The following is a 144179-nucleotide window of genomic DNA, read 5'->3' as shown; positions in this document are numbered from 1 at the left end:
ACACCCCGCAATCGAAGCAGGTGAACGATGTATGCTGAGATTGAATCGAAACTCTTTAAAAAAAAACCCAAAGAAAGCCCAAACAACGATGGTGTAGCGGCCAAATGCGAAGAAGGTGTTCCAATTAGAGTAGCAGCTGATGAAAATCCAAGCGTTACTGAGGTCGCAAATGATCTGAAAGTAGATGCACCAAAAGGAGACGACGATGCACCAGTTGTCATCCCAAAAGGAGGATATGGAGAAGAACTAGCGACGGTTGATCCAAATCCTAATGAAGGAGTGGAGGTTGTGGAAGTCGTTGATTTGGGTCATCTAGATCTAAAAGGAGCGGAAACTTCAGTTGCGCCAAATCCAAAGGAAGGTGTGGAAGCGACTGAAGCCAAGAGACCAGATGTTCTAAAGGAAGGTGTGGAAGCGGCTAAAGCCGAGGCACCAATTGTTCTGAATCCAAAGACATGGACACCAATTGTGTTGAAATTGAGTTGATGGGTCAGGCCCAATTAACTAAAGTGTCAAAGGCTTAAGTTTGTTAAGTTAGTTAGAAGAAGTTGTTTATATATATATATATATATATATATATATATATATATATATATATATATATATATATATATATATATATATGAGTAATTCACACAAGGGGGTTAGAGATTTCAAAGGTGTGATTGATATATATGAGAACGAGGTGTAACTGAAACGTTTAATTGTGATAGTGGAATCGAGTTCGTAACAGAGCTCGACGGAGACGTAGACCATTTTTTTTGGGTCGAACTCCGATATCAAATCTTGTGTTGTTTTATTGGTTTCTTGCTGTGATATTTCTTAAGTTCTTTGATTGATTAGGAGGGAAATTTCCTACAGTGGTATCAGAGCTCGGTTTGGGCAAGATTAGAATCAATCTTGAAGAATCTTGAAGAATCTTGGAAAGGTCTTTAATGCTGGCTAGTGATACGGATAAGGAAGATTCCGGCTCAGGCGTAGAAAGAGACAAAGTGGACAAGGTTCAATATTATACAAGAAAGAGATCAACACAGAAAACGGCACCTTGGGAATTCCAGTGGCAGTCCATCTCAAGCATGAAGACTGACATTGACAAGTTCGATGGCAATGGAGATTTTCGCATTTGGCAGCGGAAAATCAGGGCTCTCTTGGCACAGCAGCATCTTCTGCGAACTCTAGAAGAACCAGTCTCGTGGCCAATGGAGATGAATAAAGATCAAAAGATCGAGATGACAGAGACAGCGATTGGTACAATCATTTTCCATCTCTCAGATTCTGTAATTCGGTTGATAGACAATGAGAAGACTCCGGCATCGATGTGGAGGCGCCTAGACGAGCTGTTCCAATCCAAATCTTTGATTAACAAGATTTACTTGAAGGAAAGGCTGTTCAGTTACAAGATGATGCAAGAAAAGACTCTTACTCAAAATCTTGATGAGTTCTTGAAACTCAATATCGAGTTGGCAAACTCAGGCGAGAACGAAGCAATGAGCAATGAAAACCAGGCAATAATAATCCTCAACTCTCTTTCCGAATCCTACAAAGAAGTCCGTAATGCAATCAAATATGGACGAACAAGTATCACTCTTGAAGAGGTGATTTCGGCATTGAAGTCGAGAGAGCTGGAATTAAGAACAGAAAAGAAAGCAAGTTCGAATGGTGAGAATTATATGGCCAAAGGGAAAAACTTCTTCAAAGGGCAACCTCGCACCAATAACAAATCGAAAGACAAGAAAAGCAAAACATCACAATCAGAATCTACGGAAACAAGAAAATGCTATCATTGTGGAAAGGTTGGTCATCTTCGAAACCACTGCTATAGCTGGCTAAAAGATAACAAGAAAAAGCAAGTGGAGACTAAAGAATCAGCGAATTATGGTGATGGCTATGATAGTGGAGAGGTCTTAATGGCGTCAATGGAAGATACTAGGAGGGACTGAGTTCTTGATTCCGGTTGTACTTTTCACATGACGTACAGAAAAGATTGGATCTCTAATTTCCAGAAACTGAGTGGTTGCAAGGTGCTGATGGGAAATAGTAATGCATGTCAAGTAGAAGGTATTGGAGATGTCAGCATAAAAATGTTCGATGGTGTTGTAAGGGTTCTGAAACAAGTCAGGTTCGTGCCTCAGCTGTCACGAAACCTCATCTCTCTCGGGATTCTTGATGACTTGGGATACACAAATCAGATAGTGTCGGGGAAGATGAAGATAATGAAGGAAAACAGGTTAATGATGCAAGGTATCAAGCAAGAAGGTTTGTATCAGCTAATTGGTGAAACTGTGTCGAGACAGTCTGCACTTATAGTTTCAGATGAAGACAGGAAGGCCACGATATGGCATCGGAGGCTCGGTCACATCAGTGAGAAGGGTTTGCAGATTCTCAGCGACAAGAATATATTAGGCTTAGATAGAGTCAAGGGTCTAAACTTTTGCGAGCATTGCGTGTTAGGCCAGCAGCATCGGCGGAAATTTAAGACCGGGGTTCATAAGTCCAAGGGCGTGTTGGAGTATGTCCATTCAGACTTATGGGGTCCTGAGAAAACATCGACGCATGGAGGTAACTCGTATTTCTTGTCAATCGTAGATGATTATTCTCGTAAAGTATGGGTTTATCTATTGAAACACAAAAGTGATGCTTTTGAGAAGTTCAAAACATGGCAGACTTTGGTTGAGAATCTGACAGGTAGAAAATTAAAGATCCTAAGAACAGATAATGGGTTAGAGTTTTGCAACGAAGTGTTTGATAGTCATTGTCGTGAGCTAGGGGTTCAAAGACATAGAACAGTTCGATCCACACCCCAGCAAACGGCGTTGCTGAGCGAATGAATCGGACTTTGTTAGATAAGTCTCGATGCATGCTTTTCGGGGCAGGTTTGTCCAAGTCTTTCTGGGGAGAAGCTGTAATGACAGCAGCATATTTGGTGAATCGATGTCCGTCGACAGCAATTGAGTTCAAAACTCCTGAAGAAATGTGGACAGGTAAACCTCCAGATTTGTCTCATCTTAGACCATTTGGATGTACAGCCTTCGCTCATCAAAAAGAAGGCAAGTTAGAGCCAAGAAGTGTGAAGTGTGTGTTTCTTGGGTATCCTCAAGGAGTGAAAGGTTATAGGCTGTGGTTAAAACAGTCTGGTGGTTTTAAAACCATAAACAACAGGGACGTAGTATTCAATGAAGAGGAGTTTGTGTGTCTCTCTCAGAATCAATCTAATCAAGGTGACTTGGGTAAAAGCGAGCAGGGGACTGGTCAAGTGGAGATTAATGCAGGGGATCATGGTCAGGTGGAGCCATTGATTTCAGATCAAAACACTGAAATGGTTGCTGATAATCAGGAGGAATTTACTGGTACAGATGTTGAACCTGTTGTGGCACAAGACGAGGAAATTACAGCTCAGTCGGAAGTTAGTTATCAACTCGCAAGGGACAGGGAAAGGAGGCAACCAAAACCCATCCAGAGGTATGGGTTCTCAGCTTATACCGATATGTTGGCATATGCGTTTATGACAGCAGTTGAGTTAGATAAAACTGAGCCGGAAGATTTCAAAGAGGCTTTGAGTTCTAGTGATAGATCCAAGTGGATGGAAGCTATGAAGGAAGAAATGAATTCACTTTATAAGAATTCAACTTGGGAGATTGTTCCAAGGCCTGTCAAACAATCTGTAATCAAGTGCAGGTGGATCTATAAGATCAAGGAAGGTACTTCGATTCAGTAGGGGGTCAAGTACAAAGCAAGATTAGTTGCTAAAGGGTTCTCTCAAAAGGAAGGAGTGGACTATAATGAGATCTTCTCACCAGTTGTTAAGTACAAAACAATTCGGATAATGCTCTCGCTGGTAACTCAGTTCGATCTTGAGTTAGAACAGATGGATGTTAAGACTGCGTTTCTTCATGGAAATTTAGAGGAAACCATCTACATGGAGCAGCCAGAAGGGTTCAAAGTTCAGCAAGAGAAGAACATGGTGTGTTTGCTTAGGAAGTCGTTGTATGGACTCAAACAATCACCAAGGCAGTGGTATTTACGGTTTGATGCGTTTATTACTCAACAAGGCTTTATGAGGAGTAGCTATGATACTTGTTTATACTTTAGAGGGAAGAATATACTTGAAGCTGATTATCTTCTGCTATATGTAGATGATATGCTACTAATCAGCAAAGAAGCTTCTAGTGTGAAGAAGTTGAAAATTGTTCTAAGTTCCGAGTTCGATATGAAGGACTTAGGCAAAGCTGCTAAGATTCTTGGGATAAGGATTAAGAGAGACAGGAAGAATGGTGTAATGACTCTCAGCCAGCAAGGGTATCTCGAGAAGGTGATTGACAAGTTCGAAATTCGAGGAGCCAAGCCAGCAAAGTTGCCGATCACGAATCAGTATCTGATGTCGTCTGTGAACTCAGCAAAAACCAGGTCAGATCAGACTTACATGGAAAAGATTCCGTATTCAAGTGCAGTTGGGTCTGTGATGTACTCAATGGTCTGTACAAGGCCAGACTTGGCACATGCGATTAGTGTCTTGAGCAGGTTTATGGCAACTCTAGGCCGTGAACATTGGCTCGCAATGAAGTGGTTACTAAGATACATAGCCTCGACTACTAATGTGGGGATATGTTACAAGAAAAGAAGTGGAACAGATGTTAGTGTAATTGGTTACGTGGACTCAGACTATGCAGGAGATAAATACTCAAGGAAATCAACTTCAGCTTTCTATTTTTTGGTGAACGATAACTGTATCAGTTGGAAGAGCCAGTTGCAATCAGTAGTGGCCTTATCAACAACAGAAGCCGAATATATCGCAGCAACTGAAGCTGTAAAGGAAGCAATATGGATTCAGGGTCTGCTGCAAGAACTGAAGGTGTTCGAAGGACCTGCGACGGTGTTCACAGATAGCCAAAGTGCACTACACTTGTGCAAGAATCCCGTGTTCCATGACAGAACAAAACACGTGGATATCAAGCACCATTTCATTCGAGAGAAGATAACACAAGGGGTGGTTTCAATCAACAAGGTTGGAACAGAAGATAACCCGGCTGATGTTGGAACCAAGGTACTACCTCTAAGTAAATTCAGGCATTGTTTGGATTTGCTTAGAGTTCAAGAGATTTAGTGCAATGAAGGCTTCGAGCAATGAAGTGATGAACATATTCGATTTCACTAGAACAAGAGAAGGACCCTTCAACCCAAGGTGGAGATTGTTGAAATTGAGTTGATGGGTCAGGCCCAATTAACTAAAGTGTCAAAGGCTTAAGTTTGTTAAGTTTGTTAAGTTAGTTAGAACAAGTTGTTTATATATATATATATGAGTAATTCACACAAGGGGGTTAGAGATTTCAAAGGTGTGATTGATATATATGAGAACGAGGTGTAACTGAAACGTTTAATTGTGATAGTGGAATCGAGTTCGTAACAGAGCTCGACGGAGACGTAGACCATCTTTTTTGGGTCGAACTCCGATATCAAATCTTGTGTTGTTTTATTGATTTCTTGCTGTGATATTTCTTAAGTTCTTTGATTGATTAGGAGGGAAATTCCCTACAGAATTGCTTCAAACCAAAGGAACTAACGGAAGCGAATGACGCTGTGGTTAGGGTTTAAAAAAGACATAGGAAATTATGAACAAAACGGCAAAAAAAAATGAGGTAATGGACGACGCAAAGGAGAATAGCCAAGAGGAGGAGGAAGAAAAAGAAATGGAGAGAGGTAGTATAGTTTTATTTGAGTCCTCCATCAATGATTTAAAGTAACCATTGATGGAGGCAGCGAAAGACTATATTTTTGCTCAAGGACAAAATTTTGGCTTTAATACCATGTAAGAATATAGAAGGAGATTGTATTGGATGATCTCACAATTACATAGGACATGTCTCTTATATAGACATCAAATTAAACTTATAAAAAAACTAATATAATATCGATATTATCACAATTTATCATATTATAATAATATCTTATAGATATATTATCTTTAGTTTAAGTGGACAAGCTAAGTATTTTAAAATCTTTTAGCTTATGTGGACAAGCTAAACACATAATATTTTAGCTTAAGTGGACAAGCTAAAAGATTTTAGGTTCGTAGTGTAAGTAGACAAACTAAGTCATAGTCGGGTCAAAAACATAAACACTTTAGGGTTCTTAGTTGAAGTGGACAAATTAAGTCAAACAGAAATGTTTTCGTTTTTAACTTAAGTGAACTAGTTACTAGAACATTTTTAGTTCTTAATTTAAGTGCACAAATTAAGCCCTAATCGAGTAAAAAATCAAGAGTTGTAAAGTTTATAGATTAACTAAATGAATAGCAATTGCAATCAGAATCCTCCAACAAACGTCATATGAGCATCAGGTTGGAAATGTCAAACATGGGCGCCATCAGGTTCTATCTTTCTACCCTTTTAATGTTTTATTCGAATAAAATGAGTTCGAGAAAAATATAATTTGAAAGACTAGAATGAGGTGCCTATTTATCAAGCTTGAACATGTGTTTTTATTAAAACTCAATAATTTTATCCAAACTTTGTCAAAGAAAACATTATCTAAACACTCATTTTCTTTCACCGAATTTATATTTTTAATTTCGAGTCTATACAAATATTTTTTAATTTAAAAAAATATATAATTATTTTTGGAATAATGTTGTATAGTTGAATACCAAAATAATTAAGTTTATATTATTTATTTTAAATAATAAAATCAATAGATTATAAATGAATAATTAGATTGAATAATGGGGATAGTGAAAATAAATTCATTATTAATATTTATTATTTAATTTTGTAACTATTTTAGAAAAATTATAATAAAAATATTTATTGATATTAACATTATATTTTTGAAACTATTTATATATATAATAAGTAAGTTAAATAATATATATATATATATATTAATTAGTGTATAGATATGACATAAACCTTTACATTTTTTTAATTTAATTTATTATTTATTTATCTAATTCATTGCAAACGAGAAAAAACTACTTATTTTATCTATAATTTTCTTGATATTTTTTTTTAAGACTACCTCAAATTATTTTCAAACTCATCTCAACTCAAATTTTTATACCACGTTACAATTTTATCCATAATTTTTCTTTAATTTTTTCAAACTCATAATTCTAGAATTGTTATTGACACACTGTAGTTCAGTTTTCTTCTAAATTAAATTAAACATTATTTCATTAATTTTTTTATTATTAAATTTATTCACTAAAATATTAAAATCTATATTTATTTATCTTTTATCATTACATATTATTACAGTTTTAATAAATAAATAAATAATTAAACAATCCTCAAAGTTTATTTTGATAAACTTACCAAGAACAAGTCCAACTTCTTCTCTTGATGAACCAGTCTTGATTGAATCACTTAACAAACAATTAATTACATATTGTCCTATTTTTTGCTATCCATTTTTATCATGCGCATGCATGCTGCATGTCTACCTCTCTCTCTCTTTAACAATAAAAATAAAATATTATTATTATTTTTTTAAAATTATGAATCATTTTATAATATATTTATCTTATTTTTAATATAATTTTTTATATGTTTATACTAAATTTAAATAAAAAAAAGGTTTTAAAATTAAATTGACTCTAATAACAACAAATCCAATTTAATACAACAATATAAATAAAAAGAAAAAGAAAAAGAAAAGAAAAAAGGTGTTTTTCCAAATACAACAAGACAAAGTAAAGTTGATTCCTATATCATAACCTTTTGAATAAATGATAATATTTACTGATTTAATTTATTTATACTTATTATTATTTATTAATAATACAATGCAAGTTGTGTCATTATTAATTAGTCAGAAACATATAAATAAGTCCTTAATAATATTTATATTTTACAAAATATTATATTTTTGTTTATGGATTTATAACATCAACTCAATAAAAACAATTTCTCGAATTCAGCCATTGAAATCACAACAAGGAATTCTCTACAGGAAGAAGGAAGGAAGAAGAAGAAGGAAAGAAGTGATATATATATAGAGAGAGAGAGAGAGATCGCCGGCGTTTAGTTGTTTTCCGGCGAGCTACGGAAATGCCAAGCGTTGCTGTGAAGCTTTACAGCGTCTTCTTCAAGTTTCTTCTTAAGCATCGTTTGCAGAATCGGATCCAAGACCCTAACGATCAGACTAAGGATCCATTCGGTGTTACTTCTCGGCCAGAGGAATCAATCGCCGCCGCAAATCCTTCCTTCACCGATGGAGTCGCCACTAAGGACATTCACATCGATGCCCTCACTTCTCTTTCCGTTCGTATATTTCTTCCAGATACGTGTTTAACCTCACCCGACTCTGATTCTAAGTCCCAATCTAGGGTTAGGTCTATGACGAAACACTCCGACCCTTATCCAGGATCTATTCTTACCGATCCGAATCAAGCATTTATCCGTCGTAATAGCTTCGGTTCCCCTCCTCCGAATACGACGACGGGTAATGGATTGGCAACTGGAGAAAATCATAGAAGGAATAGCTACGCTATTGGTGCTGATGATTCTAATAAATTGGATAGTGGCGTATATAGAGGATATGCTCCATCTGTTTCTAACTGCCGTAAACTACCGGTGATATTGCAATTTCACGGCGGAGGGTTTGTCAGTGGGAGTTGCGATTCTGTGGCGAATGATTTCTTCTGTCGAAGGATTTCCAAGTTGTGCGATGTCATTGTCCTAGCGGTTGGTTATAGACTTGCTCCGGAGAATCGGTATCCTGCTGCATTTGAAGATGGGTTAAAGGTGTTGCATTGGCTGGCAAAGCAGGCTAATCTAGCGGAATGCAGTAAGTCTTTGGGAAGTGTGCGTGGTGGCGGAGTGGAATTGAAAAAGGCTGATTTTCATCGGCATATTGCTGATGCATTCGGGGCATCAATGGTGGAACCTTGGTTGGCTGCCCATGGAGATCCCTCCAGGTTTACTTTTTTGACATCTCTTCTTTCCTCTTTCTCAATGCTTGACAATTTATTCAATGCTGGAAGGATATATGGAGTTGTAATTAAGTACTTAAAACATGCTTTGTTTATGTTAGAAATTGCTGTGAATTTGTCTTTCTCCTTTATGGTATTTGCAATTCACCAAAATTTCTTATGTTTGTTCATTGTTCAATTGTTAAAGGCCATTTGCATATGAGATGCAATATGCATGTATCTACTCTATTGAGCGAAAAGATAGACCTCTTTCTCTAATTCAAACTAATCAAATAACGTCATTGTTCAATTATGAAGGGCTATTTGCCTGATTTTTCTCTACATGTCTAGACCATTTTGTAATTTTTGGTGTGCATATTGAGCAAACTTTTGTTTGTCAATGCCTATTTCTTTGTTAAACATTCTAGTGAAATGTTTTCTGATTCAGGGTTATTACTCGTCCTTTGCACTTTGAGATTATTTCTTGGATTAGCCTATTTCTTTGTAAAACATTCGAGTGAAATGTGTTCATATAAGTTATGTCTGATTCAGGGTTATTACTCATCCTTCGCACTTTGAGATTATTTATTGGATTAGCCTTTCTATGATTCTAGGTTTTCTTTTTGTAACGTAAGTGTCACTTGACAGTTTCCAAACGTTTCCTAGCAGAAGCTGTGTTCTTATTTTTCTACTTGATATGCTTGAATTCCTGTTCAACAAACTCAAACATGTAGTATTTCCTTTTTCTTTTGACTTGAATAAATAATAGGTTCTGAAGAAACAAATGTTATTTATTGTTTTCCTTTGTTCTGAGTTGACAAAGCACTAATGCAGTTTCTACTTAAAACCAGGTGTGTTCTTCTCGGGGTTAGCTGTGGTGCCAATATAGCCGACTACGTGGCTCGTCAATCCATTGCAGGAGGGAAGGTCCTAGATCCAGTGAAAGTGGTTGCTCAAGTGTTAATGTATCCATTCTTTATCGGAAGTGTTCAAACTCACTCAGAAATAAAGCTAGCCAATTCATACTTCTACGACAAGGCCATGTGTTTACTAGCTTGGAAACTCTTTCTACCCGAGAATGAATTTAGCTTAGACCATCCAGCCGCGAACCCTCTTGTAGCTGACAGAGGACCACCACCATTGAAGCTCATGCCGCCTACACTAACAATTGTGGCAGAACTCGACTGGATGAGAGATAGGGCAATAGCATACTCAGAAGAACTGAGGAAGATGAATGTTGATGCACCTGTTTTAGAGTATAAGGATGCGGTTCATGAATTTGCTACACTTGATATGCTTCTTAAGACTCCTCAGGCTCAGGCTTGTGCGGAGGATATTGCTATTTGGGTTAAAAAGTATATTTCACTTCGAGGCCATGAATTCTCTTATTGAGTTAAAGAGTTTGTTTGCCTTTTACTTATTGGTTTACACTTGCACTATTTTTGTACTATGAATTGTATTAGCTATAGATTAACCAACCAAATCTCAATCATCCTCATGCGATGTTGTTCTTTTTTCATTTTTATTGGTTTACACCTGCACTATTTTTGTACTATGAATTGTATTAGCTATAGATTAACCAAATCTTGTTCATCCTCATGCGATGTTGTTCTTTTTTTCATTTTTTTTGGTACCAACTGTATATCTCTTGGGTACAATCAGAAGAACAACATTGAAACTGTTTACATTGTCTTTTGATTTATCTTTGTTGTTTCATTCAATGTATTAGAGATTTGATCTTTCTAGGAAGCTGCAGTGGGGATGAAGAACATTGCCCATTACCAAAATTTATCCCTCAACAAGGTTAGTTTACAATTCATTCTTGAGGTTAGAACATATAAAAACCCTAGGTGAAACTAAGAGTTCTCTGTTTTAGTTCCTCTCCCTGTTGTTGGTGGTGTTGCCTCCTCTAAGTCTTCGAATAGTAACAGCCCTGGATGCTATAGCCCTCAAATTTGCTCCAGCCGAGGTTCTCTGCTGTTGGTTCTCTCGAGAAACTTCCATGAATTCCTGTCTTTGTAGCCTTAAAGCCAAAGCAGCATCTTCATCTTGGCTCGGCATTGCTCTCCTCAAGATCCTCCTTCTCCTTCTTTGTTGCTCATCTTCGGGACTGTTTAGGGCTTCCACTATCCGATTCCTATTATACCCACCACCACCATTTCTATTGTTATTTCTTGCAGGAAGAGGAGTTTGATGCTGTTCTTCAACTAATAATGCCTTCTTCCTTTGTTCAACTTCTTCAGGGAAAAGAAGTTGTATGGTGTTCCATAGGACTGTATTCAAACTGCAACTTTTCCCATTACTGAAAAAAAAACAAGACAACTAATATGAATTCAATTCAACTGACTCATCTGATGATGATGATGATGATAGAAAAACCTGATTAACTGCTGCCTGCATTTTGGGCATCTCTTCCCACACTTGTCGGCTGCAGATTGTAAGCATTTCTTGCAAAAACTGCACAATTAAATTAACAGTTGATTATACACTCTTATAGGGCTAAAAGGGTAGAAATTGATTCATCTGGATTCGACTTTACCTGTGCCCACAAGTTGTGGTACTCGGTTCGAAGCAAATCTCCAAGCAAATCTGCCATCGAAAACTTATATATCAAACAAGATTATTTGAAAATAAGTAGTATGAATTTGAAAGAGAAAAATTACCGCGCAAGAGAGTTCTTCTCTGAGTCGATCTATACATGGAACAGATGAATTAGGACATTGTTCTTCTTCTTCTTCTTCAATCATCTTCTTCTTCTTCTTCCTCTTCTGATCTTCACCCAGATTCTCTTTCTTCTTCTTCTTCTTCTCACTGTCTGCATCTCCTTCCAAGGTTTCGATTTCATCAAGGTTAATAATGGGTACAGGTGTTGCAACGGAGTTTCTCTTTAGGGTTCTGCGTTTCCTTGATGAATTGGCGGATGGAGTTGTGATGGATTGTGAATCGGAGCGTTTCTTGCTCTTGAGAAGTCTATCGGGCGTGTCTTCAAATGCAAGACGAAGCGCTTCTTCATCCCAACCGGCTATGGCAGCCGCCGACTTGAATCTGGGACTGAGGAAAATACAGTCGGATTTGTGGGTATTTTGTTTAGGGTTTTGTTGGGGACTACTCTGCTTTGAATCTTGATTCACCATTTCTCTTCAGATTAGATTGATTGGGATTTGGGGGAGAGAACGCGGTTTAGGGCACAGATCTAAGATTATTTGACTATTGGCAACGGTCGATTGGGTTTATTTATTTTATGATTTAACTTCACCATCAATTACAGCAACGGCTATATTTCGGAATTCCTAAAATAGAGTTAATTCTTGAAGAAGGTAGATTATGAAATTGAGTCAAATTTATTAAGTATTAAATCAAATCAAATATTTACTGTAATAAATTATATTTTAGAATCAGTATTTGAATTTATTTATTTTTTTAGTGAGAATTAAAATTAAGCTCTTTTATTTTTTTTTTTTAAATAAAAATACTTACAAACAAAACAAATTAAAATTAAAATTTATTTAATAAAAGTAAGAGAAAATTAGTTTATCTCTTCTCATTCTTCTAATAATTTTAGAAAGTTATCAAAACTTGTAAAATTATGTTCCTAGTTCAATTTAAATGTTTTTAATAAAATTTAAATGAAAGATAAATTCTTGATCAAAATCTCTGTCATTGAAACTGTATTAATAAACTTATATTTTTTTATTTGTCAACTTAGTTGTTTTTTTTTTTTTTTTTTTTATGTAGGATGAAAAATTTTATTTCTTTTGAACAAGGTAAATGTACACAAGAATCAATCCTATCACTAAATCGAATAGGTTAAAATGATAGGGGTTCTTGAAATCGCTAAACCAAACACAGTTCGATTTGTTTAGTAGCTATAGAATCACTAAATTGACTGATCAATTGTAGTTGAAAATTAAAAAATATGTATTATTTAGTTGTAAATATTAAATATTTTTTACTAATTAAGTTGTTTAACTATGAAACTATAATAGATAAATATTTAAAAAAATAAAATAATGATAATAATATAAAGTTATTTCTTTTTTATAAAATGAAATAAATTGATTTATATGCAATTTGTTATTATTATTACTAATAATAATAATAATAACAATAATAAAATTTGAAGTAAAGTTTATATATATTGTATTATTTAGTTATAATTTTACAAACTAATAAAATCAATTGAACCAAATCACACCAATAAACCAAAACTAACTAAGCTTAATTTCAAATTGCAAAATCCCTATACAATAAACATCATATAGAAAATAAAAAAAATTATATTTCTTATCTATTAATTATACTGGTTGTTAAGAATGATTTTTGTAATAACACATTTTATTATATGTTTATTAAGATGCTAAATACAGGCATAAATATATACATATGTCTATTTTGGTGTCTTTTTTAATATGCATTGCATTGTCTAACTAAAATTGATAATTCAATCTTTCTTCTTCTTCTTCTTCTTCTTGGTTTGTTTCTCTGGATCTCCCATCTATCTATTAGAGACATATTCATTTTGTCCAGAATTTGCATTTGGAGGCCCTAAGGATCTATCTCTCTGTTGATGGCATCGGTAAGGTTTCTTCTTTGATGATAGAGATTGAATTGATGATGAAGTTTTTATTAATAAAAGTGCATGCATGCATGCAGCAAGATAGAGGAAAACCTTTACCAAAATTTGGGGAATGGGATGTAAACAATCCATCTTCTGCAGATGGTTTCACCGTTATATTTGCCAAAGCTAGAGATGAAAAGAAAACCAGCGGTACTTCCGGCGCCACCGCCCCTCCTCAATCCACATCAAATTATCAGTACCCTTCAGCGGTATATGTCTACAGATCATACCTTTATAAAATTCATGGGATTCACACCCTTAATTCATTTATTAATTTGCAGGAGAAGAAAACTAGGTTTTGCTGTTTTTGAGATCAAGAATATCACCATGATTATAACGATAGATGATGATGGTGTCTTTATGGATGATGATGATCGTGATCATCTTCATGGCCGATGGCTCATAAAAGAGAGATAACAATGGATCAATCAATATGCATGTGTATTAATTAAAACGCTTGTGCTTGTCCGGCTCTAGTTTTTTTTTTTTTTTTTTTAAGAACTCTTTTTATCTTATAATTAATTCATTCTTTCTTTAATATGGATTCTCCATGCATGGATAGATCATTGATTAGATCGATACATAGATAGATCTCTATTCTAATTAGACTAGTTAGAAACAATTTGTTCATATCATTAATTAATAGAGATGATTTCTTATAATCTAATCTTTCATTCATTAATCATAAACAAAATACTTGAAATTTAATAATTTAATGAGCAAATAATGTTTCTATTGCTCCTGGATTAATGAAAAGATTATCACTGTTTATAAGCATTGTTCATACCATTAGTAGTGATTTGATATATGTTGTAGGTTTCCAAAGAAGGGTTTCTTAAAAAGTTGATAAATGGGTTAAAAAAAACAAGAACAAAGTAGCTAGAAACAAATTGTTTATACCATAAATACGAAATAATTAAAAACATAAATTAACCTTAATCAAACCACTAAAAATTTAATTAAAGTAACAAAACAGAGCAAGATGAATCATAGCCGCCATTCCTCCATAAGCACCGGACAACACAGAAGAAGAAGAACGGTTATTTCCATCTTCCTCCGGTGACATAACTTTCACTACCATCTTTTGTCCAAGTTGGCAATGACCAGAAGCACCACTAATGAAATAAAACAACCCAGAACGTTCAAACTCAATTTTTGTATGACCATTGTTAGAAAACGAAATGGGTCTTGTTGAATTGCAGTTATTGAACTCTTTTTCAGTCACCTCCATTACAGAGTCCTTCTTGTACCGAAAACCTGAAAAACAGACCACCCATTAAGAAGAAGAAGAAGAAGAAAAACATGAATAGATGGATTTAGTATGGTCACTTACGGATGGTGTCATGAACTAGGAATCTGTTTTTAGAAGCCCATTCGTTGTAGTATTTGGTGTCGTTCTTTGGGGGGACAATCCAACCGGAGATATCTCCAACGTTAAAATGAAAGGAGTGGACTTGGAGGAGTTGATTGGAGAATAGGATGGTGATGATGAATGATGAGATGATGAAGATCATAGGAGAAGCCATTGTAAGTTAGAGAATTGATGGATATTCATATGATGAAGTGGGATTTATATCAATATATTGGCTATAATGGAGGAGCAGTTAATAGATAATGGAAGTTGCAGAGATATGGAGGAGATGGGAAGTGGGAAGTGGGGAATAGAGCGGTTTCAAATGTAGGAAGTGGGGTTGAATTGTTATTCCAAAACCCATCAAGGAAAAAAAAGATTAGTATAATCAAACTAATTAAAAATAAAAATAAAATTATTTATGGGAACTTAACAATTACAATATATACTAGATGTTGTTTAAGATATCGACCATATAGTTAATGTTTTTGTTATGACATTTAAGTTTGAACTTAACATAACACAATTCATTTTCTTTTATTAAGTTGATGCTTGAATAAACATGTAAATTATTCTAACAATGACTTAGAGGTTGTGATGATCACGATTAACTTTAAGTGTTGTTATGACTATTGTTCATTTTTTAAAAATAATTTAGATGAGAAAACTCGAATTACACTTTACAATTGTGTCATGAGTCTCCGCATATTATTATATATTATTCTTAAACTTAAGTAAATAATGCTAATCACATTTTTTTCATCCCAATCAATATGAAAGAAATGTGTAATAATTAAAAACCAAATTGTTCCAAAAAAAAATTACTCTAAAAAAATTAAATCATACCAAAACAGGGGAAAACAAAAACTAAATAGGACGTTAAATATGATAAATAAATCAAAAGTTCAAAATGGATCTATCTAACCTTGAGAGAATGAATTCAAAGTGAAAAATAAAGCTTGAATGTTATTGGGTTTTTTGATTGAGTTTTGAAAAAAAGGTATTGTTAGACTATTAGAGTTTATTTATTTATTTATTTGTTTAAATAAGTATATTTTAATTAAATTGAATTATAGAAAGAAAAAAAAATGAAGCATAACACGGAAAAAAACATCACACTAATTGTGTTGTTGAAAGTTAGCAAATCATGGAGAATTTCTTAGACAATTAAACATTAAACAAACTTAAACAGTGAAGGTCTTAACCAAATCTTATGGTAAATGTTGTTCAAGAGAAACATTAATAAAACATTGAAAAGTTGGAAAATTACACCATATTGATTATGCTTTAATTTAAGACCTCAAACACATTTTTGTCACTTAAATTATGTTATAATATGAATTGCATATATTATCTTCGGTTCCATGTTACCTCTAACTTCTAACTGGAAAGGGATAAAATAGTCATTAAAATATAAAAATATATTTTTTACTAACCCAACCCGTGATAGAAATCATGGTAGTAAATGAGAGTAGAGAATACTAAATGCAGAGAACTCTATATCTTCTTGGTATAGAGTTTCAAATCTATAATTGAACATTTATTGGACCCATTTATATATATAATGAGTAATCTCATCAATCCTTTGATGATGTGCTATCATAAATTGTATAATTGAATATCTCAACCGTCCCCGCCTAACTGCTAAAGACATTTGTTGAACTACATTACCCAACTCGGCCCTCTTTCCCTAATTTCTCAAACCCTCCTTTAAAAAGGGTTTCTTCTTATAAAGCCCAGTCGTATCTCAGATCTAACCCTCTCTCATTTTGACTGTGTAATCATGGCCGATTGTCCCATACACCTCCTCAAATCTCTACCCATATGGCTTCTTTTTCTTCTTGCTATTGGTTCCTTATCCTTGCTCAAACTCGCCCTAAACGTCTTATGTTGGGTCTACGTCAATTTCCTCAGACCTCCAAAGAATCTTAAGAAATACGGTTCATGGGCTCTCGTTACCGGATCCACAGACGGCATCGGGAAAGCTTATTCCTTTCAATTAGCTCGTAAAGGTCTCAATTTGATCCTGGTCGGTCGAAATCCCGACAAGCTTAAGGATGTTTCAGAATCGATCCAGGCCAAGTACAGAAAAACCCAGATCAAAACCGTTGTGTTTGATCTCGTTGGAGACTTGGATGAGGGTATTAAACGAATCGGAGAAGCTATTGAAGGTCTTGATGTGGGTATTCTGGTGAATGTCGCCGGCGTTGGATACCCTAATGCTAAGTATTTCCATGATGTGGATGATTCGTTGATTTCAGATTTGATCAAAGTCAATGTTGAAGGAACGACTAAGATTACTCAAGCTTTACTTCCTGGTATGCTTAAACGGAAGAAAGGAGCAATTATTAGTCTTGGCTCTGGTGCAGCCAATCTCATCCCTTCTTACCCTCTTTACTCTGTTTATGCCGGCACAAAAACGTAAGGAATTCATTCCCTCTGTTCTTTTTCAGACCATTTTTGTTGATATCATTGTTGTTTGTTTTTCAGATATGTTGATCAGTTCTCAAGGTGCCTTTATGTAGAATACAAGAAAAGTGGAATCGATGTGCAATGTCAGGTACACAATTGTTATTGCCTATGAAGAACACTATTAGATCCCATTAGAATTCACTATTAATTGTTAGATGAAGGCTGGATTTGTGTTATCTTTATGAAAGTTAAACTAAACTGTTGAGTATGTTTATACAGGTACCACTATGGGTTGCAACTAAGATGACAAAGATAAGAAAAGCTTCGTTTCTGGTTGCATCGCCTGAAGCGTATGCTGCTGCAGCGACGAGGTGGATAGGTTACGAGCCACGATGCACTCCTTACTGGCCACATTCCCTTATGAAGGCGGTTTTATCTTTATTTCCTGAATCATTTGTTGATGGTTACATTCTGAAATACTCTCTTGCAATCCGCAAGAAAGCTCAGCAAAGAGAGGCTGCCAAGAAGCAGGAATAGAATACAAGAGAAGTTGGTTGTTGAGCTCGTTATCGTTGAATTCAGATTAAGATTCTTAACCTAGTAAAGTTCAGATGGCTGCTGGATATTTGTATTTTTACTTAATGTTGTTGTACGCATGATCATGGATTTGGTTTGTTCAATAAACAATGTTGGTGTTCTTTAGTGGATGGTACTTTAATGTTGACAATATTCACTTCACATGATTACTAACTGAATTACCCCATTGATGTCTCTTCTTCTTAACTATTTATATTTAGAGGCTAAGACTATGAGTTTTCAACAATGGGGATAATGTAATCTTAGAAAGTGAGAGATAGCAGGATGAATGCATTAAATATTGAGGTTATGAAATATAGTCTTTATTTGAAGACTTGTTTTTGATATGGTTCCAAATTTGATTGAAATTGTCAAAAGAATTCTGAATTTGGGTTATACATGACAGTCTTGCTTAAGAGACCATCTCGGTTTATTTTGCTAAACGTGATTGAATGATAGAATTTGGAAGATTTCGGATGCCCAAACCTCATCGAACTCTTAACAATTATCAAATTTCGAGGCTATAAACGAGACAATTGTATAAAGAAAAACATAAGAAACTTAAGATATTTGAAATAACACTCTATTCCTTGAGCAAATTTTAGATATCTCCCACAATAATGCTCTAACTTTACTCATGATACAAGTACTCTAATCTTCAGGCACTAATTATCATCATTCTTAACCATAAACAAATTAGTGCGATATGTTTGAAATTACTAGAAATTCCAATAGGAGCACTAATCATCATATCATATATATTAATCTGCATCCATTTATATGTTTCTTCTTCCTCCATTTCTCTTTGGTGGGAGCTAAGTTCTTATTAAGGACAAAGTATATCAGCTGAAGCCTGTCATTGCATCCAATTTTACATGAAAATTACATCTATTTTACAATAGAAAACTTAATAATACTACAAGAGGCCAACCCTTCCATGTCCTAGCTTCAATCAACTTCTCTTCACGAATCTCCCCTATCATATGTGAGAAAACAACAAATTATGAGATTTCCTTTTGTAACAACAAATAAAATCTTCATCTTGACACAAAATTTAAAGTTCTAACAATTGTGGGTACATGTACCTTGATGCGTGGCCTCTTCTCGGCATTGATCTTTCGCACTTGGTATCGGATTCGCTTGGAGAAGAGTCTACTTTGCCTCTTCTCCTTGTATCTCAACATGCTAGCCTCTCTCAAATGTTGTCCACTTTCCACTTCTTCCTTTATTTTCAAAGTATCCGCTAAATTGTTACTGCACCATCTCTTCTCTACCTCCGGTACTCTCCACAACCCTCCATCATTACTATGTCCCCATCCGCCCATCGCTGCTTCTCCACCCTACAAAACCCGACGTCGAGTTATAACAAAAATCTAGTTCAAATAATAAAAAAACAATTGTCTTTGAGCTCAATATTGCATACCAAAAAACAAACAAAATAAAATGCATTATTTTAAATAAGGTAGATATATAGATGTATACACTTGTAAACTCAGTATTGCTAGTCCCATGTTTGCATTTGCTAATTCCTTTATAGAAAAGGAAAGTGTTTTTCATTGATACACATGACATTAACATAAATTTAGATTCTAGTACTATTATTAGGTTGATTGAATATATCAAATATTGGATCGGTTTAATAATGTTTTAGATATTCAATTCTATACATCCAATAATTCATATATGATATGTGGTAAACTAATACTAAATTAATTAATCAAACAAAATCAATTACAAACACCAACATAATAACAATTACAAAAAAAAAAAAAAAATCATATTAAACAAAAACGAAAAAAATTAGTTGTGAATTTGTAAAATTTATTCAACCTAACATTATTTAATATATTAAGATATTGATTAAGTTATTTGAATATATCCTATATAGACTATTCGATCCTAATATATCCCTTCTTATTATATAAAAATCCTATATGCAGCCTATAAGTAGTCATTCCTTTCTAAAGTAATTCTTGCAATAGGGATATTTAACTTCAAATAATATAACATTTCATTAATTCAATCATTTAAAATTAAGTTATCTTTATTTTTATTAATTATATTATTTTTAAATATCATATACTTCAACAGTTCATTTTCTTCCCTAAACAAAATAACTCCACATTAAGAGCTTGTTTGATGTTTGTTATTTGAGGGGGGTTTTTTTGGGTTTTATCCAAAAATAAAAATAAAACCCATAAAAATGAATATTAAAGGAACTAATTTATTTTTATTTTAGTAAAATCCCATAAAAATCCAAAAAAAAAAAAACATATCAATATCAAAATAGCTAAATTTAAAGAGCCCTAGAATCATCTCCAATTATTGGGTGAGTACAGGTAGAAGAATCCAAACTCTCTCTAAAGAAAGTGCTAGACCTTTTTTTAGGATATTTTATAGGAATTCAAAATATCTAGATTTAAAACAAGGCCCTTTTATATTTACAATTACAATTTTATATATAATAATAATAATTATATTATATCTAGTAGTTTCTTCGGAATCAATTATTTTTAATAGATTAATATAGATGCATTTCTTTTCTTCTTTTTTTCAAAAATCTAAATTAATTTAGAAATTGTGATCTAGACAATTATATTAATTTCAAATTAAATAAAAAAATATGTATAAATTATGACCTAGTTACATATCACAATAAAATGAAAAGAGTGAAGATTTGAATTTTAACAAGAATTCAAACAAGCCTTACTTTTCCTCCTACTGTACATGCTTTGCCTTTTATAAGAAAACATCCTTGAACTCTCAAGTCTCATTCTATCCATTCATTCATTATAGTAACTTTTATTTTTACTATAGTAAGATTTTATTGACATTAAAAACCTAATTAATAAAGTTTATAATAATAATTATTAGCTTTAAAAAGAGATGAATGAATCAATCAATCTTACTTACAGTGTGGTCAGAAGAGATCGATTGATGATGATATTGATTATGATCAAGCTTCATCATTAGGTCCGGTACCGTCGCCGGCGATTCAAGTTGAATATGTATCAATGGACGTCCCCAAGTATTCATTATCTCTTCATAATCCAATTTCAAAGCCAATTTCCTTCGCCTCTCATGTCTCTTCTTCATCATCATCTGATCATCACCAGAAACATCAACTGATGATCCTCCTCCGGTGTTGCTCATAACCTCCGAATAACAAACCCATCTCTCCTCCTTACACCGATCTCTCTCTTTCTTCCTCAAAGCAGTCCGCGCCAGCAGATCATGATGATTATTATGATTGTTATTGTTATTATTACTGTTATTGTTATTGTCTTCCGACGAGGTCGAGGAAGAAGTTGATGAAGATACGGCTCCGAAGATTGAGGTCAAGGTGGTGGCGGATCCGTCGACGGCGGCGGAGTTTAATAAGTATTCAACGTTGTCGACATCGTCGGAAGTTGGGCGTAAGGGAAAAAGATTGAGTTGTGGGTGGTGGGTAGGACTGTCGGTGGAGTTTGATCCCATTTTGTCTGCGGCGACGACGGGGACGGCGACGGCGGCGGAATCAGAAATGGAAAGGGTGAGGTTTAGAAATTTGGGGTTTTGAATCTCAGACCTCGCTTTGATGCGAGCACTACGACGAGTATCCTTCTTGCTACACATCAATTCAGATCTTCACTATCTCGTGATCACTTATGATGATGATGATCCGTGATTACATTCATGAGTTTCTAGCATCTTCTCTCTCTAGAAAATTATAGGATTTATAGGGTCTAACTTAGGTTAAATGAATTTTATTCAATATATATATATTTTTAGTTTAAGTGTTTTATTTAAATATTAATTTATAATATACTTATAAATTTATTAATGTTTTTTATATAAGTTTATGTAATTTATTAAAATGTTTATCTTATTATAGGCTAGCTAGGGTTAGCATTCAAATTGAATTTTGAATAGCTTGAATATATACAGTTTTGATAGTTAGATAAAAGTTAATATATTAATTAGGCATAAAGTTTTTTCAAATAACCAAATTAATTCTATTCATATTAGTTAAAGTTATGATTTATGAATAAATTTAACTTTTATTAAAATTATTAATATATTGGTGTTTTTATAGTTCATTTTGATTTTAAATTAATTTATGAATTTGTCAAATATTAATTATTCAATGTCTTGTAGGATTAGATATTTAACAAATTATCAAACTGAACTAATATTGGGTAATGAATTCATTTGAATATAAGATTTGATATAAAGTTTTAATAGAGTATTATTATGGATGAGTAAGGTCGAATTTAAAATTATAAAAAAAACGATTTAATTTGATCGTAATAACCTTTTAGTTTGTTTGAATAGTTTTTTTTTTTTTAAAACAATTTTATTTTATTTAAAAAGTATTGATTATGGGTAATGATTTATAAGAGTTTTAATATGTAATGATAATTTTTTCTATAAAATATAATATTTTAATATTTTACAATGTAATGAATGAAATAATGTTGAATTATGATTAAATTTAAATAACAAATTTCGGTAGGTATTGTATTTTATGATAATATTTGTTTTAATATAAATATATGTGTAAAAATTATATATATTTTTTATATGATGGATAAATAATAATAAAAATTACTATAAATAAAGACACGATTATTATAAATTAGAAATTAAATCGACTCTTTAGAAGATATGGGCTCGTTTTAATAATATTAAAGAGTTTGATATTTTTTTAATAAAAATATTTAAAGGAGATTGATATATATATATAAATAAATAATAATAATTTAAAAATATTTAGTATTTTAATTAAAAAAATTAAGTAAAGTGATTAATGAGTGAATAGATAAATTAATGTTAAATTTGTTTGAATTATTAATAAAAAAAAAGTCTCAAATTTGTGTTTATATTTATCTACATATTTTATAATTATTCTATTAGGAAAAAGTGAAAAAAAAAAAAAAAAAATCGATGAAAAAGGTAGCTTTAATGTGTGGGGACGACAATGTAAGACGACAAAGGTTCAGTTTGATTCATCTTATTATTTAATGATTTGTTTCAGTTTATTCGCTAAATGATAAAATTAACAAGTTTGATTAAACGAGTTTGATATATTTAATTATTTCAGTTATTCGTTAAATCTTAAAATGACTATCTATTTGATATGCATAATCATTTTAATTAATTTAATTTAATTTATTGTTGATTTATTATCATTCAAGCTGATTCAAACTAGCCCTTGCCTTTAGTTTCTTCTGTCATTATTCATCGGTGCTTAGAAAGAAGAAAAAAAAAAAAAGTAGATGGAACGGGTAAGGTGAGGTTTTTTGTGGACACGTGGACTTCTGTGATTGGTAAGATGTTATAAAGTTGGATTTCATTTGGATTGGATTTCATCAATCCATGTCCCATTTCTTGTGATGGGTTGGGTTTGGCTATCTGCTTAGAGCTTGTTTGATATTGATTTATTTGAAAAATATTTTTTTTTATGAAAAATAAGTTTATTTGCAATATTTAATTAATTGAATTATTAATGTTTTTGTATTTATAATTTAGATTTTATGAAAATAAAGTAATACTATTTTATTTTATTTTATTGATGAATTAAATAGTTATGTTATTAAAAGAAATAAGATAGAATTTTTGATAAAATAAAAATTAGAAACCCAAATCAAACGAGCTCTTAGTCGTCTTGTTTCAGTATCTTATATCACCGTTCAATAATACATACAAAATTAAACTACCAAAATGATACACATAAAATAAAATAAAATAAATTTCAGATCTGCTCAAGTTTTTGATAAGTTATTTAAGACTTTGAACATGTAGCAATGATCTGTTATATATCTTATATTTTGTTTAATTAGCTTAAAATATTAAGTTGTACTTAGTCTATTATATTTTGATTTGGTTTGTATTAACTTTTTTTTTAAAATTAAAAAAAACAACTCTAAATATAGATTTGTATTTTAAATTTAATTTCTTATGACAACGACATGCTCTGATCTAATAAAATGACACGCCACTAAATTGTATATAATAATAATAATAAAATCCCCATCAGAGGCAATCATGTTTTAATTGATTTGAATTCAATTTTGGTATATTTAGTTAATTTTAATATGTTCTATAAAATTTGATAAATATTCCTACACGGGTGAAAAAGGGGTCAAAATCGAGAGTAAAAATTATCTCTAATGATCCTATATCTTTCGGTATTGACATAATATTAAAAGTTTGGATGACTCTCGTCATTTCTCGGTATTGACTCTTTCGGTAAATATAATTGGGCATTTACCAAGAGATATCGTAGAGTTTTCGGCTTAGACACCCGAGAAAAAAAACGAAAGTTAATTGAAAAACTTTCGGTTTTTCCAAAGGGAAAATCCGAAAGTTTTCCAATTAACTTTCGGTTTTTCTTCCGAAGAAAAAACCAAAAGTTTTTCCAATTAACTTTCGTTTTTTAATATGAAACAAAACCGAGAGGTGTATGAATAACTCTCGTTTTTTCTTCAAAGGAAAAACCGAAAGCTTTCCATATAACTCTCGGTTTTTCCTTTGAAGAAAAATCGAAAGATTTCCATTTAACTTTCGGTTTTTCCCTACAAAATGTACAAAATATGCCGATTGTTTTGTGCGCAATCAAAACTTGTTCAGCCAAACCAATATATACAAATAACATTTATACAAATAACATTCATAAACCAAATGACCATATCATTCCAAAATTCTAAATCAAACCAATCATCCAAACAACTTGTTATCATTCGAATTAAAACGTACTAAGTCGAAACAACCAATGAGAAACGTACTAGAATTAGCTGGTGGGGGAGGGGGATGGGGAGGTGGTCGATATTGCTTCATAAACATTTCAAATTCCTCCATTCTTGTCCTCATTTCTAGCTTCTCCGCTTGTATTTCATTAATCGTTCGAGTTCTTTCTTCATCCCTCTTTTCTAATTCCTCCACTTTCATCACCAATCATTGATTCTCCTCAAACAACCGATCAGTGGATCGTTGTGAGTTGTTGCCACTTCGACGATCCTCTCGAAAGTGTGTGGGCCGGACGCCTGATCCCATACCGATAACTCCCCCATGCTTTTGGCGTCCGAACACCCTCTCCGTCAAATCAAAGTTAGATATTTCTAGTTCGTTACTTCTTACTTCCTCCATCTCAACCTGCACATTTGAAATAAAATATCATTTACATAATAAATAAACTAGCTATAAGTAATTTATTAAATTCAATTCACTTACAACTTTCTCTTGTGCTAGTTCGTCCGGGATGGGGGTTGAGTTTTCTTTGGTAGGTTTTGGAGTACGGGTACTCTTGAATACTTCAACGATAGAGGGTGTCCGTCCCATTTCAAGCGCTGGTTGAAATAAATGATTTATAAAATTAATAATAATCTTTATATTAAGTTATTATGAATAATGTACTTACCAACTCTTCTTCCACTTGAGCAAACGGTCTACTTCCCGTATGAAATGAGAATTTTAGCTTATTTATGTTAACAACATTTGTACGACTATTTATCTGAATTTAAAATAAAAAATGAAGCTAGAAGAATTAATATCATATTTTATTTGAATTATGAAACTGTACCTTAAATTTTTCCGTGAAGTAATGGTTTTGACACATAAACTCTCAATCATATCGGTTGTAGTCTCGTGAAGGATTGACAAGTACCGTCGCCTCGTCACCTTGATGTATTCAGATATAATCTCTATTCAAATCTGAGCGCCATCTATCCCATATCTGTTTGGCGTGTGCCAATCCGGACCTTTGATAATCATCAATAGAACCATCAGTACACTCGAACGGATCCTGAAAAATAAATCATTCAAATGTTATAAATAAGTATTGAATTATTAATGTATAATTAAGTAATGATTACCGTCATAGCAATCCAAATCGAATCCAATTGATCAGCACTTAATGCCTTCCACTTCAGGAGGCGGTGTGAGATGACTGAGGGGTCCCGCACAACCGACCCCAAATGTCTAGACCACATTGTTCTTCCCTCGCTGACACCGCCGGGCCTCCCATCTATCGCTCTAAAAGTCAGAGCAATCTTTGTCCCTAGTGGCCTCCTCGATAACGCGATATTCTTATTCTTCCCCTATCTTTTGCGGGCGGAAGATTATTCAAAGTTATCAAATTCATAATTAGATATAAATCAATACAAACAATCACTAAGTGTAAACATGTTACCTGTCGATGATGGGTTGGGAGTGTAACGGTGCTCATGATCCTCCTCATTCTCCTCCTCGTGAAACTCCTCGTCATCCTCCACTGATGCAAACGTACTCTCAACAAATTCTTCAACATCAATATCCTCTTCATGTGTATCTGCTGGGGGAGTAGTAACTATCGGGTTCACAACAATAGGTGCTTGATCTCTAGAAAACTCTTCTCGGAGCCTTAGGTTTTCTGACTGTACTAGTAGGTTTTAGAATGACTTAGACAGTTTGCTGAGTGTTTTCCTCATACTCTTCCAAGTTTCTTTACGACCTTCAGACATTTTTAATGCACCATTAATAAATGAGCGAATAATTGAAATAAAGTAATAATAAGAATGAATATAAAGTAAAAAACATAAATCTACTTAATTAATTAATATGAACTATATATTGGTAAACCACAGATTTATTTTTGTCATAATCTTTCAACCGGGTCGGGCTGACATATTAGGGGCGTAGAATACTTGTTTTGCTTGACTCGTCAATATATATGGGTCCTGACTTTGGGTTTTTAAAATTCAGTTTATATTTATACTTACGAAGCCATATTTATCCACTTTCACTCCTATTTCCCCCAAGCGTGTATCAAACCACTTACACTTGAATAAGACAACTCATTTCTGAGAAAAGTATTGTACTTCGATTATATCCGTTAAAACTCCGTAGTAAGACATAGTATCTGACCCGTTGTACCCTTCAGCAACCACCCCACTATTTTGAGTGGTCAAACATTCGTCGTGTTTTTCTGTACAGAATTTGTATCCGTTTACTTTACACCAAACATACATACACGAGTACATACTTGGACCTTCACCTAAGATCTTGATGTCTCTTGATATGTCGTTATGTTATGCTAATTAAGCGATCTATATATATACATTCCTGAAATTTAGTCGTTAAAATAAATTTAAAGTTATTAGATATGGTTTTGAATTTACTTACTCTATGCTTGAAATAGGTGGCATACGTTTCTCCACGGAACTCATTGTTATTGCAATACTGCATATAATCACTGTAAATAGATCGAATATTAAATAGCATACTCTTTAATGCTAATTAATAAGACATACCATAACTACAAAATATTGAATCTAAATGTAAAAAGGTTCTACTTCGGGGCAATTTTTCAAAATGTATGAATTTGCTGTCACTCAATCGCTATAATCCAAGTTGTATATTTTTTCGTTGGATAGGTCTTCCAACGATGAAAATATTAAAATGCCCGAGATTTCAGTTTGTGCATTTTCTTGGTCTTCTTCCTCCATATACATGACACATAAACTAATACTCTCATTTACAAGATAGCTCTCGCTTATTGAGGCTTCTGGGTAGTTTTTATTCCGTAAATATCTTTTTATTGTACCCATGTAATGTTCAAACGGATACATCCATCGATACTAGACAGGTCCCCCAAGCAAAGCCTCAAATGACAAGTGAACCGGGAGATGCATCATGATGTCGAAGATTGATGGTGGAAAAATCATTTCAAATATGCAAAGTGTCAATATAATATCCATGTACAATAGTTCGAGGTCCGTTGCAATCAACACTTTGAAGCACAACAACCGAAAGAACCGAGACAAATTTACTAACGCATCATACACATGATCTGGCAGTATACCACATGTTGCTAAAGGAATAAGATATTCCAATAAAATGTTACAATCATGTCTCTTTAATCCCGTAATCTTTTTCCCTTCCAAATTCACACAACCGCTGATATTTGAGCAAAAACCACTAGGCAACTTGAGATCTTTCAAGAATTTACAAAGATGAATTTTATGATCGGATGTCATAGTGAAAGGCGCTTCTGGATAATGAACCAATCCTTCATCATTTATAGGATGCAACCATTGTTTTATGCCTAAGAGTTGTAAGTCTTTACGAGATTTAGGATCATCCATAGTCTTCTCTTTCACATTCATTATTATTCCCAACACGCTATCACAAATATTTTTCTCAATATACATCACATCCCAATTATGTCTCAATAATAGTGATTTCCAATAAAGGAAACGGAAGAATATGTTAAGTTTGTTCCAATTGTCTCCCTGCGTTTCATGATATATCTTGGTTTTCTTGATTAGATCTATAGTAAGAATTGTGTCTTTTAGGTTTCGTGCTTGCTCATAACATTCTTGCCCCGTTAACAATGTAGAGGGCTCTCTGTAATCTGTTCGACCATCAAACGTCTCTTTATTCCTTCTGTATTTATTCTTTGGTGGGAGGAAGCGCCTATGACCCATGTAACATTGTTTGGAACCATGAACTAATTGAAGAGATACCGTGTCTTTATTACAACAGGGACAAACGAATTTCCCTTTCGTACTCCAGCCTAACAAATTCGTGTATGCGGGAAAGTCGTTAATGGTCCATAGCAACGTCGCTCGCATGTTAAAGTATTACAAAGTGTGTGCATCAAACGTTCTCACACCCGTTTGCCACAGTTCAGTCAACTCGTCGATCAATGGCTGGAGAAATATGTTAATTGAATCTCCCGGACTCTTAGGACCTGGAATTAACATAGATAAAATGAAATTGCTAGAATCCATGCAAGTGGTGGGTGACAAATTATAAGGAACGAGAATAACCGTCCATACACAATATGACTTTTTCCCATTAGAAAATGGTTGAAACCCATTTCTTGATAAACTCAGTCTCACGTTTCGTGATTCCGATGAAAAATCCTTATAATTTTCATCAAACGTTTTTCAAGTTAATGAATCAGCCGGATGTCTCAACGTATCACTATCAACTCTTTCTTCCTTATGCCATCTCATCATTGGAGCAGTTTTTGAGGACATGTATAGTCTTTGTAGTCTTGGTATTAGAGGGAAATATTTTAACACCTTAGTTGGCATGAATTTTCCATTTTGCTTCTTTTGAACTACCCCACTTGCTTGGTCGACTTTCCATCTAGATAGTTCGCAAACTCTGCAAGACTCTACATTTTTGTCGTCTTTCCAAAATAGAATACAATTGTTCTTACATGCGTCTATCTTCTCATACTTAAGACCGATATCATTAATGAATTTTTTACTTTCATAGTAGGAGTTTGGTAATTGAGTGTTCATCGGTAATATGTAATATTTAACAAGACGCAACAACATATCGAACGAAGCATTTGTCCATTGACAAACATTCTTTATGTGAAGTAGTTTCAGTAGTGCTGATGATTTCGTTATTCGAGCACCTTCATACAATGGCCGTTTGGAATCATCAAACAATTTATAAAATCTCTGCGTATCTTCGACTGGTTCATAGTTGTTCGGGAAATCATTAACGTTGAGGAACATATCGTTTATAAAATCGTGCATATAATGTTCTTCATTGACCTCTTCATTATTCATTTTCGTTCTAGGATCGTTGAATTCTGGCACGACATCATCTGATTGACCATCATCTAATTGACCATCATCATCATCATCCAAGTCATCGACATCCTCATTAATCACGTAAGTAGTACGTCTCTTTTCTCCATGACAATACTAGTACTCATAATGAACATTTATTCCATAAATGATGAGGTGAGTCTTCACATCGTCTATTTCCATAAACGTCGTGTTTAGACATTTCACGCAAGGGCATTTCACTATTTGTCGGGATGTACTCCTAACAACATACTCGAGGAATTTGTCAACACCTTCCTCGTAATCTGAATGATCTCGACGTAAGGTCATCCAAATTTTATCGGGTACTTCCATCTTTCTAATAAGATGGAAAACAATCCGCATTATTATTTACTTAACTTCATCTAAAAAAATTAGGTTAAATTTATCTTATATAATTCTAACCAAATCCTAATTCAAACATAATATCCATAAATCTAACCAAAATATTCATTAATCTAATCAAAATATAACCTTAAGCTAACTCAATAACATGAATCCAACAAAATCAAACTAAATTATTGAACATAAACATATACCTAATCAAACAATAATAAACCAAATATAAACCAAATCTAACAAAATCAAACTAAATTATTGAACATATAACCTAAATCTAACATTAATCAAACTATTTCTAACTCAATATAACAAATTCTAACATTAATAAAATTATTTCAAACCAAATCAAACAATAATATAAACCAAATCTAAAAAATCAAACATATAACCTAAATCTAACATTAATCAAACTATTTCAAACTCAATCTAACATATTCTAACATTAATCAAATTATTTCAAACCAAATCAAACAATAATATAAACCAAATATAACAAAATCAAACTAAACTATTGAACATATAACCTAAATCTAACATTAATCAAACTATTTCAAACTCAATCTAACAAATTCTAACAATAATATAAACCTAATCTAACAATAATAAAAACCTAATCTAACAATATTCCCACATAATCAATCCAAAAACCAAATCCAAAAACCAAATCCAACATAATCTAATATTTAATCAAACAATAATCTAACAATAATATAGAAAAACATCAATCTTACCTAATCTTCAAGCGACAGGGCGGTAGGGAGGCGTGCAGGTGTCGCAACTTTCTTCAATGGGAGGCGACAATCGGAAGGGCGACGTCGCGACATCTTCAATCGTCGTCTTCAATCGGAAGGCCGATCGTTGTCTTCGGAAGAAAAAGGGGCGGCGACAGAAGAGAAAACGGGGAGAGAGAAGAGAAGAAAGAAAACGGGGAAATAAGAAGAGAAAAAAGATGTGATTTTTTTTATTTTAAATAGGTCAATTCTGAAAGTTTTATATAAAACTTTCGGTTTTGATCAAAGGACCAATTCCGAAAGTTTTATATAAAACTTTCGGTTTTGATCATTTAATAATACCGGAAGTTAATGGTATAACTTTCGGTTTTGATTATTAATTCCGAAAGTTATATCATTAACTTTCAGTTTTTACCACTTCATAAATTATTAAATTAATTTGTTTTTCAACTTTAATACCTTGAACAACATTAATTTAACAAATTTGATATCCTTAAAACATTAAATAATCCATATGATTAAACTTTTCACAAATTCATATGATCATCAAACATAAACATACATATACACTTCTTTATATAATCAAACACAATCATATACAATTTAACATTAAATAAAATTTGAATTCTTAAAAAATAACACACACTTGATTAGTTTAGTTAGGAGTCTAAAATAGAAAGTGAAATGCAAATTAAATTAACAAATCATGTAGTGTCAAAACCAAAAGTTAATGGTATAACTTTCGGTTTTGATAATTATTTCTGAAAGTTATACCATTAACTTACGGAATTACCACTTCCAGTCATTCCATTTAAAATTCTCTCTCCCAATTTCACTCTCTCAATCATTTCTTCAATAATATATATATTCCCTCACCTAATATAATTAATAATTTTAATACTTTCTCTCTTTCTTACTCTATATTAATTATTTTCTCTCACCTAATATATATATATATATATATATATATTAATTTCTCTTTTACAAATATTTACAATAATAATTCTCAAATTTTCTCTAATAATAATTACTAATGTATCTCTCACTTTATAATTACTATTTTTTTTCCTAATTAATATTATAAATTTTTTTATAATATACAAAATAATACTATATAATATATTTATTATATAAATATATAATAACATTTAATATAATTTATTAAACTGATAATAAAATTATAAATTTTATTTTTCTAAATAATAATCATATATATAATAATAATAATAATACATATCTTCTCTCACCTAATATAATTAAGTATTTTTATTCTTTCTTTCATACTCTATATTAATTATTTTTCTCACCTAATATATATATTTTTCTCTCTTAACTTTTTTTTACAAATATTTATAATGGTAATAATAATAATCCCTAAAATTTCTCTTATAATAATTACTAATTTATCTCCCCTTCTATAATTACTAATTTTTTTCCTAAATAATATTTTTATTATTTTATCTCTCATATATATATTATCTTTTTTTTATTAATTTTAAATAAACTTATTAATAATAAATATTTATTTTTTATATATATAAATATTTATAATATATAAATTCATATAATATATATATAATAACGTCAATAAAAATTCACGTAAAGTATAATTTACAATTACTTTCTCTCCTACTCTATTTTTTTTAATTAAATTATATTAATATTAATTCAAATTTCTCATTAAATAAATTTATATTAAATATTAATTATAAAACCTTCAACAAAACGTATAATAAAATATTAATATAAAACCACCCATAACATAAATTCTTATTAATTTAGCATTAAATATTAATTATAAAACCTTAATAAAATATTAATATAAAACCTCCAACAACATAAATTCTTACTAATTTAGTATTAAATATTAATTATAAAACCTTGCAATTAAATCAGACTTTCATTTTGTTCTCCACAATATAATATATATAAATTAACAATAAAAATTCATATCAAAGTATAATTTATAGTTATCCTTTCCTATTTATTTTTCTTAATTAAATTATATTAATATTAATTCAAAATATTAATTATGGTTAGAAAAGGATAAAGGATGAGGAAATAGATAAATTTTGTTATTTTTTCAGTTAATATAATCAAATATACGCCACATCATTCCTTTAAATTCTCTTTCACAATTTCCTTCCCTTAATCATTTCTTTAATAATATATATATCCCCTCACCTTATATAATTAATAATTTTAATTCTTTCTTAATTTTCATATTCTATATTAATTATTTTCTCTCACCTAATATATATATATATATATATATATATATATATTCTCTCTTAATTTCTCTTTTACAAATATTTATAATAATAATAATAATTCTCAAATTTTCTCTAATAATAATTATTAATTTATCTCTTATTTTATAATTACTATTTTTTTCTAATTAATATTATAAAAAATATTTATAATATACAAAATAATACTATATAATATATTTATTATATAAATATATAATAACATTTAATATGATTTATTAAACTGATAATAAAATTATAAATTTTATTTTTCCTAAATAATAATCATATATATAATAATAATATATATATCTTCTCTCACCTAATCTATATATATCTAATAACTTTGAAATGTTGAGGATGTACATCAAGCTATCTCCAAAATAATTCTCATATCACAAGATATTTTTTCATATTTCTCTCTCTTCATTTATGAATTGTTTTTCTTTCCCTCACCATATATATATTTTCATGAATTCTATTAATTAAGTTTCATCATTAATTATTTTAGGTCGGTTACTCCTTTATATATATACTTATATATACATATATTAATATTTTTTATTAATTATTTTAAAAGTAAATCTAATAATTCTCCTCTAAAATATTATATATATTAATTGAATTTTTATAAAGAAACGATAAAAAGAATAAGAGTTTTAGTTAATATATTATATTAATTATAAAAAAAATATTTATATTAATTCAATTTAACATTAAATATTAAATATAAAAATATACAAGAATAAAAAACTTTCGGTTATTATATTATAATTATCTATTAATTTAATTTAACATTAAATAATGATTATATCAACGTATATAACTACAATTAAACCAATATGTTAATCAACCCGATTTTTCATCTTCTTCTCCACCCAAATATTTCAATATATTAATCAACCCGATTTTTCATCTTCTTCTCCACTCAAATATTTTCTCCTATAAATAATTTTAGATCAACAAGGTTAATTGAAGAGAGAATAGTCATATCGACTCATAATCTTCTCAATTTCTCTATCAATATAATATTTTCAATAATTGAATTTGTATTAGGTTATGTTTCAACAATCTGTTGTTCACTATTTTGAAATTTTTATTAGGAATTTGATCGTTTCAGGCACCTGCAACAACGTCATACACATTTCATCGATCTTCTTTTGAATCCGATTGTATCAGGCAACTGCAATAACATCCTACGCATTTTATCGATCTTCTTTTGAATCCGATATGGTCAAAGTATAAGTAATGATTAAATTTTATGACTAATTAATAAAATAAAATAAAAAATTAAATGCATATGATCTCTATATTCTTAGCCTAATATTTTTTACTATTTTCCATTTTTTTTGAAATATTATTATTATTTATTATAACATTTAATTAATTTATTTATTATTCACATTATTTTATAATATTTGTTTAATTAATTTATTTATTATTCTAATTATTGTATAATATTTAATATATTTATATTATATTAATAATAATGTGATTTAGTCTGAATTTAATCATAACAGGTTGTTAATTCTATCATCATTTATTATTTGGTCATGTAGTGTTACTATTTGTTCTTCTCGCTAGATACCTACTGTTTTAAGATGAGTGTTACTATTTGTTCTTCTCGCTAGATACCTTGTTTTAAGATGATAACATGATGGCTATGTATAGAAAAATCTGTAAAAGGGATTTTAAATGCCCGCAAAAAAAATGGAAAACTAAATAAGACAAGGATTTGAAATCAAAAGAAAGCCAAAAATTCTTTGCCTCGTGAATTTAGAAAAAAAAAATTAAAAATTATTACTTTTTATTTAATTATTTATTTATATTATTTCAAAACACAGTCTAATAAGATATATTTTATAATAAATTATAAGTAAAATTATATTTTAATAAATAATATTAATATTTTAATTATATGTACATAAATGTTGGAGATATACATCAAGCTCTCTCCAAAATAATATCCATCATCATATGTATTTTCTCTTTCTTTTATATATATATATATATATATATATATATATATATATATATATATATATATATATATATATATATATATATATATATTAATTTGAAATGTTGAGGGTGTACATCACGCTCTCTCCAAAATAATTCTCATATCACAAGGTATTTTTTTTATATTTCTCTCTCTTCATTTATGAATTGTTTTTCTTTCCCTCACCGTATATATATTTTCATGAATTCTATTAATTAAGTTTCATCATTAATTATTTTAAGTCGGTTACTCCTTTATATATATACTTGTATATATATATTAATATTTTTTATTAAATATTTTTAAAGTAAATCTAATAATTCTCCTCTAAAATATTATATATATTAATTGAATTTTTATAAAGAAACGGTAATAAGAATAAGAGATTTAGTTAATATATTATATTAATTATAAAAAAATATTTATATTAATTCAATTTAACATTAAATATTAAATATAAAAATATACAAGAATAAAAAACTTTCAGTTATCATATTATAATTATCTATTAATTTAATTTAACATTAAATAATGATTATATCAACGTATATAACTACAATTAAACCAATATGTTAATCAACCACACTTTTCATCTTCTTCTCCATCCAAATATTTTCTCCTATAAATAATCATAGATCAACAAGGTTCAATTGAAGAGAGAATAGTCATATCGACTCATAATATTCTCAATTTCTCTATCAATATCATGCTTTCAATAACTGAATTTGTATTATGTTATGTTTCAACAATTCGTTGTTCACTATTTTGCATTTTTTTTCCAAGAATTTGATTATTTCAGGCAGCTACAACAACATCATCGGTCTCCAAGCGTGTTATCTCTGTATCAACTCGTAATCTTCTCAATTTCTCTATCAATATAATATTTTCAATAATTGAATTTGTATTAGGTTATGTTTCAACAATCTGTTGTTCACTATTTTGAAATATTTATTAGGAATAGGAATTTGATCGCACCTGTCATACACATTTCATCGATCTCTTTTGAATCCGATTGTTTCAGGCAACTGCAATAACATCCTACGCATTTTATCGATCTTCTTTTGAATCCGATATGGTCAAAGTATGAGTAATGATTAAATTTTATGACTAATTAATAAAATAAAATAAAAAATTAAATACATATAATCTCTATATTCTTAGCCTAATTTTTTTACTATTTTCCAATTTTTTTGAAATATTATTATTTCTTATAACATTTAATTAATTTATATATTATTCACATTATTTTATAATATTTGTTTAATTAATTTATTTATTATTCTAGTTATTGTATAATATTTGTCTTGATTATTATATTTAATATATTTATATTATATTAATAACAATGTGATTTAGTCTGAATTTAATCATAGCAGGTTGTTAATTCTATCATCATTTATTATTTGGTCATGCAGTGTTATCCTATTTGTTCTTCTCACTAGATACCTACTATTTTAAGATGATAACTTGATGGCTATGTATAAGAAAATCTGGGGATTTTAAATGCCCACAAGAAAATGGGAAACGAAAGAAGACAAGAATTTGAAATAAGGATTTGAAATCAAGAGAAAGCCAAAAATTCTTTGCCTCCGTGAATTTAGAAAAAAAAATAAAAATTATTACTTTTTATTTAATTATTTATTTATATTATTTCAAAACACAGTCTAATAAGATATATTTTATAATAAATTATAAGTAAAATTATATTTTAATAAATAATATTAATATTTTAATTATATGTATATAAATGTTGGAGATGTACATCAAACTCTCTCCAAAATGATATTCATCATCATATGTATTTTCTCTTTCTTTTATATATATATATATATATTCATATATATATATATATTTTCATTAATTCTTAACAAAATTTCATCATTATACGTCGGTTACTTTTTATATATATATATTAATATTTTTTTTATTAATTATTTTAATAGTAAACCTAATAATTCTCATCAAAAATATTATATATATTAATTATAAAAAACTGTAAGAATAATAAGAGTTTCAGTTATCATATATATTAATTATATAACGTGATGGCTATACATAGGAAAATCTGTAAAAGAGGATTTCAAATGCCCAAAGAAAAATGGAAGACAAGGATTTGAAATAAAGAGAAAACCGAATATTCTTTGTCTATGTGAATTTAGAAAAAAAATTAAAAATTATTATTTTTTATTTAATTTTTTATTTTTATTATTTCATAACACAGTCTAATAAAGATATTTTATAATAAAATTATAAATAAAATTATATTTTAATAAATTATATTTTAATTATATGTATATCAATCTCTCTACAAAATGATCTTTATTTATATATATATATATATATATATATATATATATATATATATATATATATATTCATATATATATATATTCATATATATATATATATATATTCATCATTTCTTAACAATGTTTCATCATTAATTATTTTATGTCGGTTACTTTTTTATATATATATATATATATATATAAATATTTTTTTATTAATTATTTTAAAAGCCTAATAATTCTCATCTAAAATATTATATTTACTAATTATAAAAAACTGCAAGAATAATAAGAGTTTCAGTTATCATATATATTAATTATAAAAAAAATTATTAGTTAGTGAAATTTTGATCATTTTATCATAAAATTCGTTTATAAAAAGATATTTTGATTTTTTTATTGCATTAATTTCTAATTTTGTTTGGTTTGTTTTAGATACTTTAAGTCATTATAGGCCATTATACTTTTGAATGCAAACTATTGTACTTCAATGTTTGTTCACTTAAAATACTTTAATTTTAAGATAATTGTGTTTAGCTCTAGATTTATATAGATTTATATATTTATATGTATACACTAACTTGGAATAATTAAAATCAAGTATTTTGTTTAATATTCCTATTTTTATTGAAATAATAATGTGTTTTATAAATTTAATTTTATTGTGCAATTTTTATTTTTATGGTAATACTTTTGTTTTTTATACTCCTATTTTTAAAGAAAAAATGTTAGTAAAAATAAACTCAATAAATATAACATACTATCCATATATATTAATATTTTTTATTAAATATTTCATCTAAATAATTTGATTATTTATAAATAAATTCAACTAAAATAAACCCTTCTCATCTAAAAAGTCATCTATAATTATTGAGATTTGTATTAAATATTAATATTAATTATGAAAATTATTTAAGAAATTTAAATTATAAAAAAATATACTTTACTGATAATAAATATTATTATAACCTCACATCCATAAAATAAATTATTTAGTTTCGTTCTAATTTATAACTAATTAATGAAAATACTACATTTGAACGGTTGAAGATGGAATTACTTCGATCATTTGTACAAGTATTTTTTTTCTCTAATTACTATTATTCTAGATACGTCATGGTATAGCATTATTTGGACTACAAGATCAAACCAGACTCTAAAGCAAGATTTGATAAGTAATAGTCAACAAATTGGTATTCATTTATCAACAATTTTTTTTCTTCCATTTGAACTTATTTCAATAATTCTTTTAGTAGCCTCAATAGGTGCAATCACAAACATGGTTAGAGCCCTTATGTGTCTTGAACTTATATTAAATGCAGTTAATATAAATTTTGTAACATTTTCTGATTTTTTTGATAGTCGTCAATTAAAAGGATCCATTTTCTCCATTTTTATTATAGCTATTGCAGCCGCTGAAGCAGCCATTGGACTTGCTATTGTTTCATCAATTTATCGTAACAAAAAATCACTCGTATTAACTAATCCAGTATATAAATAAAAAGATTTTCAAAATGAAAATATTGCTCAAAATTTTGAATAAGAATATTAAGATATAATTCTGTTTAGTTTAAAAATTCTCTTTAGTTTTCTAAAACATAAAAAATTTAAGTATTTTGGCCATATATATATATATATATATATATATATATATATATATATATATATATATATATATATATATATATATATATATATATATATAGATATAGAGGAAAACATAGAAAAAAGAAATTAGTTATTAGTAATTATTTCTTTGGGGTATAGGTAAATACCTAATATTATAGGTATATATATGAAAAAAAAGTTATAAAACAAACTTTTATGAATCAAATATTTTTATATACATATAAACATAAATTTTCAATATTTTTTTATTTATTTTTATAATTTTATTTTTTTTATATTAAATAATGATTTTTTTAATGTAAATTTAGTGGTGTTTTTTTAATTAATAGTCAAATAAATTATATATTAATATATATATATATAATATAAATAGTGGGGAATATTTATATAAAATTAATTATGAAAGACAACTAATTCTACTATTGATTTAAACTATTGAAAACAAAATAAAAAAATAAAGTTAAAATAGATTATTCAATATGAATTATTTTATAATTTTAAAAGACCATATATAAAAATTGAAAGACAATAGTTTAAGAAATCATATATTATAGAAAAAATAAGACAGGTTGAATTATATATTAATAAAAAACAACTTTCACTAAACAAATTAGAGAATGTAAAATAAAAAATAGAAATTAAATCTTTTGTCCTTTTCGTCCTAATAAATTGTCATTCGAGTATCTCCAAATTTGTTTGTATTTTTAACAATCTAATTAAGACAATAAAATATTAAACAATAATAAAAAAACAATTTATTTAATAATAAAATTGAAAAATTACCTGTTCAACAACTTTTGAAGTTGATATTTTTCCTTAATAAAATTTAATTTAATATATAAACACGTTTTAAAAACCTTAATAAGACATTAAAATAAATAAAAAAAACAACTTATTCAAACTCAAAAATTGAAAAAGTGCAACCTAATTAATATATATATTTCCATTAAACAAAGGACCAAAATAAGAAACAGAAAAGAAGTTTCTTATACAAAATTTATTTAGGATAACACAAAATCCATAAACTACAATAATAAGTTGGAGGATTAAATTATTAAATATTACCAATATCCTCGAGCCGGAAGATTGACTTCAATCTTATGTTTATTAAAAGCAATTCTGCCTTGGTCATCTCTAGCATCACAGAGGAGAGAAAACTCCAATAGTGTCAATGAAAACCATCTCCACCTTCACCGGCCGGCTCCATCCAAAATCCGTCTCATACAACTCAAAACGCGGCAACCCACCAATGCCATACAATTTTGGACCGACAAAGGCTGAATCCGCATCAGATAACCATTCATCAAATAACCAGTTCTCTACCCCCTTCACAACTCCTTTAGCCAATCTTACAATCGCCTCTAGAATCGCAGCTGATGCCATCGTCATCGCCAGACCATTATTATAACATTCCATTCATATATATTAATAATTTATCCAAATAATTAACATCAAACAAAACAAACCCCTTCAGTTTATTTCAGCCATAATTCATAACTAATTAATGTAAATATTGTGGAAATTGAATTATAAGAATTTCAACACCAAAAACAAATGAGTTTCATTTTACAAAATTTTAGACAAATTATTTAGGTGGTACAAATAAATTCATAAACAATGGATACTTTATTTTTATTATTATTATTAACTTTATTATTATTATTTTTTTGTCATATTTTAACTTTAATGTTATATTGCTGGATGTTCAATATCTACTTTATTTTGGTATTTATATATGTATTTGTCTTTCCATTTGATAATAAATTTATTTATTTTTCTTGTCACTATTCTATATTTTGATGATTTGAAATTGAAATAAAAAGATGTTTATTGAGAAGGTTACTAAACTCTTAGCCTTTTGATATTATACTTTTCATTCTTTACTACTTTTTCATCTATTTCATTTAAAATGAAATTATATACAAGAACATAAAAAGAGAAATTTCGAACATCAATTTTATTGTTTGAATGTGTAAAACCACTAAATCCTTATCATATGGATGATGATTTCAATCATATTTATTGATCTATGTAATTTAATTTGGATAAATTTTGATTGAATCGACACTATGAATAAGTGTTTTGTTTGATATTTATAGTCTCAAATTGGTAGGACTTTTAATTGATATTTATAGTCATAAATTTTGAGAAATTAAAACTTCTTATTTCTCGTGTTGTGTTTAATTACGATCCTTACAACCTTAAAAAAATGTAGTAATAATTGTCCAATTATCGATATTCATTCCACTTATTATTTCATCTTATAGTTTTTTTATGTTTACAACTTAGACTAACTATTATAATATCTATTGATATTAGAATCTCAAAAAATAACACAAAGAAATCCATTTGAATGGTAGATTTAATTAGCGTGGACAACTACAAACATTTAGTGGTCGTTCGACGAACACGATAATTTATTAAGACGGAAAAAAACAAAAAATACATGATAATTTTTTTTTAATTTTCATTTTTTTTACATATTTTTTTAATTAATACATGTGTTAACTTAGCTTCGTGCAAACGCACGGACTTTTTGCTAGTATAATTAATTATTGTTCTTTCTTTCATACTCTATATTAATTATTTTCTCTCACCTAATATATATATTTTTCTCTTTTAACCTTTTTTTCATAAATATTTATAATAGTAATAATAATAATCCTTAAAATTTTTCTTATAATTATTACTAATTTATCTCTCCTTCTATATTTACTATTTTTTTCCTAATTAATATTTTTATTATTTTATCTCTCATATATGTATTATCTTTAGCATATAATCTCTTCCAACAAAAATATAATAAAATATTAATATAAAACCTTCAATTTTTTTCTTTCTTTCATACTCTATATTAATTATTTTCTCTCACTTAATATATATATTTTTCTCTCTTAACTTATTTTTTACAAATATTTCTAATAGTAATAATAATAATAATTCTTAAAATTTCTCTTATAATAATTACTAATGTATCTCTCCTTCTATATTTATTAATTTTTTTTCTTAATTAATATTTTTATTATTTTATCTCTCATATATATTATCTTTAGCTTATAATCTCCTCCAACAAAAATGTATAATAAAATATTAATATAAAATCTCCAACAACACAAATTCTTATTAATTTAGCATTAAATACTAATTATAAAATCTTACAATTAAATTAGACTTTTATTTTGTTCTCCACCATATAATATAATATAATATAATATAATATAATATAATATAATATAATATAATATAATATAATATAATATAATACAAAAATATATATATATATATATTATATCTAATAACGTTTAATATTATTAAACTAACAATAAAAATTAACATCAAAGTATAATTTCTCTCCTATCTATTTTTCTTAATTAAATTATATTAATATTAATTCAAATTTCTAATTAAATAAATTTACATTAAATATTAATTATAAAACCTCTAACAAAAATGTATAATAAAATATTAATTATAAAAAAGAAAGGTAAACGTGATTGTTGCAATTGGACTTTGTTGATTTAAGATTATTTATAAGTTGAAAAAATATTTGAGTGGAGAAAAAAATGAATGTCTAGTTTAATTGAGAGATTTTATAATTAATATTTAATGCTAAATTAATAAGAATTCATATTATTGTAGGCTAATAACTAATTTCTTTGATTTAATTCATAAATAAAAAAATATTACAAATTCGTATATAAAAATATTTGATTCATACAAATTTGTTTCATAATTTTTTCCATATATATATATATATATATATATATATATATATTTATAAATATTTTATACAATTTACCTATACGCAAGAAACAATTACTAATAACTTATTTTTTATTTTTTATGTTTTCCTCTAATTATATATATATATATATATATATATATATATATATTATTTTTTCTTCATATAAATATATTCTCTTTTACTAAATTAAATATTTTATAAAAAAAACTTTCGTGGATAAACCAAACCGTAAATGATCCATCAAAGATTATGGGAATTATTCTGATAAAAAAATTTCTAAATAAAAAACTTGATCCGACTAAATAAGATGTCACATCAAACAAAATATAACATCAACTCAAATCTAAGTAATTTAAAAAAATATGACACTCAAGTGCTAAAAAAGTCATTGAAGGGCCAAGAAAAAATGTTTTTCAACCTCTCTGCAACTTTATTTTAGAGAGAAAAAAGAAGTAACTTGGATGAATTATTTTACAATTGGTAATTATGTAAGAACATTTTAATTTCCCGTATAACGTAGGGGGTATCCTACTAGTTATCTTAGAGTTCCTTATTTCATATAGGTTATGGAACTCTCTAGAAATTCTTAATTTAGGTAAGGTCATGGAAATCTTTAGAATTCTCTAAGAGTTCCTAAAATATGTAGATAAGAGAACTCTCTAGAATTCTCTAGAAGTTTTTAGGAATTCTTTGGTGTAGGTTAGGTTATAAAAATGTCTAGAATAACCTAAGTTAATGAGGATCTAGATTGATCCATCCACTTGTATATAAACAAATCTTGGCCATAAACCAAGCACATCACAATCGTGTACCTTACACTTGTAATAAATAAGATATTCTTCAAACTCTTTCTCGCTCAAAGTGTTACATCTTCTTGCATCTTTAGAAAGGTTGATTAGCTAGTATTGTGGTAATCTAGTCTAGTGCCGAGCGGGACAAGGAAATATTCGGTGACCGAGTTTCAGCCTGTGACAAGTGGCATTAGAGAGAAAGTGGTATCGTATCCACGTTTGTGCTTCCGCATTTGAAAGAAGATCATGCTAAAAGAGATGAAATCAGATTCCAAAATCACAAATGTTTCGACCGGCGAACAGAAGGACAAGAGGTTCAAGAGGGACAAGTTCGTCGAGAGGAGTGTCGGCATGGAAGCGCGGGTGACCCGACTTGAGGAAGGCATGTGCGAGCACTAGGAGACTCTCGAAGTGTTTAGCGCGGTGGCTGATAGGGTGACGATGTTGGATGAGGCTGGTGAAAAATTGAAGAATGAGGTCATGAGAATCATTAACAATGTGAACCGTAATATTCGGGACGAAGTGTTAGGATCAGTTTGAGGGGAGGTTAATGACATCTGAAAGGAAGTGCTCAAGACAATCTGAGGAGAAATACATGCGATGATCGACGCTCTCCGAAGGGAGATGATGGGGAGACTCGACGCGATGGAAGGTCGAATTGGGTGGAATTGAGGGGGACTTAGAGGTGCAACACCTTATCGAATAGAAGTTCCCAAGCCAACTTAATTCAAAGGCTCTAGGAGTGCAAGAGAAATAGAGGACTTCCTTTGGAATATGGAAATATACTTTCAGGTATCAAACATACTTAATGATCGTACCAAGTTTGAAACAACACATTTCTTCCTGCAAGAGATGGCACTACTGTGGTGGAGGAGGCGGGAAACAAATATCGAACGAGGCACGTAGCGAATGGAGACGTGAGAAGATTTCAAGATCGAGTTCAAGCGTCAATTGTTCCTAGTGAATGCCAATTTTGAGGCATATAAGCGATTAAGTCAACTTGTGCACAACATGACCATCAATGAATATGTGAAGGAATTCTAGTAGTTGATGTTCGAGTTACCTATTCTAACGAAACAGAAGGCTCTATTCACGTTTGTGAATGACCTAAAGACCTGGACACAGTTAGAGCTGCAAAGAGCCAATGTGTAGAACGTCTCCAAGACAATTACAGTTGTGGAGAGGCTGAAGTTCATCCGAGGTGATGAGGAGAATGGTGGGGGAGATCGCCCACCTAAGAAGGGGCATGCACACAACAACTCAAGGGGGCAAGCCCACGAAGCGGGTAAGCCAAGAGTTTGTCATATTTGTGGTGTTTACAATCACATAAAATTTATGTGCCCATTCAAAGGGGAAAATGTTGCAGTAGTTAAAGGAACTGAGTCCTTTGAAGAAGAGGAAGGGACTCGAGTGGGATCCTTGAGAATGCTCAATGCTGTGAAGACTAGTGTTGTAGATTCGATCAAGGGAACAACAAGGGGCTCGATGTTTGTGGAAGCTTTGATCGGGGAAGGCGCATCAAGGCACTAGTAAATATAGGAGATACTCACAACTTCATGCATAAAGGAGTGGACAAGGCATTGGGTCTTCACATCAACCCAACAAGGGGGACAGTCATGTTCTTTAATGTAGCCAAGTCGATGGCCGGGGAGGCTAGGAAAGTGCACACCAGGATCGGAGACTGGTATGGGACAGTCTTATTTACCTTAGTCCCTATGGAAGACTATAATGTAGTTTTGGGACTACAATGATTCAATCAGGTACGCGCTTGTATAATGCCTTATTCTGATTCACTAATCATTTTGGATCACGGGAAGACTTGCGTGATACCAATAAGAAGAGAATCAAAGGGAATATGCATGTTCTCAGCGATGCGGTTCAGTCGAGGTAACAAACGTGGTAAAGGGACATTTTCCACTATTGATAGGACGGATGATAGGGTCGATTCCAAGGGGAAAATGGAAGTACCCAAGGGAGTGTCCAGAGAGCGTGCAGCAAGGTCTTCGAGGGGCTCAAGGCTAAAGGCACTAGACAACCATCATCTCCACAAGGTTTTGCCACATGTTACGTTGGCCAAAGTCAGTTCACCTTTGCTCTCACCAATTTCGTAGAAGAGGAAGCAGATTGTGCTTGGGCATCTTTGGAGGAAGTCACCAAGAAGATGAAGAAATGGGCATATCTGAAGGGGTGTGCAGTCAAGGAAGGGAATCGAGGAAGTGGGAAGTTACCCCTATAGCAATTGAAATTTATGCGGTCTGTGTACAAGGGGCTTGTGCGCAGATGCGGGGGACCAATCAAAATTGAGGGACGTGTGAGAAACGTCTCATATCGGTTGGAGCTGACCGATAGAAATTGAACCGAGTACCGGTCTAAGGTCGAGTCGAGGACGACCACGACTTAGGTGGGGGAGAATGTCACGGGCCATTCTAATGGGGTGAAGATGTCAAACCCACAAGGTGCAATCTCTAGAAGTTTCTATATTTTTGTTTGTTTTTCCATTTTTTGGAACTCTCTAAAATTTTCTAGGGGTTCCTAGTTTAGGTAAGATCATATAACTCTTTAGAATTCTCTAGGAGTTCCTAAAGTATGTAGATAGGAGAACTCTCTAGGAGTTCTCAAGAGTAGGTAGTTAGTAGAAATCTTTAGAAGTCTCTAGGAATTCTTTGGTCTAGATTAGATTATAGAAGTGTCTAGAATAACCTAGGTTAAGGAAGATCTAGAAATGATCCATTCACTTGTATATAAAGAAGTCTTGAACATAAACCAAGCACCTCACAATCTTGTACCTTACACTTGTAATAAACAAGATATTATTCAAGATTTTTCTCTCTCAAAGTGTTTCATCTTCTTGCATCTTTAAAAAGACTGACTAGCTAGTATTGTGGCAATCTAGATTAGTGCCGCACGAGACGAAGAAATATTCGGTGACCGAGTTTCAACCCGTGACAATAGTCTCACACTATGAGAGGGCAAAAGAACCCTCTTGAGTCTTGATCATAGATGATTCAATCTGCTAAGGTGGATACTTAGAGCATACATGTTTCAATAAAATCACTTGTAGCTCAAAAGCTAGTTATTTTGTCATGAAAGAAAGCATGTACTTTCTTATTTTCTTATTTCGTGATCTTACTTATAAAATGCAAAAATATGAAAAGATGATAGAATCATGAAAATAAGCAAGATAATGTATCAACTACTTGTAAAAGTTAACCATGGTAACACCATAATTCTCTTTCTTCCCAATAAAATTGACTGAAAATAACTCAAGTTTGGACAAAAATATGTAAATTAATTTGCTTATAAACATTTGTTTTTTTAAATCAACCTGTTATTTTAAACAAGTTTTTGTCATTTTAGAGCAAGAAGAAGTATCTCATTGTAATCACAATATTGATTTAAATGACTTAATTATACATTTGATGATGTTTTCTCTCGTTCACAACACAGCTTCAGGTTTAGATGTTTACAAACAGTCTTCAAAACTGAAAAATCAACTAGGCAAAATTACAAGCTAATTACAAAATTTAATTAATTTGGTAAGCTTTATCTTCAACTGAAAAATCAGCTAGGCAAAATTACAAGCTAATTATAAAATTTAATTAATTTGGTAAGCTTTATCAAATATATACTTATAAAATCCCAACAAAAAATTATCAAGAATTTAATGACAAATGATAATGATCTACCTATTTTCAAATACAGAAATATAAAATGTACTCTTAAAATTTTTAAGTCAGTTATTTCAAATGATATGGTGATTGACTCCAAACTAAGATTCTATGTTACTAAATATTTTATGTGCTCTCTCACAGAAAAGGGTAAAAATGTAATAAATATATATATATATATAAATATATATATATATATATTCATCATTACCCCTCTCGGTGAGAGGTACCCCTCTCCCTCACGTGCTAAAATAGTTTGACAAGTTCATTCGTGAGCGACCTACTTCAATACTTCTTGCATTTGGATATATGAATCTTTGTTTTCTTCTGGGTTCACACTTCTTGCAACCTCCTAGATGATTTGTGTTTAGATCATTGTAAAACTAAATAGCACTTGTAATGATTTCTTATGGAATTCCTTTGATATTTAAAGTTATCTCTAATGAAAAAAAAATGTGGTATTACTTTTATTTATTTTATTATCTTGTCTCATTTGTTGTTTTTTCTACATTTTTAATGCAATAAAACTACAACTTTAAGAGATAAATATAAATGTATCATCATTCAAATTCAACACAATCATCAATGGGGAAGTAGGTCAACTTTACTTCAAGACAAAGCCTTCCTAGATAACTTTCTATCATATGAAATTGAGCATGCATGCATTCTCCATTTCTTCTTCAATTTATCTCATTATTATTGTTCATGCTCTTAAGAATTTCTTTATCAGCTACTCTAGTTCATTTCTCCCTATATCTCGTCACAATAAACGCTACATGATTAAAACCGACGCTGAATCTGTAATAAGAACCGATGCTATAATAGATTGAAATAAAATAAAATACCCAAAACCAGTTTGTTTACCAAGGAACAATCCTCTTTTTATCATTCAAAGTGGAACCAATAATACACTACAACTGCATAAAACCATAAAATTACAATCAACTCCACTTTTCATTTCATCATCAAGCCCAAACAAACAAACCATCTTCTCCCTTCATCTATTACCTTTGTATGCCCCCGAAACCCCCCCTCCAAAAAAAAAACAAATCAACCAGACCTTATCCACTCCATATCCACACTCTTCCTCGCTCTCTCCATTTGATGGTCAACACTTTTTCGCGATTTCTCAAAACAATCAACACTTCTCCTCGACCTTTCCATTTGATCAAAAGTCATCTTCATCTTCTCTAACTTCTCCGAAGGGTGAGAAAATTGACTTTTCAATTTCTCGTGTCTACTATCTGTACTCTTCCTCGGTTTCTCCCTTCTGTCCGTGCTTTTTCTACTACAGGACTCGACAGGAACAAAAACAACATCACAACTCCTCCGTGGCTGCTCAAACTGCTGATCTGTACTTCTCCTCGATGATGAGTTTTCAAAGTGGTCTGTGCTCCTTCTAGAAGAGTGTCGTCGTGAAGGTGATCTTTCAACGCTCGATACAAATTTCTTTAAATGTCTGATATATTCTGGGAATAGCTCTAAGTTACAGTGTTTGCCTCCTTTGAGCCATAAAGGTTCGTACTTTTCTTTACATAGTTCCCACAGTTGTCTACCGTGAGAACAATCAACAACTTCATCGGAGGTTCCCTGTAAAAGTTCAGAGGTCAAACTACAATCAAAGATATCAAGTAACCAAACACTATAACATTGAAGCAACATTTTTGTTTGAAGTTGCTAATAACTTTGTTTTGGCTTTTGTTGAAGAAAAGATAACTCATTTTAGCATCCAATTTTGTTTTTTTGAAAATGGTGATTAGGGTTCGAATCCACAACCTATTGGCTCGAGACTTGCACTCTACCAAGCTAAGCAACAAGCCTTTCATCCTATTAAGAAGATAGTATCTATGAAGTAAGCGTATGCCTGAGATGCAGTGACAGGGTAAAACATGAATAAAAAAAGGAACTTGACCCTTGATTTTAGTCCTTTTTTTAAGAACCTCGATTTGGAGCTATGAGGTTTCTTTATTGTACGTTTGATTTTGTTGTTTAACTCATACAAATCATGTCATTACTTGTATCAGACTATGAATGTTTCACCATGGTTAATGTGATATTCGAGTAAAAAATGCTATATCTTTTGGAAAAAAAAAAGACGAAAAGACAAGGAAAATAACACACATGGATGTTAACAAAGCTCAAAATGGATCAATCCTTTCCTCCCTTGAACTCAAACATCATTACAATTGAATTTGTTTCCCATTTTACCCCCACTTCATAAAGAAAACTTCATAAGAACTTTTCTAACTTACATTTTTTTTTTTTAATTTAGGAAGTCAGCACGATCCCCCACTTCAATCTAAGGTGTTCTTAGTGGAAATCGAACTCTAACTTACTTATAAGTAACTTTTGATAGTTTAAGTGTATAACCATTTCCAAATCAAGCCAAATGTTTTAATACTACCAGCAATTTACCCTAATACGAGCAGAGAAAGCATCAACCAAAACAAATCAAACAACACAAGTCACATACTAATGAATGAATGAATACATACAAGGAAACTTACATGAATTATGAGCACAGGACACTTGACAAGAGGAATTTTGTCTACATTCTGCAAATGGTGGAAGAAACATAGATTCAATTAGAAATAACACAGTGACCAAATCCTTTTGAAACGATTATCAAATTTCAATTCATTATACCTTGTAAATATCAAACCAATAGCTGCGTTTTACAGAATACATAACTCTCAACCCAGAAAGAATAGGGCTATGCAAAACAACAGCTCTAAGATTAGGAAGACGAGCAGCAAGATCCAAAGTTGGACCACTACCAACAGATTGTCCATAAAGAATGATATCTTCTTGTTTAGCACCATAACTCTCTTCCAGACATTTATAAGCAGCTTCAATATCTGCATAAGTATTCTGCTCACTAGGCTGCAGCCAAAACAGATAGAATATAAGTAAACTGGGATAACCCTCATTTGAAAATTATGTTTCTTAGAAAAAATCATAACCAGAGTTACCATTTGTGCTCACCTTTCCGGAAGATTGTCCATATCCAGAGTAATCATACCTGCAAAGTAAGTTTGGAAGAAAGCAAAGGGTTGGATTGAATTGAATTGAAGCTCAGCTCAACAAGCAAACTTAAACATAAACCCTAAAACTAAACAATCCCTAAATCAAAGTGAGAAAACTGTGAGATCCAAAGGTATTATAAGAAATGTTTACCCCATGAGATTAACTTTGAGGTGGATGCTGAGTTCGATGAAGAGCTCATACATTTGTCCTAGATCGGCAGCGTTACCATGAGAGTAGAGAAGTGTGGAAGTAGCCATAGGGTGTCGAACATAGATAGCGACAATCTCTGTGCCACGACGCGTAGGAAGTTTCAAGATTTCTACGTTTTCTCGGTGAGGGAATGGACTGAGAAGTAAAAGAGAAGTGAGGCCATCCGTAACCAGTTTGTATGAAGGTGGGTTTGGGGGAAAGAAAGCTAATTTGGAAGCCATTGATGATGTAACACCTCCCATCTCTCTGTTTTACTCACTCCCCTCCTCCCAATTATCTATTCCTAGATGGAAAACCCAGATCGGCGCTGGTTTTATTTGAAAACTTCCTTTTGTTTGAATTCAAGAAGGTTCTAAGTCTTTTTCAGCAAAGAGAAGAAAGAAAGAAAGAGAGAGATAAGGGAGAGAAGGAGCGGTCTTTTTTCACGCATGGAGGTATTAACATTATTGTTACATATGAAATAGACAGGACTTTCTTTCTTTCACAGCCCAAAAGATAAAGGCAACCCAAAAACAAATTATTAACAAAAAAATAAAATAAAAGACAGAACCACCACCGCCCTTCTCCTCTTCCGCCGCCGTATCTCCGGCTGTCCGCCGTCGCCGTCTCTCTCTCTCTCTCTCTCTTCCAGTTTGATTCTTATTTTAAAGTAGAGGGTTTTTTTTCCGGTCATGGCCTCAACACGCATGCCGGCAAATTCATTAGTACTAGAATCTCACTCACTCCACTCCATAATGGCTAAACCAAGCAGATCAATTTTGTTTCAAAACTTATCACTTTTAATACTTATTAAAATCAACAAATAAATCCAACTCAATTGCCTTTGTTTGTAAAAAAATAGTTATAAATTTATTAAAACATTATTTTTATTTTGTTAAATATTCATTTTAATATGAAATATAATTACACATATTTCAATCAATGTAAATATAAGTGTATGTTGGGTTATGTTTGGAATGGAAAATCAAACATTATCACCTCTCGTCAACTATATGTTAAATTGGAGAAAACCCGTCGCATAGGAGACAATTCAGATTAGATAGGATATGGGCGGAATAAGTTCTCGTTCATATTAAAAAAAACAATCTTTTGTAAAAATTTATTATCAAAGTTGAATTTTGTGAAAACACATTGGATCATAAATGTATAAGAAGATTGTCATTCTTTTTGTTGTTAATTGTAATCTAGATTGAAAGTGAAATTGTTGCGTGTGAATTAATGTCACATGAGATATGTTATTGGAAAAAGAAAATACAAGATTAGAGTTCAAATATCACTCACTTTGCCATAAGTATGAATAAAATAAACCTCACCCAACTCAATAATTCATTATATATTGTTACTAAGAAAAGAAATATATCATTCTCTCCTCCAATAAAAAAAAATTGAAAATCAATGAGTGTCATTTTAGAAAAAAGTGAAAAAAGAATGTCCAATCTTATTAAGAAAAAAGTGGCAATCTAACATTAAAATCATCATTAGGGTTCCACATTATAATTGACAGAAATTTGAACTCCCTGAAAACAACTAATATTGCATCATAGTTAATCACACAAACATCTTTGCAAATAGCTAAGACATGTATCACTGGATTAAAGGAAAGAATCAAACAATAATCATTCCTTAATCGAGCCGTTAATATAAAAGAGTGTTGTCATCCACTAATCACAAAATCTTTAAAAGAAACAAAAAAAAATCCTTACCAAAAGACTCCAATATTGTAGTTTCTAAAAAGTAAGCCCCAATGCAGTGTATCCATGCTTTGCTTATTTAAACTATTCAAGAACTGCAAATGTACTGAAGAAAAAACATGGAAGGTAAAGATAGCCCAAAAAAGGATAGTTTCCACCTGTGACTGATCATAACTTCAGCTAACCACCACCACCCTTTCCTCCTGTCCTGTTGCTGCTTCAAGAAGACAGAGGAAAGAGCCAAATAAGTTTAATAGGAGAATCAATGCAACCAAAACTTATAAATTGTCTTGTTTGTATTCATTCTAAAAATTTTTCTAATCTTTTTTTATTTATTTAATATACTCGGAACAGACACTTAATGGCGAATGCAAACCAACACAAGCAATAATCGACCTATGGTGACCTTTAAAAGCTAAGCATTGTAGGTTCAATGACCCTACTACTTTCAAGAATGACTCAAGAATAAGAAACCAAAATGAGAAATAGACCATTTACTGAATCTCAGCTCACAAATAACAAATACCAATCACATGGGTCATAGAACAAGAAGGCTCGTACACCTTCACACCTTATATTAACCGTTGATTTATTTTAACCTGTATAAGTGGACACCACTATCTGCATCTCACCCACAATCCACTATTTGATAACACCTGGTCCAAAATTCTACATCCAGAAATGTTTCTGGATGAGAATATATTTGAAAACTAAACTAAGTCAAAGACATAACAAGAAATTTATTGGTTGTTTCTCATATGGATCAGAAAAATAAATTATAAGGCCTTGTTTGACATGGGTTATTTGAGATTAATTTCAAATAACTCACTATCCATCAACAATCTACTCATCAATCAAATTACGATATTAAAAGAATTCATCATATATGTATACCCCTAATGTCATTTTTACCCAAATAACCCAAAAATAATGAGATTGTAAAAAACCTACATCAAACATGATTATTTGGAAATCACCACTTGGTTATTCAAATAACCCAAGATCAAACAAGGCCCAGGTGTTTACAAATGGGGTCAATACATATGTTAAATGGAATCATCCACAGCTCTACAACACAACAACAAAGGGAATGAAGAACCTTCATTTTCTAACAAACAGGTTTCTCAACTCATTACAGATAAAGAACACTTGGGTGGTATCCCCCAAAAAAATAGGATGTAACTAGATGCCATCTAAATGCAGTGTCTCCACCAAGACTACAACATTTAAATCAAAATCCAAACGAACTATCTCATGACACAAAAAAAATGTAAACAAGATGCTTAATCAACTATACAAACAAATTGCACTAAATATATGGGATGAATAGAACGTATATTTTGTAATGAAAAGCCAAGATAAAAGGTAAGGAACCACAACTCTCTTTATCTCTTGTTGATAGGCTTTTTTCAGCTTTTGTGGACAAATGAGTCAAAGATATATCATATCTCTTTGACATAACATAACTCAATATAAATGTAGTTTTCGCATACACAAAAAACAAAACTCAGTATAATGGTATATGGTACTTGCTTGACGGAGTCTCGGAGGATAATCATTCCAAGCAAAAACACACCACAAAAACAGACTGGAAAAACTATACTATATTTCCTAAGGATCCAAGGAACCAAATATCTGCAATCATAAACTTCATAACAAAGACAGCTTTTTTGTGCTTCCACTCACCATCACACAACATACCTAATACATTGGATAGTCAAATTGCGTCCTACTTGAGTTCACAAGTATAAGTATGATTCATCACAAAAGCACATAAAGTTTGACTGGTATGGCTTCTTTTTTCTTTTCCATAGATAGTAATTGCTGATGACTGAAGGCGTCCGATTAAGGAGAATGGTAAACAATGCATTCATAGACCATATCATTGTAGTTGTAACTCGGAATTTTGACACATAGAGCCATGAAAAAAAATCAGAATGAAGATTACAAAAATGTGGTGCACAATAACAAGCTGAAAGGTTCTACTAGTGCTTCATTCATATGAGAGAAGATAAATAAACACAATCATGCTACTTTAATGTAACATACCAGCATAGAGATGATTAAGTGAAGAGCCTGAGATGAGTGAAACTAGATCTCCCAATTTTACCATTCATAACTATAATACTCTACTATTTGTAAGTCAGTAGTTAACTCTACTAATCTAGTTACAATATTAACCCTATCACTACCCAAATGCTGCATAACATTTACTCTTTCAACAAACCTACAGATTTGTCATGGCCAAAAGAAAGCAAAGACATTTGCCCATGGCCAGATCCGCCAGTTAGAAATAAAAGAAGCTTTTATCAAGAGACTATTTCTCACCAAATATTGATGGCATTAGGTCTGTCTGCTGAGACGTTTTCTCAGCTTTCTGTATTTGTGCTTGTTCATCTTTCTCTTCCTCTTCTTTTTGACGCTATCAGCCCATATCTTCGTCTCGTCCCCAGAAACACCTTCGGATTCCGAAAGCACGACTCCAGACACGGATGGAGGAATTGAGTGTAGACAGAAGGCGAAAGGAAGCATTGGGAATATTGGGATTGTAGGAGGAGAAGGTCGATGATCATTTGCGTTAGAGGGATCTAATGATGCTAGAGAAAGAATGGTGTTCTGCGGGAGGTAAGATTTGTTGTCCAGGAAACATGGGTCGTTTGAAAGGTAATTGGACAGTGGTAGAGCAAGATTGGGATTAGAATAGTAGGGTTTATTGAACAAAGAGATGATGGTTGTGGAAGATTGCTTTCTGAGAATCTGCCTGATGAGAGTAGAAGCCATAGCTTTGGGAAGATGGAACCTCACCTTCTTCGGCTAATCGGTGTCTCTAGGGTTTCCAAGGTCTCTTTTTTTCATGAAGAGGGTTTTCTTAGGCTAAAAACTCACTTTTAACCAAGAAAAATATTAATAATATATTTATAAAAATACCGAAAATAAATAATCACAAATTATGTCAATTTTTTTTAATTGTTTCAAATTTGTACAGATTTTAACATCGGGGTTTTTATTATGTACAAAAAAAAATTATATTTATAAATTTGCATCACTCACATCAAACAAAATATAACAGTTAATTTGTTGTAAATTTAATTAAGAAAACAATACAAAAACTGCCTCCACACTAACCCATCTGAACCGATCGGTGTAGTTTTCTCCCGTTTCGACCGTGATCGGGGTGGAATGAAAAAATCCGAAATATGTTGACGAGGATCATGCCAAAATTTTGTTTGTTGTCGAATTTGGCCAGGATAAAAATTATATTTACATGTCCTGCATTGATATTCGAATAAAAAATGAAAAAAAGAAAAAAATTTAACTAAAGTAATTTAAAATAATTAATATTACTTATTTAATGCTATCATTAATTTTGTTTTACTTTTTATTAAAAAAAAAATATCTCTTTTATTTTATGTAAACAATAAAATTTATGTTATATTTTGAAAAATTATGATTGTTGGATTTTTTTTGTTTAAAAATTTAATATTTTAAAATTATTATTATTGAATATTATTTTTGTTTGATATTTTGATTATTTAATTTATATAAATTATTTAATTTTATTATTTATATTTAAAATTTAAATTGTTTTTCAATTTTTGGTACTCTGCGGAGATATTTCATACTGACCAGGGTGATGATGGTTTATAACGATGGTTTATATTTAAAATTCCGATCGGGAATCGAGACAGAGACAGAGTTGGTAATGCAATTTTGCGGTAATTTTTCGAACCGAACCATTATCATCCTTACCTATAACGATAAGTTTCAAGTTTAAAATTTATATTTATCATTTTTAATTTTATAGTTCAAATACATATCAAAACCTACAAATAAGAACTGTTTACTTTCACCAAACAAGTCGTGTATTATGGTGTGAGTATATGGTAACCTAGTAATAAATATAATTATTATTATATAAATATATAACTCACTCAACAATTATAAAAAAAAAAACATAACTAAATTAAACGTTATATTTTAAAAAAAAAAATTGTATGGGTCAAAATATTTGAAAATATTGTTGGAAATACTCATTTATGTCTTTATCTATCTCTAAGACCATCTCCAACCTACAAACTCTTTCTCAAACTCAAAATGCAGTAAACGTCACATCAAACAGTAATTCATCTATAACTCAAAACTCAGTTCCAAACCCCAAAAAATATTTTTAGAATATTTCTTTCTTACACTAACTTTTTAACCTTATTAATATTATATATATATTTATTAACTTTACATATTTAACCTCAATCTTTTCTCATTCATTTAATAAAATTAATTATATATCAATAATTCATAAACAACAAAATAATTCAATAATACATTTAAATAAACAAACATATTATATTAAAACAAACATTATTAATAAAAAACACTTAGTACACTTACACATAACATAAACAATGTATCAATTCTCGGAATTGGTGTACTCTTCCCACAGATGATCGATTAATGCATTACGAAGTTCAATGTGTGCATTTTTATTTCTTATTTTTCTGTACCGAGATATGAAATCTTGAAATCGAGTATTTTCATCTATCATCATCTCAACCTCTAGTGAATGTGTTTCTATTTCAATTTCGATATGTGCATTAAGGTCACGTTCATCCTCAACAATCATATTATGCAAAATTATGCACGTAGTCATTATATCATGCAACACTTCTTTTCTCCAATATCGTATCGGTTTTGCTATAATAGAAAAAACGTGATTGAAGAATTTCGAATGCACGTTCAACGTCTTTTCTATATGTTTCTTGTTTCATTGCAAAATATTTTTTCTTCCGACCACATGGCTCATGAATTGTTTGCACAAGAGTAGACCATTTTGGATATATGCCATTAGCTAAATAATAGCATGTGTTATATTCTTTTCCTTGAATTACATAATGAGTTGGAGGAGAAATACCTTGAGTTAGATCCGAGAACAGATGAGATGGCTTTAACACGTTTATATCATTGTTGGTGCCTGACAAACCAAAATATGCATGCCATATCCAAAGATCATAATCTGTGACAACTTCGAGAATGATATTAGGCTTTCCATTACGGCATGTGTATTGCCCCGCCCACGCGGTTGGACAATTTTTCCACCTCCAATGCATACAATCTAAACTGCCTAACATTCCAGGAAATCCACGTTGCTGGCCAATATTGAGAAGTCTAGAAATATCATTTGGTGTTGACCTTCTAAGATAGCGTTCACTAAATATCTCAACCACAACGCGACAAATTTTTTTCATACTTACAACTATAGTAAATTCTCCAATTTTAATATACTCATATGTGGCATATGCTGGAGCACTATATGCCAACATACAAAAAACTGCCGTTATTTTTTTGTATTAAAGATAATCCAAGTGTGTCCGCATTGTCCAATTATTGTTGAAAGTAACGATCATGATCTTTGACTACATCAACAATTCGAAGGAACAATGAGTGAGACATTCGATATCTCCGACGAAACATGGTCTCATTATACATTGGATTATCTAAAAAATAATCATTATATAATCTACGATCGACATTTTCACGATCACGATTGATGACAATATGTCTAGGAACTGAACCACGATGTAATACTTGTTGGCTTTATTGTTCAAGAAGTTGTTGGATGATCATTTTGTTATTTTTGTGAAGACGACATAAATTTTGTTGTCTTTGATGAATCATCATATTATCATCATCTGAAGAAGAAGATGATGATGATGAATCATTAACGTTAAAATTCATTATGGAGACTTGTGGAAACTATATGTGATAAGTTATGAATGATTTAACAATATCAAGAGAATATGTTATATATTTATAATAGTGTAATTGCAATAGGATGGTAATATAGTCATTTCGATTAATTTTATGTGGAGAAATAGGACAAACTTTTAATTGTATGGTCATTTCAATTAATTTATGTGGAGAAATAGGAAAAGCTTTTCATTGTATGATCATTCCAATTAATTTTATGTGGAGAAATATGACAAACTTTTCATTGTATGGTCATTTCAATTAATTTATGTGGAGAAATAGGACAAGCTTTTCATTGTATGGTCATTTCAATTAATTAATGTGGAGAAATAGTACAAGTTTTTCAATGTATGGTCATTCCAATTAATTTTATGTGGAGAAATAGGACAAGCTTTCATTGTATGGTCATTTCAATTAATTTATGTGAAGAAATAGGACAAGCTTTTCATTATATGATCATTCCAATTAATTTTATGTGGAGAAATATGACAAGCTATTCATTGTATGTTCATTCCAATTAATTTTATGTGAAGAAATATGACAAGTTTTTTATTGTATGGTCATTCTAATTAATTTTATGTGAAGAAATATGACAAGTTTTTTATTGTATGGTCATTCCAATTAATTTTATGTGGAGAAATAAGACAAGTTTTTCATTGTATGATCATTCCAATTAATTTTATGTGGAGAAATAGGACAAATTTTTCATTGTATGGTCATTTCAATTAATTTATGTGGAGAAATAGGACAAGTTTTTCATTGTATGGTCATTTCAATTAGTTTATGTGGAGAAATAGGACAAACTTTTCATTGTATGGTCATTTCAATTAATTTATGTGGAGAAATATGACAAACTTTTCATTGTATGGTCATTTCAATTAATTTGAGTGAATGATCATTTCCAATTCAATGTAATAAGCATGGTAAGTGTAAGGATTTTACTTATATATTGACATGGAGGGTAACATATAATTCAGTACATCTTACCATTTGAATTCAATTGAATACATATTTACCTTCATCCATTGTTAAGAATGTTTGTCCGATCAGCAGCCTATAACATAGATGAGGATATCCTCTTATCTCGGGTTTATATCAAAAATTTTGAGGACCCAATTGTTGGAATTAATCAAACAAGTGACTGATTATGATCTCGTATTGAAGAAGCTTTCAATGGAGAAAGACTGGAGCATTGAGAAATTCGTACTAAAAGATCTATGCAAGCCCAACTAGATACTATCCAAAAAGTAGCAAGGAGACTTAATGTATACATAAAACAAATTGAGAATATGCATCAAAACGGTGCTTCAAATAAAGATATTGTAAGTATTAACATATTATTTGATATATTATTACTTATGCATTTTGTATTTAATTATTTAAACTTCACAGATGTTCAAAGCTAAAGTGTTGTTCACGAAAGATTCTAAGTTCAAACACTAGTAAAAAAACACCCTATAGCGATTGGTAAACCAATCGCTATTAACCTTTAAAGCAGGTTGGAAGTTCGATCATGTATGGAACATTGTTAAAAATTTTGAAAAATTTAAAGATTGTTCCACAAGTAGTAAGAGAAATCAATTTGTCAACTATGCCTCTTTTGAGTCAGAAAATCCAACTCCAGATTCTGTTGGACAAGCATCTTCCGGTATCTCTTCATTTTCTCTTAACTTGAAAGATTCAAATACTGGTTCTCCATTTGAAAGACCTATCGGAGTGAAAAAAGCAAAACTGAAAAGGAAAAATGATGTTAATACATCATTGACCATAAATGAAATGCAAGAAATAAAAAAATGCTAAAGAAATGAAAAGAGCAAATGACCATATGCAAACTCAATTAGATGTGCGAAACAAACGTTATGAGTTGAAAAAGAGTAAAAAAGACAACATGACTTTAAGGCAAGATTTGAGTAAAATAGAAGATCCAAATGTGCGCGCATTTATTCGGGCTTAACAAACCCAAATTATGAAAGAAATAGCTCAAAATGAAAGTCACACAGATCCTTCCACCCTGGCTACATTTTCGGATTATTTCAATAATCTTGGAGGAAGTGATGTTAATTTACCAGATTATTAATTATTATCTATCGTTCATTTATATTATTTGTGAGCAATTTTAATTAATTTATGTTGTATTTTTAATTATTGTACTGTTTATTATGTCACGATAATTTGTTGTTTTTTTAAATGTATTTTTTATGTTTATTTGTATAATTTATAATTATAAATTTATAATTTATAAAATTTAAGTTATCAAATATAATGTAAAATATAAAATATAAAATAAATTAAATAAAATTTCAAGTATAATAAATTTGATAATTTAATTATACATTTAAAAAATATTATAATTTTTTTTATCTTAAAAGTAAAAAAATATAAGTTGAAAGATTAATTTATATGTACAAAAATTAAAAGTTATTAAAAATAAGTCTAAGGGCCATTTTTGAAAAATGGTTAAAATTTGTGATATGAACAGTCCAATGCATATATGCGTTTTTTTTTAAAGGGAGAGTAAATTCTCATTTTGCTGATGCGTTTGTTGGACGGTTTGAGCCAAATTTGCTGATGCGTTTGCGTATTCAGGCCGGTTGGAGAGCCTAATAACACAAATTTCACTCACTATAATAAATAGTGAGTTGTATCTTGTTTTTTATCATTTTTAATAGAACAAATTACCTCAAATCATTAATAAAAATAGTACAGTAAAAACTCTATAAAATAATCCACTTTGGACAACCAAAATTTATTAATTAAAAGAGTTATTAATTAATCGATAAATTATTAATTTATATATTAATTAATATTTTATTAATTTATAATAAAATGCTTAGTTTACAAACACCTTTAAGCTTTCACTTAATTATTGTATACAATACATGTACTGTATATCAAATAAATGGCCCAATTTGAAAGAAACTTTCAATCTCCCACCTTATTATGCTTCTTGTGTTCAATGTATCACTTTATGGACATTAAAAATATTTTTTATATAAACAAGATCAAAATATTATAGGTTAACACAAACAAATCATACACACAACATGCTTCCTATCTTAAAGGTGTGAAAAAAACAACAATGACAGTTGCACAATTGTTGACTGATGAAGAAATTATTGAAAGCGTTATTGGAATTAATAAAGATGATATCGATGAAGAAAATAATGAAAATTCTACAATGGAGCCCCCTTAAAGAAACGAAGCTATTAAAACAACAATCACATCGAACAATTTCTTGTTGAGCTATGAAAAAACAACACCAGGAGTTCTTACCATGCTAAGGAAAATTAGAGATGATATTTAAGGAGAAATTGATTTCAACAAAAAAAAAAAAGACAATTAAATCATTTTTCAAGAAACCTTCATAAATAATTCATGTAATATGCTATACATAAAGAATTATTAATTTTATATTTTATATGGGGTCTAAAAAAATTATTAAAAATGTATTATCTTATAATTTTAGCGAATTATTAATTTAACACTCTATCCCGAGTCGGGACCGGCCAAAAATATTATCTTAGAGAGTTTATTAAATAATCGAGTATTAATTTATCGAATTTCTACGGTATATAGTGAAAACTTGATAGAACAAGAACACCACCTAACCTAACTATTAAAAAAAGATATAATTTACAATATTTAGGTAGTTTGAATATTTCGACTAAACCCAAAACTCAATTCATTTCAAACAAAATGAATTCGACGTGTTTGAGTTATTGTGTTTTAGTTGGAAAGAATTTCTGGTTTAGTTAAACTTTTGGTCAACTATTAAAAACTGCGTATTCTGATTAGTTATATAATTTTTAAACTTAATTAACTTGCCTACAAACTTTAATATATATATATATATATATATATATATATATATATATATATATATATATATATATATATATATATATATATATATATATATATATATATATATATATATATATATATATATAAGATTTTAGACAAGTTTACATGATTTTATTTAAATTTAAAAATTATATAATTAATTATTATATATATATATATATATATATATATATAATGAGCTAGAACAAACCTAACTTCATTTTAATTTAACTATTTTGAATGTAAATAAAATTCAAGATATTTATAAATGTCATTCCAATTTTTGAATAGATAAACAAATCCGTTTGTGAACATTTGAAGTTTTAATGACAATTAGTTGGAAAAAACAAATATTATTAAATTTATTAATATATATCTAATTAAAATATATTTCATCAAATTATTTCAAAAAAAATAATATTCAAATAATATATTTAAACAAATAATTTTTTTTTTTCCAAAACCCAGATCAAGAGATTGGCCTTTTAAAATTGGGTCAATATTCAAATAATTTTTTTTTTATATGTTTTGAGATATGCGGACCACTATTTCTCTTTGAATTTATTTTGTAATTTATACCTTTTATTTATTTATTTATGTTATTACATATGAAAATTACTTCTATAACCTTGTGGCTTGTACTAGAAAGTTTTATTATTTAATATTTTTACCATAATTTTATAATTTTCACAAAACTATGATTATTTTAAAATAAATAATCTTTGGGCCTTATATCCTAAAGCTTACATTTTGAACTCATTGGATTTGGGTTATTTGAATTTTTTGGGCTAATACATAATTTGGGACAAATTTTAAAATAAATTTTATGTATATATTAATGTATGCTATATTTTAATATCTCCTAGGTCATAAAATGAGAGTTTGGGAAAGGAGAATGCCCGTTATTTTAAAAAAGAAATAAAAATTGAAAAAAATGTTTTGCTAAAAAAAAATAAGCCCTTTAGTTTGTTTGTTTTTTTGTTTAAGAAAGGGTTGATATCACATAAACATGAAGGGACCGTATAGTCAAAATTCAAAATAATCCCTTAATTAATTAAATTACTAAAGTTATTAAATAAAATATTTTTAATTCAAATAATACTTTAATCATTTGATTTAAATAATTCCTTTTTTCAAAATCTCTTAAACAATGATCTCACAAGGATCAAAATTGAGATTTGCACCAAACTTTCTAAAATTTATTCTGAGAAACTTCTTCAAACCACATTCTTGAAAATCTCTATACTAGTTAATCTCTTAATTTTAATGTAAAAAATTCTTTTGTTTAGACAAATTTTTATTTTTCATAATATATGAACCATTTAAAATAAAATAATTAAACCTCATATGGCAGATTTAGATTTATAAGTTCCTGCCCACAAGTTCGAGCCCAAAACATAATAATACAATGACAGCTAAAATGAATAGTAATGAATAAATGAATCAAATCCCCACCTTAAAGGGAGTATGATAATACAACCAACACTACAACCACCACCACCATTATTCCATTATTGATGGTTCCAAATTCAAAGATACCTTCAATAATGATCAACATTCAACACATGTAGGTGTCACTTTTGATTAATTAAAGTATCCAAATGAAGCAAGATAATCCCCAACACGCAACAAACTTGACCAAATAATTCCACCACCACCACCACCATTATTGATGATTCCAAATTCAAATATATGATCAAACATATCACTTTCCATTAATTAAAAGAATCCACCAAATGAAGCAAGATCATCCCCCAACACGCAACAAATTAATTTACCAAATCATCCCCACCACCTACCATTATCCTCCTAAGTAAACTTCCAAGTCATTTCTGCATACAACTAAATAAAAAAACACAAACCATCGCTCGCTCCTGAATAAGTAGAGTTATCTAACCATTTTGTTTTGTTCCTCAGTAGAGCTTTATTCTGGTCTGGATTGTAGATCTGCAAATTGGGCATAGTTGTAGATCTAGCCCACACTCACAGCAAGTCTGCAAACAAAACGATAATTTGAAAGTGGGAAATTTGTGCCCCAAATTACTGATATCTCATCTTAACATTACCTGATGGCCACAGCCAAAAGCCATGTCTTTTGGATTACTTAAGCAAATGGGACAAATCTGTCATAAAAATAGCCCAAAATATGCTTCAGATAATTTGAAACCATGGATTTGAAGAATTCTACTATTTTAAGTAGAATTTTATTACCTGATTGTCAAAAGTAGAGTTCATGGAAGGTGGGGCAGTGGCTTGAGCATCGATATTACTGCTGTAGCTGCTAAATGAAGAAGTTCCCTGTTGAGATTTCGCCGAATGTGTAGGTTTTGAGCTGTTAAAAGACCCTGCTGAATAGACTGGAGGGGGGAGAGGCACTCTTTCTGGGGCATTCCCTTTCCGGTTACTATGCAAGGGAAAAAAAAGAAGAATTTGGATAATTTAGGTTAATAAAATCCATTTGAACACTAAGGGCTCTTGTTTGATGTAAAGATTATTTCAAAATGATCTGAAGTTTTTTACTTTTTTGTAGCCAGAGTTTATTCCTGTAGGAGGGATATCATAACCTCACTTAAATCAGGACATTCTTATAAGAATCTTGAGATATTTGATACTCTTTCTATTTGAGCTATCGTGATACTGATCTGGAGATTGTTTGACATGAGTTACTTGGGATTATTTCTAGATAACTTACTATCCCATTTTCTTTTGAAAAAAAAAAAGAAATCAATATCCCATCAACTCATCAATTACATCATTCAAATTATCAACTAAATACCAAATACCTCTGACTTTTAAAAACATGATTTATTATTATATTTTATACCCCTAATATCATTTTACTCAAAAACGACCTGGCTATTCAAATAACTACACATAAAACAAGGCCCTGTTATTTTTTGGAAAAAAATCTTGAAAAAAATATTATTTATTTGGGTCAAATGACCAAAATATCCTTAGTATATAATATTTATAATAAAAAGTAATGATATGATGGACAGTTGATTTATTTGGATTAAACCCAAAAAAGAGACACATCAAACAAGCCCTAAATCTCAAAAGAAATCATTACCCCAATGTTTGAAGCTCTATTGTTGCTTTATACTGGGAAGGAATTTCCATCAGAGCTGCAAGGGCGAACTCCGTCTCTTTGCGGGACTGGGCAACATTCTTTAGCATGATTTCAGTGAAATTAACAAACTGAAAAAGAGATGGAAAATCCGGATTTGTCAGAACTTTTACCAATTAATACAAGGTGAACTTGAAAAGCTAGATTGTTAATTATTACTTGAAAATTATCAAAGGCCCTGGCAGGGATATTGTCATCAAAATCTTTCATCATGTCCCATGGTCCATCTCCAACCCCAACTAATATAATAGATAAGGGGAACTTGCTGCAGGAGAGATAGGTATATTCAGTAGAGATGGATATTGAAAAATAAATTCAGAAAACGCCAAAGAATATCAGATTACTGCACATTAATAAAATAACCTTGCTTCTACAATTGCTTCAACAGTTCGCCTCTCCTGAGGACTCAGTTGACCTCGTTCAGTATCAACACTCCTTGTTACCTGCAGAAGCACAATCACAGTTCTATTATGGCTGAGTAAATTGTCAAGTCATCTTCAATCATCTTTATGTTTAGTAAACATGTTCCCATCATTATCTTAGAAATAGAAATGCACAGATCTAAATGTACTAGAAGAAAAGTTGTTTTTTAGGGGGAAAGAGATAATCTTTTTGTTAATTATACATGAAAAATCCAACAGAAAAAACACAACTTGTGTTTTGGTGTATTGCAAAGCCAAGAATACTAAAAGCAAGTAATTTCAATTGAAAAGGCATAGAGTACCAAGGCTAAGGCTATGTTTGGATGTGTATAATTGAAATCAGAATTAGAATTCCATGTTAATAAGAATGAAATTGAATTATAATGTTTGTTTGGAGAAATCATATAAGTAATTCTGAAGTGGGAAGTATGAAATTGGAACTTAAAAGTTATATACATCCAATTCCATTAGAATTATAGTTCCAATTATAACTCCTTGTTTTAAGTCGTCAAATAACCAAATGATTTGGAATTGGACCTCAATTCTAATTCTGCCCGAACTAAAAATAGCCTTAAAGAAAAGGAGCCCCATTTGGAAACACTTTTGTTTTTGTTTATGTAGTTTTAAAACGAAATTTAGTAGGATACAGACTCAGAAATCATGTAGATGAAAATGTTTCCACATACAATAAATAAATAAAAGTGTTTTCAAATGGGGTCATGTCTGCAATGATGATATCAATAATTACAACAAACTGTAGATTATCAATCTTAACGAGCTTATTTGATATGGGGTTATTTGGAAAAAAACAGGATTATGAAATCAAAACCATGTTTGATGAAAAAGTGGATTATTAGGGTAAAATTACTATTTTTTTATTTAATATTTAAATTTTATGAAAAATTAAAGTAGGGGTAATTTAGTATTTTAATTGATGATTTAAATGATTTGATTGATAAAGTGATTGATGATAAATAAGGAGTTAGTTAGAAAAAAAAATCCAAATAACCCCACATCAAACAAGCTCTAAGAGTCTTGCCTAAAAGACAATGATCTCAGTCATCTTACGCTCCATTGCCACTAAGAACGCCCTAATTTAAGTGGAATTGTGCTACCCTACTTCAGGGAATTACCCTAATTGCATTAAAAAAAGCTCTAAGAAGGTCAAGTTCAATTCAGTACCTATTATAAATATTATTTATTTTTTTAACAAAAAATAAGGGAACATGGGAGAATAATTAACAAGGGACTTTGCACATGATTGAGAAAGGACAATACCTGACCATCAGCAATTATAACTAACACATGATACTGCCCACCACTCTGTTCAACAATAGTCGTTGCCATTTCTATGACAGGGGCAAATGATGTGGGACCTGCCAGTTAGCAATTGCATAATGGTCAATGCTTTAATTTAATATTCCATAAATAAATTCAGGGAATAGATTAGAAAATATGAAGTTTCCGTTATAAATCGAACCTGCTAGACGTAGATGAGGAACAATTTCCCTATATCGAGTCAACACTTCCTCAAATCCATGACAAAACCTCTCCTCGGGAAAGAAGCCGAAAACATCTTGATCATGTGTTGATGCTGTCAAATAGAAACACAAAAGGATCAAAATCTGGAGGGATCCTATACAAATGACATATTATAAAACATACCATCCCCAAATCCAAAACAAGGAATCATATTGTCCTCATCAAAAGCAGCTAGAGTTCTCCCAATAATCGATATAGCTTGTTCATAGGGATTTAAACCGTCTCCAATATGATGTAAACTTTTTCTATTGAATGAACGTGCACCTACAAAGATACAATTTACACTGTCATCATTCATTCCTCTCCACTCGTACAGATTCTAACAAGCAAAGACAAGAGAACAGTGAAGTGAAACCTGTCCATTCATTGCTCTTAGTGAAGTCAATTCCAAGAATGAGATTAGAAGACTCAAGTCCAGCACGTGCAAGAGCTCCCGTCACCTGGAAAAGTAGTGTAAAGATTTTCATCTAGAACTAGATATTCAGCTCTCAAATCCGTTCCCCCATTTGGAAACACTTATTGCTTATGTTTTTGTATCTGGATCCATTTGTACATACACAAACGTTTGAAAACTCAATTTGTTAAATAAAGATTCAAATTTTTAGTTTTTTTTTGTATGTGTAAACGGATCCATATACATAAACATTAAGTGTTTCCAAATGGGGAATTCAAAAGCACAATGCAAAATTTCTTTTTGGCGAATAACAACATAAACTCATAAATAGATATGCAATTTTCTCAACTAGTCATGTTATCTATCTACAAGAAAAAGGAAGCAGAAATTTGAGGAGGTGAGATCATTTTCTATTCTCCATTTAACTCAAGTAAACCAGGGAGTTCTTCTCCTCTTCTTTAATGATCAAAGATATCTCATTCTAGTCTATTCTCTTACCTTCCCTCTCAACTCTTCAATCCAAGCATAACTTGCAAACAAATTTCACCTATTCATCCATTACATATTTAATTGCCAAAGTAATGACACATAAATTCTATAACAAAAGCAATTAAAACAACAAACATTTAATGTAATCACAAGGTAAAACAGAAAGCAAAGACAACTAATAGATTGTTAAGGACAGGGTTTACCTCATCTAGTGACTTATAGTTATCAGCTATCCTTGAATATCTCCTGTCAAGCTTTTTCTGCGTTTGTTGTGGTGGTGGACCTCCATAGGATTGTTGAGGTGGAGGATGATACTGTTGCTGTGGATAAGCTGGATAAGCAGTCTGTGGGATATCTTGTGTGCCAGATGCTGGTGTCTCGTAATGATTCCACGCAGATGGCAGAGAACGCCGAGTAGATTGTCTCTCCCTGGAATTTTTTTGCCCCATCAACTGAATTTACTTGCTCTATATACAGCACTCACAATTCAAAGAAATCCTGGCTTCAATTATGGTAACAACAAGAGCAAAGAATCAATCAGCCTGTTCTGCAAACTTGATCAAAGGCTAGAAGTAATGAATGAATGTAGAAAAGATGTTATAAATTGAACAAAGATGAATGAATGAATGTATGTATGTATGTTATTATTCCTTCAAGCAACAAAAGAAAGGGGTCTATCTATCTAGAATGAAGCGGCTAGAGGAGAAGAACTTGAATACGTAATGCCGGCGGCAATATAAAGAATAGTTGAACACGTCAAAGATTGCCAACTTATATTTTTAGCAACCACGTCCGATGGCTCCAATTTTACGTTTCAGCACCAGTGGTGCAGAAAAGCACGTCACCGCAACAGATATACAAGTTTAAAGTCGCAAATACAGGAACAACTTGAGATACATACGAAGAAATTGTGTGGCGTGGGCTATATTAAGTCCAGTAAAGGAGAGATCTCCTTTTTCACAACTGTCAGCAATCAATAAACATGAAATCACTGAGATAAACCCCAATTTCCAAGAAGAAACTTTTAAAATCAAACAATCAGAAAGAAAGAAGGCTTGTTGCTTAATCAGGCATCACAGCAGATAAGAAGAAGTGAGAAAATCTGCATCGCTTAAAGGAAGAAAATAGATTCACCTATCAATTTTGGCAGCGGCATCTGCATCTGCATCTCTCATGAGGATCTTATGATTCAATTGGAGGAAAATTTCAAAATTAGAGAGAGAAAAACATGATGATTGTACTTTTATAGAAAAAAAATTATTTATTATCTCTCCACTCCTTCAGTCCTTCACCATGTTCTTAGCAAAAACTCAATTTTCGATAGGATTTATTGTAGGGTTTGTTCGATCTTGTGTTTATAGAATTTTGTGAGATTTTTTGAAAAAATCTTGAATAAATTTTTATAAGATGAATTAATAAAATTAAAATTATTTTAATATTTTAACTGATAAATTAAATAATCTAATAATTATAATTATAATAATATGATAGATAGAGATGTTTTATAAAAAGAAAAAAGAAAAAGTAAGTCAACTTTTTTGGCATAAAAAATTGCACAAATATTTTATATTTTACTTTACATTTATAATAAATAAGAGTTTTAAAAATTAAATAAATGATGTTGATGAATAGTTAAATTATTTAAAAATAATTTGGAGTTTGTTTGATCATGGTTTATTTTTTAAAAAAAGTTATTATTTAAAAAGATAACTTGTTTGTAAAAGTAGTTTAAAATAAATAATATATAATATATAATAATTAAAAAAATATTTTAAATGTTAAGAATAGAAAATGAATTAAAAAAGAATATTATATGAATATTTTTCTAAGTAAACTTTAATTGTGATATATTTTTAACATAATTCATTAAGTATGAAAGTTAATTGATGAAATTTGTGGATATTTAAGAGAAAATTCAGAACTAAGCCTTCAAGTTCAAACTAATATTGATTGGCGAAGTTTTAGTAATTAATAGTTATCACTACTTAGTTTAGTAAAAGAGTATAGGTTAGGATTTTGTTGCCCAGTAATGCTTAAAAAGGAAACCAACCAAAGAGATATTTAGAGGAATGATAAACCCAACGAAGGGTTAGCTAAAGCAAGACCACGAATCCTACGTGGCCTTGCCAGCTAGGAGAGAGAAAGAAAAAAAAATTAAAACGTTTCTGCATATCCTCTTTCACCCAATAGGGTTTCATATTTCTGCATTTCTTTCTCTCTCTGAAACGCTTCATTTATTTCTCTTCTCCAGCTCCGGCAGCATTTATTTCTCTTCTCCGGCTGCATTTATTTCTTTTCTACGGCTGCATTTACTTCTCAATGGTATCCTTTTTAAGGATCTTTATTATTTTTTTAATAGATTCAGGGTTTAGATTTTATAGATCTAGGGTTTAGATTTTACAGATGTATTTATGGATTTAAACGGTTTGAATTTTCAGGAAACCGAAGCACCAAACTTGAACAACCCAGTAGATGAAGAACTTCACCTGAACAGATCCACCCCCGTTGAACCCCAAAGGTACCCTGAACAGATCTAGTGGTTTCGGGACAAGAAAGGGTCCTTCCTTGTCCGAAATGGTTGGTTTCGGGACAAGAAAGGGTCCTTCCTTGTCCCGAAATGTGTGGTATCTTGTAAGAAAATGTTGTGTTTCGGGACCCGAAATGAGTCGTTTCGGGACAAGAAAGGGTCAAAACCAACCATTTCGGGACAAACATTGTTTTGTTTCAGGACCCGAAATAGGTGGTTTCGGGACAACAAAGGTGGTTTCGGGACCGGAAAGGTGGTTTCGGGACCGGAAAGGTGGTTTCTGGACCCGAAACGGGTGGTTTCGGGACCCGAAAGGTGGTTTCTGGACCCGAAACGGGTGGTTTCGGGACCCGAAAGGTGGTTTCGGGACCCGAAAGGTGGTTTCGGGACCCGAAAGGTGGTTTCGGGACCCGAAAGGTGGTTTCGGGACCCGAAAGGTGGTTTCGGGACCCGAAACGGGTGGTTTCGGGACCCGAAAGGTGGTTTCGGGACCCGAAACTGGTTGTTTCGGGACCTGAAACTGGTTGTTTCGGGACCCGAAAGGTGGTTTCAGGACTCGAAACGGGTTGTTTCGGGACCCGAAATGGTTGGTTTCAGGACCCGAAATGGGTGTTTTATGGACTTTTTCTTACGGTTTCACATAATTTTTGCAGTCACATTCCTAGTGTTGGAATGACATTTTCCTCCGAAGAACAACTTCTTGAATTCTACACATCATATGCCCACTTAACGGGATTCGGCATTACCAAATTAGGGAGCAAAAATGTAGGTGGTAAGAGGAAATATTTCAGCGTTGGTTGTGCCAAGAGTTTTATGAAAGAATCGAAGGCAAAAAATAAGTTTCATCAGCCTAGACCAATAACGAAGACAGATTGTAAAGCAAAGATTAATGTTGTTGTTCGAAATGAAGGGGAATATGTGATAACAAGTATTTCTCTTGAGCACAACCATACATTAAGCCCAAAGAGAATACGTCATGTTAGATCCTACAAAGTGATTGACGGAAATGTAAAAAGAAGATTGGATACAAACGATGAAGCTGGAATAACTGTGGCCAAAACATTTCAATCACTTGTAGTTGAAGTTGGAGGGTATGAAAACATGTCTTTCGATGAGAGGACATGTAGAAATTACGTTACAGAAGCACGACGGTTGAGGTTAGGGATTGGGGATGCTGAAGCACTCACTAATTATTTCTTAAGAATGCAAACCAGGAACTCAAACTTCTTCTACCTTATTGATTTGGACGAGGAATCCCGAATTAAAAACGTGTTTTGGGCAGATGGTAGGTGCAGGGCTGCCTTTGAAGATTTTCACGATGTTATCTCTTTCGATACAACCTATTTGACAAATCGCTATGACATGCCTTTCGCTCCGTTTGTTGGTGTTAATCATCATGGTCAATCCATTTTGCTTGGATGTGGATTATTGTCAAGTGAGGATTCAAATTCTTTCACTTGGTTGTTTAGAACTTGGTTGGAATGTATGCATGATAGACCTCCAAATGCCATAATCACAGACCAATGTCGATCCATGGCGATTGCAATTGAGAAGGTATTTCCTAAAACTCATCATCGATTTTGTTTGTGGCATATAATGAAGAAACTTCCGAAATGGCATTTTCAACTCATATTATACTTGTTTCTTGTTTTTTAGCTCATACTATAATTGAAGACTAGAAAATAATTGAAGACAAAAAATTTATACTTGACTTATACTTGGTTTATACAAGTCAAGAAAGATTGATTTACCTCGCATCCTCATCAGCTTTATTGTCAAAAACCATTCCCAAAACGATCTCATCCTTGTCACCTATATTGACAAAATCGAAGAAAACTTTATTTCTTTTTTTGTTCTGCATCAAATATTGACATTGAAGGCGTGGTGGAATTTTCATGACTTCGAGGGGATTTTTTTTAGGTTTTTGATGACAAATTTTTTTCCTTTGAACACCGATATAGGAACTTGTTCACCCCCCTCTTTTTGAACCAGCAATTCATATCCTGCGTCACGATGAATTTGGGCAGACTCGAAGTTCTTCGGCTTGTCCTGCGTCATATATGGAGATTTAAGGTTTGTAGGAACTTTCATTTGTCGCACGGGATTTTTCCTTCTTTTTCTTGGAGGCACCTCTTTTCCATCGTCCTCTGTGTGATACCCCTCATCATTTTGAGCAGCAGGCTCCTTGTCACCGGCCTCATCAAGACCCACCTCCTTGTCAGCGGCCTCATCAAGACCACCGTCATTTTGAGCAGGCTCCTTGTCACCGGCCTCATCAAGACCCACCTCCTTGTCAACAGCATCTTTGTCACACTGTGCTTCAGAAGGTGTTTGATCCTTGAAGTATTTATGCATGGCATCCCTGAAAAGTTTATTCTTGTCCATTGCTCTGTAAATGATGTGCATGGCGTTGTCATACAATGGTGTTGCATCCCAGCCTGAACTTAAAGATTCCATTTTTCTCATGGCTTTTTCAAGCATCACTGTACATTTCGTAACGCACACCAAATTCTCTGTAAATGTTATTCCGACCTCATCCGGAGCTGTGTTCAGAGGTGGTGACCTATTCCTAGGTTCTGTTACTGCTGTCGCCGCCGCCTTTGGGGTCTGAGACACCCCATCAATATCATCCTCCTCGTTCTCCTCCTCCTCGTTCTCTCTGAAATCATTATCCTCGTCGTCGCTCTCATCCCACATCCCGGGTAGTGGAATGCGTCCCAGAACGCTTCCACGTCCGAATCCTCCATTATCCAACTCTGTATCCAGCCTAAACTTCAACGTTGTGTCATTCCAACATGACAGTATAGGAAATCGTCGCTCAGTAACTCCTCCCAGTTCAGGGTTGCTCACCCTATACACGTAGCATAGCTGAAAACATACATATGTTAAAACTAAATATTTTTGAAAACATGAAAATGAATTAGTGATAACTTACGATAAAGAACGTATGTGGTCCTTGGAAATGTCGTTTTTCATTCTGCTTCACTTTTGCGCATGATTGAACTAATCCTTCAAGTACAAATTTGCACCAATTGAACTTCTTGATATTGTCAACATCTGAAATAGATTTCAGAATTCTATACCTGCAAATGAAAAAAACATATTTGAGGATTATTTAACAATACAAATTTGTTGTCATGCAATTGAAAATAATAGAAATGAGATATACCTGGATAGGTTACCTAGGTGATCACACCAGAGAAAGCAACTGACAACAAATAATACGAAGTCTATCTTGAAATTGTTGTCAGCAGCTTTGTTCTCAATGATTTTGATCGGCATAGCAGTCGCTAAAGGAGCGCCATTATCGGGGTTACCCCATCGAGTCCTAAATGCCTTCAACTTGTCATCAATCTCGTTATTCTGATATTCTACAATATCCAGCTCCCCTCTGGGGAGACCCAATACCATATGAACGTCCTCTTCTTCGATTTTCACTTCCTCGCCATTCTCTAGGGTGAATGAACATTTATTGCAGTCAAACTTTCTGACTAGATAACGAGAGATCTCCCCGGGGCATTTTGAAAGCGATAATGAAAGTAGAGCGCCAAAGCCTATTGACTTCACAGCATCTTTTTGTTCCTTAGACAGCATTTGAAGAAGATTGAAAAGGCCACTAGACGATGTCCTAGTTAAAAATAAGTTGTGGGGGGCTGCTTTGGGAGCTGTTGCTCTAGGGGATTTTGGAACTGATTTGGGAGCTGTATTGGGAGCTGTTGCTCTAGGGGATTTGGGAACTGCTTTGGAAGCTGCTTTGGGAGCTGGATTGGGAGCTGATTCTTGGACAATACTTTTACGTTTATTTGCCCTACAACAACAAATGATAAACATTTAAAAGCCATGAAGTAAATAATCACTTAAATGAAGCAATTCGGGTCCCGAAACCATCCATTTCGGGTCCTGAAGCACCCTTTCGGGTCCCGAAACCACCATTTCAGGTCCCGAAACCACCCGTTTCGGGTCCCGAAACCACCCGTTTCGGGTCCCGAAACCACCCGTTTCGGGTCCCGAAACCACCCGTTTCGGGTCCCGAAACCATCCATTTCGGGTCCCGAAACACACTTTCGGGACCCTAAATTCAGCCAAACATTAAGTAATCCAACTTTCGGGTCCCGAAACCATCCATTTCGGGTCCCGAAACACACTTTCGGGACCCTAAATTCAGCCAAACATTAAGTAATCCAACTTTCGGGTCCCGAAACCATCCATTTCGGGTCCCGAAACACACTTTCGGGACCCTAAATTCAGCCAAACATTAAGTAATCCAACTTTCGGGTCCCGAAACCATCCATTTCGGGTCCCGAAACCACACTTTCGGGACCCTAAATTCAGCCAAACATGAAGTTATCCCACTTTCGGGACCCATAACAGCCTATTTCGGGTCCCGAAATCACACTTTCGGGACCCTAAATTCAGCCAAACATGAAGTTATCCCACTTTCGGGACCCATAACAGCCTATTTCGGGTCCCGAAATCACACTTTCGGGACCCTAAACATGAAGTTATCCCACTTTCTAGACCCATAACAGCCTATTTCGGGTCCCTAAATTCAGCAAATACCCAATAAATTTAGTTTTGGCTAACCATAATTCAACCATACACAATTAAATCAGACTTTCGGGTAACGAAAACTTTGTTTCGAGAACCATAATGCAGCAATACCCTAACCCTAAACCCTGAAACCCTAACCCTAACTGCAAAACCCTGACCCTAACCGCAAAACCCTAACCCTACGATTCTAAAATAGAAGATGTCTTATTTACCTTGTCCTTGGAGATCTTGGGGCCTTGCATGGAGATTTACCTGAGACACCAGCCTGAAAAGAAAATATTACGAAATGAACACGAAGGCGGACGATTCTGAAACTGAAATATTAAAGAATGAGAAGTGTCTTACCATTTTCGAGCGAAAGAAGAAAGTAGAAGTCGGGATGCCGGAGTGATAAATCGCCAGAGAAGACGCCGGTTCGTTCGCCGGATGTGATAAATTAAAAGAAGAAAGAGAGGGAAGAAGAAAGAGGAGCTGAAACGTTTTAATTTTTTTTTAATTTTTTTTTTCTCTCTCCTAGCTGGCAAGGCCACGTAGGATTCGTGGCCTTGCTTTCGCTAGTCATTCGTTGATATTATCATTTCTCAGATATTTATTATTTTGAAACTATCTAATGAAATATTTAAAATATGTTAATATTAAAAAATATATATTATCTTTACTCATAATTATATATATAACTATACTATTCTATATATAATAAAAACAATTATATGTCTCACCATAATTATAAAATAAAACATTTATTTATTTCTTAATATATAATATAAATATAAATATATATATATATATATATATATTATATTTTCTAATAATTATATATTTCACAATAATATATATTTATATATAAATACTATCTCTAATTATAATTATGTATATTTATATTTAAAAAATTATATCTCTCACTACAATTATAAAAAATATACATTTTATTTATTTATTTATTTTTTAATATATATATATATATATATATATATATATATATATATATATATATATATATATATATATATATATATATATGAGAAGTTTTCTTCTTCTCATGTTTAAATGTATAATGTTTTTATTATATATAATATATATAATAATTTTAAAAAATTTAATATTTATATATATAATATATTTTTATAAATGATTATTTTTTCCATATTAGTTTGTATTATATATATATATATATATTTATATTTATATTATATAAAATGTATATTGAGAAAAAAATTAAGAGATAATAGTTTTAGAGTTTTTTTTATATATTAATAAATATACTATTAAAATTAATAATTTATAGTTTATTATTTTAATTTGAGATAGATCTTAATACAATATATTATTTATCTTTAAATATATATATTATTAAAAATACATTTTTTATTTTAATTTATCTTATATTAAGCATTAAAAAATAATTATGTTTTATTACATATGTGTATTATTCATCCTCAAATTTTTTAGACAATATTATAATAACTTATAAAGTTTGTTTTTATATTACATGTATTTATATTATTATGAATTGTTAAATGAATATAGATAGATATATAAATATTATAACAATTTTTAGTTATTTAAAGTTGTGCATCACTTCCAATATATACACATTATTTATAACCTTTTTAATAAAGTAAATTAAGAAAAAGGATGTGAGAAAATATATTAAAAAAATGTAAACTTATTTATTCTATGTATAAGTGAGTGAAAATAAGTTATTATAAAAAATTACTTATCTAAAATAATTTTTATTTTTATTATATAATATATTTTATTCATATAAACACAAAATAAATAAAAAATAAAAATTTTAATTTTAATTTTACTAATATATTTAAAGTTTGTTGGTAACTTATACATAAAATTTAATTTTGTTTTAAAACAAAATCACATTGCTTATACTTTTATATTTTATTTAAATATATATATATATATATTTTTCTTTTTTATAATTTGGTTGTTTAAATAAATATAACGAATAGAATGAACTTTTATTTTTTAATGATTTTAATTTTTTTTATTATAATTTGTGTGTTTTTTTATTTGTGCAACCTCCCTTAGTAAATTTGAAATCTATAGTCAAAATAGTCTATGGTTTTGTTGCCCAAGGTTTAAAAAGGAACATCGACTGGCAAATTGATATTTGAGGAATTTGGATCGTTTTCATATAATTTTAAATTGGGTCAAAAATTAGACCTTAATTATTAAAATTTTAATATTCAATGAATTTTCACATAAAAAATTATTTGTCCTATTCTCTTCTCACAAAGGGGAGAGACACTATTGTAAATAAAAGAACAATGGTGTCCTTCTCCTTCGGGAACAAGAGAGCACACTATTTTAGTAACAGAGGATCTGCCTCATAAACAAACAGACAAGTTTTTTTTTTCTTAACTAATTTATGAAAAATAGCAATTATGTTTTTTCTCAACTAATCACACACATGACATATATTTTAATAATATATGCATATATATATATATATAATTCTTTTTTACTCAATTTAAAACACAATTACATTCAAATTTGGATGATAAATCTATTAATTATATCCCTTTCAAAGTTTTGTAAAAATAAATACAAAAACTATCTTTATTCAATTTTTTCTTAAATCATTTTTCAACCACCTAAACACACTAACAAATTAGATGCATAGATCTCAAAATATCTACTAAGTTTAAAAATAATAATTTAAAACATTTATAAATATTATTTCATTTACAAACATGCAAAAATAAATAAAAAAACAAAAATATTATGTTTTAAAATAAACTTTAAAATTGTTAAAATTTTGATTATTTGAATTTTACTATTACACAATTCAGAATTCGAACTTCATCTCATATAAACAACCCAAATTCGAACATCAAATAACAATTGAACAAACCTAATAAGTAAAACACCAAATAAATAAAATAAATAAATAATGATAATAAATATATGAAAGGAAAAAGAGCACAAACGTAGGCTTATCCATAAGAAACTCTTTTTGGCCGAACAAAGAGAGAACCTATCCTTATCTCTTCAATTAAAGTTAAAAAAAATAATATTTTTCTCTTTGTCTCTTCAATTAAACTTTTTTGTGGGGTACGATTGATTCACGTTTTAAAAAACAAGACACAACCATGTTAGATTACTTGAGAATTCTCCCATCACCACTTTAAAGAAGATTCGAAACGAAAAATCGATTGTATTGTGGCTAAATACTTTTCAAAAGAGAATGTTCTATAGAAACACCACTTCACAATCATATTAGTATAAATACTTGTTCTCATCTCTAATTGCAGATGTTCAAAGTTCCAAACCAACTTCACAACAGAAGAGGAAGAAGAAGACCACCAGTGTTGGATTTATTCTTTACTAACAAACAACTTGCTTGCTTGCTTACCCTAACTTATGCCTTTAAATCATACCCTTACTTAGAACAATCCCAAATTGAAAAACCAAATAATACAATAGATCAGTTTTAAAATATACTAAAAAGAAAACACATATAATTATTACTATATATTATATATATATATATACTCACTGGCGATGTCCCTCAGGTAGGTCGACCACCCTATGGAAAGGCACAACCCTCTGAGGCAAAGACCCATCTTCCTCCTCGTCATCATCAAATTCCAAGACATAACCGGCACTACAATATAAACATAACTAAGAAAAGGAGCACAAGAATAAACTAAACAAATTAAAGAATATTTACTTACTCATCGTTTTTTCTCTGAGAATTTGCAAGACCGCCAATGTTGCAAGGCATGACAAATATAACAAGAACTGATTAGTTCAGTTTCATTCTACCCAAAACAAAAACTAATTACCAGATAAAGGTTAGACCAATAAAAACAGGGGGAAGATAATGGAAGGCGTATTTTTATTGGGTGACTAGGAAGAGATTAAAGAAGATTTAAAACTCGTATTTTGTCACAATCACGATCCCATTGGGAAATCGTCAAACTTATAATTAAAAACTTATATAGTGTGAGATTTTTTACTTAATTTGGTATAATGATTATATTTTAGATTATGATGCAGTGTGATTTTTTGCTACATTTGGTAGGAAGATTATTTCAGTAATCTAGATCTCCACAGTATGTTCTATATACTGTGATTTTTTGCAAACATAAGAAATGTAAATTTTTTCAGATCTTAATTCAGAGACCCTAACCTTAAGGAGTTGGACTACAGTTGCTTTATACAGTGCAGTTGTACTAGGATACACGGCCAAAACTTGTTTGCCAGGAGGGAATTCTTGAGCACCTGGTTGATCATTTCTCTTTGGGAACGGTATAATGCGAGACATTGGCAACTTGTACTTCCTGAAATAGGGAGAAACATTAACAAATCAATCCCCATTTGGAAACACTTATAACTTTTGTTTCCTTATTTGACTTATAACAAAAGTAAGCATTTGTTATAAGTCAAGCATTTCATCAAATTGCCCTTAATAATGTTAAATGTTCAGCCTAAAGAGGAAACAATAAGCAAAATTGAAAGCGATAAATATAGATGAAGCATATATGAGATGATTACATTAACCGTAATCAAGCAAAACTATAACCCTGTCACTTCTTCCACATTTGACTTCGAATTAAAGTAATTTAACAAATTGAAGAAAATATTAATTGCAGAAATTGTGCTATTTCATTATAACTGATGAATAATCATTAAGTAGACAAGATTCAGTTATGTACCATCATAGAGATATTGGATTTGTACAAGCAAAACTATACCCGTCACTTCTTCCACATTTGACTTCGAATTAAAGTAATTTAACAAATTGAAGAAAATATTAATTGCAGAAATTGTGCTATTTTATTCTAATTGCTAAATAATCATTAAGTAGACAAGATTCAGTTATGTACCATCATAGAGATATTGGATTTGTACAAGGGTTGTTGATGAAACGAGAATGGCCAAGATCTTTAGAGGAGATAAACCAGATAATAGTATTTATTTCATTGGTTACTCCAAATAATACCTACTCTATTGTTTATAAGCTACTAATCGACTAACTTTGATAATGACCATAATACCCTTACTAACCCTTATACTAGTACTTATATATCCTACTACTGCCGATACAGGTGTTTGGTTAAGGGTACACATATATAGAAGAAATGCTCTCAAATAACAAATCCAGTTATATATCAAATTTCAGCAAAATCAAACTACATAAAATTTCAGGTCTAAGTAAAATACATATATATATTTATATAATCAGGTCCAAGTAGTAACAAACAGGAAAAAAGAAGTCAATGCAACATGAAGGTTACCTCTGCCCACCACTCTCTTCATCATCACCAGGCTCCTCATCAAGTACTTCAAATCTGCACAGAGCAGAGGTATGTCAAATGTGCTAATACTATCAGATCTCTTTTTAAACATAAAATAGATGTGCCTAGAAACACATTCATTCCATTAAAATAAATATAGTAAAAATAGATTGCATATATTTAAAACAATTGCTTTTGACATATCCTTGTCGCATAAAAGGATAGATGTCAATGAAGATGATCTTCACCAGAAAACTAGCAAATTTAACTGCAGTAGCGTTGATTCGAGGTGTTCAGATGATTTAAAAATTGTATAATCTTATTTTTTTAAGTAAAAGAACTAAAAGTCAAAAGAGGCAACTGTAACTATCTATTATCCTGTTACAATTGTATCCTAATAATATCACTTAGAAAAGATAAAATCCAAACAATAAGTAATAAAAGTTTCCACAATATAAAACAAAAAAAAGAATTATTCGTACAAAAACACCATAAAATTTGTCTTCGTATTCTAGAAATACAAGTTTGTGAGATGCCTATGGTTTGATAATGATAAACTAATCTTTGGGAATATGTAAATAGTACTGCTATAAAATATGAAAAAAGATTCAGTCTGTCAGACACATCAAACTAAAAGCTATAATAAATACAAGATGCCATTATCAGTAGACCCCTTGAGGATTTCAGTGTGTTTGCTGGAGTTCCAAATACATTACTTATGTGTTTCTTATCATCATTCTATCAAAAACAATTATTAGATAGACAATCTCAACACTAAAATAAAGCCAGTTAAAGCATGGTTATGTTGGGTGCAAGACAAGTGATGTCAAAGCCTCACTGTTCATTAGACAGAAAGAATCACTAAAATTCAGTAATATACTGCCAAATATTTTCCATATGAATGAGCGTTCATTTTCTTGAGATATTACGAGTCATTCCCCGAAGATGACTCAAACCACCACATCGTTTATAGCACAAGTACCATAAGGAGTCCGAAGCACAATTATTTATGTGGTAAAAGTGAACTTACTCTTTTGTTTCCCGGTCAAAATGAATCACTTTAACGACAAACCACTCATCTTTCTCTGCATTTTCTTGTGTTACTCTAGCTGCTACCTGAAAAATATGAAGGATGTTAGAATCATTTATGTAAGGAGATGTTTTTACTTTCGAAATATAATAAATTGTACTTTACACCAAGTATTTGACACTATTTTTAAACATGAAAAGCTACAATGAGAAGTGAAGACAAAATGCTAATAGCAACTAACAATAATAGCTATTATCTTAAGAACAAAAAGTTGAAACGATGAGTATAAACTTAGCCTATTTGATAGCATTAATAGAAAAACAGAATGTAAGGAGAGCTGTCACTGAAAAACTTAATTACTTGTTCGCCCTTCAAACTAGCAAGTGCATCCAGCTGATTTCGAATAGATTGAGAATGTCTGGGCATATCCATGTCGGTCTTCATTCTCTTCTTTTTCGGCTCAGTACCTTCTGCAATTCATACCATCCAACAGATAAATAAAAGCAGCTAAATATAAAAGCCACGAAACACATAAAATTAATTATAACTGGAAGAGTGTACATAAGTTTATTTCCTGATTTAGCATACTAGGTTAAACATGTTTTGGTCTTCCTTCTTTGCTTTTACTCTCATTTATACAATAATATCCTCCACTCTGATTTGTGGTCATCCTAGAACCAGACCAGTCAAGTAGTACAAGAGCTCTGTCTTATCTTATAGCCCTAGCGGCGGGTCGCCTTTTGAATTCAGTAAATAGAATCCACTTTTATATAGATAAGGAGTAGATGGACGAGTGAGTACCATTTAATAATTTGATTAGAGGCAAAGGCAAATCCAAAACATCGTAAGAAAAAACTACAAAACTGATGCACCTGCAAACTAATAAGACTGCTATGATCTAAGTATCACAGTAAATACAAGTGCACTATGATGATCATTCCATATACTGACAAACTCACAGACAGAATTTTAGTCATAAAGTTTTCTTTAGAACAATTACTTCTGAAATGTTACCCAAAATGCTTTTGAACATTGTAGTTCAGTTATCACATAAAAAACTACAGTATAACTGAGTAGTAGAACCAATGTAGCAACATGGATTATAACATAATTATCTTGGTCACCTATTCTTCTTCGTTGCTGCCCAGGTTGTCCAGATGGGATTAGTGTTTCCAGTTGACTTATCAACTGACCTGATATTCTGCAGCCAATTCAAAAAATCAATTTCGGCATAGAACATTATGCAAACAAGATGATATTAGCTCAATTGAAATTATAGAATCTTCCAATAATGAACATACGTTGCTTCACTTTCAGAAAGCTCTTTAGCTCGAGTGTACAAAACCCTAAGATTTGCCAAGGTGTTATCCCCAGGCTTCTCAACCATCTCAGGTGCTGCATTACATTAGCAACAAGAGAAAATAAAATTACAATGCAAGGGGGTTAAACAAAGACAATAAAAGCGAAAATATTAACTATTTCTTCAAAAGGTTTTAACAAGAGAGGACAAACTCATAATCCATATGTTCATCTAAATCATTGTATAAAGTCCAACTATAATGTAACTCTAAGTTTAACTTCATTTATATCAAAAAAGCCTTAAAATACGAACATAAATTGAAGACGGGATTGAGAAAAGTAAGGTTTTGAGATAACTACTCACTGGATTGAAGTTTCTTGTGCAATTTATTTATGGAAATGAGAACCTCTTCCTGATCTTTCCGTAGCCGATCGAGTTCCTTGGAGTTATCCACAATTCCAGCAACATCAGGTACTGAAGACATCTTCGTAGTCTACTGGTTGATGTTTCGAGAAAGCAACAGAAACCACCCTCTTCTTCTTCCTCCAAAAGCCTACTCCTCGATCGAATTGCTAGTTTGGACAGTGAGAAGATATCGGTGGAATCAAGAAAGAGAAAGGAAGGTCTAAATTTGAAGCGAAAATCTGACTTTTTGGGATTCCTGACAGAATTTTCAAATTGGAACGATTTGTGAATGTTTGATTGATTGGTTAAATTTAGGGATTTCCTTTCTTACCTATTTTTTTAATTCTATAATATGTTTTTAAATTGATTATTTTTGCAATTAATTCAATTATGGATAATTTAATTTAAGGTGTTTGATTAATATTCTATTGAAACCAAAATTCATTTTTTCTTCAAAAATAAAATAAAATAAAATAATAATACCTAAAAAAATCTCTCTAATCAGTCTTGAAGGGGACATTGTGTACATAATCATCTTTAGAAATCATAATCATAATATATTGTAATAGCTTGTTTACTAATCAAATTTAAAAAAAAATTGTGTTTAACTCAGTTGGAGGTCAAATTTGTATCATGATGTCAAATTTGTTTAGTCCGCTACTAACGACAAAAAAAAGTTAACGTTTATTGCTTTCCACTTCAAAATGTCAAATAATAATTCGAGGATGTTAAAAAAAAGAATGTGTCACGTGTAAGGAGTATATTATGAATAAATTTCCATAAAAATTTAAAATCTTAAATTGAAACAGATTTCACTAAAGAATAGGTAATGGTTTTATTCCATTTTTCGATGTTGATACCTCGCGTAAAATAAGCATACATAATTGAAAATATACCGTTGAATTACAAGAAAGTTTGAAATAAGACCAGACCAAATATTTTTCATCCAATTAGATTTTTTTTTTTACGCACTGCAAGTTTATCCCATATGCACCAATGAATACTATTGTGGAATTGGAAATTACCTCACTAGAAATTTATAATTTATTAAATAAAATCCTTTAAAGATGGTTTCTGAGCTTAAAAACACTTTTAAACAAGCATTTGTTATAGAAGTATTAACAATTTTGTGTTTTAGAGGATAAATGTCAAACCTACCAATGTTACATGTACCTAGTTTTGGATCAATCATGAACAAATAATAAATAGTTAAGTTGTAGAACTCCCCAAGAAAGAGAAATACCCTTTAACCAGTTTTTAGCCTCTACATTCTTGACAAGACTATTGAAATTCCATCTTAATTGAACATTTTCTCACTTACAATAGTAATTAGTTAATTTAGAAGAAGAGTTGTTTATTTGTTAGAATGATGATAAATATGTTGAAGATAATTGCAAAATTATATTCAAAATGATGACTATAGAAGAACACAAAAGATTTGAAACTCAAAGACTTGAGATGCACAAGGTGACAAAAGTTGTTTTTTTGGATGGGTAAAACCATTTTGCTAATTATTGCACTAAACTTGATCAACGAGTATCTTTCGAATGGGAGCGGCACATTAATTTGATAATAACTTTCCAATGGTTGGAAAGGATTTCGAAAGAAATCTATTACCCGAGATAGTGTTATTCTTCTTAATCTTGCATATTGTTTTTTTTAATCACCTTTATATAATAAAATAGCCTTAAGTTGATATTTAATTTTTGTTGATCACAAATATTTGTGATATTTTATATTGATTAATATTTTGGATAACTTATTATAATTCATGTCATAACTTTGAACTAAACAAAATTTTAAATAATTCTTTAACAATATGTTGCGATATTTGCAATTTAATAGTTCAATAAAGTGTGTTTTATCCTTTGAAAAAAATAATTACAAAAATGTTAAATCTCTTTACAATTTATTTTCATATTTTCAAAATATAAACTTCAAATTTACATGTGTACAAAGTTATAAAAACATTTTCTCTTTGAACTCATAAATATAAACTATTTAACATTAATCTAATCGAAAAAATGGATTATTAATATGCATTGGACAACAATAACTCATATTTTCAAGTTAATAGAGGATTGTTAAAAAAATAAATAAATGAAACAATTTTACTTCTAAGTTGAGAGGAATATTCTAAATGATATAAAACATAAGATAGCCTTTTCTACACCATAACATTAGGATCAGACCTATCTACTCTTTCCATCCCAAGTCAATAATGTTGTTCTTCAATCAACATGTCTTCATTAATTGACACACTCACTCATATTTATGAGTCTTATTTAAATTTAGAGTAGTTAAGATAAGAAAGGAAACACAAGTTTAGACAATGATGTAGTTATCATGAAGTGAAAATGTAATAATCTCACATTTAAAATAAACATAAATACAATGAGAAAATACGAGTTATTGAATTTATGATATGATATGTATTAATAAAAAGTTATGTCTATAATGGTTTATATAGTTGTATCTAAAATTACTTAGATTAAGGCATACATGAGTTTGATGTTCATATCTTTAAACTTGTTAAAGTTGAAAAAACATGTTACAGCATCAAACACAAATATAGCAAAATCTTACTAACTCACAATTAAACTATATAAGCTATCATAAACATATACCTTACTATTGATACTTACAACATATCATAAATCTTGAAACACTTGAATTTCTTTGTCGTATTCGTCTAAAGTGTGAAATTCTAACCTATTAATACTTGATAAAACATTATCTATAAGTGTCGATCTTTTTTCTCTTTAACTAATGAAAATAATAAAGTCTCTTAAACATGAGAGAGTAATGTCAATGAACGGAGATAAATTAATTGACAATAATAGTTGGCAAGATGGAGACTTTTCGAATGTGTCTGTGGGATTACTTGTTGATTCAAGGTAAGAAGACAATCCAATCAACTTGATTAATAGGTATAATAGTATTTAGTTAATATATACTCATTATGTCAATCTCTATACATCTATATCTACCATTTAACCAATAAAATTGAAAATATAAAATAATTGCATTACCTGTCAAATTGATGATCCTTACAAGGCTAGATGAACTGAAGAAAGGGAAGTCAAAATTGTAGAAAATATTTGAGAGTATGAGAATGAATGTTAAGATGACTTTTCAATATAAAGAGTATTCTAATTTACATAAAGATATGTATTTATAGAAAATAATAATGTTAATTATACATACAAGTTATAATAATATTTTAATGATATTTTCACAATATCTTGTCCTAATAATATTGTTAATATATTACTACTATCTAGAATAAGAAATAAATCAAAATTAAAATTCTATGAGTTGCAATTTAAATTTAGATTCTATTAATAACTTTTATGAGTGTAAGAGAAAATTGATAGAGTAATTAATCTATGGGCACATAATGTTTTCTTTAGATATTTATATATTCAATATTTCGATTCATTTCCATCATTATTTCGTTAGAATTTAAAGATATATTTTTTTCTACATTTTGAATATATAAAAGTATAATTCAAATTATCGTTATAGTTATAGCTCAAGTATAAAAACAATGAAATAATTAAACACAATAAATTAACATAAAAAGGAAAACAAGGTGGAATCATTATTTTAGGTGTCAAAATCAAATTATGAAAATTTAATTGGTCATGTTTATAATATCAATTACAATCTTTAAAAGGCTGGATACCTAATAAGAGAAATACTTTCTTTTCAAATATCTTAATTATTGAAATATATATAATTTATATAATATAAATTAATATAATTATATAGAATTTAAATATTAAAATAAATTTATGTCATATAAAATATAAAATTGCCAACATACATCTATTCTAAATTATAATATTTATTTTTTAAAAGCTGGAAGTGTACATTAACAAAATTTGAGTGAGATTTTAAATTACAAAATTATTTTATAATCAAATAATTTACATTTAACTTTTTTATTTTGTAAATTAACTATTCATAATATTTGATTATTTATGTCAACTCCTAACTAAAATTGAAAACCGTGTAATTGAAATAAAATTTAAATTGAGGAGTAATGAATTGTACAATTAACTTTGATTTTAAAATTTATTTGATTCAATTAAAATGTTAAATGCAAAACTAATACATGTAGTATAAGGATACATAATTTAAGTCATAAAAGTTGGTGTCTAAAGAATTAAAAATTATCCATACAATTTTCACTTAAAACTTTTTAAATTGAAATGAGATAACAAGGGTAGGTGTTAAATTAAAGTAGAGTCATTAAAGTAGGAGATTGTAATAATATCTTAAACAAAATAAATATAATTATTTAAGGCGACTCTTATGTTATATTAACCTATTTCATTTACTTTACATGATAAAAAAAATGAGTTTAATGATTAGTTTAAGCCTTTGTTATCATAAAAATATGGTAATGATTAGTTTTCATAGTAAAATTAGTTAAATAAATTGTAATAGTTTGTTTACTATACTAATTTAAAACAAAATCCGTGTTTAACTCCGTTGGAGGCCAAATTTGTATAATGATGTCATATTTGCTTAGACGGCTACTAACGACAAATAAAATTGAATGTCTATTATTTTCCACTTTAAAATGTCAAATTATAATTCAAGGATTTTAAAAAAAATAATGTGTCACGCATAAGAAGTATATTATGAATAAATTTATTTATGAAATTAAAGATCTTAGATTTACAGGAGTTTCACTAAAGAAATTATAATTTTTTTGGGGGGAAAAGAAATTATAAAATTTAGATGGTGGGGAAAATCAGGTAATGATTATATTCCATTTTTGAGGTTGATACCTCGTCGTAATAAGCATACCTAATTGATAATATACCATTGAATTACAACAAAGTTTGGACATGAGACCATACCATATATTATTATAATTTTCAACCAATTAGATTAGTTTTTTACTCACTCCAAGTTTATCCCATTTGCACCAATAAATACAATTTTGGAATTGGAAATTACCTCGCTAGAAATTTTTAATTTTTTGAATCAAATCCTTTAAAGATGGTTTGTGAGCTTAAAGAACACATTTAAACAAACCTTTGTTATAGGAGTATTAACTTTCCAATTTTGTATTTTAGAGGATAGATTTCCAACCAACCAATGTAGCAACCTAGTTTTGGATCAACCAAATTGGAGGAAACCATCAACAAATAATAAATAAAACAAATAATAAATAATTAAGTTGTAGACCTCCCCGAGAAAGAGAAATAGCCTTTAACCAATTCTTAGCCACCACATTCTTGACAAGACTATTGAAATTTCATTGTATTTGAACATTTTCTCACTTGTAATGGTAATTAGTTAATTTAGAAGAAGAGTTGTTGTTTATTTTTTGGAATGATGATAAATATATTGAAGATCATTGCAAAGTTACATTCAAAATGATGATAATCCAAAAGAAGAAGACAAAAGATTTGAAACTCAAAGACTTCAGGTGGATAATGTGACAAAAGTTGTTTTGTGGGATGGGTAAAATCATTTTGCCAATTATTGCATTATTAAACTTGACTAACGAGCATCTTTTTTCGAATGGGAGCAGTTCAGAAATTTGATAATAACTTTTCAATGGTTGATCTATATGCTTCGATTGGAACTGGAAGTGGAAAGGATTTCGAAAGAAATCTATTACCCAAAATAGTGTTATTATTCTTGTTCTTGCATATTATATATATATTTTTTAATTTCACCTTAATCTAATGGAATAGCCTTAAGTTAATTGATTAATTTTTGTTGATCACAAATATTTTTGATATTTTATATTAATTAATATTTTGGATAATTTATAATAATTCATGTCACAATTTGAACTAAACAGATTTTTAAATTATTCTTTAACAATTTGTTGTGATATTTGCAATTTAATATATCGATGAATTGTGTTTTATCCTTTGAAAAGTAATAATTACATAATTGTTAAATCTCTTTACAATTTATTTTCATATTTTCAAATACAAGCTTCAAATTTATATGTGTACAAAGTTAAAAAATCATTTTCTCTTTGAATTCATAAATATAAACAATTTAACGTTAATCTAATGAAAAAATGGATTATTATTAATATGTATAGATCAACAATAACTCATATTTGCAAGTTAACAGAGGATTGTTAAAAAAACAAATAAATTAATCATTGAATCATTTTCACTTCTAAAGGAATATTCTAAATGATATAAAACATAAGATAACCTCTTCTACACAATAACATTAGGATTACACCTATCATGCTTCATTTGGCTTCCCAAAGTTCTCATCTACAATGCTGAGGTAATTCACAAATTATTTAACAAATATCTACTCCTTCCAGTCAATAATGTTGTTCTTCAATCAACATGTCTTCATTTATTGACACACTCACTCATAATTATGAGTCTTATTTAAATTTAGAGTAATTAAGATAAAAAATGGAACACAAGTTTAAACAATGATGTAATTATCATGAAAATGTAATAATCTCATACTTAAAAAAAACATGAATAGAATGAGAAAATATGAGTTATTGAAGTTTATGATACGATATGTATTAATAAAAAATTATATGTCTATGATGGTTTATATAGTTGTATCATAAATTATATAGATTAAGGTATACATGAGTTTCATGTTCATATTTTTAAATTTGTTAAAGTTGAAAAAATATGTTACAACATCAAACACAAATATATCGAAATCTTACTAACTCACAATTAAACTATAAAAGTTATCATAAACATATACCTTACTATTGATACTTACAACATATCATAAATCTCGAAACACTTGAATTTCTTTATCGTATTCGTCTAAAGTGTGAAATTCTAACCATTAATACTTGATAAAAACATTTACTATAAGTATCGATCTTTTTCTCTTTAACTACTAAAAATAATAAAGTCTCTTAAGCATGAGAGAATAATGTCAATGAACATAGACAAATTAATTAACAGTAATAGTTGGCAAGTTGGAAAATTTTCGAATGTGTCTGCAGGGATTACAAGATAAGGAGACAATCCAATCAACTTGATTAATAGATATAATAGTATCTAGTTAATATATACTATTATGTCAATCTATATACATCTTCATCTACCATTTAAGCAATAAAATTGAAAATATAAAATAATTGCATTGTTGATGATCCTTAAAAGGCTAGATGCGTGTGAGAATGAATGTTAAGATGACTTCTATATTTATATACTTATAAAGAGTATTCTAATTTACTTAGAAATGATGTATTTATAGAAAATAATAATGTTAATTATGCATATAAGGTATAATAATATTTAATGATATTTTTACAATATCTTGTCCTAATAATACTACTAGATAAAAAATAAATCAAAATTAAAATTCTATGACGGTTGTAATTTAAATTTAGATTATATTAATAACTTTTATGAGTGTAAGAGAAAATTGATAGGGTACATAATATTTTCTTTAGATATTTATATTTTCATTATTTACAAATTCAGATGTATATGTAGTATGTTATTTGTTAGGTAAAATTAATAGAGATGTCAGAGCTAGAGGCCCTCACCTTGAGAGATTCGTGAATTGGAGGGATATTGAAATAATTCTCAAATTATTTAGAGAGTTGGTTGTAAGACAACTAATTAAATGTATTTTTTTTATTTATTAAAATATTTAATTCATCATATAAAATACTAAAATATTTTATATTTTAAATTATTATTTATTATTTTATTATTATATATTAATAACATTTAAGTATTTTATCAAAAAGAAATAGTATCTCATCAAAATTATCACTAATTTTTATTTTATTAATTTATAATATTTTTTAAGAAATATTATAAACATATAATATACTAATATTAAAAATAAAAAATAATAATAATTTAACCTAAAAATTCAATTAATTTGGTAACATAAAAATGAGTCACTGCTACAAAAACAAATAAAAAAAGTCACTCATTAATAATTATTTGGTCTTTTAAATTGAAATTAAAGTGAATGTAACTTGTAACATTGAAATAATATATATAATAATATGATAAAATTAAATGATTTGGTCTCCCTAATAGTAACATGTAACTTCTATCCATCCGTATAACATGTGCAACCAGGTACAAATAAAAAAAAGTCTCTAAAAACTTGTTTGATCTTAGTTATTTTTTGGATTTTTATCGGGTTTAAAAAACTTGTTTGATTGAAAATATATTATTTAAGATTTTTGTAGAATAAATTATCAAAATGTCTTTTTATATTAAAATTAAAATTTAAATTAATATCAATATAATAAACTTTTTTAATATTTTAATTAATTAATTAAGTTAGGATTGTTAAAATTATAATAACTTAATAAAAAATATATTTTTTAAATTAAAAAAACCAAAAATACTCAAAATTAAATTATCTTGAGAGTGTGAGTTAGAGAAGGTAACAATAAAATTAGTAATACTAGATAAACTCCTTTATGAAAAAACTTCAAATGAATTCACTTTATGAAAAATTATACGTAATCAATTTTATTTTTATTTTGGTTAAACTGTGATATTTGATCTCTATAAATTATTCAAGACTTAATTAGTTCAGTGATAAAATACAAATTTTGTTAATAAAATCACAAGTAAAAGTCTTTATATAAAATCAGGACTACAACTTCGACATTGATAGAAATGTGTAGCTAATGATTTTTAACAAGTAATGATGAGATGCTATAAAGAACCATCCATAAAAAAAATAAACTTAACCTCTTGGTAGTGTGAAGACAAAAATTTTTGTTTTGTTTTTTTCTCTCACAAATATTTCACCTGTATGGAACCTTCCATAAAATGTTTGGACTTGCATAAAATTTATTAAAACTATGTTAAGATATTAAATTTATATAAATTAAATTAAATTCTATTTTTCATCGATCAAAATTTCTTCAATAAAAAGAGGCTAGCAAGACAAGCCATATCAGATCCAGATCATCATCCTTAAGATATCAATAGGACCTTCTTTTTCATGTCTTCATAATTAAGAGATCAATATGACCTTTTTTTTCTTGCCTATAAGTTTTATTTTTAATTTATTCAAATTAAGACAATAACTTGAATTTAAAGGAATCAAACAAGTCCCCACCTACACTAAGACATATTATAGACTATTTTGCATAAAAATCAGTTTTTTTATTTATTTAAATAATCATGGTACGAAAAGTTTGAACCCATCATTTTGCTGTTCATAATAATTTTTTACTAAATTATTATTTGGATTTAAATTTAAAGCATTTTATTAAATAAGGTTCAAACTTTAAGTTGAATCATTTGAGCTCTGACATGTTTGTAATTTGAAGTTTTCCTAAATAAATGTTCAATAGTCTGTTTTAATTGACATGACTTTATTTTGTTTTTATTTAATTTCCACCTAACTTATTATCTGAACCCTTAAATTTTTTTTTATATGATCAACTCTTCCACATTCTCCATCAAGCTTCATCTAATCCTCGTCTTACCCATTTTTTTCTTCTTCAAAACACCACCTTTCTTGGGACCCCACTTTTGTCTTAAGTCCTAACTACTAATTATATCATATTCAAATGTCAAAACCAAAATGAAATATTTCATTTTTCAAGCTTTATAGAATTAAAGGTCCAAAATAACAAGAGAAAACCTATAAAAAGTAAGAAAAATCAATTAACTAGAAGATTTTATTTCTTCTAGTAATGGTTAAAGCCAAAATAAATACACATGTGAATGAATAGACTTGTATACAACTCAATACTTTAAAGAGAATACAATCAAATACAAATTACATATAAAAAATTGAAAAAGGGTGGTGCTTTGATGGAGTAGAGGATGAAGGTCAATGCTCGGTAGAGAATGTGAAGGAGGAGAGTGTTTGATTTTAAAAAAGTGTTAATTCAAGGGTCCAAGTAATATACTAAGTGACAAAAGAATGAATGTTGTTTGAAGAAAAATATGACATAGTTAAATGTTTAATAGTTTGAACCCTAAATGGCTCAACTCAGAGTTTGATTGTATATAGAAATTGGACCATTGGTCAAAAACGTGTTAACGTGTAAAAACGTATTAAACATGTCAAAACGTGTTAAACATGTCAAAACGTGTTAAACGTGAAAACATATTTAAGAAATTAAATTTTGAACCGATATTTTATTTTTGAATTTAGGAAGTTAGAATGTCGAACCAATATTTTTATTTTTAATATATTAAATTAACATGTTGAATTGATATATTTTCAATGAAAATCGAAACTTAAAAATTTCTTTTAACTTTAGGCTATCTTAATTAGTTTTGTCAAATTAATATTTTAATAAAATAAATAATATATATTAAAATTATTTTTATTATATTTTATTTTACAAATATACAAATTGAGGTTGAATTAAAATTTTATAATTTTTCCAAACATAGAAATTGAGATAGAATTATAATTCTATTTTTTGGATATTATTTTTTATTATATATAAAAATAAAATTATATATATATATATATATTAAATTATTAATATTATATAACTTAATCTAAAAAAATTAAAAAATTGAAATTATAATAAAACTCATATAATATTTTGTATTTAATTATATATATATATATTAAATTTAAATATCTTGAAAACATTGATATAAAATAATAATAATAAAATGTTAAATTTTAAATTTGAGAAATCTAAGAAAAAATATTTGAGAAAGATTCTCAATCTACTTCTTGTAACAGAAAATTCCCAAAACCAAGACAATTAAAATCTAAGAAAAGTAAATCTTAACGGAAAGCAAGAAAATTAAAACCTAAATCTTAAGTAAATCTATAAAATCTATCTATAAGATGATCTCTCTTCACCGGTATATAGCCGTCTTCCTGTCTTCAATCTCGTCTTCAATCTTAAGTAAATCTATAAAATTTATCGTCTTCAATCTTAAGTAAATCTATAAAATCTATCTATAAGATAATCTCTTTTCACCGTATATAGCTATAAAATATTCAAATTGAGATTGAATTAAAATTTTATAATTTTTCCAAACATAAAAATTGAGATAAAATTATAATTCTATTTTTTGGGTATTATTTTTCATTATATATAAAAATAAAATTATATATATATATATTAAATTATTAATATTATATAACTTAATCTAAAAAAATTAAAAAATTATAATTATAATAAAACTCATATAATATTTTTTATTTAATTATATATATATATATATTAAATTTAAATATTTTTAAAACATCGATATAAAATAATAATAATAAAATGTTAAATTTTAAATTTGACAAATCTGAAGAAAAATATTTATGAAAAATTCACAATCAACCTCTTCTAACAGAAAATTCCCAAAACCAAGACAATTAAAATCTAAGAAAAATTCTTAATTAAAAGTAAATCTTAACGGAAAGTAAGAAAATTAAAACCTAAATCTTAAGTAAATCTATCTATAAGATGATCACTCTTCACTTCACCGGTATATAGCCGCCGTCTTCCCGTCTTCAATCTATCTATAAGATGATCCGTCTCTTCACCGTCTTCATTGGAATCGCTTGGCAAACAAATGCCCGACCGACTATCTTGTGCCTGGCAACCAAATGCCGACTTCTTCACCGACGATCCAAGTTGCGCAACCACCGTGAAAATCGCCGAGGATCTAGTCGTCTTCTCCATCGTCATTGCGTTGGGTTGAAGAAGCAGGTCATTCGTTGGGGTTTGGTGGACTTTTTTCGCTTTTCTTCCGCAGGCGCGCTGTCTTTAGGGATGATGGCTTAGAAAATTGCTTATCAAATTCCTGTTTCACTCTGGATTTAGATCGGGTAATAAATAATTCTTCCACTTCACCCGTAGATTTTAACTATATGTGCTAGAACTTGACATTTTATATACAATTTGAGATTGTTATAGGTATACTCTATGGAACGCGGAGTACAGAATCTCATTGATGAGGAATTTTGATATACAGTCAGACAGTTGGAGTAGATCGGATTTTGCAGAGGAGAATCATGTTCTGGAAGTGAAGAGTAGTGATGAGACAGACGATGATCGGTGTGCAGATTATTTGGAGAAGATGGATATCAAAAGCATTGGGGCTTTGTCTCCTGAAGCTCTGAACTATATTCAGAACCTAGAATCCGAACTATCTTTGTCTAAGAAGGTTAGTGATAGTATCTTTGCTGCTATATATGCTTATATGATGTTTCTAATGCACCTGGTAAGATTACTATGAAGATAGATACAGATATTGAAGGATTTTTCTTAACAATTGTACACACAATTATATACACTTCTAACTTGTCAATCTGAGTAATGAGATTTCTTTTATGCAATCAAATGATATCATCGAATGAATCTACATCAAATGCTCTCAAGTTCATAAATCATGTGTTAACTCCTTAACTTCAATCCTCTTTCGAAAGTGTATAGTATATTAATTAAGCTTTAAAGTCTTTATTTCGATAGTTACTCTTAAATTGACTAAACTTCTATCAGGTTCCATTCCCACTAAAACACCCTATGTTGAAGTTGGGGGTATGCTAGCTTCTTTGGAGAATACACTCTTGTTTAATTTTTTTTTTTTTAACGAAGTTGTCATAATAACATGAGAACTTGATTCCATTTGAGTCAAAATGACCTTCTTCCTAATAATTACCATCAATGATTTCCATATCTTTGATTGCTTTCCATAATTTGATTACTTGACATTGAGCAAATATTCTAGAGTTTGCTATAGAAGCCCGTGTAATGGAGGCTCTATTAGTAAATGTTCATACTTGTATCACACTTAATTTACATATTCCGAAGATATAGCAAATTCCTTGAAAACATAATAATGAACAAAAGCTTTGTCTATCTCCTTGGCATTATACAAAAATGACACTTTTCAGTGGGTTATTATTGGTGGAGCTTCATTCTTTCGAATAGTTCCAGTGAGATAAATTGTCAGAAACTGAAAAGTAAATGTTCACTTTTAAATAAATCTTTAGAGGTGTTGTCATTCTTGAGTTTGAGCATCATCCTTTATTTTTCTCTTGTTTGATACCTTGGTTTTCTGAATGTTGTATTGGGAGGTTGATTCTTTTACCCAAGTGTATATTGTTGGTTAGACACAAATTGTTAGCAATTAGGAAAACATTGAGCTCTCTTGGTAAGTAGGATTTATCCTCAATTTTTTGTTGTATCTTGGTCTGTTCTGAAATTTCCATTTTTTTTGGTTGGTATAAAAAGTGTTGTTGGAAAACAAAACTGTGCCTGGATTACAATCCCAAATTTTGTTTGGTAGTTGGATTTTTAGTTGAATCACAAGCTGGATGTTAGGCTTATTGTCTTACGAATTCTGAGTTTGATCAAATCCAGCTCAATTTTGGATACCAATTTCGTTGTTACCTAACTTGGAGCTTGTTTGATCTTAGTTTATTTGGATTTATCCCATCATCAATGACTTCTTCCATCAAATCATTAACTAAACTACTAAAAAACTATTACTGTATTTTTATAACATTTTAAATGCTAAGGATATTTTGATCATTTTATTCAAACAAACCACTTTGTTTTACCTCAAACAAGAACAGAATGCCATGATCAAACAACTCTAGCTCTGATTCTGTTCCTCAACTTGCAAACCCAGTTTATTGAATCAAATAAATCGTAAGCTATTTTTTTTTTGTCTCTGAAGATATGTCAACATTTATATATAACTTCTGTTTGATCTCCATTTAGCTTTAAACAATGAATTGATATAAAAAATTGGTTGAGTTTGTGACATTTCCAAAATAGGAAACTGAAGACAGAAACAAAGAAGACAAATCAAAACTAGTTAAATCAATTTGAAGTGTTGTGGATGATAATTTTATTGGATTGTGCTGGTGACAAGATCTTCATGTTGATTTCATATTTTGCAGGAACTGGATGAGAAGAAGCAGGAAAATGCACAAATAGAAAGTTGTATGAGAGAAAATAACAATGACCTATTAGAGTATTTGAGGTCCTTGGAATCTGATATGGTAACTGATTAACTCCCCCATAAAAGTTTCGATTTTATTAACTGTTTCCTTAGTTGTATACATGTGTTTCAAACAGGTAACTGAACTATCACAGCCATCTTCATCAGAAGTTGAGGATATTATTCGAAAACTTGTTCAAAATATTTTACGCCAATTCTATAAAGAAGCTTCATTAAGGAATGCGGCCGAGACTGAAGAGCTACACAACAGTATAACCGCTTCTTCACGTGATTACCTAGCAAAGCTTCTATTCTGGTCAGCCCATTTTTTCTGGGAAATTTGAGCAGATGACCCCACTGACATGGTGAATTACCATTTGTGCGGGTGAATAATTTAAATAGCGCTGGTGACCCTCTTCTATCGCCTTCTTGTGTCCTCCATTATGACCGGGTAATAAATAATTCTTCCACTTCACCCGTAGATTTTAACTATATGTGCTAGAACTTGACATTTTATATACAATTTGAGATTGTTATAGGTATACGCTATGGAACGCTGAGTACAGAATCTCATTGATGAGGAATTTTGATATACAGTCAGACAGTTGGAGTAGATCAGATTTTGCAGAGGAGAATCAATGTTCTGGAAGTGAAGAGTGATGAAACAGAAGATGATCGGTGTGCAGATTATTTGGAGAAGATGGATATCAAAAGCATTGGGGCTTTGTCTCCTGAAGCTCTGAACTATATTCAGAACCTAGAATCCGAACTATCTTTGTCTAAGAAGGTTAGTGATAGTATCTTTGGTCATGAGTACTAATATGATCCCTATTTAAAAATTGTATAGACAATCTTGCCTTTTAAATAGTTCAAATGCAAATACACTACAATCAAAGAAGTTTAGAGGCAAATATGCTCTTAAGTACATTTTGTTATGCAGTTCTGATCTTATTGTTTAAAGAATTGAACGCTTTAGATAGAAACATGAAGATGATGTAATTCCGATTCTCAACTTTTGATTAGAGTCAATATTGCACTACTTTCCTAGTATACTTACTATTTGAATCATTTTATTAGTATTAAATAGGTCAATTCATGTATCTGAATTGCCATATCTAGTTATGTCTACTACTTTCCTAGTATACTTACTATTTGAATCATTTTATTAGTATTAAATAGGTCAATTCATGTATCTGAATTGCCATATCTAGTTATGTCTCTCATTAAGTAAAATTTTTCGTCACTTCTATTTCCTATCTTAACGAATTATCTTCCATCTTCTAAACATATAACGAGGCATTTCCTTGCTGAATTGACAAAAACAAGTTTCTCATACCTTCTGCAAACAAATATTTCTTGAAATATGAACCTAAGGCTTCTTGAGTAATTCTTTGCATCATATTGTTCTAATCGTATTGTTCTAATCGGTTGAATGATCTATGGTTCAATTTAAGAGTACTTTGATGATCTGTTCCTATCCTGATTGTTCGTTTTTTATTCATATTTTTCGATTTCAATTTGAAGAAATATACTTTGGTCTATTTCTAATTCAATAACATAATAACAATGTGGTTTGAATCAATTTTTTCCAGGCAGTAGAGATTAAAAAGAAGATGACCAAGAAGCATTTCATACATCATGTCTTTGGGTATGAACATTTGGTAAAATTTATTATCCAAATTATTTTGTAGGTTATTGTCATTTTTGAAAATCATGATAACAAATGTATAATTTTCTTTGTCTTCCTCTCGGTTTATGAAATAATTGTTATTTCTATCTTGTATGGAGTTACTTTAGTATTTTAGTATACAAATTTGTCTTTTAGTTTAATTGTTTTTTAAAATATTTAAAACATTATTAAAAACTTGTAATATGTTAGTTAATGTTTTTTTTATTTAATTATGATATTATTTTATGAGATAATATTGTTGATATAATTTATATTTCATTTGATAAAAATATCAATAGGAAATGTCTCTACCAGAAGTTTTATTGTTCCAAGTAATTCGACGATCTATCGATTCTCTTCTCCGATAAGTGATATCAATGGTCTTCTCCGATAAGTGATATCAATGGTTTGGTCGTTGAAATATATACTTTCTCCTTACATATATCATCATAGATCAATTTATCATTTATGGAGATAGATTTATCTATATAAATTGCGGATTGAACAGTAAGAGAATCTCCTCTCCCACTTTGATCAACAATGATGATTCGACTATGATTATTAGTTCCTTCAACTTTCAACTCTAATCCCTGATCTACTTTAAAAAATTACTGGATCCAAAAAGTGAATCCAATTAGATCGAGAGTAAGGTGTGTTGCCCGGATAAACAAGGTACCAAGGTTTGTGAGAAAAAATGTAATTCTTTTAAAATGTAATTTTGTTGTCCAACCTATAGTTATGTCTAAGTTTTATATTTTATAATGTCTATATCTTTTCTTTATTTGCAAGTTCATATGTAGGGTCCCTCATCCTAAGAGATTTCGTGAATTGGAATGACTCAAATTATTCAAAGAGTTGGTCCTAAGGCAACTAATTGGACTAACAAATTTGTTCAACATAGAATAAATCATGGTGATCCAAATTCTTTGGCTGTCTTTGGAGAGGCAAAATGGTGCCAGTGATATTCTTTGTTCAACACAGAATAAGAAAATATTTTTTTTTAAATTTGCAGGTTCTTCCAAATATAGAGAGATTTCAGATTTGATAATGTTATCAAAGAATATATTGAATCGAATTGACAGGTAAAAATTATTGATTGATTATTTTTTCTATGAACTTATCAACCGTTACCTATGATGGTAATTCTATAAAGCCATTAATGAACCTCTAAATTCATTATTTGGATCGGAGCTTGGTCATCATCTTCTACGTACTAGTACCCATGTCTCATCTCATCTTTTTGTCTAAGATCTTTTTGTCAACAATTTTTTTTGAAGTTATTTCTTGACATCCATGCTTTTGATTTTCAGGGATAAGAATTTCTTGAGGGTTTTTTCGCACAGCTGATCAAAATAGACTGACAACCGCACCAAACATTCCAGTTATTGGTTATTATATATCGAATGTTAATGGACTTTTTAAACAACAATTGGATGGTAAACTCTCCATATGAAGGCTTCTGCATTCGCTCAAATTATTTTCTATATGTTAATGACCTTATTATAATTTAAAATTTGTTTTGAAATTTCTGATTTTGTTTGAATTTGATAAATTGTTTTGATACATTTCTCACATTATTGTTTCACACTTTTGAATATTAGTGTGATGAATAATAACCTGTTTATTACTTGTTATATTTCAGGACTACCCTCATTCAAAGGGTTTTAGTAGATTTTCTACATCAATTTGTTAATAGCAGTCAAGATGGTGTTCATTTTCATCCTTTGCATCTTCTAGTTTTAAGCTTGTCACAAGATGACAAACAACACAATGTACGTGACCGTAACAACATGCATCATGGGCTAGACACTTCTTTGACGATAAAAAAAGAATCTTTAATACACAGGTTGCGCTACATATTATCTATGCAATCTAAATTTTGAAACTGTTGATACATTTCCTTTTAATTTCTACTTTTAGCATACAAGGATAATGTGTCATGGTTCTTCCAAACTATAGTTCTGTCTTGGTTTTATATTTTATAATTTTTATGCATTTTTATTATTTGCAAATTCATATGCAGTATGTCACTTGTCAGGTAAAGTTGATGGAGATTTTAGAGCTAGAGATTCTCACCTTGAGAGATTCCATGAATTTAAGGGATATTAGAATAACTTTTAAATTATTCAGAGAGTTGGTCCTAAGATAGCAAATGGTTGGACTGACAAATTTGTTCATCACAAAATAGATCATGATCTAAAATCTTTGGCTGTCTTTGGAGAGGCAAAATGATGCTAGTGGTTGGACTTCTAAATTTGAGCGGGTGGAATAATATACTTAATTGAATGAAATAAGCTTAATTTTATTCTGCGATGCTCTCTACATATTTACAAAGTTTTAATGATTTTAATTTTATCATCATTTTAGACCTGTTTCAAAAACACGAGAAAATCTAAATGCGGAAAACGTATAAAATATCTTGTCGAATGAACTAAAATGATCACTCTATCATTGCATTGACATGATTTTTTTTATACTCACACTATATTGAATGGTTGTAACTTGATGTATTTATTTAGTTCTTTATTTTAATATACAACTATTGACACATTTATGTTTTGTATGTTAATATGATTAATCTCAGATTATGAAGGTGAATCAAATGAGAGACGTAAATATATCGGATATTGCTGTCATGTATCAGAGCCGCTTATTGGTCCATACATGTATAAAAATTCTATTTATCTTTTTAATGTGTTTATTATATATAATTGTTTGAATAACACTATACAATTAATTGCAGGATATTATTAAAATCTTCATTCATTATATATCAACGTTTACACGAATTCAGGGTAAGTTTTCATTTCCTTCTATTTAAATTTATATTATCATATTTTTATTTTAGGTTTATTTTTAAATACATAATATAATCTTTTTTTTATGCATTATCGATTTTAAAAATTATAAGAATTTAAATTTAAAGAATGCATGCTTAATTTAGAAATAAATAAACTTATATACCATCCTTAATTTTAATTTAACTTTATAAATGTTAAAAATATTAATAGAATTTGTATTAGATTTATTAAAATCTCATTTTACATTTTTTATCTATATAATCCTATATAATTTAAATTTTAAATACATCTAATTTAAATCAAAACTATTACTTTATTTAATTCTATTTTTAACATATAATTATTATTTTTTATATAAAATTATTTTCTCATTAAATTTAAAATTTTCATTAAACATATTTTTATTAAATTTAAATTTGAATTTAACTTATATAAAATAAATATTTTCTATTTAATCTAATACTATATCAATTTTGCATTTAACTTTTTTTTTATACAAGCATTTAACATATTTTACATTAAATTTTATTTCGTTTTTATATTTATGTATTTCCTAATAATATATATTTTAAATAATCTTATTATTTTTCTAAATAATTTTAAATTTTTAATTAAACGTACTTTTACTATTAATTCATAAACAAATTTTTATATTTTGCATTAAACATAATTTTCATTAAACTTATAAAAATGGTGTTTTTTCAATTTAATTTAATATAATTTAAATTTTAATTAAATTTATTTTCATTAAATTTAAATTATTATTAAACCTAGTTTAAATATATTTTGCCTTACATTTTATTTAGATTTACTTATATATTTCTTATATTAAAAATATTATTTATTTTTTAAATAATCTTATAATGTTTATAAATAATTTAAAATTTTGACTTAAATTTAAATTTATTATAAATTTATAAATAAATTTTATATTTTACATTAAATGTATTTAATTATATTTAAATTTCATTAAACTTATTAAAATTAAATGTTTTCATTAAATATTATATAATTTAAATATGTATTAAACATTTTATAATTTTATTTTTATATCTAATATAATTTAAATTTAAAATATACATTAAACTTTTTAAAAAAAATTCATTATATTTTATTTAATTTTGTAAATATATATTTCTTTTATTAAGAATATTACTTGTTTTTTAAATATTCTTATAATGTTTATCACTAAATTTTAAATTTTCATTTAAACTTATATTATAATTTTTATTCATAAACAGATTTTTATATTTTAATAAAATTAAAATTTGGATTAAATTTATTAAAATTTATATTTTTTTTTTCTATTTTCATTATATTTAAATATTGTATTAAAATGAATTTTATTAAATTTAAATTTGTATTAATTTTTTAAAGCATATTTTGTATTAAATTTTATTTAAGTTCTTACTTATTTATTTTTATATTAAGAACATAATATATTTTTTAAAATGTTTTTATAATATTTATAAATAATTTCAAAATTTTAATTAAACTCATATTTATTATTAATTCATAAACACATTTTTATATTTTGCATTAAATGTATTTTAAATAAATTTAAATTTACACTAAACTTATGAAAATTTTATTTTTTAATTAATTTAATATAATTTAAATTTTGTATTAAACTTACTTTCATTAAATTTATATTTGAATAAAACTTGTTAAAAATATATTTTTTATTAAATATTATTTAGATTTTTACTTATATATTTCTTATATATAGAATATTATTTATTTTTTAAATGATCTTAAAATTTTTATAAATAATTTTGAATTAAAATTATATTTATCATTAAATAATAAACAAGTTTTTTATATTTTACATTAAACTTTTAAATTTTTTATTATTTCTATTTAATATAATATAATTTAAATTTTCCAATAATTTTTTTTATTAAATTTATATTTGAATTAAATCTATTAAACCTATTAAACCCATATTTTGCATTAAAATTTATTTAATTTTTTTACTTATATATTTCTTATATTATTATATTTTAAATATTCTTATTATATTTATAAATAATTTTAAATTAAACTTATATTCATATTAATTCATAAACAAACTTATATATTTTTGTATATTTTTATTAAATTTAAATTTTGCTATTTAATAAAAAACCAATATTTTAAAAAAGAAATTAAAATTGGAAATCTCAAAAAGAATATTGTGTAAGTAGAGGTAGGAGAGGTTTTTTTGCATTACAATAATAATGAAGGTTCGGGAATGCACATACCACGTACCGGGCGAAGCGATTTAAATAAATTCAAGAAGCAATGATCTAGTTGGATCAATACCAAGGTGAAGTGTGTTGTTCGGAATGTCCGGTTACGAACTACTCATGAAGATCAAGGTAAGGTTTGTTGTCTAAAATTTTGAGTAAAGATTTGAAAAAAAAAAGAATAAGAAAATATTTTTTTTTTAAATTTGCAGGTTCTTCCAAATATAGAGAGATTTCAGTTGTGATAATGTTATCAAAGAATATATTGAATCGAATTGACAGGTAAAAATTATTGATTGATTGTTTTTTCTATGAACTTATCAACCGTTACCTATGATGTTAATTCTATAAATCCATTAATGAACCTCTAAATTCATTATTTGGATCGGAGCTTGGTCATCATCTTCTACGTACTAGTACCCATGTCTCATCTCATCTTTTTGTCTAAGATCTTTTGTCAACAATTTTTTTTGAAGTTATTTCTTTACATCCGTGCTTTTGATTTTCAGGGATAAGAATTTCTTGAGAGTTTTTTGCACAGCTGATCATAATAGACTGACAACCGCACCAAACATTCCAGTTATTGGTTATTATATATCGAATGTTAATGGACTTTTTAAACAACAATTGGATGGTAAACTCTCCATATGAAGGCTTCTGCATTCGCTCAAGTTATTTTCTATATGGTAATGACCTAATTATAATTTAAAATTTGTTTTGAAATTTCTGATTTTGTTTGAATTTGATAAATTGTTTTGATACATTTCTCACAATATTGTTTCACACTTTTGAATATTAGTGTGATGAATAATAACCTGTTTATTACTTGTTGTATTTCAGGACTACCCTCATTCAAAGGGTTTTAGTAGATTTTCTACATCAATTTGTTAATAGCAGTCAAGATGGTGTTCATTTTCATCCTTTGCATCTTCTAGTTTTAAGCTTGTCACAATATGACAAACAACACAATATACGTGACCGTAACAACATGCATCATGGGCTAGACACTTCTTTGACGATAAAAAAAGAATCTTTAATACACAGGTTGCGCTACATATTATCTATGCAATCTAAATTTTGAAACTGTTGATACATTTCCATTTAGTTTCTACTTTTAGCATACAAGGATAATTTGTCTTGGTCCTTCCAAACTATAGTTCTGTCTTGGTTTATATTTTACAATTTGTATGCATTTTCATTATTTGCAAATTCATATGCAGTATGTTACTTGTCAGGTAAAGTTGATTAAGATTTTAGAGCTAGAGACCCTCACCTTGAGAGATTCCATGAATTTAAGGGATATTAGAATAACTCTTAAATTATTCAGAGAGTTGGTCCTAAGATAGCTAATGGTTGGGCTGACAAATTTGTTCATCATAAAATAGATCATGATCTAAAATCTTTGGCTGTCTTTGGAGAGGCAAAATGGTGCTAGTGGTTGGACTTCTGAATTTGAGCGGGTGAAACAATATACTTAATTGAATGAAGTAAGCTTAATTTTATTCTGTGATGCTCTCTACATATTTACAAAGTTTTAATGATTTTAATTTTAAAATCATTTTAGACCTGTTTCAAAAACACGAGAAAATCTAAATGCGGAAAACGTATAAAATATCTTGTGGAATGAACTAAAATGATCACTCTATCATTGCATTGACATGATTTTTTTTATACTCACACTATATTGAATGGTTGTAACTTGATGTATTTATTTAGTTATTTCTTTTAATTAAAACTATTGACACATTTATGTTTTGTATGTTAATATGATTAATCTCAGATCATGAAGGTGAATCAAATGAGAGACGTAAATATATCGGATATTGCTTTCATGTAGCAGAGCCGCTTATTGGTCCATACATGTATAATAATTCTATTTATCTTTTTAATGTGTTTATTATATATAATTGTTTGAATAACACTATATAATTAATTGCAGGATATTATTAAAATCTTCATTCATTATATATCAACGTTTACACGAATTCAGGTATGTTTTCTTTTCCTCATATTTAAATTTATATTATCATATTTTTATTTTTAGATTGCATACTTTGTTTTTATACATTACAGGTTTATTTTTAAATACATGATATAATTTTTTTTTATGCATTATCGATTTTAAAAATTATAAGAATTTAAATTTAAAGAATCCATGCTTAGTTTAGAAATAAATAAACTTATATACCATCCTTAATTTTAATTTAACTTTATAAATGTTAAAAATATTAATAGAATTTGTATTAGATTTATTAAAATCTTATTTTACATTTTTTTTCTATTTAATCCTATATAATTTAAATTTTAAATACATCTAATTTAAATCAAAACTATTACTTTATTTAATTCTATTTTTAACATATAATTATTATTTTTTATATAAAATTATTTTCTCATTAAATTAAAAATTTTTATTAAACATATTTTTATTAAATTTAAATTTGAATTTAACTTATATAAAATACATATTTTCTATTTAATCAAATACTATATCAATTTTGCATTTAACTTTTTTTTTTATACAAGCATTTAACATATTTTATATTAAATTTTATTTCGTTTTTATATTTATGTATTTCATAATAATATATATTTTAAATAATCTTATTATTTTTCTAAATAATTTTAAATTTTTAATTAAACGTACTTTTACTATTAATTCATAAACAAATTTTTATATTTTGCATTAAACATATTTTTCATTAAACTTATAAAAATGATATTTTTTCAATTTAATTTAATTTAATATAATTTAAATTTTAATTAAATTTATTTTCATTAAATTTAAATTATCATTAAACTTAGTTTAAACATATTTTGCCTTACATTTTATTTAGATTTACTTATATATTTCTTATATTAAAAATATTATTTATTTTTAAATATTCTTATAATATTTATAAATAATTTAAAATTTTGACTTAAATTTAAATTTATTATTAATTTATAAATAAATTTTATATTTTACATTAAATGTATTTAATTAAATTTAAATTTCATTAAACTTATTAAAATTAAATGTTTTCATTAAATATTATATAATTTAAATATGTATTAAACATTTTATAATTTTATTTTTATATCTAATATAATTTAAATTTAAAATATACATTAAACTTTTTAAAAAAAATTCATTATATTTTATTTAATTTTGTAAATATATATTTCTTTTATTAAGAATATTACTTGTTTTTTAAATATTCTTATAATGTTTATCACTAAATTTTAAATTTTCATTTAAACTTATATTATAATTTTTATTCATAAACAGATTTTTATATTTTAATAAAATTAAAATTTGGATTAAATTTATTAAAATTATATATTTTCTTTTTCTATTTTCATTATATTTAAATATTGCATTAAAATGAATTTTATTAAATTTAAATTTGTATTAATTTTTTAAGGCATATTTTGTATTAAATTTTATTTAAGTTTTTACTTATTTATTTTTATATTAAGAACATAATATATTTTTTAAAATATTTTTATAATATTTATAAATAATTTAAATTTTTTTATTAAACTCATATTTATTATTAACTCATAAACACATTTTTATATTTTGCATTAAATGTATTTTAAATAAATTTAAATTTACACTAAACTTATGAAAATTTCATTTTTAATTAATTTAATATAATTTAAATTTTGTATTAAACTTACTTTAATTAAATTTATATTTGAATAAAACTTGTTAAAAATATATTTTTTATTAAATATTATTTAGATTTTTACTTATATATTTCTTATATATAGAATATTATTTATTTTTTAAATATTCTTAAAATTTTTATAAATAATTTTGAATTAAAATTATATTTATCATTAAATAATAAACAAATTTTTATATTTTACATTAAACTTTTAAAATTTTTATTATTTCTATTTAATATAATATAATTTTAATTTTCCAATAAACATTTTTTTATTAAATTTGAATTTTAATTAAATCTATTAAACCTATTAAACCCATATTTTGCATTAAAATTTATTTAATTTTTTTACTTATATATTTCTTATATTATTATATTTTAAATATTCTTATTATATTTATAAATAATTTTAAATTAAACTTATATTTATATTAATTCATAAACAAACTTATATATTTTTTCATATTTTTATTAAATTTAAATTTTGTTATTTAATAAAAAATTAATATTTAAAAAAAGAAATTAAAATTGGAAATCTCAAAAAGAACATTGTGTAAGTAGAGGTAGGAGAGATTTTTTGCATTACAGTAATAGTGAAGGTTCGAGAATGCACATACAACGTACCGGGCGAAGCGATTTAAATAAATTCAAGAAGCAATGATCTAGTTGGATCAATACCAAGGTGAAGTGTGTTGTCCGGAATGTCCGGTTACTAAATACTCATGAAGATCAAGGTAAGGTTTGTTGTCTAAAATTTTGAGTAAAGATTTGATCAAAAAAAGAATATGAAAATAATTTTTTTTTTTAAATTTGCAGGTTCTGTCAAATATAGAGAGATTTCACTTTCAAAGAATATATTGAATCGAATTGACAGGTAAAAATTATTGATTGATTGTTTTTTCTATGAACTTATCAACCGTTACCTATGATGGTAATTCTATAAAGCCATTAATGAACCTCTAAATTCATTATTTGGATCTGAGCTTAGTCATCATCTTCTACGTACTAGTACCCATGTCTCATCTCATCTTTTTGTCTAAGATCTTTTGTCAACAATTTTTTTTGAAGTTATTTCTTGACATCAATGCTTTTGATTTTCAGGGATAAGAATTTCTTGAGGGTTTTTTGCACAGCTGATCAAAATAGTCTGACAACCGTACCAAACATTCCAGTTATTGGTTATTATATATCGAATGTTAATGGACTTTTTAAACAACAATTGGATGGTAAACTCTCCATAGGAAGGCTTTTGCATTCACTCAAATTATTTTCTATATGGTAATGACCTAATTATAATTTAAAATTTGTTTTGAAATTTCTGATTTTGTTTGAATTTGATAAATTGTTTTGATACATTCCTCACAATATTCTTTCACACTTTTGAATATTAGTGTGATGAATAATAACCTGTTTATTACTTGTTGTATTTCAGGACTACCCTCATTCAAAAGGGTTTTAGTAGATTTTCTACATCAATTTGTTAATAGCAGTCAAGATGGTGTTCATTTTTATCCTTTGCATCTTCTAGTTTTAAGCTTGTCACAAGATGACAAACAACACAATATACGTGACCGTAACAACATGCATCATGGGCTAGACACTTCTTTGACGATAAAAAAAGAATCTTTAATACACAGGTTGCGCTACATATTATCTATGCAATCTAAATTTTGAAACTGTTGATACATTTGCTTTTAGTTTCTACTTTTAGCATACAAGGATAATGTGTCATGGTCCTTACAAACTATAGTTCTGTCTTGGTTTTTACAATTTTTATGCATTTTCATTATTTGCAAATTCATATGCAGCATGTTACTTGTCAGGTAAAGTTCATGGAGATTTTAGAGCTAGAGACCCTCACCTTGAGAGATTCCATGAATTTAAGGGATATTAGAATAACTCTTAAATTATTCAGAGAGTTGGTCCTAAGATAGCTAATGGTTAGGCTGACAAATTTGTTCATCACAAAATAGATCATGATCTAAAATCTTTGGCTGTCTTTGGAGAGGCAAAATGGTGCTAGTGGTTGGACTTCTGAATTTGAGCGAGTGGAACAATATACTTAATTGAATGAAGTAAGCTTAATTTTATTCTGTGATGCTCTCTATATATTTACAAAGTTTTAATGATTTTAATTTTATCATCATTTTAGACCTGTTTCAAAAACACGAGAAAATCTAAATGCGGAAAACGTATAAAATATCTTGTGGAATGAACTAAAATGATCACTCTATCATTGCATTGACATGATTTTTTTTATACTCACACTATATTGAATGTTTGTAACTTGATGTATTTATTTAGTTCTTTCTTTTAATATAAAACTATTGACACATTTATGTTTTGTATGTTAATATGATTAATCTCAGATCATGAAGGTGAATCAAATGAGAGACGTAAATATATCGAATATTGTTGTCATATAGCAGAGCCGCTTATTGGTCCATACATGTATAATAATTCTATTTATCTTTTTAATGTGTTTATTATATATAATTGTTTGAATAACACTATACAATTAATTGCAGGATATTATTAAAATCTTCATTCATTATATATCAACGTTTACGAATTCAGGTAAGTTTTCATTTCCTCCTATTTAAATTTATATTATCATATTTTTATTTTTAGATTGCATACTTTGTTTTTATACATTATAGGTTTATTTTTAAATACATGATATAATCTTTTTTTTTATGCATTATCGATTTTAAAAATTATAAGTATTTAAATTTAAAGAATCAATGCTTAGTTTAGAAATAAATAAACTTATATACCATCCTTAATTTTAATTTAACTTTATAAATGTTAAAAATATTAATAGAATTTGTATTAGATTTATTAAAATCTTATTTTACATTTTTTTTTATCTATTTAATCCTATATAATTTAAATTTTAAATACATCTAATTTAAATCAAAACTATTACTTTATTTAATTCTATTTTTAACATATAATTATTATTTTTTATTTAAAATTATTTTCTCATTAAATTTAAATTTTTCATTAAACATATTTTTATTAAATTTAAATTTGAATTTAACTTATATAAAATACATATTTTCTATTTAATCTAATACTATATCAATTTTGCATTTAACTTTTTTTTATACCAGCATTTAACATATTTTGCATTAAATTTTATTTCGTTTTTATATTTATGTATTTCTTAATAATATATATTTTAAATAATCTTATTATTTTTCTAAATAATTTTAAATTCTTAATTAAACGTACTTTTACTATTAATTCATAAACAAATTTTTATATTTTGCATTAAACATATTTTTCATTAAACTTATAAAAATGATATTTTTTCAATTTAATTTAATATAATTTAAATTTTAATGAAATTTATTTTCATTAAATTTAAATTATTATTAAACCTAGTTTAAACATATTTTGCCTTACATTTTATTTAGATTTACTTATATATTTCTTATATTAAAAATGTTATTTATTTTTTAAATAATCTTATAATGTTTATAAATAATTTAAAATTTTTACTTAAATTTAAATTTATTATTAATTTATAAATAAATTTTATATTTTACATTAAATGTATTTAATTAAATTTAAATTTCATTAAACTTATTAAAATTAAAATTTTTCATTAAATATTATATAATTTAAGTATGTATTAAACATTTTATAATTTTATTTTTATATATAATATAATTTAAATTTAAAATATACATTAAACTTCTTAAAACAAATTCATTATATTTTATTTAATTTTTTAAATATATATTTCTTTTATTAAGAATATTACTTATTTTTTTTAAATATTCTTATAATGTTTATCACTAAATTTTAAATTTTCATTTAAACTTATATTATAATTTTTATTCATAAACATATTTTTATATTTTAATAAAATTAAAATTTGGATTAAATTTATTAAAATTATATATATATATTTTTTCTATTTTCATTATATTTAAATATTGCATTAAAATGAATTTTATTAAATTTAAATTTGTATTAATTTTTTAAAGCATATTTTGTATTAAATTTTATTTAAGTTTTTACTAATTTATTTTTATATTAAGAACATAATATATTTTTTAAAATATTTTTATAATATTTATAAATAAATTAAAATTTTTAATTAAACTCATATTTATTATTAATTCATAAACACATTTTTATATTTTGCATTAAATGTATTTTAAATAAATTTAAATTTACACTAAACTTATGAAAATTTCATTTTTTAATTAATTTAATATAATTTAAATTTTGTATTAAACTTACTTTCATTAAATTTATATTTGAACAAAACCTATTAAAAATATATTTTTTATTAAATATTATTTAGATTTTTACTTATATATTTCTTATATATAGAATATTATTTATTTTTTAAATGATCTTAAAATTTTTATAAATAATTTTGAATTAAAATTATATTTATCATTAAATAATAAACAAACTTTTATATTTTATATTAAACTTTTAAAATTTTTATTATTTCTATTTAATATAATATAATTTAAATTTTCCAATAAACATTTTTTTATTAAATTTAAATTTGAATTAAATCTCTTAAACCTATTAAGCCCATATTTTGCATTTAAATTTATTTAATTTTTTTTACTTATATATTTCTTATATTATTATATTTTAAATATTCATATTATATTTATAAATAATTTTAAATTAAACTTATATTTATATTAATTCATAAACAAACTTATATATTTTTGCATATTATTATTAAATTTAAATTTTGCTATTTGATAAAAAACTAATATTTTAAAAAAGAAATTAAATTGGAAATTTCATAAAGAACATTGTGTAAGTAGAGGTAGGAGAGATTTTTTGCATTACAATAATAGTGAAGGTTTGAGAATGCACATACCACATACCGGGCAAAGCGATTTAAATAAATTCAAGAAGCAATGATCAAGTTGGATCAATACCAAGGTGAAGTGTGTTGTCCGGAATGTCCGGTTACGAACTACTCATGAAGATCAAGGTAAGGTTTGTTGTCTAAAATTTTGAGTAAAGATTTGAACAAAAAAAGAATAAGAAAATATTTTTTTTAAATTTGCAGGTTCTTTCAAATATAGAGAGATTTCAGTTGTGATAATGTTATCAAAGAATATATTGAATCGAATTGACAGGTAAAAATTATTGATTGATTGTTTTTTCTATGAACTTATCAACCGTTACCTATGATGGTAATTCTATAAAGCCATTAATGAACCTCTAAATTCATTATTTGGATCGGAGCTTGGTCATCATCTTCTACGTACAAGTACCCATGTCTCATCTCATCTTTTTGTCTAAGATCTTTTGTCAACAATTTTTTTTGAAGTTATTTCTTGACATCCATGCCTTTGATTTTCAGGGATAAGAATTTCTTGAGGGTTTTTTGCACAGCTGATCAAAATAGACTGACAACCGCACCAAACATTCCAGTTATTGGTTATTATATATCGAATGTTAATGGACTTTTTAAACAACAATTGGATGGTAAACTCTCCATACAACCGCACCAAATATTCCAGTTATTGGTTATTAAATATCGAATGTTAATGGACTTTTTAAACAACAATTGGATGGTAAACTCTCCATATGAATGCTTCTGCATTCGCTCAAGTTATTTTATATATGGTAATGACCTAATTATTTTTTAAAATTTGTTTTGAAATTTCTGATTTTGTTTGAATTTGATAAATTGTTTTGATACATTTCTCACAATATTGTTTCATACTTTTGAATATTAGTGTGATGAAAAATAACCTGTTTATTACTTGTTGTATTTCAGGACTACCCTCATTCAAAGAGTTTTAGTAGATTTTCTATATCAATTTGTTAATAGCAGTCAATATGGTGTTCATTTTCATTCTTTCCATCTTCTAGTTTTAAGATTGTCACAAGATGACAAACAACACAATATACGTGACCGTAACAACATGCATCATGGGCTAGACACTTCTTTGACGATAAAAAAAAATCTTTAATACACATGTTGCGCTACATATTATCTATGCAATCTAAATTTTGAAACTGTTGATACATTTTCTTTTAGTTTCTACTTTTAGCATATAAGGATAATGTGTCATGGTCCTTCCAAACTATAGTTTTGTCTGGGTTTTATATTTTACAATTTTTATGCATTTTCATTATTTGCAAATTCATATGCAGTATGTTACTTGTCAGGTAAAGTTGATGGAGATTTTAGAGCTAGAGACCCTCACCTTGAGAGATTCCATGAATTTAAGGGATATTAGAATAACTCTTAAATTATTCGGAGAGTTGGTCCTAAGATAGCTAATGGTTGGGCTGACAAATTTGTTCATCACAAAATAGATCATGATCCAAAATCTTTGGCTGTCTTTGGAGAGGCAAAATGGTGCTAGTGGTTGGACTTCTGAATTTGAGCGGGTGGAACAATATACTTAATTGAATGAAGTAAGCTTAATTTTATTCTGTGATGCTCTCTACATATTTACAAAGTTTTAATGATTTTAATTTTATCATCATTTTAGACCTGTTTCAAAAACACGAGAAAATCTAAATGCGGAAAACGTATAAAATATCTTGTGGAATGAACTAAAATGATCACTCTATCATTGCATTGACATGATTTTTTTATACTTACACTATGTTGAATGGTTGTAACTTGATGTATTTATTTATTTCTTTCTTTTAATATACAACTATTGACACATTTATGTTTTGTATGTTAATATGATTAATCTCAGATCATGAAGGTGAATCAAATGAGAGACGTAAATATATCGGATATTGCTGTCATGTAGCAGAGCTGCTTATTGGTCCATACATGTATAATAATTCTATTTATTTTTTTAATGTGTTTATTATATATAATTGTTTGAATAACACTGTACAATTAATTGCAGGATATTATTAAAATATTCATTCATTATATATCAACGTTTACACGAATTCTCAGGTAAGTTTTCTTTTCCTCCTATTTAAGAGAAAGAAGGGGAACCTGTGTACTTACTACTACTTATCACACACCTTAAATAGATGTTATACACCTTTCAACAACTCTATAGAGCACAAAAGAAAACTCACTTCATGACACCTAAGGAAAGGAAGTGGATAAGACTAAATAAGGAAGGAGGTAGCGAGAGCAAAGATACTTTTAGGTTCTATCCTAGCTACTCTATAAATTAGAATTTCCTTCACTCCCGGAAGGGCCGGGCCTATCTGTTCTCTTTCTCTATCCTTACGCCAGGTCCGGGCATTGCTCATATATAGCACAGAGATGAAAGACCTGCTTAGCTTAACAAGAGCGGAGTCGTTTACAGCTATCTGCTCTAGATCCGTTGTCGGATAATGAGATTATCATTAAATGGCTATTCCGGATTCAAGTTTTGAGATAGGGGTATTTAACTGACTGAACCGTCTGTCTATCTTAGGAAGTCAACTAACTGTGAGACTTCCCTCCCACGGAGCGGTACGAAGCCACTCACTTTGTCTCCATCATATTCCGAGGTTAACTGAGACAGGGGTGGAAACTGAGTTAGAGGTGCAACAAACTACGTTTTAGCCTCAATCTTCTTGGAGCTCTGACCTGGTTATTTAGCTTTTATTTTCTATTTTTCCTATTCCGATTGTGAGACTGGAAGTAGGGTTCTCCCTAAAGGGCTGGTTCTGCTTCTTAGCCCTCCCCCTCATCCGGGAGTATAAAAGACTGAGCTCTTAGGTAGCGAATCCCCTGGAAGGAGATAAGAGGCAGAGAGAGGGCCAGAAAATGAGGTGAGGAATGATTCTAATGGCTTTCTTGCGTAAGGCACTTTCAAAAGCTAGCTGGTGGAATAGAACTGTCTGCAAGGGGTACTGGGACTAGAGCATAGATGGGTACTGACACGAAGACTAGAGGACCCAGCATGTCAACTATAGAAAGTCTTACCGGTCGGAATAGAAAGAAACTAGCCTGAGGAAAGACTCCGTCCTATCTTAAGTCAACGAGGAGGGTAGCAGGATGCTTCGCCTTTACACTGTCCTAATCATGCAAGTTGTGACGGGTAACAATTTCTAATTGCATAGAATATAAAATAGTTCCAGCAGAAGACGAAGAAGTGGAATATGATCGACTAACAATCAACTATTTACAGAAAATTACTCATACATAATAGTAAGCCTAGCGAAGAGTCAACCTAAAGGATAAATGTAAATCCTAGCCTACAGTGTGATAGTCTGCCTAGAACCAAGGGAATCAGAAGACTGATTCGCAGCTCTCTACTCTAAATCATTCCGAAGTAAGTTACGGGTCTAGCTCAGCTCTAAGCCTAGGATAGGACCTTGTCCAGGAACCAATCTTTTATTTTCCCTATCTGATGATTATCATGATGCCTGAACTGGTAGAATCCCTACTAATCACCGATGTTGGTGCCTTTTCTGCTCTTGTCGGAGTAGCTACTCTTGGTGCTTTTGTAAAGGCATAGCGTAAGGAAGCTTTGCTTCTTCTTATTCATCTGGGGCGGATCACTCTCCTATGTAAGTAGCTTGGTCATCATCTGGCGCAAGGCCTGTCTGAGCTCCCTTTATCAAAAAGTCAAGGGTGTTTCGGGATTGTCATTTCAGGAGTGAGATGATTTCGTTGCCCCAAGCCAGATCTACTCATTTATTCGGATGCTCTCAGGTGGGAAGGGGTCGTATGAAGCCCAGATAACACTAAAAGGCCTCGTACTCTTTTTCGCAGGTTGAATTCCTTATTCTTATTCAGAAGGCGCGCAAATCGATGGCGGAGTTCTTTTAGCTCCCTCGGTAAAGGAAGCTTTATTCTTCAAGGGTCTAACCTGGAGCATCTCAGTTTTCTATAGGGTATTTTTCAATCTTACAAGGGATAATAATCGGAGTAAGTTCCCTAGCTCAATCCTATTGATTCACCCGTTGGGCTAATAGCACCAGGCCCTGCTTTCTCTTTTCTTGTCATTCGTTCTCTTAATGTGAGAGCGCTTTAACAGTCGTAGTCCTGAAGTAGCTCAGAATATTATCTGTGGAGGGCCTTCCCCTTTATCTGCTGTAGTCAAAGCATGCTAAGTCTCCCTATTCCTTAGTATAAAACGGACGTCAAGCAAGCCAGATGGGTCTCAGGTTATCTGAGGGAAAGAAGGGGCCATCAAAAGGGCTTTTTTCTGATGATAGAACGCTTCCGTCCATGGAGTTCGCCATGGTTGCCCAACAGAAAGAGGTCGTATCTTTGCTTGGGGTTGTCTGGCTGTAGTGAGTAAAGCGTTGTTAATCCCTACAATTATGAAATCTTTGTGGTCCACGTAACTGTATAGAAAGAAAGAAAGGTTGTTGCTCTCTTCTCGTTATAGAGTGACCGTTTACACACCTTCTCGGGCCAGTGTAGTGAATCTATCCCATTATGACAGTGAAACGAGCTAAAGATGCCGATTAGAAAGGCAAGGGAGCTGAAAAAGGTGAGTACGTGCGAAAAGCGAGCCCTTACTATAACCAACCTCACAGATGAAACTCAATCTTTGACTTTTACACCGATGTATCGTACTCTCTCGACCAAGTCATCATAAGAAAATACTGACTAATCTTTCCGAACCGAAGTGAGAGAAGGAGGGAAGGCGCGCTACAACTAACATAACAGCCAGCTGAAAAAACGTTAGCTAGCTAGGCTAGCGTGGGCTCCAACCAGGTGAGGGCATTTCTCTCATTGGGTGGCTTGACAAAGAAAGAGTCATTAGCTAGGGTCACCAGTATAGAGATAATCTCGCTAACCTGGTTTTTTATTTTTATTCTTACCTTTGGGTGGCTGTTTCTTAGGATCATCAGCTTTATGTGCAGAGTGCGATTGACTCTTCTTATCTTGATAAGTATTATTGATACTATTCAGTTTTGTTTCAGAAGTCATAATAGCTAGTTGAGACTCTAAATCATTAATTCTTTTGTCTTTCCGATCTGATTCTTCCCGAAGACATTTCATTTCATATGTTCGTATCCTATTTTCTCTACCAGCGTAGTTTGTAACATTCAATGGCGCTGTGTCCACCCACCAATGCTCATTATCATGCACGGGTTCCCTCTTGTTACCAATTCTGATTCCAAGTGAAACTAGTGTTTCCTTTTTGGTAATGTTCAGTCTTTCCCAATCTATTTTGAAGTTAGATTCCACAGTGGTCTGTTGTGTTCTAGATAGATCAGCGTATTGTGACTCAAACCATTCTTCATTGACCAATGCTTTTGCAAGACCCTTGTGTTTAATGATTACCTTGCCTTCTTTAGGCAAAAGATAATAACTCTTTGCTGCTAAGAATAAGCCTTTCTCTAGGATGTGTTCTAATTTAAACTTACCTAATACAGTTGAAGAGACCTTTTCTTCAGGAAGAGGACTGCTAAGAACAACAGAGTCCGTATCAGTCATCTCTTGAAATGTGTGGATACATCTCAATCCGAGCACAAGCTGTGATCGCTGCTGACAATTGAACGGCGCTTATCCTTGGAGGACTCCACTCAGAGTCGGGGGCATCTTCGGTATTGGTATTGTAAGAGACAATATATATATTATCGCTAAGCTTGTTCCCAGAGATGAAATCCGGTTTCTTAAGCAAAGAGTTATATCGATCAACATCGCAGACCTCAGTGATCGTGTTTTTTGGGTTAATACCAAATCTCCCATATAGTGAGTTCATTAGTATCTTATAAACAAAGGACATCGCGCTATTACCGGTTTTCTTAGCTTCTTGTCTTTTACCGAAGAGGGACGACACAAAGCCCTCGAAAGGACTAGGCATCTTCTCAAACAAGTAGCCTGAGAGAGGAATGATCTGGTAACCTAGATTTTTCGCATACTTTAACTCTTCGCTATAATACACACCCACGAAATGACCGGTAGGGAAGAGTAGAGTATTATCTTTATCATCCCGATAGGGTAGGAAGGGGTGATTTATTGTACGAGGACATACAACATAGGCCTCAATAAAGCCAAACAAGTTGTCTAATTCCTGACCTTCTAAATGGCCATGCCAGACAGGCTTACCACCAGGCATAGGATAGGACTTCATGATATGTGGATACAAGGAGTTCACGTCATAATAGTATAGATCCGTACCTTTTGGTTTATATACATCAGTATGGCCACCATAGTAACCACGACGAATGAAAGTGTCTTCGTTCCTATTTGGGATATGGATAGGAAAACTAATACTATCGTAATAGTTCGTACGAAATATAGTGAGAGCTAGCGAAGACAAGGTCAATTTAGTCACAATATCCACATTATACTCATTAAAATAAATATCTTGAGCCTTTAGCATAACACCACCTAAGAGATAAATATCCTGTTTCATATACTCCAACAATTGTGATCTAAGATTATAAAGATTCGACACTTGCACTTCCTCATGGGCGATGGTTCCTTTACCACCTAATTCAGGACAGAGATTAACTGCTAAGTTAGCAAGACTACCCGGGAGCAGTGTGAGGGAATCCCGAAAACTAAATAGTAGCTTCTTACCAAGATAGACAGATAACTCGTATAGCTTATGGTCCCTCATAAGAGGTTTGATCGTGTACTTCGCACCATGAGTCACTAAATGTTTCATTAAGATAATGCCATCGAATCGTGAGAAGTTGTGGAAATATACCGCATTAATCAATGGATGTTTTCTAACAACAACAGCTAAACGTTCTACAAAGTCGAACATCATCTTACTGCTCCTGTCTTCAAAGGTTTCAAAAACAGAAATAGGGTAATCTTCACTGAAATATGTTTCAATCCCATACCCCGCCTCTGAAGAATCTGGTATAACCACTAAGAAACCCACAGCGTAAGGCACATGAACATCATTTTGCATAAGAGTCTCAGTATCAGCTACAATGAATTTCTGCCTTTTACTATCTTGAGGAGGTTTAAGCGCAGTGATATACTTATAATAACGACGCTTACTACGCCCGATCGTTCTCACTTCTATTGGTTCCACCACCTCCTCGCTGGTGATGTATTCCCAGAGCATGCTAGCAATCTCGTCATCGGGGGTTAATGTCACTTCATTAGACTGAATTTGATTCAGATAGATTCGAATAAAAATGCTAGAAAACTCAACATTATCGTAATTTTCTGCTTTATGCCTGATAAGATTCTTAATCTTAGCATAGACTTGTATATTTTTTAAATATTTTTTTTTTAAGTAATAGCTTTACTGACTGTAAAGGGTACTACTCCATTTTCTATCTTCATAAGAAAACCAATAGTAAACTTACCATAATCACAGTTAATACTGTAAGCGTACTTGATTATTAGTCGCATAATAGATAACACTATTAGATCACAGTCGCTACATAGTAATAATGGATTATGAAAATCAATTCTAGCTATTCTCAATCCTTCATATGGATCCTGGATATATTCATTTTTTATTTCATTAAGTAAGCGGCCCCATAATACATCATATAGTTCCTTATTCATTATTTTATTTTTCATAAATGCAAACTATAGTTATAAGGATAATTCTCCCAGGATTTCATATATTGAAGTAAATTCTTTTGGTATTCTCCGTCTTCGTATATATTAGTATAATAATATTCATAATTTTGAATTAGTTCAGCTATATTTTTTTTATAATTTGTCTTTTGCTTTTCCGAAATATTATTTGGTATTTGACCTAACAAGATCCCTGTTAGAATCTCTGATTTAATCGGACTAGTTAAGTCCATAGAAACTTTATTTTCTTTCAGCAGATTACTAGAAATAAATTGATTCATTATTAATAATGGGTTATTCAGTATATCAAAAGATGAAATATAGATATTAGATACTTTCATAGCATAAGGTACTGTAGTAATGAAATTGTCGTGAACCGTGTAAACGGGTATATTTTGCTTTTTCATAGAATTTATCATATTCATAGCAATTAATGCATCTTTCTGATGAATGAAGTTTACAAAGGTGGAAACCTTTGTCTTCCTTCGATCACGATCTCCCGTGGAAATTCGTAGAGTAACTTGACTCCTTTTCTTCGATTTTCTATCGTATACCCATGTTTTGATTTCTTTTGTTTTCATATAGTCCTGTACAGATGTTAATTGAGGAATCTCATGTAAGACGGGTTTATTAAAGGCTGAAGATAACCAACCTACATTACTGATCAAATCCATTAGTTTGATTATACCCGGAAATCTATCCTCAAAGAATATTTTTATATTTATCGCAAAGTCTACGCTTTCCTTAAGAGTTAATGTTTTTTTCAAATTTTGATATGCTGATTAGACTCTTCCCATATATCATTGGCATAAAGATTCCTTTGATAAATTTGCGATTAAAATAATATATAGTTTTGAATTCTCTTTGTATTTTTCTTTACAGTAAACAGTTAACTCATCTTGAAATAAGGTATAAATATCCATGATATTTCCATTTTCTTCCGGAATTCTATTTGTATGCTTAGCTATTTCTACATCTAACAAAAGGAGACTCATGATCTGATAAGCACTTGCAGAGGCATCTTGTGTGATAGGAATTTGACAAGGAGCAGTAGTACCGCCGCCTTTGATACATAGTACTACTTTGTTTTTATACATCATATTTTTATTTTTAGATTGCATACTTTGTTTTTATACATCATAGGTTTATTTTTAAATACATGATATAATCTTTTTTTTTTTATGCATTATCGATTTTAAAAATTATAAGAATTTAAATTTAAAGAATCCATGCTTAGTTTAGAAATAAATAAACTTATATACCATCCTTAATTTTAATTTAACTTTATAAATGTTAAAAATATTAATAGAATTTGTATTAGATTTATTAAAATTATATATTTTTTTCTATTTTCATTATATTTAAATATTGCATTAAAATGAATTTTATTAAATTTAAATTTGTATTAATTTTTTAAAGCATATTTTGTATTAAATTTTATTTAAGTTCTTACTTATTTATTTTTATATTAAGAACATAATATATTTTTTAAAATATTTTTATAATATTTGTAAATAATTAAATTTTTTTAATTAAACTCATATTTATTATTAATTCATAAACACATTTTTATATTTTGCATTAAATGTATTTTAAATAAATTTAAATTTACACTAAACTTATAAAAAATTCATTTTTTAATTAATTTAATATAATTTAAATTTTGTATTAAACTTACTTTCATTAAATTTATATTTGAATAAAACTTGTTAAAAATATATTTTTTTATTAAATATTATTTAGATTTTTACTTATATATTTCTTATATATAGAATATTATATATTTTTTAAATATTCTTAAAATTTTTATAAATAATTTTGAATTAAAATTATATTTATCATTAAATAATAAAGAAACTTTTATATTTTATATTAAACTTTTAAATTTTTTATTATTTCTATTTAATATAATATAATTTAAATTTTCCAATAAACATTTTTTTATTAAATTTAAATTTGAATTAAATCTATTAAACCTATTAAACCCATATTTTGCATTAAAATTTATTTAATTTTTTTACTTATATATTTCTTATATTATTATATTTTTAATATTCTTATTATATTTATAAATATTTTTAAATTAAACTTATATTTATATTAATTCATAAACAAACTTATATATTTTTGCATATTTTTATTAAATTTAAAATTTGTTATTAAATAAGAAACCAATATTTATGAAAAGAAATTAAAATTGGAAATCTCAAAAAGAACATTGTGTAAGTAGAGGTAGGAGAATTTTTTTGCATTACAATTATAATGAAGGTTCGAGAATGCACATACCACGTACCGGGCGAAGCGATTTAAATAAATTCAAGAAGCAATGATCTAGTTGGATCAATACCAAGGTGAAGTGTATTGTCCGGAATGTCCGGTTACGAACTACTCATGAAGATCAAGGTAAGGTTTGTTGTCTAAAATTTTGAGTAAAGATTTGAACAAAAAAAGAATAAGAAAATATTTTTTTTTTTAAATTTGCAGGTTCTTCCAAATATAGAGAGATTTCAGTTGTGATAATGTTATCAAAGAATATATTGAATCGAATTGACAGGTAAAAATTATTGATTGATTGTTTTTTCTATGAACTTTTCAACCGTTACCTATGATGGTAATTATATAAAGCCATTAATGAACCTCTAAATTCATTATTTGGATCGGAGTTTGGTCATCATCTTCTACGTACTAGTACCCATGTCTCATCTCATCTTTTTGTCTAAGATCTTTTGTCAACAATTTTTTTTTAAGTTATTTATTGACATCCAGCCTTAGATTTTCAGGGATAAGAATTTCTTGAGGGTTTTTTGCATAGCTGATCAAAATAGACTGACAACCGCACCAAACATTCCAGTTATTGGTTATTATATATCGAATGTTAATGGAATTTTTAAACAACAATTGGATGATAAACTCTCCATATGAAGGCTTCTGCATTCGCTCAAGTTATTTTCTATATGGTAATGATCTAATTATAATTTAAAATTTGTTTTGAAATTTCTGATTTTGTTTGAATTTGATAAATTGTTTTGATACATTTCTCACAATATTGTTTCACACTTTTGAATATTAGTGTTATAAAAAATAACTTATTTATTACTTGTTGTATTTCTGGACTACCGTCATTCAAAGGGTTTTAGTAAATTTTCTACATCAGTTTGTTAATAGGAGTCAAGATGGTGTTCATTTTCATCCTTTGCATCTTCTAGTTTTAAGCTTGTCACAAGATGACAAACAACACAATATACGTGACCGTAACAACATGCATCATGGGCTAGACACTTCTTTGACGATACAAAAAGAATCTTTAATACACAGGTTGCGCTACATATTATCTATGCAATCTAAATTTTGAAACTGTTGATACATTTCCTTTTAGTTTATACTTTTAGCATACAAGGATAATGTGTCATGGTCCTTCCAAACTATAGTTCTGTCTTAGTTTTATATTTTAAAATTTTTATGCATTTTCATTATTTGCAAATTCATATGCAGTATGTTACTTGTCAGGTAAAGTTGATGGAAATTTTAGAGCTAGAGACCCTCACCTTGAGAGATTCCATGAATTTAAGGGTTATTAGAATAACTCTTAAATTATTCAGAGAGTTGGTCCTAAGATAGCTAATGGTTGGGATGACAAATTTGTTCATCACAAAATAGATCATGATTCAAAATCTTTGGCTGTCTTTGGAGAGGCAAAATGGTGCTAGTGGTTGGACTTCTGAATTTGAGCGGGTAGAACAATATACTTAATTGAATGAAGTAAGCTTAATTTTGTTATGTGATGCTCTACATATTTACAAAATTTTAATGATTTTAATTTTATCATCATTTTAGACCTGTTTCAAAAACACGAGAAAATCTAAATGCGAAAAACGTATAAAATATCTTGTGGAATGAACTAAAATGATCACTCTATCATTGCATTGACATGATTTTTTTTAAGACTCACATTATATTGAATGGTTGTAACTTGATGTATTTATTTAGTTCTTTATTTTAATATACAACTATTGACACATTTATATTTTGTATGTTAATATGATTAATCTAAGATCTTGAAGGTGAATCAAATGAGAGACGTAAATATATCGGATATTGCTGTCATGTAGCAGAGCCACTTATTGGTGCATACATGTATAATAATTCTATTTATCTTTTTAATGTGTTTATTATATATAATTGTTTGAATAACACTATACAATTAATTGCAGGATATTATTAAAATCTTCGTAATGATGTATCAACGTTTACACGAATTCAGGTAAGTTTTCTTTCCCTCCTATTTAAATTTATATTATCATATTTTTATTTTTAGATCGCATACTTTGTTTTTATACATTATAGGTTTATTTTTAAATACATGATATAATTTTTTTTTTTATGCATTATCGATTTTAAAAATTATAAGAATTTAAATTTAAAGAATCCATGTTTAGTTTAGAAATAAATAAACTTATATACCATCCTTAATTTTAATTTAACTTTATAAATGTTAAAAATATTAATAGAATTTGTATTAGATTTATTAAAATCTTATTTTACATTTTTTTTCTATTTAATCATATATAATTTAAATTTTAAGTACATCTAATTTAAATCAAAACTATTACTTTATTTAATTTTATTTTTAACATATAATTATTATTTTTTATATAAAATTATTTTCTCATTGAATTTAAATTTTGCATTAAACATTTTTTATTAAATTTAAATTTGAATTTAACTTATATAAAATACATATTTTCTATTTAATCTAATACTATATCAATTTTGCATTTAACTTTTTTTTATACAAGAATTTAACACATTTTATATTAAATTTTATTTCGTTTTTATATTTATGTATTTGTTAAGAATATATATTTTAAATAATCTTATTATTTTTCTAAATAATTTTTAATTAAACATACTTTTACTATTAATTTATATATAAATTTTTATATTTTGCATTAAACATATTTTTCATTAAACTTATAAAAATGGTATTTTTTTTTTAATTTAATCTAATGTAATTTAAATTTTCATTAAATTTATTTTTATTAAATTTAAATTATCATTAAACCTATTTTAAACATATTTTGCCTTACATTTTATTTAGATTTACTTATATATTAATTATATTAAAAATATTATTTATTTTTTAAATAATCTTATAATGTTTATAAATAATTTAAAATTTTGACTTAAATTTAAATTTATTATTAATTCATAAATAAATTTTATATTTTACATTAAATGTATTTAATTAAATTTAAATTTCATTAAACTTATTAAAATTTAATTTTTTCATTAAATATTATATAATTTAAATTTGTATTAAACATTTTATAATTTTATTTTTATATATTATATAATTTAAATTTAAAATATACATTAACCTTCTTAAAAAAAATTCATTATATTTTATTTAGTTTTTTACATATATATATATTTTTTATTAAGAATATTACTTGTTTTTTAAATATTCTTATAATGTTTATCAATAATTTTAAATTTTCATTTAAACTTATATTATAATTTTTATTCATAAACAGATTTTTATATTTTTATAAAATTAAAATTTGAATTAAATTTATTAAAATTATATTTTTTTTTCTATTTTCATTATATTTAAATATTGCATTAAAATGATTTTTATTAAATTTAAATTTGTATTAATTTTTTAAAGCATATTTTGTATTAAATTTTATTCAATTTTTTACTTATTTATTTTTATATTAAGAACATAATATATTTTTTAAAATATTTTTATAATATTTATAAATAATTTTAAATAAACTCATATTTATTATTATTTCATAAACACATTTTTATATTTTGCATTAAATGTATTTTCATTAAATTTAAATTTACACTAAACTTATGAAAATTTCATTTTTAATTAATTTAATATAATTTAAATTTTGTATTAAATTTACTTTCATTAAATTTATATTTGGATAAAACTTATTAAAAAAATATTTTTTATTAAATATTATTTAGATTTTTACTTATATATAGAATATTATTTATTTTTTAAATATTCTTAATATTTTAAAATAATTTTGAATGTTTTACTTATATATAAATAATATTTAATTTAAATTTTTCAATAATTTTTTTTATTAAATTTAAATTTGTATTAAATCTATTAAACCAATTAAACCCATATTTTACATTAAAAGTTATTTAATTTTTTTACTTATATATTTCTTATATTCCGAATATTATTATATTTTAAATATTTATAAATAATTTTAAATTAAACTAACATTTATATTAATTCATAAACAAACTTATATATTTTTACATATTTTTATTAAATTTAAATTTTGCTACTAAATAAAAAACCAATATTTGAGAAAAGAAATCAAAATTGGAAATCTCCAAAAAGACCATTTTGTAAGTAAAGGTAGGAGGGATTTTTTGCATTACAATAATAGTGAAGGTTCGAGAATTGACATACCACATACCGGGTGAAGCGATTTAAATAAATTCAAGAAACAATGATCTAGTTGGATCCATACCAAGGTGAAGTGTGTTGTCCAGAATGTCCGCTTACGAACTACTTATGAAGATCAATGTAAGGTTTGTTGTCTAAAATTTTGAGTAAAGATTTGAACAGAAAGAAAAAAAAATATAGTTTTTTAAATTTGCAGGGTTCTTCCAAATTTAGAGAGATTCCTGTGATAATGTCATCAAAGAATATATTGAATCGAATTGACAGGTAAAAATTATTGATTGATTGTTTTTTTATGAACTTATCAACCGTTACCGATGGTAATTCTATAAATCCATTAATGAACCTCTAAATTCATTATTTTGATCGGAGCTTGGTCATCATCTTCTACGTACTAGTACCCATGTCTCATCTCATCTTTCTATTTATGATCTTTTCTCAATAAACTTTTCTGAAGTATTTCTTGACATCAATGTCTTTGATTTTTAGGGATCAGAATTTCTTGAGGGTTTTTCGCACTGCTGATCAAAATAGACTGACAACCAGCACCAAAAGTTCCAGTTATTGGTTATATATCGAATATTAATGGACTTTTTAAACCACAATTGGATGGTAAACTCTCCATATGAAGGTTTCGGTATTTGCTCAAGTTATTTTCTATATGGTAAAGACCTAACTATAATTTAAAATTTGTTTTGAAATTTCAGATTTTGTTTGAATTTGATAAATTGTTTTGATACATTTCTCACAATATTGTTTCACACTTTTGAATATTAGTGTGATGAAAAATAACCTGTTTATTACTTGTTGTATTTCAGGACTACTCTTATTCAAAGGGTTTTAGTAGATTTTCTATATCAATTTGTTAATAGCAGTCAAAATGGTGTTCATTTCATCCATTGCATCTTCTAGTTTTAGTTTTAGGCTTGTCACAAGATGACAAACAACACAATATACGTGATGGTAACAACATGCATCATGGGATCTTTAATGCACAAGTTGCGCTACATATTATCTATGCAATCTAAATTTTGAAACTATTGATACATTTCCTTTTAGTTTCTACTTTTAGCATACAAGGATAATGTGTCATGGTCCTTCCAAACTATAGTTATGTCTTGGTTTTATATTTTAAAATTTTTATGCATTTTCATTATTTGCAAATTCATATGCAGTATGTTACTTGTAGGTAAAGTTGATGGAGATTTTAGAGCTAGAGACTCTCACCTTGAGAGATTCCATGAATTTAAGGGATATTAGAATAACTATTAAATTATTTAGAGAGTTGGTCCTAAGATAGCTAATGGTTGGGCTGACAAATTTGTTCATCAAAAAATAGATCATGATCCAAAATCTTTGGCTGTCTTTGGAAAGGAAAAATGGTGCTAGTGGTTGGACTTCTGATTTTGACCGGATAGAACAATATACTTAATTGAATGAAGTAAGCTTAATTTTGTTCTGTGATGCTCTCTACCTATTTACAAAGTTTTAATGATTTTAATTTTATCATCATTTTAGACCTGTTTAAAAAACACGAGAAAATCTAAGATCATGAACTAAATGCGGAAAACGTATAAAATATCTTGTGGAATGAACTAAAATGATCACTCTATCATTGCATTGACATGATTTTTTTTTATACTCACACTATATTGAATGGTTGTAACTTGATGTATTTATTTAGTTCTTTCTTTTAATATACAACTATTGACACATTTATGTTTTGTATGTTAATATGATTAATCTAAGATCATGAAGGTGAATCAAATGAAAGACGTAAATATATCGGATATTTCTGTCACGTAGCAGAGCCGCTTATTGGTCCATACATGTATAATAATTCTATTTATCTTTTTAATGTGTTTATTATATATAATTGTTTGAATAACACTATACAATTAATTGCAGGATATTATTAAAATCTTTATTCATTATATATGAACATTTACACGAATTCAGGTAAGTTTTCATTTCATCCTATTTAAATTTATATTATCATATTTTTATTTTTAGATCACATACTTTGTTTTTATACATTATAGATTTATTTTTAAATTCATTAAATTTAAATTATCATTAAACCTAGTTTAAACATATTTTGCCTTACATTTTATTTAGATTTACTTATATATTTCTTATATTAAAAATATTATTTATTTTTAAAATAATCTTATAATATTTATAAATAATTTAAAATTTTGACTTAAATTTAAATTTATTATTAATTTATAAATAAAGTTTATATTTTACATTAAATGTATTTAATTAAATTTAAATTTCATTAAACTTATTAAAATTAAATTTTTTCATTAAATATTATATAATTTAAATATGTATTAAACATTTTATAATTTTATTTTTATATATAATATAATTTAAATTTAAAATATACATTAAACTTTTTAAAAAAAATTCATTATATTTTATTTAATTTTTTAAATATATATTTCTTTTATTAAGAATGTTACTTGTTTTTTAAATATTCTTATAATGTTTATCACTAAATTTTAAATTTTCATTTAAACTTATATTATAATTTTTATTCATGAACAGATTTTTATATTTTAATAAAATTAAAATTTGGATTAAATTTATTAAAATTATATATTTTTTTCTATTTTTATTATATTTAAATATTGCATTAAAATTAATTTTATTAAATTTAAATTTGTATTAACTTTTTAAAACATATTTTGTATTAAATTTTATTTAAGTTTTTACTTATTTATTTTTATATTAAGAACATAATATATTTTTTTAAAATATTTTTATAATATTTATAAATAATTTAAAATTTAATAATTAAACTCATATTTATTATTAATTCATAAACAATTTTTTACATTTTGTATTAAATATATTTTAAATAAATTTAAATTTACACTAAACTTATGAAAATTTCATTTTTAATTAATTTAATATAATTTAAATTTTGTATTAAACTTACTTTCATTAAATTTATATTTGAATAAAACTTGTTAAAAATATATTTTTTATTAAATATTATTTAGATTTTTACTTATATATTTCTTATATATAGAATATTATTTATTTTTTAAATATTCTTAAAATTTTTATAAATAATTTTGAATTAAAATTATATTTATCATTAAATAATAAACAAACTTTTATATTTTACATTAAACTTTTAAAATTTTTATTATTTCTATTTAATATAATATAATTTAAATTTTTCAATAAATATTTTTTTATTAAATTTAAATTTGAATTAAATCTATTAAACCTATTAAACCCATATTTTGCATTAAAACTTATTTAATTTTTTTACTTATATATTTCTTATATTATTATATTTTAAATATTCTTATTATATTTATAAATAATTTTAAATTAAACTTATATTTATATTAATTCATAAACAAACTTATATATTTTTGCATATTTTTATTAAATTTAAATTTTGCTATTTAATAAAAAAAACCAATATTTAAAAAAAGAAATTAAAATTGGAAATCTCAAAAAGAACATTGTGTAAGTAGAGGTAGGAGAGATTTTTTTCATTACAATAATAGTGAAGGTTCGAGAATGCACATACCACGTACCGGGCGAAGCGATTTAAATAAATTTAAGAAGCAATGATCTAGTTGGATCAATACCAAGGTGAAGTGTGTTGTCCGGAATGTCCGGTTACGAACTACTCATGAAGATCAAGGTAAGGTTTGTTGTCTAAAATTTTGAGTAAAAATTTGAACAAAAAAAAAAGAATAAGAAAATATATTTTTTTTTAAATTTGCAGGTTCTTCCAAATATAGAGAGATTTCAGTTGTGATAATGTTATCAAAGAATATATTGAATCGAATTGACAGGTAAAAATTATTGATTGATTGTTTTTTCTATGAACTTATCAACCGTTACCTATGATGATAATTCTATAAAGCCATTAATGAACCTCTAAATTCATTATTTGGATCGTAGCTTGGTCATCATCTTCTACGTACTAGTACCCATGTCTCATCTCATCTTTTTGTCTAAGATCTTTTGTCAACAATTTTTTTTTAAAGTTATTTCCGTACATCCATGCTTTTGATTTTCAGGGATAAGAATTTCTTGATGGTTTTTTGCATAGCTGATCAAAATAGACTGACAACCGCACCAAACATTCTAGTTATTGGTTATTATATATCGAATGTTAATGGACTTTTTAAACAACAATTGGATGGTAAACTCTCCATATGAAGGCTTCTACATTCGCTCAAGTTATTTTCTATATGGTAATGACTTAATTATAATTTAAAATTTGTTTTGAAATTTCTGATTTTGTTTGAATTTGATAAATTGTTTTGATACATTTCTCACAATATTGTTTCGCACTTTTGAATATTAGTGTGATGAATAATAACCTGTTTATTACTTGTTGTATTTCAGGACTACTCTCATTCAAAGGGTTTTAGTAGATTTTCTACATCAATTTGTTAATAGCAGTCAAGATGGTGTTCATTTTCATCCTTTGCATCTTCTAGTTTTAAGCTTGTCACAAGATGACAAACAACACAATATACGTGACCGTAACAACATGCATCATGGGCTAGACACTTCTTTGACGATAAAAAAAGAATCTTTAACACACAGGATGCGCTACATATTATCTATGCAATCTAAATTTTGAAACTGTTGATACATTTCCTTTTAGTTTATACTTTTAGCATACAAGGATAATGTGTAATGGTCCTTCCAAACTATAGTTTTGTCTTGGTTTTATATTTTACAATTTTTATGCATTTTCATTATTTGCAAATTCATATGCAGTATGTTACTTGTCAGGTAAAGTTGATGGAGATTTTAGAGCTAGAGACCCTCACCTTGAGAGATTCCATGAATTTAAGGGATATTAGAATAACTCTTAAATTATTCAGAGAGCTAATGGTTGGGCTGACAAATTTGTTCATCACAAAATAGATCATGATCTAAAATCTTTGGCTGTCTTTGGAAAGGCAAAATGGTGCTAGTGGTTGGACTTCTGAATTTGAGCGGGTGGAACAATATACTTAATTGAATGAAGTAAGCATAATTTTATTCTGTGATGCTCTGTATATATTTACAAAGTTATAATGATTTTAATTTTATCATCATTTTAGACCTGTTTCAAAAACACGAGAAAATCTAAATGCGAAAAACGTATAAAATATCTTGTGGAATGAACTAAAATGATCACTCTATAATTGCATTGACATGATTTTTTTATACTCACACTATATTGAATGGTTGTAACTTGATGTATTTATTTAGTTCTTTCTTTTAATATACAACTATTGACACATTTATGTTTTGTATGTTAATATGATTAATCTCAGATCATGAAGGTTAATCAAATGAGAGACGTAAATATATCGGATATTGCTGTCATGTAGTAGAGCCGCTTATGGTCCATACATGTATAATAATTCTATTTATCTTTTTAATGTGTTTATTATATATAATTGTTTGAATAACACTATACAATTAATTGCAGGATATTATTAAAATCTTCATTCACTATATATCAATGTTTACACGAATTCAGGTAAGTTTTCATTTCCTCCTATTTAAATTTATATTATCATATTTTTATTTTTAGATTGCATACTTTTTTTTTATACATTATAGGTTTATTTTTAAATACATGATATAATCTTTTTTTTTTATGCATTATCAATTTTAAAAATTATAAGAATTTAAATTTAAAGAATCCATGCTTAGTTTAGAAATAAATAAACTTATATAACATCCTTGATTTTAATTTAACTTTATAAATGTTAAAAATATTAATAGAATTTGTATTAGATTTATTAAAATCTTATTTTACATTTTTTTTTATCTATTTAATCCTATATAATTTAAATTTTAAATACATCTAATTTAAATCAAAACTATTACTTTATTTAATTCTATTTTTAACATATATTTATTATTTTTTATATAAAATTATTTTCTCATTAAATTTAAAATTTACAATAAACATATTTTTATTAAATTTAAATTTGAATTTAACTTATATAAAATACACATTTTCTATTTAATCTAATACTATATCAATTTTGCATTTAACTTGTTTTTTTTATACAAGCATTTAACATATTTTACATTAAATTTTATTTCGTTTTTATATTTATGTATTTCTTAATAATATATATTTTAAATAATCTTATTATTTTTCTAAATTATTTTAAATTTTTAATTAAACGTACTTTTACTATTAATTCATAAACAAATTTTTATATTTTGCATTAAACATATTTTTCATTAAACTTATAAAAATTGTATTTTTTCAATTTAATTTAATATAATTTAAATTTTAATTAAATTTAAATTATTATTAAACCTAGTTTAAACATATTTTGCCTTACATTTTATTTAGATTTACTTATATATTTCCTATATTAAAAATATTATTTATTTTTTAAATAATCTTATAATGTTTATAAATAATTTAAAATTTTGACTTAAATTTAAATTTATTATTAATTTATAAATAAATTTTATATTTTACATTAAATGTATTTAATTAAATTTAAATTTCATTAAACTTATTAAAATTAAAATTTTTCATTAAATATTATATAATTTAAATATGTATTAAACATTTTATAATTTTATTTTTATATATAATATAATTTAAATTTAAAATATACATTAAACTTCTTAAAAAAAATTCATTATATTTTATTTAATTTTTTAAAAATATATTTCTTTTATTAAGAATATTACTTATTTTTTAAATATTCTTATAATGTTTATCACTAAATTTTAAATTTTTATTTAAACTTATATTATAATTTTTATTCATAAACATATTTTTATATTTTAATAAAATTAAAATTTGAATTAAATTTATTAAAATTATATATTTTTTTTTTCTATTTTCATTATATTTAAATATTGCATTAAAATGAATTTTATTAAATTTAAATTTGTATTAATTTTTTAAAGCATATTTTGTATTAAATTTTATTTAAGTTTTTACTTATTTATTTTTTTATTAAGAACATAATATATTTTTTAAAATATTTTTATAATATTTATAAATAATTTAAATTTTTTAATTAAACTCATATTTATTATTAATTCATCAACACATTTTTATATTTTGCATTAAATGTATTTTAAATAAATTTAAATTTACACTAAACTTATGAAAATTTATTTTTTAATTAATTAAATATAAGTAAAATTTTGTATTAAACTTACTTTTATTAAATTTATATTTGAATAAAACTTGTTAAAAATATATTTTTTATTAAATATTATTTAGATTTTTACTTATATATTTCTTATATATAGAATATTATTTATTTTTTAAATGATCTTAAAATTTGTATAAATAATTTTGAATTAAAATTATATTTATCATTAAATAAAAAACAAACTTTTATGATTTACATTAAACATTTATAATTTTTATTATTTCTATTTAATATAATATAATTTTAATTTTACAATAAACATTTTTTTATTAAATTTAAATTTGAATTAAATCTATTAAACCTATTAAACCCATATTTTGCATTAAAATTTATTTAATTTTTTTACTTATATATTTCTTATATTATTATATTTATAAATAATTTTAAATTAAACTTATATTTATATTAATTCATAAACAAACTTATTTATTTTTGCATATTTTTATTAAATTAAAATTTTTCTATTAAATAAAAAACCAATATTTAAGAAAAGAAATTAAAATTGGAAATCTCCAAAAGAACATTGTGTAAGTAGAGTTAGGAGAGATTTTTTGAATTACAATAATAGTGAAAGTTCGAGAATGCACATACCATGTACCGGGCGAAGCGATTTAAATAAATTCAAGAAGCAATGATCTAGTTGGATCAATACCAATGTGAAGTGTGTTGTCCGGAATGTCCGGTTACGAACTACTCATGAAGATCAATGTAAGGTTTGTTGTCTAAAATTTTGAGTAAAGATTTGAACAAAAAAAGAATTAGAAAATATTTTTTTTTTAAATTTGCAGGGTTCTTCCAAATTTAGAGAGATTTCAGTTGTGATAATGTTATCAAAGAATATATTGAATCGAATTGACAGGTAAAAATTATTGATTGGTTGTTTTTTCTATGAATTATCAACTGTTACCTATGATGGTAATTCTATAAAGTCATTAATGAACCTCTAAATTCATTATTTGGATCGGAGCTTGGTCATCATCTTTTACGTACCCATGTCTCAACTCATCTTTTTGTCTAAGATCTTTTGTCAACAAATTTTTTTGAAGTTATTTCCTGACATCCATGTCTTTGATTTTCAGGGATAAAAATTTCTTGAGGGTTTTTTGCACTGCTGATCAAAATAGACTGACAACCGCACCAAACATTCCAGTTATTGGTTATTTTATATCAAAATTTTAATGGACTTATAAACAACAATTGGATGGTAAACTCTCCATATGAAGGCTTCTGCATTCGCTCAAGTTATTTTCTATATGGTAATGACCTAATTATAATTTAAAATTTGTTTTGAAATTTCTGATTTTGTTTGAATTTGATAAATTGTTTTGATACATTTCTCACAATATTGTTTCACACTTTTGAATATTAGTGTTATGAAAAATAACCTGTTTATTACTTGTTGTATTTCAGGACTACCCTCATTCAAAGGGTTTTAGTAAATTTTCTACATCAATTTGTTAATAGAAGTCAAGATAGTGTTCATTTTCATCCCTTGCATCTTCTAGTTTTAGGCTTGTCACAAGATGACAAACAACACAATATACGTGACCGTAACAACATACATCATGGGCTAGACACTTCTTTGACGATAAAAAAAGAATCTTTAATGCACAGGTTGCACTACATATTATCTATGCAATTTAAATTTTGAAACTATTGATACATTTACTTTTAGTTTCTACTTTTATCATACAAGGATAATGTGTTATGGTCCTTCCAAACTATAGTTCTGTCTTGGTTTTATATTTTACAATTTCTATGCATTTTCTTTATTTGCAAATTCATATGCAATATGTTACTTGTCAGGTAAAATTGATAGAGATTTTAGAGCTAGAGACCCTCACCTTGAGAGATTCCATGAATTTAAGGGATATTAGAATAACTCTTAAATTATTCAAAGAGGTTGTCAAGAGTTGGTCCTAAGATAGCTAATGGTTGGGCTGACAAATTTGTTCATCACAAAATAGATCATGATCCAAAATCTTTGGCTGTCTTTGGAGAGACAAAATGGTGCTAGTGGTTGGACTTCTGAATTTGAGCGGGTAGAACAATATAATTAATTGAATGAAGTAAGCTTAATTTTATTCTGTGATGCTCTCTACATATTTACAAAGTTTTAATGATTTTAATTTAATCATCATTTTAGACCTGTTTCAAAAACACGATAAAATCTAAATGCGGAAAACGTATAAAATATCTTGTGGAATGAACTAAAATGATCACTCTATCATTGCATTGACATGATTTTTTTTATACTCACACTATATTGAATGGTTGTAACTTGATGTATTTATTTAGTTCTTTCTTTTAATATACAACTATTGACACATTTATGTTTTGTATGTTAATATGATTAATCTCAGATCATGAAGGTGAATCAAATGAGAGACGTAAATATATCGAATATTGCTGTCATGTAGCAGAGCTTCTTATTGGTCCATACATGTATAATAATTCTATTTATCTTTTTAATGTGTTTACTATATATAATTGTTTGAATAACACTATACAATTAATTGCAGGATATTATTAAAATCTTTATTCATTATATATGAAAGTTTACACGAATTCAGGTAAGTTTTCTTTTCATCCTATTTAAATTTATATTATCATATTTTTATTTTTAGATCGCATACTTTGTTTTTATACATTATAGGTTTATTTTTAAATACATGATATAATCTATTTTTTATGCATTATCCATTTTAAAAATTATAAGAATTTAAATTTAAAGAATCCATGTTTAGTTTAGAAATAAATAAACTTATATACCATCCTTAATTTTAATTTAACTTTATAAATGTTAAAAATATTAATAGAATTTGTATTAGATTTATTAAAATCTTATTTTACATTTTTTTTCTATTTAATCCTATATAATTTAAATTTTAAATACATCTAATTTAAATCAAAACTATTACTTTATTTAATTTTATTTTTAACATATAATTATTATTTTTTATATAAAATTATTTTCTCATTAAATTTAAATTTTGCATTAAATTTATTTTTATTAAATTTAAATTGAATTTAAATTGAATTTAACTTATATAAAATATATATTTTCTATTTAATCTAATACTATATCAATTTTGCATTTAACTTTATTTTATACAATAATTTAATACATTTTACATTAAATTTTATTTCGTTTTTATATTTACGTATTTCTTAAGAATATATATTTTAAATAATCTTATTATTTTTCTAAATAATTTTAAACATACTTTTACTATTAATTTATAAACAAATTTTTATATTTTGCATTAAACATACTTTTACTATTAATTTATAAACAAATTTTTATATTTTGCATTAAACATATTTTTCATTAAACTTATAAAAATGGTATTTTTTCAATTTAATCTAATGTAATTTAAATTTTTATTAAATTTATTTTCATTAAATTTAAATTATCATTAAACCTATTTTAAACATATTTTGCCTTACATTTTATTTAGATTTACTTATATATGTTTTATATTAAAAATATTATTTATTTTTTAAACAATCATATAATGTTTATAAATAATTTAAAATTTTGACTTAAATTTAAATTTATTATTAATTCATAAATAAATTTTATATTTTACATTAAATGTATTTAATTAAATTTAAATTTCATTAAACTTATTAAAATTTAATTTTTTCATTAAATATTATATAATTTAAATATGTATTAAACATTTTATAAAATTTATTTTTATATATAATATAATTTAAATTTAAAATATACATTAACCTTCTTAAATAAAATTTATTATATTTTATTATTTTTTTACATATATATTTATTTTATTAAGAATATTACTTGTTTTTTAAATATTTTTATAATGTTTATCAATAATTTTAAATTATCAATTAAACTTATATTATAATTTTTATTCATAACCAGATTTTTATATTTTAATAAAATTAAAATTTGGATTAAATTTATTAAAATTATATATTTTTTCTATTTTTATTATATTTAAATATTGCATTAAAATTAATTTTATTAAATTTAAATTTGTATTAATTTTTTAAAGCATATTTTGTATTAAATTTTATTTAAGTTTTTACTTATTTATTTTTATATTAAGAACATAATATATTTTTTAAAATATTTTTATAATATTTATAAATAATTAAATTTTTTTAATTAAACTAATATTTATTATTAATTCATAAACACATTTTTATATTTTGCATTAAATGTATTTTAAATAAATTTAAATTTAAACTAAACTTATGAAAATTTTATTTTTTAATTAATTTAATATAATTAAAATTTTGTATTAAACTTATTTTCATTAAATTTATATTTGAATACAACTTATTAAAAAAATATTTTTTATTAAATATTATTTAGATTTTTACTTATATATTTCTTATATATAGAATATTATTTATTTTTTTAAATATTCTTAAAATTTTTATAAATAATTTTGAATTAAAATTATATTTATCATTAAATAATAAACAAACTCTTATATTTTACATTAAAATTTTAAAATTTTATTATTTCTATTTAATATAATATAATTTAATTTTTTCAATAAACATTTTTTTATTAAATTTAAATTTGAATTAAATCTATTAAACCCATATTTTGCATTAAAATTTATTTAATTTTTTTACTTATATATTTCTTATATTATTATATTTATAAATAATTTTAAATTAAACATATATTTATATTAATTCATAAACAAACTTATATATTTTTGCATATTTTTATTAAATTAAATTTTTTCTATTAAATAAAAAATCAATATTTAAGAAAAGAAATTAAAATTGGAAATCTCCAAAAGAACATTGTGTAAGTAAAGGTAGGAGAGATTTTTTTCATTACAATAATAGTGAAGGTTCGAGAATGCACATACCACGTACCGGACGAAGCGATTTAAATAAATTCAAGAAGCAATGATCTAGTTGGATCAATACCAATGTGAAGTGTGTTGTCCGGAATGTCCGGTTAAGAACTACTCATGATGAGGTAAGGTTTTTTTGTCTAAAATTTTGAGTAAAGATTTGAAAAAAAAAAGAATAAGAAAATAAATTTATTTAAATTTGCAGGTTTCTTCCAAATTTAGAGAGATTTCAGTTGTGATAATGTTATCAAAGAATATATTGAATTGAATTGACAGGTAAAAATTATTTATTGATTGTTTTTTCTATGAACTTATCAACTGTTACCTATGATGGTAATTCTATAAAGTCATTAATGAATCTCTAAATTCATTATTTGGATCGGAGCTTAGTCATCATCTTCTACGTACTAGTACCCATGTCTCATCTCATCTTTTTGTCTAAGATCTTTTGTCAACAAATTTTTTTGAAGTTATTTCTTGACTGCCATGCCTTTGATTTTCAGGGATAAGAATTTCTTGAGGGTTTTTTGCACTGCTGATCAAAATAGATTGACAACCGCACCAAACATTCCAGTTATTGGTTATTATATATCGAATTTTAATGGACTTTTTAAACAACAATTGGATGGTAAACTCTCCATATGAAGGCTTCTGCATTCGCTCAAGTTATTTTCTATATGGTAATGACCTAATTATAATTTAAAATTTGTTTTGAAATTTCTGATTTTGTTTGAATTTGATAAATTGTTTTGATACATTTCTCACAATATTGTTTCACACTTTTGAATATTAGTGTTATGAAAAATAACCTGTTTATTGCTTGTTGTATTTCTGGACTACCCTCATTCAAAGGGTTTTAGTAAATTTTCTACATCAATTTGTTAATAAATAGTGTTCATTTTCATCCCTTGCATCTTCTAGTTTTAGGCTTGTCACAAGATGACAAACAACACAATATACGTGACCGTAACAACATGCATCATGGGCTAGACACTTCTTTGACGATAAAAAAAAGAATCTTTAATGCACAGGTTGCGCTACATATTATCTATGCAATCTAAATTTTGAAACTATTGATACATTTACTTTTAGATACTACTTTTAGCATACAAGGATAATGTGTCATGGTCCTTCCAAACTATAGTTCTGTCTTGGTTTTATATTTTACAATTTCTATGCATTTTCATTATTTGCAAATTCATATGCAGTATATTACTTGTCAGGTAAAGTTGATGGAGATTTTAGAGCTAGAGACCCTCACCTTGAGAGATTCCATGAATTTAAGGGATATTAGAATAACTCTTAAATTATTCAGAGAGTTGGTCCTAAGATAGCTAATGGTTGGTATGAAAAATTTGTTCATCACAAAATAGATCATGATCCAAAATCTTTGGCTGTCTTTAGAGAGGCAAAATGGTGCTAGTGGTTAAACTTCTGAATTTGAGCGTGTAGAACAATATACTTAATTGAATGAAGTAAGCTTAATTTTGTTCTATGATACTCTCTACATATTTACAAAGTTTTAATGATTTTAATTTTATCATCATTTTACACCTGTTTCAAAAACACGAGAAAAACTAAATGCGGAAAACGTATAAAATATCTTGTGGAATGAACTAAAATGATCACTCTATCATTGCATTGACATGATTTTTTTTTATACTCACACTATATTGAATGGTTGTAACTTGATGTATTTATTTAGTTCTTTCTTTTAATATACAACTATTTACACATTTATGTTTTGTATGTTAATATGATTAATCTCAGATCATGAAGGTGAATCAAATAAGAGATGGAAATATATCAGATATTGCTGTCATGTAGTAGAGCTTCTTATTGGTCCACATGTATAATAATTCTATTTATTTTTTTAATGTGTTTACTATATATAATTGTTTGAATAACACTATACAATTAATTACAGGATATTATTAAAATCTTCATTCATATGAACGTTTACACGAATTCAGGTAAGTTTTCTTTTCATCCTATTTAAATTTATATTATCATATTTTTATTTTTAGATCGCATACTTTGTTTTTATACATTATATGTTTATTTTTAAATACATGATATAATTTATTTTTTATGCATTATCGATTTTAAAATTTATAAGAATTTAAATTTAAAGAATCCATGTTTAGTTTAGAAATAAATAAACTTATATACCATCCTTAATTTTAATTTAACTTTATAAATGTTAAAAATATTAATAGAATTTGTATTAGATTTATTAAAATCTTATTTTACATTTTTTTTCTATTTAATCATATATAATTTAAATTTTAAATACATCTAATTTAAATCAAAACTATTACTTTATTTAATTTTATTTTTAACATATAATTATTATTTTTTATATAAAATTATTTTCTCATTAAATTTAAATTTTGCATTAAATATATATTTTATTAATTTTAAATTGAATTTAACTTATATAAAATACATATTTTCTATTTATTTTAATACTATATCAATTTTGCATTTAACTTTTTTTTATACAAGCATTTAACACATTTTACATTAAATTTTATTTCGTTTTTATATTTACGTATTTCTTAAGAATATATATTTGAAATAATCTTATTATTTTTCTAAATAATTTTAAATTTTTAACTAAACATACTTTTACTATTAATTTATAAACAAATTTTTATATTTTTCATTAAACATATTTTTCATTAAACTTATAAAAATGGTATTTTTTCAATTTAATCTAATATAATTTAAATTTTTATTAAATTTATTTTCATTAAATTTAAATTATCATTAAACCTATTTTAAACATATTTTTCCTTACATTTAATTTAGATTTACTTATATATTTTTTATATTAAAAATATTATTTATTTTTTAAATAATCTTATAATGTTTATAAATAATTTAAAATTTTGACTTAAATTTAAATTTATTATTAATTCATAAATAAATTTTATATTTTACATTAAATGTATTTAATTAAATTTAAATTTCATTAAAATTATTAAAATTTAATTTTTTCATTAAATATTATATAATTTAAATATGTATTAAACATTTTATAAAATTTATTTTTATATATAATATAATTTAAATTTAAAATATACATTAACCTTCTTAAAAAAAATTTATTATATTTTATTTAGTTTTTTACATGTATATTTCTTTTATTAAGAATATTACTTGTTTTTAAATATTCTTATAATGTTTATCAATAATTTTAAATTATCAATTAAACTTATATTATAATTTTTATTCTTAAACAGATTTTTATATTTTAATAAAATTAAAATTTGGTTTAAATTTATTAAAATTAAATATTTTTTCTATTTTCATTATATTTAAATATTGCATTAAAATGAATTTTATTAAATTTAAATTTGTATTAATTTTTTAAAGAATATTTTGTATTAAATTTTATTGAAGTTTTTACTTATTTATTTTTATGTTAAGAACATAATATATTTTTTAAAATATTTTTATAATAATTGAATTTTTTTTATTAAACTCATATTTATTATTAATTCATAAACACATTTTTATATTTTGCATTAAATGTATTTTAATTAAATTTAAATTTAAACTAAACTTATGAAAATTTCATTCTTTAATTAATTTAATATAATTAAAATTTTGTATTAAACTTACTTTCATTAAATTTATATTTGAATAAAACTTATTAAAAAAATATTTTTTATTAAATATTATTTAGATTTTTACTTATATATTTCTTATATATAGAATATTATTTTTTTTTTAATATTCTTAAAACTTTTATAAATAATTTTGAATTAAAATTATATTTATCATTAAATAATAAACAAACTCTTATATTTTACATTAAACTTTTAAATTTTTTATTATTTCTATTTAATATAATATAATTTAAATTTTTCAATAAACATTTTTTTATTAAATTTAAATTTGAATTAAATCTATTAAACCTATTAAACCCATATTTTGCATTAAAATTTATTTAATTTTTTTACTTATATATTTCTTATATTATTATATTTATAAATAATTTTAAATTAAACTTATATTTATATTAATTCATAAACAAACTTATATATTTTTTCATATTTTTATTAAATTAAATTTTTTCTATTAAATAAAAAATCAATATTTAAGAAAAGAAATTAAAATTGGAAATCTCCAAAAGAACATTGTGTAAGTAGAGGTAGGAGAGATTTTTTGCATTACAATAATAGTGAAGGTTCGAGAATGCACATACCACGTACCGCGCGAAGCGATTTAAATAAATTTAAGAAGCAATGATCTAGTTGGATCAATACCAATGTGAAGTGTGTTGTCCGGAATGTCCGGTTACTAACTACTCATGATGATCAAGGTAAGGTTTGTTGTCTAAAATTTTGAGTGAAGATTTGAACAAAAAAAGAATAAGAAAATAAATTTTTTTAAATTTGCAGGGTTCTTCCAAATTTAGAGAGATTTCAGTTGTGATAATGTTATCAAAAAATATATTGAATCGAAGTGACAGGTAAAAATTATTGATTGATTGCTTTTTCTATGAACTTATCAACTGTTACCTATGATGATAATTCTATAAAGTCATTAATGAACCTCTAAATTCATTATTTGGATCGTAGCTTGGTCATCATCTTCTACGTACTAGTACCCATGTCTCATCTCATCTTTTTTCTAAGATCTTTTGTTAACAAATTTTTTTGAAGTTATTTCTTGACATCCATACCTTTGATTTTCAGGGATAAGAATTTCTTTAGGGTTTTTTGCACTGCTGATCAAAATAGACTGACAACCGCACCAAACATTCCAGTTATTGGTTATTTTATATCGAATTTTAATGGACTTTTTAAACAACAATTGGATGGTAAACTCTCCATATGAAGGCTTCTGCATTCGCTCAAGTTATTTTCTATATGGTAATGACCTAATTATAATTTGAAATTTGTTTTGAAATTTCTGATTTTGTTTGAATTTGATAAATTGTTTTGATACATTTCTCACAATATTGTTTCACACTTTTGAATATTAGTGTTATGAAAAATAACCTGTTTATTACTTGTTGTATTTCAGAACTACCCTCATTCAAAGGGTTTTAGTAAATTTTCTACATCAATTTGTTAATAGATAGTGTTCATTTTCATCCCTTGCATCTTCTAGTTTTAGGATTGTCACAAGATGACAAACAACACAATATACGTGACCGTAACAACATGCATCATGGGCTAGACACTTCTTTGACGATAAAAAAAAGAATCTTTAATGCACAGGTTGCGCTACATATTTTCTATGCAATCTAAATTTTGAAACTATTGATACATTTACTTTTAGATTCTACTTTTAGCATACAAGGATAGTGTGTCATGGTCATTCCAAACTATAGTTCTGTCTTGGTTTTATATTTTACAATTTCTTTGCATTTTCATTATTTGCAAATTCATATGCAGTATGTTACTTATCAGGTAAAGTTTATGGAGATTTTAGAGCTAGAGACACTCACCTTGAGAAATTCCATGAATTTAAGGGATATTAGAATAACTCTTAAATTATTCAGAGTGTTGGTCCTAAGATAGCTAATGGTTGGGCTGTTAAATTTGTTCATCACAAAATAGATCATGATCCAAAATCTTTGGCTGTCTTTAAAGAGGCAAAATGGTGCTAGTGGTTGGACTTCTGAATTTGAGCGGGTAGAACAATATACTTAATTGAATGAAGCTTAATTTTGTTCTGTGATACTCTCTACATATTTACAAAGTGATAGAAAAATTAAGTAAGTTAATTTTTGGAATCGGCCAGACAAACTAAACAGTTGTTAACTTTCATGTGCAGATACAGATCAAAACCGTGTGAACCGGTTGGGGCATCATAAACCGGTTGTTGTTATACTTCAAAGAAATCAGTTCCAAGTGATCAAGTTAAAGATCAGAGGAACCAATTTTTACTTTCTCAAGCGACCGGTCAGCAAAGACAAAAGTTTACACACCAGCCGGATCATACAGCACAAGACACAAAAACCGGAAGATTCAAACTTCAAGAGTGACGTACCATGACGAAAGAAACGTGTCTTGAAAGAATAAAAGAAGATCGGATCCGATCGGAAGCATGCGAGGAAAGCAATGATGCTTTATTGATCCGAAGTTGACAACCTGAGGTGCATGTCCAACACGTGTCCAAATCTGAAAACCGGCTATGTCATCTTCTGCTCAAAGCTGCCTGCATGACTGCCAGGTGTTGAGGAAGGTGAAGCGTGCAAGCAATCTTTCTACACCGGTGTGATAATGATCGACCAATTCAGAGGAGAGAGAAGAAAAGAGACCGTTGGCTCTTCTCAGCTATAAAAGGAAGATAAAGCGTCTTCATTTAATGCGAATCGATCAAGCAAGAAAATCATTCAATACAATTCAAGTGATAAGATTCTAGAGAGATAAACTCTTATTTTCCAAAACCGGTGTGTCTAAAACCGGAAGCTCTCTGTGTGTGTTTGTGTTGAATTGTTGTATTACATCAAAGAGTGAGTTTGGTGTAACCGGCGAGTAGCGAAGTTGGGCTCGACCGGAGGTATTGTTATAACTATAAAAGTTAGTGGAGATCCTTCTCATAATCTGAG

The 144179-nt window shown here is 27.9% G+C and overlaps 9 protein-coding genes, 1 long non-coding RNA gene and 1 pseudogene across 11 annotated transcripts; 3 read left to right on the top strand and 8 right to left on the bottom strand.

The window, feature by feature from the left end:
- The first annotated feature begins 7906 nt into the window (after positions 1–7906).
- On the top strand, positions 7907–10500 carry LOC124917655 (probable carboxylesterase 11). The gene is made up of 2 exons (XM_047458039.1): positions 7907–8911; positions 9757–10500. Exons 1-2 carry the CDS (start codon positions 8043–8045, stop codon positions 10295–10297), a joined length of 1410 nt encoding a protein of 469 aa, XP_047313995.1. The 5' UTR covers positions 7907–8042; the 3' UTR covers positions 10298–10500.
- LOC124917671 (putative E3 ubiquitin-protein ligase RING1a) lies at positions 10500–12084 on the bottom strand. The gene is made up of 4 exons (XM_047458040.1): positions 11569–12084; positions 11445–11494; positions 11285–11362; positions 10500–11207 (listed from the first exon to the last, which is right to left on the bottom strand). Exons 1-4 carry the CDS (start codon positions 12037–12039, stop codon positions 10778–10780), a joined length of 1029 nt encoding a protein of 342 aa, XP_047313996.1. The 5' UTR covers positions 12040–12084; the 3' UTR covers positions 10500–10777.
- A 2394-nt stretch (positions 12085–14478) lies between these two features.
- On the bottom strand, positions 14479–15037 carry LOC124929726 (early nodulin-like protein 1). The gene is made up of 2 exons (XM_047470123.1): positions 14857–15037; positions 14479–14780 (listed from the first exon to the last, which is right to left on the bottom strand). The coding sequence occupies exons 1-2, from the start codon at positions 15035–15037 to the stop codon at positions 14479–14481; spliced, it is 483 nt and encodes a 160-aa protein (XP_047326079.1).
- A 1533-nt stretch (positions 15038–16570) lies between these two features.
- Positions 16571–17988, top strand: LOC124917645 (very-long-chain 3-oxoacyl-CoA reductase 1). Its single transcript, XM_047458034.1, has 3 exons — positions 16571–17295; positions 17365–17434; positions 17566–17988. Exons 1-3 carry the CDS (start codon positions 16658–16660, stop codon positions 17821–17823), a joined length of 966 nt encoding a protein of 321 aa, XP_047313990.1. The 5' UTR covers positions 16571–16657; the 3' UTR covers positions 17824–17988.
- Positions 17989–18578: 590 nt separating this feature from the next.
- On the bottom strand, positions 18579–21572 carry LOC124917624. Its single transcript, XM_047458015.1, has 3 exons — positions 20776–21572; positions 18948–19202; positions 18579–18838 (listed from the first exon to the last, which is right to left on the bottom strand). Exons 1-3 carry the CDS (start codon positions 21475–21477, stop codon positions 18815–18817), a joined length of 981 nt encoding a protein of 326 aa, XP_047313971.1. The 5' UTR covers positions 21478–21572; the 3' UTR covers positions 18579–18814.
- Positions 21573–47704: 26132 nt separating this feature from the next.
- Positions 47705–50681, bottom strand: LOC124917591 (alpha/beta hydrolase domain-containing protein 17B-like). The gene is made up of 5 exons (XM_047457988.1): positions 50076–50681; positions 49884–49920; positions 49545–49781; positions 49406–49453; positions 47705–48488 (listed from the first exon to the last, which is right to left on the bottom strand). The coding sequence occupies exons 1-5, from the start codon at positions 50375–50377 to the stop codon at positions 47949–47951; spliced, it is 1164 nt and encodes a 387-aa protein (XP_047313944.1). The 5' UTR covers positions 50378–50681; the 3' UTR covers positions 47705–47948.
- Positions 50682–51743: 1062 nt separating this feature from the next.
- On the bottom strand, positions 51744–54745 carry LOC124921107. Its single transcript, XR_007097650.1, has 2 exons — positions 54155–54745; positions 51744–52040 (listed from the first exon to the last, which is right to left on the bottom strand). It is a non-coding gene; the product is annotated as an uncharacterized LOC124921107 (long non-coding RNA).
- An 8361-nt stretch (positions 54746–63106) lies between these two features.
- LOC124917533 (E3 ubiquitin-protein ligase RGLG2-like) lies at positions 63107–68713 on the bottom strand. 2 transcript variants are annotated; one of them, XM_047457950.1, is made up of 13 exons: positions 68523–68713; positions 67592–67886; positions 66861–66945; positions 66629–66769; positions 66444–66557; positions 66242–66339; positions 64905–64984; positions 64701–64806; positions 64485–64612; positions 63626–63818; positions 63481–63537; positions 63327–63408; positions 63107–63284 (listed from the first exon to the last, which is right to left on the bottom strand). In XM_047457950.1, the coding sequence occupies exons 2-12, from the start codon at positions 67835–67837 to the stop codon at positions 63328–63330; spliced, it is 1329 nt and encodes a 442-aa protein (XP_047313906.1). In that variant the 5' UTR covers positions 67838–67886; positions 68523–68713; the 3' UTR covers positions 63107–63284; position 63327. The 2 variants fall into 2 exon arrangements, with proteins under 2 accessions (XP_047313906.1, XP_047313903.1); XM_047457947.1 differs by having other exon boundaries at positions 67592–67890; positions 68523–68712.
- Positions 68714–77679: 8966 nt separating this feature from the next.
- LOC124921105 (SAGA-associated factor 29 homolog A-like) lies at positions 77680–82738 on the bottom strand. Its single transcript, XM_047461721.1, has 9 exons — positions 82421–82738; positions 82059–82152; positions 81882–81958; positions 81118–81227; positions 80758–80843; positions 79728–79781; positions 78620–78770; positions 78162–78175; positions 77680–78091 (listed from the first exon to the last, which is right to left on the bottom strand). The coding sequence occupies exons 1-9, from the start codon at positions 82539–82541 to the stop codon at positions 77980–77982; spliced, it is 819 nt and encodes a 272-aa protein (XP_047317677.1). The 5' UTR covers positions 82542–82738; the 3' UTR covers positions 77680–77979.
- An 11168-nt stretch (positions 82739–93906) lies between these two features.
- Positions 93907–97315, top strand: LOC124921717. The gene is made up of 5 exons (XM_047462407.1): positions 93907–94228; positions 94317–94566; positions 96311–96412; positions 96489–96802; positions 96891–97315. Exons 2-4 carry the CDS (start codon positions 94354–94356, stop codon positions 96693–96695), a joined length of 522 nt encoding a protein of 173 aa, XP_047318363.1. The 5' UTR covers positions 93907–94228; positions 94317–94353; the 3' UTR covers positions 96696–96802; positions 96891–97315.
- A 16489-nt stretch (positions 97316–113804) lies between these two features.
- On the bottom strand, positions 113805–120185 carry LOC124917500 (annotated as a pseudogene).
- Positions 120186–144179: the final 23994 nt, after the last annotated feature.

This window comes from Impatiens glandulifera, chromosome 1 (genome assembly GCF_907164915.1).
Source record: "Impatiens glandulifera chromosome 1, dImpGla2.1, whole genome shotgun sequence".
Lineage (NCBI taxonomy): Eukaryota > Viridiplantae > Streptophyta > Magnoliopsida > Ericales > Balsaminaceae > Impatiens > Impatiens glandulifera.
This window is presented reverse-complemented; position numbering and strand designations above follow the sequence as displayed.

Coding starts and splice junctions, on each gene's coding strand:
- LOC124921717 (XM_047462407.1), top strand. CDS start 94,354: ATGAGGAATTTTGATATACAGTCAGACAGTTGGAGTAGATCGGATTTT. Junction 94,567..96,310: donor AACTATCTTTGTCTAAGAAG/GTTAGTGATAGT, acceptor CATATTTTGCAG/GAACTGGATGAGAAGAAGCA. Junction 96,413..96,488: donor GGTCCTTGGAATCTGATATG/GTAACTGATTAA, acceptor TGTTTCAAACAG/GTAACTGAACTATCACAGCC.
- LOC124929726 (XM_047470123.1), bottom strand. CDS start 15,037: ATGATCTTCATCATCTCATCATTCATCATCACCATCCTATTCTCCAAT. Junction 14,781..14,856: donor CCTAGTTCATGACACCATCC/GTAAGTGACCAT, acceptor TCTGTTTTTCAG/GTTTTCGGTACAAGAAGGAC.
- LOC124917671 (XM_047458040.1), bottom strand. CDS start 12,039: ATGGTGAATCAAGATTCAAAGCAGAGTAGTCCCCAACAAAACCCTAAA. Junction 11,495..11,568: donor GAGAAGAACTCTCTTGCGCG/GTAATTTTTCTC, acceptor TTTCGATGGCAG/ATTTGCTTGGAGATTTGCTT. Junction 11,363..11,444: donor ACCACAACTTGTGGGCACAG/GTAAAGTCGAAT, acceptor TTAATTGTGCAG/TTTTTGCAAGAAATGCTTAC.
- LOC124917645 (XM_047458034.1), top strand. CDS start 16,658: ATGGCCGATTGTCCCATACACCTCCTCAAATCTCTACCCATATGGCTT. Junction 17,296..17,364: donor GTTTATGCCGGCACAAAAAC/GTAAGGAATTCA, acceptor TTTGTTTTTCAG/ATATGTTGATCAGTTCTCAA. Junction 17,435..17,565: donor GAATCGATGTGCAATGTCAG/GTACACAATTGT, acceptor ATGTTTATACAG/GTACCACTATGGGTTGCAAC.
- LOC124917655 (XM_047458039.1), top strand. CDS start 8,043: ATGCCAAGCGTTGCTGTGAAGCTTTACAGCGTCTTCTTCAAGTTTCTT. Junction 8,912..9,756: donor GCCCATGGAGATCCCTCCAG/GTTTACTTTTTT, acceptor ACTTAAAACCAG/GTGTGTTCTTCTCGGGGTTA.
- LOC124917591 (XM_047457988.1), bottom strand. CDS start 50,377: ATGGGAGGTGTTACATCATCAATGGCTTCCAAATTAGCTTTCTTTCCC. Junction 49,782..49,883: donor ATGGACAATCTTCCGGAAAG/GTGAGCACAAAT, acceptor TTTTGGCTGCAG/CCTAGTGAGCAGAATACTTA. Junction 48,489..49,405: donor GTCCTGTGCTCATAATTCAT/GTAAGTTTCCTT, acceptor GAACTTTTACAG/GGAACCTCCGATGAAGTTGT.
- LOC124917533 (XM_047457950.1), bottom strand. CDS start 67,837: ATGGGGCAAAAAAATTCCAGGGAGAGACAATCTACTCGGCGTTCTCTG. Junction 64,807..64,904: donor GAAGCAATTGTAGAAGCAAG/GTTATTTTATTA, acceptor TCTCTCCTGCAG/CAAGTTCCCCTTATCTATTA. Junction 63,819..64,484: donor ATAGAGCTTCAAACATTGGG/GTAATGATTTCT, acceptor TCCCTTGCATAG/TAACCGGAAAGGGAATGCCC.
- LOC124921105 (XM_047461721.1), bottom strand. CDS start 82,541: ATGTCTTCAGTACCTGATGTTGCTGGAATTGTGGATAACTCCAAGGAA. Junction 81,959..82,058: donor CTTTCTGAAAGTGAAGCAAC/GTATGTTCATTA, acceptor AATTGGCTGCAG/AATATCAGGTCAGTTGATAA. Junction 78,771..79,727: donor GAAGAGAGTGGTGGGCAGAG/GTAACCTTCATG, acceptor TCCCTATTTCAG/GAAGTACAAGTTGCCAATGT.
- LOC124917624 (XM_047458015.1), bottom strand. CDS start 21,477: ATGTGTAGCAAGAAGGATACTCGTCGTAGTGCTCGCATCAAAGCGAGG. Junction 19,203..20,775: donor CGATCTCTTCTGACCACACT/GTAAGTAAGATT, acceptor CGGGTTTTGTAG/GGTGGAGAAGCAGCGATGGG. Junction 18,839..18,947: donor AGAAGAGGCCACGCATCAAG/GTACATGTACCC, acceptor CACATATGATAG/GGGAGATTCGTGAAGAGAAG.